The sequence below is a fragment of the Corvus hawaiiensis genome, chromosome 3 (assembly GCF_020740725.1).
Source record: "Corvus hawaiiensis isolate bCorHaw1 chromosome 3, bCorHaw1.pri.cur, whole genome shotgun sequence".
Lineage (NCBI taxonomy): Eukaryota > Metazoa > Chordata > Aves > Passeriformes > Corvidae > Corvus > Corvus hawaiiensis.
The window spans coordinates 38,688,588-38,832,766 of record NC_063215.1 but is presented as its reverse complement, the minus strand read 5'-3'; the positions used below and the strand labels follow the sequence as shown (position 1 = coordinate 38,832,766).

The window sequence follows — 144,179 nt, the reverse complement described above, 5'->3', positions numbered from 1 at the left end:
GAGGTCGTTCTCTTCTCTTTATTTTCCCACTTCCTGATAGTCATGCAATAAACTTGTAATTATTTTAGCAACAATTATCTTGTGTAAAGATTATACAGGTGTCTCAGCGTCATCATCTCCTGTCATTTAACAGTTTAAAAAACCTTTTTTCTTCATTTTTGCAAATCAGAATACAAGTATCCTAGTTGCTCAGGTGAAATCCATCCACAAAGAAAAGATTTTTCTATGAATGTGTTCTGAAAATACCTACCATTCTTTGATCCATTATTTGATTTCTGTTACTTTGTCATTCTTTGAGCATCTTTCAGGGATATTAAACAGACAATCACAAATGGGTAAAGTAAGGGACCACACTGGATCATCTGGTTGAACCTCCCTACTCAAGCAGAATCATCCTAGAGCACATTTCACAGGATTCTGAGGGAGACACCACAACCTCTCTGGGAAATCCGTGTCACGCACACAGTAAAGAAGTTCTTCCTCATATTCAGGTGGAACTTCCAGTGCATTGTCTTCTGCCCTATGTCTCTTGACCTGTTGTTTGGCACAAAGTTTCATTGAAAGACACTCAAGTCTTCTTGTTTTGATCCATTCCTGGATACGTCCAGCTGAATCTGGATATATAATTTGTTCTGCTGTGGAAAACAGGCAGTCAATTTTGCCCTACTGTGTGAAGGCTGTTCAGTGTGGTGTGGAGAGCTTAAGCAGCTTTCTTAAGAGCTTGAAACCCTAGCATTAACCGTGTTTGAAGAGTGTGCAGAAGACCTATGTGTGAGGGTATTGAATACAGTTTAGAAAATTTGTCCCTTTCTTTAATGCCCAGACAGGAGTTGGGGATTTTTGTTGTTGGGTTTCGCATTGCTTGTGGGGGTTTATTTATTGTGGTTGCTGAACACCACAAAAATTTAAAATCCTGACATAATCACTGGCATTTGTCTATAGAGATGAAAATAAACCTCTCCAATATGCTCACTTCCGTGTGGCTTCATATTTTTCCAGCAGGCATTCTCTTCAGTAAGTCTCACATTATTTAGCATTGCAGATTCAGAGGCATTCCCATCCTGTTCATGTGACTAACAGACATAGTAAGTGGATACATCTGTAGTTTTAACGAAAACTTCTGGGGTTCCATGAATGTTTTTGAAGTGGAAATGGCAAAATCTTTTGCAAGAATCAACAAATCATAGCCGGTTTTACACTAAAAAAATATATAAAAGAACTAAAATGTTATGCACTAAGACTTAGTAAATAGCTCCAATCCATCCATATCCATTGCCAACGACATCTCCATCAAGGGACCCACTTAAATCAAACAACCTTTCTTCTGGCAAACACTTCTGCAGAGCCACCAGGCTTAGCAGCCAACATATCCAGGGTTCACCAGTCCAGAGGTAGAGTGAATATGACACAGGAGCTCTTCACTGAGAATGAGTTTTCACAAGAGTGCTGAGCTGGTCTAACAGCTTCCTACCACTAAAAATATGGTTCAGCTTTCCCCTTTTTCTCTGTCTCAGCTGTGTGTACTTACCATTTCCTTTGTGCTAGCTCCAACAGTTTGATGACTCAATTCTGCTCACTCAGCAAGTAAAAAAAGGGACATAATTTTCTGCCTGTTGAATAAGCTGACATGTCTCATCAAGGGGTCAGACTAGCTTCAGAGACAGCAAAAGAAAATGTACAGGATCACACAGCCAGAATGCAATGGGAAAAGAAGATACAGGATCTCCTGTGCCGGTAAATTAGCACAACCATCTTCTGAAATACACATTTCTTGTCATCCACATCTCAGCACTGAAAATGGGACTGATAACATGTGTACTGTCAGATTTGTTCCAGGTAATCTGCTCTCCATATGTCACCTCATTAAGCTCAGGCAAACACCTCAAGAGTTTGATTATCTGGACATAAACAAAACTCTATTGCCTAATCAGTAACTGAAATACTCATAATGTTCACATCTCTCTTTTCAACAAGATAATCAGGTATAAGTATTCACTTAAGAATTTTCTTTTAGCTGAAAGCTACATTCTCTGATGGTATCTGAAGAATTTGACCAACTCCGTGACATAAGATCCTGGTTTTTAGCTGCAAATTTTGTTAAAAATACTTGAAATGTCTGCCTAATATTAGGCAGTGTACATAGTGTTAGCTGTGTAAGCAGTGGTTTCATTTGTCACAAAGACAGCACAGGATCACACCTAGAAGCCTAGCAGTGGAGGCATTCATAAATAAATATCGTTTTTGAAATGTGTGCTCCACACCAAAAAAACCCACCAAAAACAAACAAACAAAAAAACCACAAACAAAACAAGACTAAAAAGCCAGGGAATCTTAGTTTATTGAGTTAATGAAACAGTAATAAGAAAACACACCCTTTGGTCCTTTTTGCACCATTTATTACACAAAGCAGAAAATCTGGTCTCTATATGTGAGGCCGTGAGTTGTGTGTTCAGTTTTGGGCCCCTCACCACCAGAAGGACACTGAGGAGCTGGAGCAGGTCCAGAGAAGGGCAACAAAGCTGGTGAAGGGTCTGGAGCACAAGTCCTATGAGGAGAGGCTGAGGGAGCTGGGGTTATTTGGCCTGGAGAAAAGGAGGCCCAAAGGGGACCTTATTGCTCTCTAGAACTACCTGAGAGAAGGGTATACCATGTAGAGGTCAGTCTCTTCTGCCAGGCAACCAGGGACAGGACAAAAGGAAATGGCCTTAAGCTACACCAGGGAGGTTTAGGTTGGATAGTATTTCCTCATGCAAAGTGTTGTTAAACATTGGAACAGGCTGCCCAGGGAAGTGCTGGATCACTAACCCTGGAAGTATTTTAAAAGGTACGGATGTGGCACTCAGGGGCATGATTTAGTAGTTGACTTGCTGGGTTAACAGTTGGACACAATGACCTGAGAGTTCTTTTCTAACCTAAACGATCCTATGATTCTATTTTATCTGTTGATCCACGGCTCACTGACAGTTGTATTTCATGCTTTTTTTATTAAGAAGCTGGAGGGGAAAGCTGTCCATTAGATTTGTGAGAGGAGGTGCTCCTTGGGTCAAAGAAAACCCTCTGTAGGGAGTGGGGGTCTGCCTCAAGCACACTTACCTTTTAGATTCCAGGGTGGAAAAAACAGGCTCTGAGGACCAGGAGCAGACAAACTAGGGTTAAGATCAAAGACCAAACGTTTTCAATAGTGTCCGCTGTAACCTGGGAAGCCACTAAAACTGAAAGCAGAGCTGGAGGAAAGGACCTGTCCTTCAAGGAGCAATGGTTAAGAGAAATAGTGGTTTTCAAAGCTTTTCATTTTTGTTCATCTGTAGCAGACTCCAATTATCTCAGTTTCAAAACTAATGTATTCAAAGCTGTTCCAGTAAGCAGGGGTTTTAATACTCAATGCCCTTTCACACCCACCGGAGGGGAAAGGTGCAGGCAGGTCCTCCTTAGCTCCTTGGCTTATTGCGCATTCCATCTCACTTAGATCAGCAGGCTGTGCCCACGGCTAACCATCCCTGCTATCTCCGCACTAAATCCTGACAGGCCAACCTTCCTTCTCCAGAGCAGCTTCTGCCCTGTCTCACCGTGACTGCAAGCAGTCAGCTTCCTCCAGTAAAGGACCTGCCCATCAGGAACAGCTTCGCCACATTCCCTAGAAGCAGTTCCAGCCTTGCTCTGTACTCTGCAGTTGAAAACCCAGCCTCTCTGCACCTGGCAATCTGATATTTCACTCCAGCCCAGGGGCTAGGCATAGCTTTTATCTCTGCATTAAAGATGACTTTATTCTTTTTAAATAAAAAGTTCTAAAATATTGGTTAACATCAAGCAAAACTGCAGCAGACATTCTAAGACTAATTTAAAATATTATTCAAAGAGTAAAAACTTTTTCACGAATAAGGTTTCTGCACACTTGAGAGCAAAATATGACATACTGAACGGGAAAGTAATATTAATCTTTGAGAAGGACAAATTTCCTAGTCAGCAAAAGTTTGCTGAAGTTGTATACTTTTTACAAAGAAGTTAATTCACTGAGCTGCTCTGGAATCCTTTATAGCTAATAATTAAAAATCTAAAATCTTATTTTCATCCTGTAATAAATATAGCTAACAATCAAGATAGATGAGACAAAACTAGAAAGGTTTGTTGGATGATTTAAGTTGAAGGAGTTACTACATCAATATATTGTACTCTAAAAAGGGCATGCATCATTAAAAAAGAAGGCTTTATAATTAATATGTTTTCATACAACCTACCTTATTTCCCCTGAGATCACTAACCAAAGCCTTTTAAAAATTGATTAGTGCAAGCACTTAGCCTAGTACCACTTTAGAATGTAGCAAGACAGATATTAGCTGAATTTAAAATTACAGCAACTTTATTTTTAATTACTTTCCAAAATGCCAGATTTACATATTATCAAATACATTTCCATGGCAGAACTGACCACTAAGCATTTTTGGACATGGCAAGAAAAATTAATTATATTCTTCCTAAAAAATTCACTTAGCATTCAGAACACCTGCATTGTTGTCAGAGATAATAAATGTGATTAAACTTGCATAAATTTCACTATATTAACCAGTACAATAACTCAATAGCTTTGCTGAACTGAGCTGATGTTATACATTGCAACACTGAAGTACGCAAGTATAATGTAGGGGAGTTCTAGAAAAATATATGAGTTCTGGAGGGAAGAATTGCAACCTGCCAAAGGCAAATTCACCTTCTTAAGCTGCCAGTAAAAGGACAATTTCTGGAACTGAGACATTTTAGCAAAAAAAGTTTAATCATAAGTCATGCTTTGTTAAGGTCTAGCAATACAATTGTCCCGCTTGTATTAATATATTAGGTCTCAAGGTTTGGCTGCTCTTATTAAGAAAAAAATTAATTGTATCAGGACATGGTTTGTGTTTTGAGGCATTATGGTTGGCTGATCCTGGCAGAATTGTGTAATATTCCTTTGTCATTCCACGGGAGGCTTACGAAGCAGGAATGGTGTTGGTCCGGACAACAAATTAATACTGCTAATAGTTGACACCTGCATCCTGAACAAAGAACAAAACATAAGTAGCAGTATTTGCAGGTAAAAGACATTTTTCTTTTAATGAGGTGAAGGTCCAGTTTCAGAAAACTATCTAGACAGCCAATAAAGCACCCTAAACATCTCTTGGAAACCTGGTACCAGCTGCAATGCCACTGGTGAGACAAGAGGAGCAGAGATCCCCTATAGGGATCTGGCATTGGAGCAGAGATCCCCTATGGGTGCTCCAGTACATCCAGTGGGAACTTTCTCAGTGCAAGAAAAGCAGCTGCTTAAAGCATAGGCCTGATGCATCTCTGAAGTTAGAGTGTGAAAACTAGAATGTCACGGCTCACCTAGATGCAAGGGAAGGACTGTGGGCACCTACACAGGACAATTTGTCCTGCTTAGTCTTCTCTTTTATCAAAAAAATGTGCCCCTCCCTGTGGTGCTTGTTTGTCTGTCTGTTGACTACTTGTGAAGCTAGATGATGAGAAAAGGTGACTTGCCTGTATTTACATAATGCTGAAGGAGAGCCCACTCTGATATAAGTTTTGCATTTTTCCAAAAGACTACGCAAGATTCACTGGAGCAACACCCAATCTCTCCAACCTAAAAATACAGTCCTTAATAATTAGAGAAGACTCTTTGAGAACCTCACTGCTCAAGTGCAATGTAGGTGATGTGCAAAAAAGAGCTAAGAATGGGGATATGTGATCTTTGTGGTTGGCCCAGTCAACAAGGATGCATAATTTACAAACAGTGGAGTCAAAACTGAGAAAAGAAAATGAAGTGACAGATGTGATTTTTAGAATGTCATGTCAAACTTGGCACATCTTATTACTCATTCCTAGATAATGTTCAAAAGTTACAAATATCATGAAGGGAGAATACTCCTCAGGGACCTTGAGTCAGCTGATACAAAAAGGATAAATTATAGAAGGAGGGTTGCAAGCAGAAGAGCTTATGCAATGATGCCAAGCAACCCAGAGGATGAGGCAAATACTGAACTATGAGAAAACATTTATAGGAATCTGAAAGAAAGTTTGAAAGCTTCTTAATCTTTAAAAAATCCATCTCAATTAGTATAATACCCATTTGAAATGCCACAGCAAAGAATATTTTGTGGTGAGGTAGATTCCTGCTTCTCTCTGGGGCAGACTGTTGAATGATTTCCTTATTTATGTCATGGCCTTGAGGAGGGAAATCAAAAATATTTCCATTCACAGGGATCACACCTGACATTAAGTTGTAACACAGCCATTTCTGATGCAAAACATTCAAATTGCCTTGTAAGACATAGTGATGCCCTATGGTAATTCACTAATTGAAATTCCAGGGATAATTTAAATAAATTATTCCAGAGATTAGTTAAACTATAGGAAACTGATTAAAAAAGCAGAGATTAAGTCTTGTATTAGTCTACCCAAGGAGAGACTCCTTCATTCTGTTTTGTATGGAAGACTGACATATATCATTCTCATCAGTGTCATAGCTGAGCATCTTTTGTCGTAGAGAACTGGAATACAATGTTGACAGAAGAAAAACACTGCATAATAAGTCCTGTTTCCTGCTGCACATGGACTCAAACCGTTATCACCAAATCTTAGCTTTGTCCTGCAGCCAGGACAAGGAAGGTCCTATCTTAAGATTTAGACAAATCCAAATACTTTAGTCCCGTGTCAGAACTTGGTGCATACATCATGTACTTCCCCAAACCTGGGCAAAATGAAAGCCAGGGAGATAAACTTATTTGAGTAGCAAAGAGACTGGAAACTCAAGATATCCATCTCTTCCTCCCATGCAGGAAGGCTCCCTCTGTTCTTTTTCCCTATCTCTTTCCCCTCCAGGCCTGAGAAGAACACAAAACACTTCAGTTTGTCCCCTTCTCAAGGAATGAGTAATGTAAAGAACCACAGGAGGACCTGTGGAGTAACAATCCTTGGGGGCTTAAAGGTAGGTAGGTAGACAGATATGAGACTGGGGACTAGCATGGCCTTATCCTAAACATATGGTGAAGAAGTAACAGTATTTGTAGAATTACAGCACACAGGCATGCACATACCTGCACACGCACACGCAAACCACGTCAAACGGAGCTCGAAAATTAACAACGAGCCCAAAACATAATATACTCTTTTAAAAAGCAAATATGCACACTGGGGACCAGTCTCAAATTATGGGGCCTGACTCATGATTTTTGAAACTTTAGTATTAGCATCACAGCCATTTATGCTGTAATTACAGCACTCTTAATTAGATTGGGAGATTGCTCCAAGATTCCTGAGACAACTTCTGTGACAAATATAGACACCCTTAAGGCAGTCATATACATTTATGGAAACAGCAATTTAAATAACAGCTATAAATGGATCAAGTGGATCTGATGACATCATCATAATGAAAAATTATTCTTGACACCACCTTATGAAAAGTTATTTTAAAAGTGAGTCATTCTTTTTTTTTTTCACTACATCAAAATATACTGATAGGATTTAAAATCACTCTTGAGGGAAACAAAGGCAGTTCTTCAACTCATCCACTACAGCACACTTTCTGAATAGAAGTTTATAAAGAAGTTGTGCTACACCAGAAATAGTTCTGCACACCCTTGTTGGACCAGTAGAAAGCTATTAAATGCAACCTTGATACTGCATTCTGATGTTACCACTCCACATGATGAGATTTTAAGCACATTTCTGTTTGCTCTTCTTGTTTTCCACTTCTTTCCTAGTGTTTACTTTGCTAGACAAATCTAGCTGGGTTTTAGCAAATATGAAACAAAGATTGCATTGCCTTCCAAATTCCCTCTTACCAAATTACTAAATTACTGAAGGCAATCCCTGTTTCAATAGACCTTGGTTGTTTTCCTTGACCTCCAGCAGGTGTCCAATTAAGTCTGAAAAATTTATATGATATTCCCTTTCCATTGATAGTTCTAGAATTAAACTGATGAGATCTCTAGAGAAGGATCATCAGTGTTACACCTTTCATCTTTAATTACACTGGTTGAAGATGAATGAATATACCAGAAGGATCCCAGCTGGGAAGTAGCATGCTTATTAGATAGTTGATAATTTAATATACACTCTGAATTCTGGTTATTTTCTTAAAACATCTGAAGAGCTTTCAACGTATGACAAAATCTTAGTATTTATTCAGCTGGACATTAACTGTATTCTTTTTCTTTTAAAAAAATACTGCTCAGATGCAGGCAGAGAACTGTGACTGGCATTAGAGAACAAAGAATTTTAGACAAGGTGAGTTAAAGGTCCTGGTTAATGCATTCAATCTGTTGTTTCCAACAATTGTATATATGTCATCTAAGAGAGCACATAGAGAGACAGAGCAGAAGACTCCTAGAGGACTCCCAGGAGTCCCACCACAGAAGAAGACTCAGTCCCTCTGCTCCTGTAGCTCCAGCCCCTCCTCATGTATTTTACTTCTGAGAATGCTTAATTGAAAATGAAATGCTGAGTGAGCTCAACTTCAGAGTGAGTCACAGCAAAACAGACTTGCTAGGCAGGGTTTATAACATAGACACCTAACATTAGGTCTCAGCAACTAGAGGTTGAGATCTACTTGTCTGGACTTCTTGTAGACTGTTGAGAGAAATAGGTATGAAAATAACTCCTTTCATCTTCAGAAAGAGGTAATAAAAGAGATCAGATAATACTGCAAAAGTACCATCCTCAGGGGCCAACATGAATGTTGCTGAATTATTTCAGTATAGCACTCTTGAAAAATACTCAAGTCTTGCCCAAAGCCAGATGCATTTAAGTAAAAGTACTAGATTTTGTTCAGATATGTCCAGCTAAGTAAGAACGCTGTAGCAGCTCAAAACTTGTATTTTTTACAGGTTGATGGCTTGAGCAGGGAGAGTTTGCTGTTTGTTGGAGCAAGGAGGGTCTGCTGATTTTAGTGTTGGTGAATGCTGAGATCAGTTTGACCGAGCCATCAGACTCCACCACAAGGATATGTAAGACATGCTCCCTGAGGCTGGGGCCAGCAAGGAAATATAAGCACTGATACAAAAGTGAGAGTCAGAAGTGTTGGGCAGAAAAAACCAAACAGCTGCTAATACTTTTTTCAGCACAAAGCATTATTTTGCTGAGTAAATCTGAAAAACATAACCTTAAAAATGTGTATGACTGACAGTCCATCACTGTATACCATAAAAGACCAGTCCCACTTCTGCATGGTGAGGTCTTCAAGCATACATCCCTAAAGTGTAAGGGCCTTGCCTTGAGTGGGGATGCCCCTCAAGGTTACTTCTTGAGGCTGAAAGAAAGAGATTTGCCCACAACCATTAATAATTGGTTTTTCTAGTTTTATATAATTGCTTCAATATAATTGCTCTAATATAACTGCTTCAATATTGCTTCAAAAATAGCACTATACTAGTAGTTATAGCAATCCATACTGCATAGTAAATAATTCTGATTAAGTTCTTTTTTTGTCTGATCATTATAATTTTTTTTAATCAACTCAAATAAATATTTCATTTTATTTATATAAATATATCTGAGCGGCCATCCTTAATCCTCCAGGACAAAGTTTTATAAAGGCTCAATTGCACATGTATAATCCCTTGGACATAACCTGTTGGCTGAGCCTGGGGCTAAGATTGGATCCCGTCACACCAAGGCTCCTCTCTGAGAGGAGTTACAAAAGCAAGGAGGTCCTTTCTGCACCTCATGACTCAATGGGAGGACTTCTCTAATAAATTTTGTCTGAAGCTCCCACTCCACCCATGACAATCACACTGTTTTACTTGAGTAAACTCACTGGCATATGAACAGTGCCTTTTTCAGTTGTTCAGGGCTTGCCTTGGAAGGGAAAAGGTACAAATGATAGCCTAGCACCTGTGTTCTGTCCTTCTAGACTCCAGTGCAGTCAACCTGAGCTGCTGCAGAAAGCATATCCTCCACACCAGAAACTAAAACTCAGATCTTCTACTTGCACTTTAATTCATGGGTAGGCACAGCTCAGAATAGAGATGATTTGATACAATTGTATGGGAAGCTTGAGTGGTCCTTCCACTGGGCATATTCCTATGCTGTATTCTCATTTTCTTATTGATTTGTTGCTTCTTGTTCAAAAATGAGCCAACTCACAATACCAGGTAAAAGCCTGATTACAGATCACATATACTGAACTGAAACATATCCATTGAAAACTAAAAAGAAAGTCATGGATGATAGCACTAAGGTCTCACAACTTTGTTGATAGGTTGCATGATTCTATAAACTTCAAATCCAGCCACAATATTCTTTTACTTCTCTTGTACAGAGATGACAATCTTTTCTATCAAATGGCAGGATTGGCTAGTAGTAAAAAAGTTATGAGAAAACAATGATCCTTCTTTCTGCCTCTAGAAATCAAAGAACGTTATGATATTACAAAGAAATATTATGATGTTTGCTTCATTTAAATTCTGAAGAACTTGAAAGTAGATATTGTCCAGAGCCATGTTCAAAGTAATCAGCCATAATATTCCTAGTTACTTTGAGAAACATGAAATGAGACCCTACATAGATGCACAGCAAGATTTACAGAAACATAGGTAGACAGCTACAAGTGCCTTACACTCTTTTTTTTTTCTTTTTCTGTACAGAAAGAATCCATTCTGTTATTTCAGATTCAGTCTGTTATCAATTAAAAATGTTTTACAGCTCAAACACAAGATCAGTCAACCAAGGGGCTTAGTAAATGTGTTATTTATATAGTTATTTGTTAAAATGAGCTCCATTGCATTATAGAATGTTAAGACAAATTGTTGTGCCCTTTAGATTCATTATAGATGACAAAATACTAAACAAATCTTAAATAAGTATTCACCTTTCATCACACAGGAACATAAATGGTTAGATCTTATCAACAGGGGAGTCTTTTTAATCTTCCTTTATTAACCATAGGAAAAAAAATATTGTTGTTTTCCCTGCCTTCTTTCTTAAAAAAGTCTGATAATTCTTGGCATGGTGGGGGAGAATTAAAGCAGATCATCTTTCAAGTGAGGAGCAAATCAATGTCAGTGAAGGAAAGCCTAACCAGCCTTACTGACTCTGGCCTGCCAGGTACTGTCTTACAGAGAGACTTCAGTTAAGTGTCAAAGGCAAACCAGCACTTCATAACGGTACTTTATTGTGCACAAGCAAGGAGTGCATTATCTTATCATCTGGTTTTATAACTTCCTGCTTCATTGTGCTGCAGATTAAAAAAAAAAAAAAAAAAAAGGGATATAAATGTCATCTTCTGTGTCATTAACCTAAAATCTATTAGAATTTTATTAGAAAATAAGTAGCAAGACAGTACAGCTACATTTCCTCCCTTATGCTGTGCTAAATTGCTTGTGAAAGTGATATATTATGACTCTTACTCTACATCTATTGCAAAACACGGAAGAGAAGCCCACATACTGTGTGCATTAAACAGTAATGTTAAATTGGCAATGAAGCAATGAACATCTCCCTAAATCTCCAAGCAGGTTCTACAAATTTCCCTTTTGAAGGATAAAGATAAATAAATAAATAGTTTCCATCTAGGACAAAATAAATGATACTAGTAAGCTTCCCTGTTGATATACCCAGGTCACAAGCTATTAACCTTTTTTTTTAAGATACCCTTTTTTGAAGAATAACCAAAAAAGAAAGTGCTCTTGTATTTCTCTGCTCGGGGCAGGCAGTTCCTTTATTATTAAAAGTCAGAAGTCTTCAGAACGAAAACAGACTTTTGAGCCAAGAATTTAGAGGCTATGAAATGTTATTAAAGTTTCTGCAAAACAGAAAAGGTCTCAGTTCATTTGGGTTTTTTAAAATATACATATTGGAAAGCAGAATTCAGGAGGGATTCAATTTATTCCTGAGTAACTGGTCAGCACAAGGTTAAATAAAGAGGCAAGTTATGTGTGGACCTCAGGCTCCCTCTTTAAGGGTCAGTTTCACCCAGAATGGAGCACATGAAGGGACTGCAAAGGGTAGATCCAAAAGGCAAAACAGTACATCAGCAAGTAGCAGGCTTAAGCATCTCTTGGGAGCTCTTTGCTCACAGGTAAACTTGCAGTGTTGATTTTTCTGAATTAGTGAAGAAAACACCTCTAATTCTTGTAATATGAAATCAAACCAAAGTCCTGCCTTTCAGAACATCTGCTGCAAGTCCCAGGCTTCACCTCCACAGCAGCCTGCAGAGATCCAGAGCAGTTCCCACACACACACCCCGAGCAAGGCAATCTCTGCTACCTTGAGCTTTGGCCATTCTCCCAGCAGGACACAGGTAGCCTCTGTAAAAAGCCCATTTCTAATTCTCCTGCTCCCATGGTTGTGGATGGTGATGATAGTTCATAAAGCATCTGAGCTGCACAAAAGAGCACCAGGAGAAATTAAAGCTCTTCAGGCTGGAACTGCTCTTGCAGGATATAACTGACCCATCCAACACTGGCAGCTGCTTTCCAGACTCTGGAGATTTGAGCATGTGTAGTGGGACAGGGACTGTAGAAATTGAAGCAGCCTGCAGGTATGAGCTGAACCAGCACATTTTCAATCCAGTCTTAGTTCAGTTTAAACTGGGACTAAAATCCTTCTAGTTTGAGTCCAAGTTCAGGCCCATAATTAACATGCTTGGGCCCAACAATCCCTTGGAGCATTTAACATGGAAAAATGTTGCATTTAAAAGTAGGAATGTAACAAAAGAATGTGACAAGGGTAAAGCTTCCAGTCGCAGCTCAGCCAGAGGGACAGCCCCTGTTCCCCCAGCAGTACAGGCACTCTTCACACCTGTAGCACGATGCCACAGTGTCCTCTTAGCACTCACATCTGACTTGAGAAGATGGAGAGGTACTGCAGCGCTGTGTGGGAAGCAGAATTGCAAGAAAAAAAATAAGTTCTCTGCTACCTGAATACACCCCAGATGTACAGAAACTCATACACATTTATACAGTGATGCACCCCACAGGACTGCCAAGGTTCAAAAGACATATAAAGGGCTCTGCTGTATAAAAAGGCACTGTTCCCTGTTGTAAAATAAAGAAGACCAAAATAATAGAGCCAAGTGAGAACAAGAAGTATCAGAATTGATAAGTACCCATCTGCCAAGCATAATGGCCTTGTATCATGGTGCAGAAATGAGGGCTTTTCCTGCCCACACCGGGGTTGGGGAGAGGCAGAGGAGGGTCAGGAGCGGGAGAGGCAGAGGAGGGTTAGGAGCAGGAGAGGCTCTACATGATGTGGGCTTGTATGCCCTAGAAGGTTTAGACAGCTCCTGTGCTCAATAGGCACCCCAACAGAGATGTCACTTTATGATCAACTCAGTATTTTGAAGTGGTAACTATTTGCTGGTTCAGTCCCAAAGAGACTATAATTATTTCAAAGCTACAGTTTTGTGTTTGTCTCTGTCTCAGGTAAAAAACCCCAAGATTTGAACCATTTATATGCTTAGAGTTAGTGCTAGGTTTAGCTGGTTGTGAAGAAATGAGGGGATAAATACACCCATATATGGAAAATTACATCCATTTTTCTTCACAGTTAACAAATTATACCTGACTCTCTTTGTCCAGAGACAGAAAAAATACCTGGGTCTTCAAAGGTACTGGTGTTGCTGCCAGTGTCAGAAAGGCTGTTGGTGAGCACTGCTCATCAAAGGACATTTCATGTCTGCATGCACACCCTTCGCATTCTGCTGCCAAAGCAATGTCAGGCTGGGTCATTTGCCTTCAAGGCAACTTTAACTTGGGCACAGTTCTTCTAAAGACACTAAAAATGATTTACATTTTTCCTTACTAAATCAGCATTTTTGGTATCATTTGTGTCAGCGCCAACTTCCTCTCATTCTTCACCTCTATTCTGGCCCACCGTTCCCCTCCCTTGTGTGCTCCTGAATACCACTTGCATGCCAAGAAACCCATATTGATGAATGCAAAGTTTGTTCAGTTTATTGGAGAAAACTATATTGTACAGCGTCCTATGTAACCTACACTAAAAATCTATCTAACATTGGCTTAAATCTTTCATGAATAGGAGTAATCTTTCTGAATAGGATACTTCCTTTACAAATGGCACATACCCCAGATTCGGACATTTTGTTTCTCACTACATTTTTTGACTCAAGCAGTTAATGCCAAGATGACAGAAAGTGGCACACTGTGACCTCTATCCTGACAGGAGGAGGCTGGGGCTTGATGCAGAATTTTGGACTTGGAACAAGCACTCAGATACTGTGGTGATTATTTCACACTGATTACTGTTCTTTACTGCTGATATTATTTTCCCTGACTGGTTAACTTTTCCCATCCATGTGTCTCTTCCATCAAGGAAAATTATTAAACAGTTCTTTTTGTTTGCTTGAGGGCTGTTGGTTTGGTTTGGGGTTGTTTTCCCTTTCCCAGAAACACATTCAATTTACCTTGCAGCAGTGTGCAGCAGAAATCACAGTGCAATTTCAGGAGGAGTTAACAGGCAAGAATTGCACATTATTCATATCTCACAGAACTTGATAATAAGCTATTATTCCTCACTCTCAAAGGGACAAACTGAGTCATGAGAAGTGATTGCTGAGATAGTCCAGTGCTTCTACAGGCACAATGGTGTGAATGTTTCCAGTGTGGCTCAGCATACTGTCTTCACTTACATTTACTGCCAATGCCAAGCACACAACATGAGGGCACTAAAGTCCTTTCAGATGTTGATGACTCACACTCCTTAAATACGTCACATGCCCCAACAAATCCACCTTCCCATAGAAGGCACCAAATGCCATTAGATGAAGCAGATGTTTCTAGGCAACCTGACCATGACCATGAAGTGACCCTCATCTATTTTGGATTTATCAAATCATCAAAGGCTCCTGCTCCTGCCAATAAGACTTGGGACAGGCAATTCAAAGAGGTCATTATATAATGACCAGCTGCCTGAGCCAACTGAGGCAGAAAATACTGCCTACAGGGGATTGGAGCTCTTCCTGAGGGAAGAGGAGCCCCCAGGAGCTGAGGGGACATGGAACAGCCAGTGTCCTCTTCTACCAGGGTGCTGACCTACCACATCTGAGAAGAGGGAGCCCGGTGACTGTGGCAGCCATCAACCAGCCAGGGACCATTGGACAAGGTGAATGAGTCAGACCTGGGGTCTATGCAGGGAGACGTTTTGGGAACAGGGGGAGGCAGTGATGGGGACCTGACTGGAGCATAGGTCTGGGGTCCCTCCAGAAAATCCCATCAGGAAGTCAAGACAGAAAGGCTCTGAGCAACCCTCAATATTTGTCAGTCAGGAGTGGGGACCTGGACTGAAATGGAACTCTTTATGCATGGTCAGAGCATGCATGGGTGATAATGGCAATAGAAGCATTTGGGTGCTCTTATGGCCCTGACAGCATCCTTCCCCTTTTAACGGGCAGTAAATACCAAGGTTAACCAGCCAGCTTCCACAACACTTTCTTATTGTACACACACCAGAACACAGGTAATCACAAACATCTGGAGGGTAGCAACTCCAGTCAGCCACCTAACATATCATACTAAATCAGAAACCACATATCAACCATGGTGTCAAAAACAAACATTAAAGCAAAGAAAGGTCACTCAGCCTTTGCAATTTTATTCCAAAAAATTCCTGGATCCCTAAGGTCTAGAAATACAACATTTTACCATAGAAAACCCATAGCCCACTTACTATACAAAGATGCCCTAGCTGCAACCACAGAATCACTAATAACGTCAAAATGACAATTTGGAATACAGAGGAGGTAGTACTCCCAGACATTTACTCAGCAACCTATCAGGAGTGTTACGTATGAATTATGTTGTGAAACAAGAGGTTAGCCGTTAAAAAAACTAGCTGATAAAAGAAGCATTGTAGCAGTTTATTAGAAATGTGGGCTATGTCAAACCCCTTTTTGTAATTACAAATGGAATAGCTTCTATAGCTATGAGGGAGAAATGAAAGCAGATGACTGCACAGAAAAGAGTCTTTATGGAGTGCTCAGGCACTAAGGACTGCTCAGCTGACAGTCCTTTTCTGCTTGAGTGCTGTTTCCAAGTGCTTTTTATTTTGCTCTCAGAGACTTACATGATCAAAGCCTGGAGCTAAGATGATGGTTCCACATCAGGCAAGGAGCTAAAGGTAGTTTTCAATCCCTGTATTAGGCACGTTCTTTTTCAAAACGTATTAATCCTCTGGTTTACCAAATATTCACCACAAACAACTCCAAGCTATCAGCTGGGAGGAAAATGCTTTGATGCCTAACATATCCTGTTGCCTTTGAGAATTTTATAGTGCTATGGTACCTTACCAGTTCTGGTGTAAACAGGGACAGCTCCCAAAAGAAAAAGGCAAAATCAGCAATTAACTTGGGCAATAGGCTCTGAAAAGTGCAAATTTCCCATAAAATCAGGACTGATGCTGTCGCTGTGGAGGAAGGGTGAGATTGCCTGGAGCAGCAACTCCACAGGCTGGCTGCTCTCCAGTCTCTGGTCTGCATCTCCCTCTACTTCCTCACCCTCGCTTCCCCATCCTCTCTCTCTTCAGAAGCCACCTGTCCTCCCAGGGGCAAATCCTGCTGTGGCCTATGCTGCCCAGAAGACCAGAGCAGGTTCTTGGAGTGACAGGCAAGAACCACTACACTGAGTTTGGTGGAAATCTGCTGATGTGAAAGCAGCCTTCAGTGATGCCATGCAGCATGCCGCTATAACCCCAGTAATAACTGACTTGGCAAATTTCTTTTCCAGACAATCTAGCTCAAAAATGGCAAACAGACTCTCTCTCTGTGTTGTTTACCTGCTAGGAAGCACGGAATAAATGAAGCATGCCTGTGCATGTGCACATCTTTTGTATATTGGGAAAGTTACCTGTCCTTCACTTTCTCATTTATTAAACTCACACTTTGACAGGTTCTTGCACACATGCTTGGACAATTTTTAGAAGTATCATCAATCTAACTGCAGCTGAGTTGCTCTCTCGCCCCCCTGTTCAGACTTTGACTGAACAGTTTCTTTTAATAAATGAGTGATACGGCTGGGTGTTATCAACCTACTGTAACATTTAATAGATATTCATAACATTTATTAATCATGAGCAAGTTTACAAAGGATTCAGTCCTGCAAGGTGTGGAGAACACTTGATTCTCCTTGAAGTCAGTGAAAGCAGAAAGGGTGAGATTTTTGTCCTTCCAAGTTCTGTTTTACAAATGCCAAGCCTTCCTTCTGGACATTAAAAAATTGAGCACAGCTTTCTGAAGCAATGCATGTGCCATATAGTCAGTTTGTTTTACCAGTACCCTGTTCTTTGTGGACAAAAAGATCTATTTTTGTTTTAAAAGTTGTACTACAAACAAAAGTCTTCCATCAAATTTATCCCAGGTACAGAATTCTGCTCTTTAGCAGAACTTGCTGCATTTTCTCTGGCTGCTTTGAATCACAGTAATGCTGCTTGGCCTATAAACACCCATATAGAAAATGGCAGTGTTCACATTCCTTTCCACATGCAGAACTCAGAAAAACTTCATGAATTAAAAACCAATCAAGTGTATTAGAACAATAACACAGTTTCCTAAAATTTAGCAACTTATGAAAGTGAAATAGAGAATTACAATTAAGATTAATGGGAGACAACTAGAATGAATTTCAATCATTTTTATTTCAAATGCATGTGGGATCCTGTTCATCATTTATATGAAATTATCAAATCTAACCTCATTACTGTTATTTCTTCCCTATATTGGAATTTTAAAAATAAAGTTCTAATTCCTAACATAAAGCAGTAGGGAAAGCAAATAAGAATGTTTAATCCTAATAAAATACTGTTTGCTGAATTTTTTTTTCGCAACAGGAAGATGGCACAGCTGCAATACACATAACTCTGTTCACTAAATATCCACCAGTTTTTCTCGTTTGTTTACAGACATATTCATGCCCTGGCAGCTGTTCAGCCACTTCTTGACATCAAATTGTAATGTTAGATATTTCACAAAAGATGCCACCCAAATTCTGTATACCACAGGAAATTATGTTCTTTTCCCCCAAACACTATCCCAGTTCTGTAGTTCATTTCCATCTTGAAAAAAGTGATTTTCAGTACCATCTGCAGACTTGCAGCTTGGGTGTGGTAATCTGCTTCTTCACTTCCAAACTGAAGAAGTTACAGGTAAGGTCTTATATCTCCACAGATTATACTGAACAAGCCTTTTACCTGAGAGGAAGTCTCGACTAGTGAGCATCTTCGTCATAAGCAGTACTGAGATGCAAGAGTCTGAATGTCAGAAAATCTAAGTGATTTTCCAGGTACTTCATTCTTCTGAACATTTCTGAAAGAATTTAAACATGATAAGAAGTATATACATTCTGTTGATGCCTTGAGAGGCCACCTAAAAACAGAGACTAGACAGGAGTGAGGGAATAAAGGTGGGTATTTATTTGAAGGGACTTCAGAGGTACACCCTGGGGAGCCAGAGGCTGCTGCCAAGATGGACCCCAAGATGGACAACAGGTCACGAGTTCTTCACGCTTTTTTAGGTTTCGTTCATTTGCATGTCAGCGCTAATTCTCCAGTTAAAGCTTCAGTTAATGATGTAATTTCCCCAAGCCTGCCCCCCCTTTAGAGAGGCTTCTGGTTTATACTTTTTGGCCTAGGATGGTCTGAGTGTCCTTGGAGAGCAGTTTCAGAGAGGCTTTGTTATGTCTACCTAGCAGGAGAGAGCAGAAGTTAACAGGCTACAAGAAACTTCAGTTACACACCAGGCAGTACAGGATTTGAAAAATATGAAAGTTAAAACCTGAGGCATCACTGTTACATCACCAGAGTTAGTGAAACATCACTGGAAAGTGGTTGTTGTTTCTTAGGAATGGCACTCCCCAATATAGTGCCTTCTCCACCCCCCAAAGAAGACTTTCTCAAACTAGACACCATTGCTCCCCACTCCATGCCCTCCCCCTTCCCACTCAGGGGATGGAGTTGAGAGTTGGAGGCACAAAGAGGTGAAATTTACTGGTTGAGATAAGAACAACTTACAGGAAACAGCAATGAGATAAGATAATGAACAGTAACAGCAACAAATCAATAACAAAAGGTATATGACAAAGAAACAATTTACACAGAAAAATCACTACAAAATACCAACCTTCCCCTGCAAAATGCCAGTACCTTACTTCTGCCCCTTGCAAGTGTAAGATAGTATCAAATAAGATTATGCCCCTTCCTGGCTACTACTAAAATATTAACCCTGTCTTGCCCAAAACTAGTTCCCCAACACAGCTGTTTACTTTTCCAGACAGCAGAAGGTTGAACCTAAAACTAGGTATAAGCCTAGGAATGGAATACTTGGGCAGCTGAAGGAGATAACACTATGGCTCCTGACCAGTGTGACTAATTACATTCAAAAATATTTTACTTTTGCTTCTTATGTATTTGTACTTTGGTCTCATTTGTTTGCAATGTTCTATGTTATAATTGTTTTGCTTCCATAGCCTGTGATGAAATGTCAAATTAGATGATACTGTAAACTGGCAGAATATTTAACAGCTATGAAAAAGATTTTCTTCACCCTTTTCTGGCTTCTATATGTTAATGTCCCCTTGTCTCCTTCAACATAATCTAGGCTATTTTGGGGGTTCTTTACCTCTGGAAATGTTTTCAAATCTCATTATGCAAATCCAGTACATGACACATAAGCAAGAAATATATATTCGAGTTACTAAATGAGAAGAAACCTGAATTCTTTTCAAGAAGGAGTTAAATACCCAGTAATAGAAATTAGAACTATTAACTGAGAATCAATTTTCCAGCTGTCAGTTTAACAAACAACAATGAAAGTTTTTTAATCAATTCCGTTGGCTATCTGATGTTTCCTTCAACAAGAGGCATACTTCCCATGACAGGTTCTTGGGAGAAGGTATGACAAAACCCATATACGTGGGCAGAATGCCTGTAACAGGAGACATCCTGCTAGCAGCAGCCCCTGGAAGAAGTCAGCTCTGATGCCCTGCAAAGGGGTCAAGCGGGAAATAGAAGGTATCCAGTGCTGAGTGAGAAGAGGAAATGGGGGAACTATAGTCACAGAGAGCAGAAAAAACCAGATGGTGCCAGTAGGCTGTAGGATTGTTGATTTTGGTTTGTAATTACAACTGGCAATCACTTAGAACCACGGCTGCTTTTTCTAATTATTCCACTTTGATTGCAATTACCAGCCAAAGTCAACAATCCTAGTAATAGAGCTCAGAGTCTTCTGATGAAACAGTTAAACTCCCAAGTGTTTGCAACCAGACCTTACAAACCTGAAATTTAACAGGAAAACATATTAACAAGGAAGCCTTTTGGATCATAAGTTGTATGCCAATGTATTCATAGCCTAGAACCATGAGAGTAAGAAGGTTACAGTGAGGACAGCTGAAACTTTCTATTTGAGACTGAATTACAGTCAGCAAAGGCAACGCTTACCAAAGTGCAAACAATTTCATGCACAGTTTTCCTGTAGAGCCTAGTTTAAGGCAAATGAGTGCCTCAAGATGAACCAAAGCCTGTGGTTTTCCAAAGCAGTGAAAAATTTTTAAAGGATCATGTTGACTTCTAACTCATTGGAAACTGTGCCATGTATACTTATAACTCAACAAATTTCCTAAGCATTTGCAAGTAGGGCAGGGGTATTTTGAGGTCTACCTGCTAGGCTCAGCCAGCACCACAGGCTCACACCAGATGCAAAAAGTCCATTTTAAGCTTGTGAGATGTAATCATGAGCACATAAGTGGAAATCAAGTCAAATTAATCTTTTTTCTGCTAAATAACGTCTTTCACTTCACAATTGCTCTTGAGAAGGACTCTCATCTTGAAAGGAAAACAAAACAGACTCAGCAAAAAAGTTACAGAAAATCATACTGGAATTACCTCAAGAATACATCTAATCCTTCTCCTTACTGAACTATACCCAAGCCATGTCTGGCAGACAAGTTCCTCAGGTGAAGATTCCACAATCTTTCACAGATTGTACTAAAGTTTTTGTGTCTTTGTTCTCATTATATTATTACTAACTTTTAGCAGGAATCCTCATTACACCAGTTAAATCCTGTTATTTCTTGTTCTATCAAAAGAATGTGAAAGGAACAGTTTCCCACCCTCCTTTAAACTGTGTAAAGACTGTTATGTTTCCTATTAATGTTTTTCTTTCTTTACTCAACCACCCAAATTTCTTAAGCTTTTCTTCATAAATCACATTTTCAGCTCCTACAATTGCTGTTTCCAGCAATCTCTCCAGTTGAGCCAGGCATTTGTCAAAAGTTAGTCCTCACAACTGGGCATAATATTCCAAATGAATCTTTACCAAAACTTAGTAGACCAGGAGATGATTTCACATACCCTACAGGTAATACTTTTGTGTAACTATCCTATTAACTCACAACAAAATTACTTTTTCTGATCCTGTTCAGTAGGTGATTCACTGTGACAGGAGATTCAGCCTAACCTCTTATTCTCCAGTGAGGAGGATACTCAATTATCCAGCCTCTTATTTTCTCTCTCTCTGTGGATGTAAGAAGATTATTCCTGTCCAAGCATAATATCTTGAAATTCTTCTTGTTGAACTGCTGCCTTAGACTGCATCTTTTATGTATCAAACTCTTTCTCAAAACTAATCCTGTCCTACAGCATGCTCCTTAAATGTTGGTATCATATGAAAGCTCACAAAAATACTGAAAAATGATAGTGAGCTTTTGATAACTTTTTAAATGCAGTTTTCCAAAAAGAGTCCAACTACTCTTATTATAATTAAATCTATAGAGTGCTTTCTTAGCTAATTTATAAAATGTCACGAGAGATAAAATCAGAATTTGTCAGGAGAAAGCAGCATGTCATAGCCTGTTTCTTTCCTATCTATAAGGGTAGTTATTATTTAGTTCCAGAAAGAAATTAGACAACTGACATAACTTGGTTTTAGCAAACCCATAATGGCTGTTAATTCATCTTCTCATCATCCTCCAGATCTTTAAAGATACTTTGAATATTTGTTCCAGTATAATTCCAGAAAATAAAGCCTAGCAGACCACCCTAAGATTTTTAGTTCCTCACGTCACTCTTTTTCAAAGGAAGACATTGTGATTTCTCTTTTCCAGTCTTCTGGAAGCCTATGCATCTTCCAAGAATTATCAAAGATAGTCACTAGTATATCTATGGTTGTTTCTGCAAGGCTTCACATCACAGTGAATTTCCGGAGACACGAAATTTGTTTTCTTCCTGAAAACACCCAAGAGCTAAATATTCTCTAAGTGGCCTATCTCCTATCTTATTATTTTCTTCTGGGGTTAAGTTTGTTACATTTATGAGCACAATTGGCCACTTTAGTGAAGACATGAAAAAAAAACCCAAAACACCAAACTTGTCAACCATCTCAACCTCAACTTTTGTCATCATGTTTTATTATTCTTTTAATAGTGAATCCAATTCACTCCTTGGTGTTCTTCTTGCTTCTAACATATTTGTGGAAAGTTTTCTTGCTAGCCTTTCTGTCCCTTGCTTCTTGAACATGGTGATTGTAGAAAATGTAGTAACTGAAGCATTAATTCAAAGAGCTGGTGTAAAAAGTACAAGGCACATCGTGGTACTTTCAAGTGCAATTCTGGTCAGCTGGAGTGAGTAGCTGCACGGAAGTCTGACTTGCAGCAGCCACTGGCATTTAGGGGGTGTAGTGGAGCTCGTGGTTGTAAATGTTCACAAGTGGAATGAGAGCTGGGATCATGTCACATGCCAAGAGCCACCACCAAAGACATCAGAAGAGTAGACAGCACTCTAATGTACATCACACCATCATCTCCCTTCTGCTCCTCATGTGCACATAGGAGGTCAAATGTAAGACTGAAAAGTGGGGTCATGATGCATTCAGTGGGCTTACTGCACCCTGCACCTTGTGAGATATCCCACCCTGTTGTACTTACCTGCACCTGCCCTTGCTGCACCTGCTGATGGCTGCAGGCACTGTCAGCCTGCTTCTGCCCTAAGCCCCAGGCACACCCAAAGGTGGACCAAACGGCTCCATTTCTCTCTGTTTTCTTCTCAGTTCCTCAGATTGTAAATAATGAAATCTCTCTCTCCACCATGCCTCCCCCTTTCTCTGAGCAATGCAATTGGAGCTGTGTCAGGGCAGCTAGTCCTTTCTTTGCTCTGATTGAATAATAATGAAAAGATGGGAAACAAAGACTAGCAACTTTTGAGATTAATTCCCCTTCTGTTCTCAGCTGTCAGACTTACTTATTTTTCCCTTTTTTCAGCTAAATCAGGTCATTATGCTACAAATCTTTACTCTGACTGAAAGATTAAACTCAGGTATTTTATTTTCATCAGGGCATAATATTCAGCACAGAATAATTGGCTAGAGTTTCATCTGGGTATTTGTATGGGGCCTCCTATCAAATTCCACTAAAACCTTACTGACTCCATTTTTTTTAATTCCTTAGGATCTTACTGTAGTAAACTCTGGGCAAATGGAATCTTTCACTCAATTATTACTTATCTCTACATCTGAGATGTCATGTTTTCATGAAGCCTCTTTAAACAATCGAGAGAATTAAAAGGTCTTCAGGGTTACCTTGTAATAAAAACACTAGTAGAAAAGAAAAAATCCATAACCTAAGTGTTTGTCCTTGACATAGTATTTTTTCCTACAATGAGAAGGAAAAAAAAGATGAAAAAAAAGAAGAAGTAAATAAGAAAAGGCTTTCAGACTACATTTAACTGCTTTGAAGCCAACAATAAACTTACCACAGTTAAACCAGAAGACCAACAAGGCATAAGGTCGTCAAAACCAAGGCTCATTGAGCCAGTGTACTTGTATAGATGCCATTTCCATTTTGTCAGTACAAAGAGTGCTATATTGAACAGAGAGAACAGAGCTCAGGCTGACATAAAATTAAAACCAAAAAACATCCAGTCTATTATGGTGATCTCACGAGAAGCAGACAGGTTTTTTATACATTAGTAAACTCTCTGGTGTGACTATTGGATCTACCTTGATGTTTCTTACTTTACTGATTACTTTATTGATAGTGTCTCTTTTTAAAAGACATTATCACAGAGGGAACATATTTTCTCAACTGAGAAAAACTGGCTTTATGCCACCTCTGCTCTACCCAAAATCGACCCAACAGTAGCTTTGGGATTTAATTTAAACAGAGAGACACAAAGCATGACAAAAGCACAGGGCATAACAACCCAACATAGGCCTCTGCTAGCACACAAATCTTCGCTGCTGCAACAAATATTTCTAGACTTAGTGTTTCTGTTCATGTTTTGCTTTGTTTTCTCTTTAAAAAATATTATCAAGTTAGAAGTAAAATCCTACTATAAAATTCTCCTTCAGAGCTAATAAAAGGCAACAGGACTGACTGATATTTGGAGCCCTTGAAAAGTTATTCCTTATATTAATGCCTAAAAATATTTATGAAGTATTTCAGTTTATTTCTCCCAGAGGTATCAGATTTTCATGATATAAAGGTCATTGGAGGAGTTCATATCTGAATAGGTCCTGCACAGGCTATTTTGTTGAATCCTTTGCTCTTATGAATGGATAGCATTTCAGATACATTTTTAGTATATACAGTGCAAAGTTAAGTTTAGTCCTTGTGCTCTATGATACAGGCAGTCCATTGACTTTGGGCAGGAGAATCCTAATGAGAATTGCCAGAAATACTGCTTGGATCAGCAGTGGCACTAACAAGTTTGAAAGGTACAAGGCAAGCAGTGTCCTCTGAATGTGGAAATCTATAACTCACCTCTGCTTCAGGTTACTCATGTCTTGTCTGATTAATATCCTTCTGCAGTTTTTTTTCAGTTTTCTCCTTTGGTTGAGCTTAGTTTCTTTTGCATATACCACTGCTGGGAAACAAAATATTCCATCATGAGAACCATACAAATAGGAAACAGAACAAGTCTAATGCCCCAGTGACAGCAATGCCAAAGTGTTGCTCAAAGGATGATGCTGGGCAGGGGCTGGAGGTTCAGCAATGGCACCTCAAAGTCACTGCTCCAGTAGGACTGGGGAAAGTTTCCACATAGACCACAAACATGCATGATCCTAAAAAGCCAAACCAGCATTTACATCCAAAGTAATGAGAGCCTTTATCACCATTGAGTGAGTGAACCACAGAGAGGAGTAAGTGAGGAAACCAGGATGCGGTCCTGAGCAACCTGGTTTAGTGGAAGGCTTCCCCACTCATGGCAGGGGGATTGGAAAAAGATTGTCTTTAAGGTCTCATTCAAACCAAATTATTCTATGATTCTATGTTACTCTGAGCTGGCTAAAAGCCACCCAAGATGTCCTGAACCTGCATAAGCACTCTTTGGCTAGAGCAAGAGCAGGTTGCCCTGTTTTCATCCCATAGGCATGTCTAGCGACAGTCCTGAAAAATTTCAATGCAATTGCAGTTTCAAATGTACCCTAGAGAGCACTAGATTGCAGTGATATTAACAAACAACCCACTAAGCTCTGAAATCCTTTAAAAGCTTGTGGGATTTGTGGACACAACAAACTTGCTTGCCTTTGAACATCTCAGGCAGACAGGAAGGCAAACATGAAGCCACTATCAAAAATGCCGAATCAAATTTAAACACTACTGAAAACTTCATAAAAGTCAGTGAGGAAATCCTTCTTCTGTTTATTATTAATGGTTGCAAGATAACCTTTATTTATAGTGCCTTGGGGAGTTATTCAATAGGATATAGTGACACTGATGAGAAGTATTATTTATTGTTTATACAGTTGCTTAAAGATGAAGGCACTGCATAAATACTCTGGGAAGTATAATTCCATGAAGAAGCTCTTCATTATGCATCAAAATACTTCCTGCATCAAAGTTATTCTCGACTCACTCTTTGCATCACAAGCTACATTTGCAATGCTCAGAAGGCCTGTCTCCGTTATCTCACAGTATCTGATATGCAGTCAATGTAAGAAAATCATAGTTTCTATCTCGTATTCATGTAGTACCAATAATCTGCAAGGCATATTGACATCTTTTGAAAAACCAAGGAAGCAGTGGTCTTGTTTGACAGTTAGAAAAGAAAGTTTCAAAAAGTACATTAATGGACCACAGAAGTTGCATTTGGAAGTGATAAAATGGTATAATAAGGACAACATGAGCAACATGTCCCCGTTTTGTGTAAGCACATTAAAATACACCATGTTATTACTAGGCTGTGCATAAGCTCAGAAATACCTTTAGTAATGAAAGACACACTTGTGTCCATAATTTCCAAAACAAATGTAAAAAGAAACTTTATGCACCCAAAAGGCAGGTCAGACAACAGAGAACACAGTGCAAAACCTCTGGTTATCACCTTCAACTCTCACTCTTTTCAGTATTGCCACTAGTACCCTAAACAAATACGTTGATCACAGGATAGTTTCCACCACTTCTGTTCTCACTTTACACCAAGACCACCATCAACAGTGATTTAGTGATCAGTTAGACATGTGAACTCTGCATATGACCTAAAACACAGCAATTCACGCCAGAAACCACTCACACTGGAAGGACCTGCTGTTTGCCCCATGAGCCCTTTTGTCTTGTGTTCTGTGAATTAGGCTTCTATGAAAATTTGGCTTAGTCAATTATTTTACATCTACTGAATATGAATATTTATATATTTGGAGCCTGTTATACCAAACACAATTCTCCATCTTGCTTCTTTTTTCTCTAAGCTCCAGGTTCCAGGGTCCAAATTCTCCCAGAGCAGTCTAAGCTAGTTTTCAATGAATCAATAACCTCTAATCAATAGAGCATCTCTGGGGGTTGATTTTAAACACCTGTCACTGGGTAAAATAAATCTGTCTCAGGAGGCACCCATTCCTCTTCAGAGTTCCTCCTCAGCATCCACTTCAGAGTTGGCTGCTCGCACCAGGCACCCTGACTTCTGGTGTCCAGAATCAGAGAAACTGAGTGTCACCATCTCTGAGGTCAACTGAACTAAGCTACAGCAGCGCTTAGCCCATAACCTATTACTGTTTCAGAAACTAGAAGTTTGGGAAGCTGAAATGCTGTCTTTCTGAAGCCAGTAAATTAATCATAGAATCACAGAATGTTTAGGGGTTGCAATGGACCTTAAAGGTCATCTAGTCCCAACCCCACTGCCATGTGCAGGGACATCTCCCACTCAACCGGGTTGCTCAAGGCTTTATCCAACCTAGCTTTGAACACCACCAGGGTTTGGGCATCTACAACCTCCCCAGGTGCAAGGAGGTTTAGACTTGTTCCAGTGTCTAACCACACCTCACAGTGAAAAATTTATATATATTTTTAATGGAGGATTGGGAGAAAAAATGTCTTTATCTTTGGGAATCATGGGAACAGAACAAAGAGCCTTTTTGGCTTTTCCTGCAGAAAGCAATCCTCAGTGATATAACTCCTCAGAAATTTTTTGTATGCTGAAGAAGATTTTCTGTTAAACTTTTCTGGGCAAATCCATCTGGGGTGTATTAAGACAAATCTAGTTATACTGATCTATTACTTCTGTCTGAGCACTTAGTTTTCTTCAATTTAAAAACAACATAAGGGAGTAGGAAAATCTTTAAGCAATGAGACATGACATACTATAGCATGCTGTACTGTTGATTAATGTGTATCCCAGGTGGATGGGGAGTAAGTGCCTACACCATATGTGGTGAGTGCATTAATCAATATTAACGTGTATTAACAGGTACAGAGACAGGGTACTGAAGAAGAGCTGGGTTTGGAGCACAATCCTGCTATGATGGCAATGGGGGATTGAATCTTGTTGACATGAGGACTCAGCCTGACCTCTGAGGCTGTGACCTTAGAACAGCACGTGCATTTGATGCACTCCACACCACAGAATGTTGCAGAAGCTAAAGGCTTACACGGATACAAGGAGAGGCAGGGAAAATTCACTGATCAGAAATATTTTCAGGCTGCAAATTCAAAGAAATATCTCTGGGTCACGAAGTCTCTGAACTGCAAATGATTGGAAGCAGGAAGAGTGCCTAAGGAAGTATCACGTATCGTGCACCCTGTTTCTATCCTCTTTCGTAGATACCTCCTTTTGATGGCCATCAGGGACAGGGCAGAGAGCTAGAGAGCCATGTGGTACAACCCCATTCAGTGCCCTTATAGTCTGGTGGTTTATGTCCTAAATTTACAGCATGCAACGAGTCCCCATTAAGTCTATCCAACTTGTTCAACATTCAGAGTGTAGCAGTATATGCAGCTGCATGCATACCTCTGTTGATCCACTGAACAGCACTGAGACTTAGGCAACTGCCCCACTGCAAACTCTGGCAAGAATTCACCATGATCTTCTACCACAAAGACCTGATACCACCAAACTTGTGCTGCCAGTGATGCAGCATCTTCCTTGGCAGAGTTCTGGTGAGGCATGGAGCTAGAAAACCAGCAAAGAGACATAAGTCAGTGCAGTACAGGGCACTTCAGGAACCCCCCAGCATCACTGCTCCAGACACAGGAGAGGTCTGGGATTTTCAGGAATAAGGCAGCAGCTCTTGCTCTCCACTGAGTTAAGAAACATCCCCATTTTCCTTCCTGCCAGACAGAGATCTTAAAATACAGCTGCCATGTTAGGGAAACCAAAGAAACAACAATAACATATTGCTTATTGGACCATATTAACATGCCCCACAGCAGTCTCATTATGACTGTTAAACTTTTACCCAAGATACTGAAATAAATGTCTTATCTCTTTATGGCCTTCTCTCTAGACTCTCTATTACTTCCAGCCCTTCCTACCAGCACCGGAACCAGTGGTTCAACACCCCAACTGCCTACTTTCAAATTAAATTATCTTCTCTAATGCTTCTAATTTAGTGTATTAATGCACATGACAAAAACAAAGATTTTGGGTTGGCTTGTGTCTGATCCATGTAGTCCTGTGTTTCAAAATCTTTTTTGAAAGGCTGAGGTGGCTTTTAAATTATAATTTCAACAGATATGTTAACCAACATATTTGAATGCTGATCCTTTTCCAGCACTGTAATTTTGAATTTAAAGAACCTTCTATTTTAAAGGTGAAGAACTCTAAAAACTGCACATGGCAGTAAAACATCTCAGCTATGTTTCATCCTTTGTCTCCATTCTAGGCAATATGAGGGAGCATCTGTAGCTTACATCCAGCTATTAGGATCTGGCCCTCTGTTGATCAATAAAGACCTCACGACTTTACTCTACACTTCAGTTCCAAGCCTTAACTACTCAGTAGATAGCCTGTAATTTCAGCAAGGGAAGAGAGCGCCTGCAGGTGTTGAATTAATGCACCATGAAAGCAGAACTCTGCTGTGTTGCAATGGAGTTAAAATCAGGCTTCTCTGCTATTGCTGGCAGTATTCAGCTCCCAGTATATTTCTGACTTCGGATACATAGGCTACCCAGTAATTTTGTCACATCTTGAAAATAGAGCAGAGAGAAAAATCCATTTAGAGTCTTACAGCCATAGGTCATATTCACCATTTGCTAACAGACTACTGTGTTGTGAAAGGAGCCTGCTTCTCCAGTCCCACCCCAGAAAGTTTCTTTCATCTCACTATAACTCTCAGAAAGGAACTCAATAACAAAAAATGTCAATGATTTCTAAGGAGAATAATATAACTTATGATGTTAAAAAAAAATATCCTCAGTAAAAGTCAAACTTTGGGAAAATAATGTATTTTGAAAGAAAAATGTTTTAATTATATTTTTTTTTAATTTTAAAATCAGAGCTGAAACATTGTACTGAGTATTTTCAATGCCACTGATCCCACTGACTTTGGATGAGAAAATTGACATAGGCAGTGAAGAAAAGCCATCACCAATGCAGCTGTTTTTTAAGCAGACACCTGCTCAGCTATGCCTCTGTGGGTCACATCTAGTTGCCATTCCATATGTGTGACATTTTTGAGGCCAGATTGCGGCTTCATCTCCCAGTACCTCAGTAAAGCTGAGAAAATTTACATGTCTTACTAAGGCCATGTTGACACCTGTCTCTGCTCCTAACCTGTGCCACTGAGTCACCCCATGGGGAGAAAGAGAAAAACCTTCAGTACTGAGGTGGAGATGAAGATGTCTGCTCAGTATTTTGAGTACAGCTGCTCTGTTCCCTGGAGCAAGACTGCAAGTCCTGGCTGGAGCTAGTAATCAAGGTGAGGTGATGTAGGCAGCTGCCTCAGGCAGCAGGCTGCCAGGTGGAAATCAGCCTTTGCTGTGACTACAGCTGGAAACATGAAGGGCAGCAGCTACTTCTGGGTGGGAGAATGAGGAGCCTTATTCAAGAAAAAACAACCATTCCCCTCTTCCTCTCAGCAATGAAAATCAGGCTCCCCAAGGCTCACCCTCTCTTTTCTCCACCTTAGTTTTACCTCTCTCCTTGCTAAGAAATCTCAGATGCAAAGAGATAGACTCTCCCCAGGTAATTGCTACAGATTTTGGTGTCCCAGTGAGTGATACAGCTTATGCTACTGTGACCTTCTTCAAAGCCAGGCCAGGCCAAATGTTCTAGTTAACAAATCTGCTCATTGTATCAGTCCCCTAATATGCACTGTAGTTCACAACCTTTTGCAGTCAGAACAGTGCAGGTTGGAAGGGGTCTCCTTGAAGTCACCTTGTCCAACATCCCACTTGAAGCAGGGCCACCACAAGCACTAGATCAGCTTTGCCTATCTAGGGCAAAAGTAGAGATCATGCAATCTTTCTAAGCAACCTGCTCCAGTGTGGCATGTATGGCAAAAGCTTTTTCCTAATGACAAACCTGAATGCAGTCTCTCGCTGCTGCCCCTGGTTGTATGACCTGGCACCACTGTCAAGCACTGCAGATGTATCATCTTTGTGACTGGCCTCCAACCAATCTACCTTGTTCTAGGTACAACCTCACCAGCATGGACTGGGGAAGAGTTACTTTCCTTAGTCTACCCACCACACTCCTCCCAACATACTCTGCCTCCTTTTCAATGAGGCTGCATTGTCTCCTCCTATTCATTTGGGTATCCACCTGGTCCTTTTCAGCAGTTACCACTTGGACAGTCAGCTCTCAGTATAATTGGTGAGCTTATTTTAAGCAGAGGAGAAGATCAGGAATAGAAATTTGCAAAACACATCCATAGGAGTTTGAAAATAACATGTTCAGTTCCCATTATCCACTTGTTCTCCCTTCTGTACTCACACTGCCCACACTAGGCTCTGCCCCACGTTATTATTAAATTCAGCTGTTGGAACTGCCAGTACCAAAGCATTCACAGATGCTTTTAAAAACAGGCTTAAAATCATGATGTTCCCAAATGTAAATGGGACAACTACTATTGGTTTGATCATATTTATATATGTTCATATAGCCAGAGTGTATTAGGATAAGAACATATATGCAGGGCAAGAGAAAGAGTACCCAGTATATTTCCCTGCTATATCCACACAAGCAAGAAGTGCAGTCCAATAAAGGGGGATTTTTTTGAGTGAAACAGTGCTGAAGACTCACTTAACACTCTATCAGAATTTCAGGGCATTTTATCTCTGACTAGGTCCAGTCTATTCCTATGGATTTGATCAGCCATGAACGAAGTGAATTAGGTACAGAGAGCATATCTTTCATTTTATTTTCATGTACTCCAAGATGTCTCTATAATGTGAACTGAATATTGTAAACTGTAAAGATTATGATTTGTGCCCCAGAGGTACTCTCCTGATTTGACCTAAAATTCTAATGCAGAGATATCCAAGTTTCTTCTTTGTGCACTTCCTGACCCTAATCCTTGTCTCTCAATAGCAAGAAAAATACAACCATTTAGATCGGAAAATACCTTAAGATCATTGAGTCCAACCTTTAACCATCACTACCAAGTCCACCACTAAAAAATGTCCCTAAGTGCCACACTTACATATTTTTTAAATACTTCCATGGCTAATGATTCCACCACAGGGCAGTCTGTTAAGGGAAAGAAGGCAGGTATTGCATGAAAAATACTTCTCGTAAAACACGGGCATTCTGACTAAAAATATCTCATTTCTATCAATGTGTGTTTCATTTTACTTTCCTGTCTTGGGGTGACTTTATAATGCTGTATCCCATATTGCCTGCTCTATGCCTAGACATTAATCCTGTGCCTTTCTTTGACTTTAAGGCAGAGCCAAGAGGGGGGGGAAGGCAGTGGAATCTTTTGGCGGCCTGTGTTCAAAAACACAGATAACTCCCTCGGTTTCTCTCCCCAGCTCTTAGCTCTCTGCAGCAGGGAAGATGGTTGCATTCTCTTGCTTTTCAGCTAGCTTCTTGTTTGCTAGCTGAAGCAAGGAGTTTTCCTGGGACGGTGGCTTCTTCTTTTTTCTCCTGGAACTGTTCAGCTTTGCTGTCTGGAACACCTTCACCGGGAGGCCCCACATCACCGGGAGGCCCCACACCGCGGCCCGGAGGGGCCCACGCCGCATCCTAGCTCCAGAGAGAGCAGAGCCACACCTACAGAAAGGACTCTGAATCTTCCAGGTCTTCTCCACAGAGAGAGGTTTTATTATTTAACATTATTCATTCTCATGCCTGCATGCACCCTGCTTGTTAAATAAACAGCTTTTTTTTCACTTTCCTCCAAGAAATTTCTTTCCAAACCTGGTGGGGGAGGGGCTGCTGAAACCTGCCTTCTATTAAAGGACCCGTTCATTTTGGACATTTCCTCCCAATTTGTCTTAAAACAAGACATTTCCCCAGCCTGAGATTGGTTTGTGCTCTATTACTCATTTTGCATCATTCAAACAGAAACAAAACAGATAAGAATGTTAAATATAATTATATAAAATGCCTTACTCTGAGGCCCAGAGAATCACCATGATTACGAGACAATTTCAGATGTTCAATACCATTTTCTTTATCTCATGCCTTCAGTTCAAGAACCACTATTGTTTCCTTCTCTGCCTCACATCTCTCATTGCCCCTTTTTTGTAGCACGTATTAGTGCAAACTTACATCCTTCCTGAAGCATTTGAAGGTTGCTCAGTTTATTTACATCCAGTAATACATTAATACTTTCCACTGTGCAGTATGAGGTCTTAGCTAATTCTTGGACGCTAATTTAGTTGAATAGGATAGTTACAACTCTCTGACATTGTTAAAGTTAATGATCTGATACTTTGCAAGACAAGAGATGTTTCAAATCAAATTGATTGTATTAGTAGTTTTATTGAGCAATATTAACAGAAGTGTGTTGCTCCACAGTGTCCTCAAGCAAAGCCTTTATTGGCACATTAATGGTGACAGAATGTCCAAATCCATACTAAGAGACACTTTTTATTTCTGTAAAATACAATTATGGATAGCCTAAATTCCTACATTAGAAAATGATAACCATCCCACTCTTCTTGAAAGCCCTGTCTTCTGTGGGAATGTATGGATAACTGCTGTATGCAAATCACCCCACTTTATTGACATATTCTCTGTGTTTCCAGCTGCCCGTGCTAGAGAAGAGGACTATTTGCTGGAAATGGGATGAATGAATTTGCTTCTGAGGTACTGAAGTATCTGGGAGCCCATTTGATGTTAGGAAGAGGGGAAGGTAGCCAGCATCTTGCAAAATAAGATTTTTCTAAGCAATGATATTAGAGTATTTCAAGTCTATGTGATGAGTGTTGAAAAAAACCTGGTGAGGAAGGCAAGAGGGAAGGGAGCTGGGAAGAGCAGATGTACTATACCTGAGAGAGTCAAAATAGGCCAGTTTCACAGTCATGATTTAAAGCTGTTGAGAAGCACCTCACAACCTTACTTACTATCTCAGTCTTCTGGACCTAAAAGGACTTATTCAAGCCAAGGGTTTTCTCAGCTAGAAGAATGCTGCACTGGCCCTCATGCATATGATAAAAGGATCAGTTTCTCATACAGATCACAGACCAAATTCCAAAATAAACTTTTCTTCTCACCACAGCCATGTCATTTACACCAAGTGGAATGTCAAGTATCATTGAAAAACTGCAGAATTTTCAATTTTAACATTTTCCTCATGTCAGATTGCCAAGTATCCAATCTGTGTTTCCAGCTCATATATACAGACACCCTCTCTGACACTGCATATCTATATAAACAGCTGTGATTAATAACCTAATGCCATATAACTTGAAGCAGGTGCAATTGGGTTATCTGGCACAGTTTAAGGTGTATTGATGGAGAGAGAGTATCTTCTGCCACATTACTTTAAGCATCCAAACAACAGAAAGCAGAAGAGAGTACAGTTCAACAAAATCTTTCATCTCCATCTGCCCTTTGTATTGGGTGTATTTGCCTAACATGACACATCCAGGGAAGAAAACTTAGGTAATGTATGATGTAATAAAATAACGAATTCCGCCTACAAAGTGCTATGTCAGACCACCACTCAGAGGGTTCTACCTCAGGCGCTGTGACTGTTTTTCTCTGCTGATGGCCTTAGTTTACCTCTACTGATAGCAACCTGAATTGCACATCAGTCCCTCAGTTTTAGACACCATAGTAGTCACAAGTCTTATACTAGGTAAATACACCAAGCAGTCTGATTACCACAAAATCATAGAATCATAGTATCATAGAATGGCTTGGGTTGGAAGTGACCTTAAACTTCATCTGTGTCCAATCTCCTTGCCATGAGCAGGGACACTTTCCACTTGACCAGGTTGCTCAAAGCCCCATCCAACCTGGCCTTGAACACTTCAGGGATGGCGCATCCACAAATCTGAGCAACTTATTCCAGTGTCTCACCACCCTCACAATAACGAATTTCTTCCTCATATCTAATCTACGTTTACCCTACCACTCCAAAGAGATATTTTGGACGAGCTTTGAACCTTGTAGCAGTGGTCAAAACTGTGGCTTGAACGGGCTTAAAGTTTTCAGCTTGTCGTCTTTTATGGTGTTTTCAAATAAAAGTGCTAGGCAGTCTGTGGGATGTGGCAAGCGTGCCCATAACCCACTGAAGCAAAAGGCTTGTGAGGCATTGCCTTGGAGAAGTAAGACTCTATCAAATCGTCTAAGCAGCCTGTAGTTGCATAGAGTTTTGGCACCCTGCTAGATCAACAAATAGAAAAGGCAATAAAGACCATCCCAGCTAATAGGGTGAAGAAGCCTACATGGCAAACACTTCTGCCATTTCTTCTGTGTTTTGCTGCTTTCTCCCCAGGTACAAATTACTTCCTGTGCCTACAATTTTCAAGAGAGAGCCTTGAAAACTGTGTATGATGCAGCAAAGTTTGACAGCAATCCGGCAAGGTGGGCAGCTGAAAAAGGAGGCAGCGGCAATCAGGGGAGAACTGCAGACAATTGTTCCACAGTCGAATTGTAAGCCTGCGCTTGTAAACTAAAAAATCTATCTCAGATAATTGACATTTATTTGATTGAAACAGCAGGGTGCCCTCCATCAGAATGGGAGGAGACCATATGGAACAACAGTATGAGTGGAGATAATGTTTGTCTGCTGAGTGTGTCAATGTGTTTAGAGATTATTCATCGGGCTCTAGGGATTCCAGTATGGTAATGTTTCAGCTAAATTAGAATCAGATTAATTGCTCTAATCTAATGAAAAGACAATGTTTATCAAATTATTGCTCCTTCACCACACGATATTGTGGTGTCATTACTCTTTGAGTTTAAAAAAAATAAAAATAAAAAGGCTCTCTTGTATCACATCTGCTCATGAGCTCCTTAACAGTGCTGATTTCTGCACAAGAGAGTTAGTGCAGTTTATAACTCTACAAAGAAATTAATTAATTAGTGAAAGTTTGGTAGAAGACAAATTCTCCATACTGTGGGTAGACCTGAAATTATATTAATTGGAATGACTTTGCCTTGTTTTGGACTTAGGCTTTTTTTGGAGGGACTTTATTTTTGCTCAAATTTTGATATGTTTTTGCCTGTTTTAAATTTTATTTTAGTGGAATAAGCTTGGTTCTTTCATAGTAAGTAGCACCAAAACTGAAACATGTAGTAAAAAAATTACCATTTTTCTCATTTTCTTTCATCTTCTTTAATTTAAATTGCATCTGAAAATTGCAATTAAATGACTAAAATAACTGAGTGTGCAGATAAGATGCCTAAAATCCTTCAGATATACTTACCATTATTTAACACTTAGGGTCATTTTAGATCACCTGTGAAATGCCAACCCAGAGGAGATACAGAGCTCTTCAGCTACTTTAAAATGCAATGGAAATCTGCAGTTCTGGTAGCACTGCACTGCAAGTGCTGAGTACCTCAGAAAGTCAGTTACTCCTTTAATCTTTCCACAGCTTGAGTGGTGCAATAGCCTCCAAAGATGTCTTTTAAAAGCTGATTCCAGGTTTTTTACCCTTGGCATTTTAGAACACTTTCAGTGTATGTTATGCATGCTAAAACGCAACATTAAAATATCAGCCCTTTTAAAACTTTATCTAGTAAGCACAATCCTCAAAAGGGGTAGAAGCATGACCTCTTCTCAAAAGTGCTAATAAACCCACCAGGAATACACCTCCAGTCTGATTTTCCACTGTGTTGCCCTTACTTGATGCTACTGAAAAGCACTGGGTCATTTGCATAGGACTTTGTGTATCAAACCAGAACAATAGAAGACAGTCAGTCACTTTGTCTCAGCTTAATTTATAATGGTGACACTGTGCTTGTGAGGCATTCAGGCTATGTGCTTAAGAGAGCACTGAACAAATATTTTCTAGGCTTCTATAGTAACTAATAGTTTTCCCTGCCTTAAAAGGGTCATATATCCTCCCAAGACATATTTCACTGAAATTTTATTTAATAAAAGTGAATACCTTTGTTAGTCAAGTGTTCATAATGCCTATTAAAACACATAGTTTATAAAAGTGGGCTAAATGCAACTGCAAAAGGGATTGAATGCTGAGCAGAAAGCACTGCTTATACATTCTGTCCCCAGTAGCTTTCTCTCCCAAGTGCAATTTGGCACAAAGATGCCAAGTTTTTAAGGCCAGAACCTGTGCTGGCAGGATATTTGTTGTGCTAATATTTTAGCATTCGGTGTTTTCATAAGCCATTTCCCTCCCCCTGCATTTTTCTCAGACATATACAGCTAAGTTTTCTAGCCTTCTGGAGAGACCAACTCCTTCAATCTTTCTTTTTGAGACATTAGAAGTTCATGGCAACTCTCCCACATAAAGCTTTAAGTTTTAAGCCTTACTTTATAAAACATAGATCAAAGGTGTAGCGACATGAGCAATGTAAATTGGGCTGCATAAACCAAATGCTCTCTGAAGCCATGATGACAAAGCCCTAGGCACTTGTTCTTTTCCAAGTTTCAATAGAAAGCTGTTGTTAAAACCTATTTGGCTACCTAGTTTTTTATGTATCTGTTTGAAACTAACAGACCATCTGCCCTCTTTCCCAGATTCTTCCCACTACTTTTGAAGTGAGTAAGGCTCCAGAAAGAGCCATGGTGGATAGCAGACAGACGCTTACCCTGTCATCACTTGGTGCTTGGATCTAACTTCATACCTTTTGTTCCGAGAGCTCCAGCAACAGCTTCCCCGTTGTTTGCCCTGCTGTAGGAGCTGTGAACCACCAGCCCAGCCACTCTCCGCTGGGCTCCTGAGCTCTGTACAGCACAAAGATCCACAGTCACATCGTGCTGGGCATGGAAACACTCTTCTCACAGATATATATAACTTAAGGATGATGCGGCTTGCTGAGGAATACTGTGACTCTCTGAATAATCCACATCTTAAAAACACTATTCAGAAAAAATATACTAGTTTAGTATGGATCCATAAGCTTTGAAATACAGATGGCTAATCTAAATGCTTAATTTAAATAAATGACTTATTCATGATCTTTAAATTATCCACTACCATTATTTGGAAGTGATTTAAAGTAGCTGTAGTCCCACACGGGAGAAATGGTTACATGCTGTCAGGGAACCTTTGTTGGTAAAATGTACGGATTTATCTGTTTTGAAGCAAAAAAACGTTGTACACATAGGACACTCCATGTGGTAATGAATTAGAAGATTTGCAAACCAGCAGCAGGGGATAGTGTTTCTGAAGAAAAGTCCTTTACTAGAATCGGCAGGGTACTTCAAAATTGCTATTATTACTATCTATTAAAAATCGCGGTGTTAAAAATGCATAGAATGCTCTACAAAAAGATTAATGTTATGGTTTATTCCTTGCTCCAAAGAATTTAAAACACAGTTCTGCCTCTGGAGACATCGTTGCCATACTCACAGAAGCCTGAAGGACCCAACAAAGTTGACAGAAGTTGCAGCCTATGATAAAGAGCATGGCTGGGCATTGATTTAATACAAGCAAAACAAGAAAAAAAAGTAAGAAAAGCAGGATATTCAGATCTGAGAATTTTGATCCTGACTCCTCTTATGGTCTGGTTTAATTGCACTGTATGAAACCCTGCTCTCATTGGGAGTCAATCAAAGTTTTATTATCTATTTAAATGCAAATTCAATTGACTTCAAGGAAGTTTCCTCAGCTTAGTTTGTATGTGTGTGTGCATATATATATATATATATATATACATATTTGAAACAAACTACCTAAACTTTGGAAAATAGAACTGTTTGCATTTTGATTTTGGCAGTAGAGTTTTCCTGCACCCAATCTTTGTCCAAACTGGTATGCACTAAGAAATTACACAACTTATACTTCTTTAGCTTATGTACCCAAGCAACAAGAGAGGAGGAAGATTCCCAGATAATTAATTTTGATTACAGTTTTATTCCAAGTTGTCATTCATACATGCATACAAAATTCATAAAAACTCGTGGTCTTCTCTACAAAATGTCAGAGGTAGCTTTAGATCAAGGAATGGTGGCAGTGAGAGGAGCGTAAGGACTGCTGCCCTACTTACTTTCCTGTAGTATTTCTTCATTGCTTTGAAGCTGCCCCAGCAGAGCAGAAGCCAGTGCTGGCATGACTTGGTGAATATCTCTCAACTTCAGTATTCAACCATGGCATCTGCAGGGCCATCACAAACTGTTGCATCAATTTGTATGAAGATTTTCAATTTCCATTTTCATTTACATTTTCAATTACATATAACTTTTTAATCTCTGACATAGACATGTAAAGTACGAAGGGAACAGGTTATATATATGCTATACAAGCAGCAGAGTAGTTTTGCAGCACAAGGGAAACTTTTCACTGTTCAATAACTCAATTTTTATCTAATTATCGCAAATTATAACACAATTTCTGAGCCAACAACATTGTTGTAACTGATTTTCTGCTTGAGCTGTACAAACGCTAAAAAACACCTGAAACTGGCAAGCTCATGTGTTTAATTGAAAAAAAAAAAAAAGTTTCTGGTAAACAAAATGTGCCAAGGTTTTTCACCTGGAGCAAATTATTACAGGTGTTAATAAAACCTATTTAAATAGCTTTCCTAATACATGAGAAACTGCTTAAATAGCTCTGGATGTGGCTCTTTAGTTTTGTTTTTATGGGAGTAGCCTAGTAATTGCAGTAGAAATAAAATGACTGTAGAATTCAGTATTGCAGGACTGGTGGCTCCTGTAAAAGGGTAATAAACATTGCTGTTTGTCACAGTTGTGGACTTTGAAAGACTCACTTGTACTTCTCATCTATGTCTCAAAAAAAACCCCAAAAAACAAAATCCTAAAAAGAGCCCACAACACTTCTTCAATTGATTTGCCCTTTGTCACTGTCACAGATATGTTTTCCCTGTTTTGACAGGTAGTTGTAATTCTATTAGCAGCCCATCGACTGCCCCATGAAGTCGATCTGTGTTGGGCTAGCTGGGTCTTCTTAAACTAGGTGATTTATTGCTTCTGCCTGCTAAAAAAAATTAAAAGTAAGAAGGAGAAGAAAAAAAAAGAAGGTCTTTTGCCTTCATGGTGAACAAAGTACTTAAACAGTGTCTGAAAATGAATAATTTTTAGTTTGGCTGCTGGCTGTCCCAGTGGCACACAAGCTGTGACCTCTTGCCAGCAGCTTTGCTGAGATGCCTCCTGATGCTGGCAGGTATAAATGATTGTCAATTTTCCTTATTAATTTACCTGACTGCCTCATGTATAAACTAGATCTCATTCACCCTAAATGTCCTCAGCATCAATCTATCGTGTTTACCTAATTTTCTGATTTCTCACGGGGCTGCCCAACTCCCTGACACTGGAGAACCACTTGAAACCCATTCAACGCCTATCCACTGCTGCAGACAGAAAATCGGGCACAGAGGTGCATTTACCATTGTTGTCATTCTAGTTTAGGTCAGAAAAAGAGGTTAGCATCATACTCATCTTATGCAGTGGCATCTGACCTACAATTTACCAGGATCTAAAATGATGTCCTGGAACTTTAGATTATCTCCTGATATCTGCCTTGATTGCACTAGTTCTTTCCTCTGGATCAGAAAAATAAATTACTTTTCTACTGGCCAAAAAGCAAATTTATGTTGTTTCAGGTTGTTGTGTGGAGCTTTTCCATTATCTGAAAACATGAATTTTTGACTGTGGATACAAAGAGATGAAGAATACTTTAATGTACTTGGTTATCTTAACCAAAAGTCAAAGTCAGTTTCTAGCTGCTTTTTCTAATAGGCTGTGTAATCAAAGCAGAGATTTAAAGAAGGAGAAATACTTTTTTCTCAAATTTAGTACCCCTCCTTTTTATATAATGATAGAGTCATTCATTTTTTCATCAAGCATGTGCAATTTGTTAACAAATCCTGAACTATTTTTATCGTGTACTAGAAAGGGTTACAAAAGTACAGAGATGCTGGATTGTAGGTGGTCATCAGGAAGAAAGCTGACCCACCCAAAATGTTGCAGTAGTGAGTTCTTTTTCCCCTAGTCTTTTTTCCTTCTGACTCAATTTAAGATCCATTACAGATCTAAGAGAGCACCTTAATGCTGACTCAAAAGGCCCAAGGGGTGAAAAAAAAGTAACCCAGCAGTTGTGTGACTTTAAAAAAGGAGAAAGATGCCTAGAAGAAAGTACACATGTATGCACTGAAGATAAAGGAAGAAAATTCAATAATATCCACTTGAAACAGAGCAAAATAATACAGCTGGAAGTAGCTATTAAAGTTGATACACTATGCTTAGTAAAGAAAGAATATACCAAATAAAAGACTGAGATGAGTAGGGAAAGAAGAAGCTGTCTTGCAACACCTACATCAGAAAAAGGATCTAGGACATCTGGGCTTTATTTAGTCCTTTCAAATATTAAAGCCTAATGAAAAACACAGACCATTGCTCAAGACAACACCTTTTAGAAAGATACTGGCGGAACAGATTTGAACAAACTAGCAGAAATTTCTCAGGTAAGATTCCAATGAAATGTCTCAGAACTCAGTGACTGCAGTACTTGTAGATAAAGGAAACATTACTAGTGAAAAAAGCACAGCCTGAAAACCAGCACTAAGCAAAAAAGGGGTGCATTCAGGGCAGGTTTTGGACAGGACCACATCATCAACCTTCGTTCCACAAACACAAAGCCCCCTGCTGGCAAGACACCCTCAAAGACCTCAAACTGGACGGCAAAGCAATCCCCCAAATAGAGGTGACAACGGGATCTAGACCAGATGACCTCCCACTTTTCTGGTCTATTCACTCCCACCATAGCTCTTTTCTCTGTGGGTGTGGCCCAGGTTAAGATTTTGTCAAAAGATAGGAAGACATTTCCCACCAGGACTTGGGGCTGGGGTGAGGGTCCTCAAAAAGTCTTCAAACCCATACTTATTTTAAAACTAAGCATTGACCTTCTTCCTTGAATTTTATATTGCCAGATGTAACAGTAATTTTGTTACTGAACATGTTGACTGCCAGACAACAGCCAGTGGGACATTCTGGATGAAAGTAAATCGGGTTACTCATTATCACAGGAGAAGCTGTCCTTTTGAGAATCTGTGGAATCCAATATTACTTGCTGAAGAAACCTTTCATAATACTGATAAATGTCAACCATACATGGGAGTCTCCACAGAAAACAAGGACTTGCCAGCCCTGGCAGTTGCCCAATACGGCATTTGACACTGATTTCAGCTGAGTATAAATATAGAATAGTGTATAAAGGACATTGGCCTCTTGCAGCAAGGAGACCCTGAATTGAATTTAGTTATAGAAAAGACAGGTTCTGAGGGAGACTGTCTTGCACAAAAAATTCTTCTTCCTTCCTTCTCTTTTCCCAAAGGATGGGACCATAAAGAAAACCTGTGTTTTTTCTTGTCTTGGAGATGTATGTAAGGATGTTAGACTGGAGAAATGTAGTGAAGAAAACACAAATGTGAAGATACCAGCAGGAGTTGTCAGCCCAAGGGGTGGAAGGAAACTGCTAAGTATTAACTTTACAGAACTAAAAGAGGCAGCAGGTTCAAAATGAATAAAAAGGCAGGTGACAACAACAGCAAACTCTACCGATACTTGAGATATCTTTGCCACAAGAGGCAGTCATCATATATGACTAAACAACACGCTCCTCTTATAATGGTGAAGTCTAAGGAGCAAATCTACCTAACTTGTGTATCTGACTTTCACCTATATTTTCTGCACCAAAAGTGGCATTCATCTCATACTTAAGTCCACATAGCAGACATAAGTCTGAGTTTACATCATAGCATACATCTGAGTTTATCAGAGGAGTTCAGAAAGCAACTTGTTTGGCCTGCGTTTAGTCAAATGAATGAACTCCACTGATGACCTTGGTTGACCAGCAGTGACCACAGCAGCAAACTTGACACCTACTCAGCTGTGGACATTCCCACCTAAAAGCAGACAAAATTAGCCAAGCAGTTATCTGAAAGAAAGTGCCCAAGCTCATTGAGTAGTGGAGACATGTCCTCTTAAGGGATTTTAGACTTAATTTAAAAGTCCTAGAGAAAAAAACTTGATAGGACTGGAAAGGAAACAATGCAGAAGGTGATTAATGGGTAGCTATAATCACAGTGTGCTTGATTTGTTTTCCAACACAGAACAAATCCTCAAGTTAGAACTGCAGTAAACCTCATCCAGCTTTTGAAGGGAATACAGTCTGTTTGTCTTCACTGAACTGAATCCTCAACATACAACAGCTAATTAAAGACTCCAAAAGTCTGTAAATACTTTGACAAATATTGATATATAAGCCTGAGATCCTCACTTGGCTACTTGGCTAAGTCCTGTCTCATTTACTTCAGTGATGCTGCAAATGACTATGGTGATTTCATCATCTGAAACTCCTAATAAAACAGCTACTCCAAGATGTATGATGAGGATCTTCCTGATACAAAAACTGAAGAAATTACTTTTTATAAAAAAGGAAAAATGGAATCACTCACTGTACATGCCTACTGTTGCAAGATATCCGGGAAGAATATTTCCCAAAACCCTTTTCATTAAAATGAACAATAAAACAAATTATCTAATTCAGAGCTGACTCACAGCAGAGAAATATTATCAAGCACTGGACTCTGCCAGAGTCAAACTATTTACACCACTCAGACCAATCTGGCCTAAAATACTTAAAACATGGTTAGTTGGATGCTTACAGTCTGATGCCTCACATTATCATGTAAGATTTACATCCTGAGGAGTATTTTTTTCCATCCCTTTTCCTAATTCACAGCGCCACTGGCAGCAAATATCTAGATATCAATTTTTCAAATTACACCTAAAGTCTACCTGTGGTATCAGTTTTTATTATTTTCCTATCCACTTGATGATAAACCTACCCAAAGGTTATAAATAACACAAGTCAGCAAGCAAAGGTACATAATTAAGATGCATAAAATATACCACATGCAGCAAGTAAATATTTTCTTTTTAATTATATTATTACCTGGGTTTATGTTACTAAATTGCTGCACAATTTCATATATAATTGATTTTCCAAGAAAAGTATTACTGAAGTGATTCTGTAGTTCAAAACAGCATGAACCTAATAATATACAAACAATTTCTATCTCAGAACCTATAGTGCTGCACGGTATTTGTATGCTGAAAAAAATTCCTTCATATTAACAGTAATTTTGAAAGTAACATCAAAACTCATTGAGTTTTTTTCTCTTTATTTGTTAAGAAGAATACTAACAGTGCCTCCTGTGAGGATATATTTTGTAGGTGCTTTTGCAGATTATGAAAACAGTTGTGAGGAAATATTTGGATAAAGGAAGACAAAGCTCCAGGTAGCAATAGGTTTCATACTGAGTTGATAAATGCAATTAGGGATCAGAAGGATGAACAATTACTTCAGGGGAGTTTTGATACCAGAATGCAATATCAGATGATTAGAAAACTGGAAAAATATCATCTTTTTCCTATCGCAGACGCACCCAGCAGCCTCAGCACAAGGGAGAAAACCATTGTGCTATAGCAATGGATATTGCATGCCCTGAAGTGTTCACAGGCTCAGTAATCAAATATGAGCCTAAAGGAATACCTGCCAGATCTCGAGAAACTAAAAAACTACATTTCCCCAGCACAATGCAAGGAGTACTGTGAAGAGTTAAAATGAAGGGGATTTGAGGAATATCCTCCTTGGCCCAGAGAGTTTGAGATGGGTGAAAGCATTTCCCCCTGTGCAGGAGAAAGGCATGGATGACACCATCTACAGTTCTGATGAAAGGTAGATGCACTTCACAGCCACTTTTAATGAGGGAACTATGAATGTACCAATGTTAATATCTTGTCAAACCAATTATAGCAATATCACAGGGTTTGTGTTACTAATTGCCAATATTTCTTGTCTAATTGATTCTCAAAGAGCAATATTGCCGGCAGCATTCCACCACTGCTGTGAGATGCTGAGCACCTGGGCACTACCAGCTGCCTGAGTTCCTGCCACCTACAGAGGATGCTCAGCCTCCACCAGACTGTGAGGCATGGGATGGGTCCCTACTGTCCTGAGCTGAAGCTTTTGTTTTTGAAGAAAAATTAAACTGAACATGGTAACTTAACCTCTGAGTTGGTCTCCTACAACTTAGAAAAAAAAAAAAGAATGGGATAATAAAACCTGTGCTGATTAGCTAAGCAATACTAACTCAGTTTTAGTTTCCATTATATGGCTAATAGTCTCTTCTGAACAGGTTTGATTCTTGTATCTGTTTGCATTAGAGTCAATTTGTGGTATGAGATTGGTATTATTTATTGAATGCTACACCCAGCTACAAAGTTAAAACTATGACAAGCTTCTATGAATTTAATTACACTACTGTGAGACACAGTCTTGTATAGATGCTATAAATTAAGTTTAGCAAGTATGATTGGTGTGGTGAATGGTTAAATGGAGGTACCAGATCCATGAAGTTTCTCAGTCATTTCAAAAACTTTGTGGACTGTTGTTTTGACCTGTGTTGACCAGACTTTTTGAACTTGCTTATTTTATGCAAGTCAAATCAAGTCAACTTTACCTAAATATGTAAGGCTAACCTAAGCCTGAATATGTTCAAACTTGGAGGCAGGTTAGTATTCAGTATCACTGAGCAATGTGGCTGTGTGCTAGTGACTCTAATACATTTGACACTGCAGAATTTTTTCATTACAAAAAATACTTGGTATTCCGAAAGGCAGAATAAATGTGATAGCAACAAACAATAGCGACTTTTCCTATTTTGTCTAAACCCTTCTGCTCTAAGTGCTACAGACAGTTTCTCTCTTCTTGTTCCAATATGTAATTGACAGCTCTGCCCAATGTCTTTCTCTACCTCTTGATTTTTCCCTGGCTGCTAATAGCATACACCATTTTATACAGCCTCAGTCTATTAACCAAATGCCTGACCTTGTGGGATGCTGAACACCTGCTGGAATACACTCAGTGCCCGTAATTCTCATTGATTTCATTAGGAGGAGAGAGAACTTGCTCTCTCCTGGGTCATTTAGGCTGACCTCACTCGTAAAGACAGAGCTCATGGTGAACTCCTGCTGTTCCAGAAAGTCAGACCAACATCAGAGGTAGCTGCTTCCCGAGCTTCCAGCTTGGAACTGATGCCAAACAACATCAATTGTCAGGAAATAGAAATTAGGAGCACAGCTCCTCTTCACTCTTTACACAGTCAGTGGAGGGAAATGTTAAGAAGTGCCACACTGGGCCTCACCAGAAATCCATTTACCCCAGTATCATGCTTCTGACTTGCACAAGAAGAGAGACACTACTAAGGAAAACACACAAGCCAGGCTGCTTATATGCCTTTTCATAGGCCCAGCACCGACAGCTGTTGCTGTGGGTGTGTCAGAAGGAATGCTCCTAACTCTGATACTGTCCTCTAGATCCAACAGTTCAGGATTTGGTGAATAGCAGCAGTTTTGTCTTTATCTTATCTCGTACGCTGGTGATTTCAGAAATCTCAGTCTTACCCCCCCAGCCTCTTCCTCTCCAACTGAAGTATCCCACACCTTCTAACCCCTCCTCATCAGGCAGCTGCCCCTGACTATTAATTATTCTACTCACCCTCCTCTACATCGCCCCTAGCTCCCTTATGTCTTCCTTGACATAGGGCCAAAAATGCTTACAGTGGTCAAAAATGGGGCACACCAAAGGTATAAGAACAAAATGGTGCATTCTGCTTATTCTGAGTGGTGGAGGACCTGACCTGCAGAGCTTTGTATATGCCAGTGATGTGCAGCAGCCATGTATGTCCAAGACAGTCACCTCTACCTCCTTTTAGGAGTAGGTCCCTTTAGGCATGAGCCATCTGATTTAAATTTTCAGCTATTTTAAGTTGAAATAAACAGTACCTTCTAGGTGCCTGCTCCTTCCTGCTGCCTGTAAAAGCAGGTTACACAGCTAAGATGCCTGAGCTATGGCTGTGTACTGCTGACCATAAAAACCTCTTCTGGTGTGCCTCTGGTTTCCACAGCTACTCCCTGCCTCCTTGCACTATGACATGGGGAGAAGCAATCTCCCTGATGGACTCCTGAAGCATCCTGCAGTAAAGTAAAACTTGCTTTGACCCAGGCAGATGCTAGAGAAAAATGGGGGATGTTCACCTAGGCTACAGGTTTCCTGGGCAGGTGTGCCTTGGGCCAGTCTTGGCTAAAAGGCAGGGATTTTGGAAAACAACCAAACAAACAAACAAAGCCCGCATTTGAAGCACTGAGTTTGCAGAGTGATGTGAATAAGAATATAAACTATTGATAAAGGAATACTGAAATATGCTCTAATGAAAGCTGCGACTAAGAACAATGAAAAGGGAAAAGACAGATAAATAACATTTTCTTTTGCTTTGCCCTTTTCTGGAGAGTATGTTTTTCATTTCAGGAATATGACTAGTTTATACTAAAGTGTGGGAAGTTCCAGAGAGAAGAAAAGATTGAGTGCTAACTGCTATACTACCTATTATTTTATGTCCCATTCATTATTGCAAGAGCAACTCTTCCTGCTTTAGTTTACATGCATAAATTTGGCACGACTCAAGAAAATAATTTTGAGGGTTCCGTTTAAAAAGAAAAAGAAGAAAGAGTTAGTATATGAAGAGACAAAAAACTACTGCTGCACTTCAGTCCAGCCTTGTTTAAGTATCCTTTAAGCTTGAACAATGAATTAACCTCCAGCAAGACACTTCATGTGTGATTTATTAGGTGCCTTGCTTTGGTTTTAGTGAACTTCCTTGTGAGGGAGCACAGGAAATGAGGGACATTATAATCAGCTTTGGAACACAGAGTTAGTCACAACCTCTAACTATGGAGACACAAGCATCCCTTCATAATATTTACTTACTGGCTTATTTATTTGCAATTCTCAAGTTAGTAAACTAATAAGCTCCCACGAGGCCACTGAAAATGATAATATCCTTTCACTGGCATCAGTAAATCATGTAATAATGAACTATAAAATTTTAAAAACCTAGAAATTGCAAAGATCAAAGGTGAAATCTAAGAATTACATATTAGAAATAACAACAGATGACCCCAGAATGAAAACAAATGAAAATACAAGGAGTTTGTAGTATATGACTTAAAAGAGGCGCCCAAGTAAAACCTTGTATTCGCTATGTAGTCATCATTTGTATCAAATTCTTTACATAAATTATATCAAATTCTAATAGTAAAAAATATTTGAAAATTTATTTGTTGAAATTTAAGATGTAGTTAACAGCGACCATTTGTTCTCGTATGGTTTGTTAGCTATGAACCTGTAAAACAGCGTTCACCTCATAATATGATAGCACATGTACCAATATTCAATCACAAATGCAGTGGTGATATCTATACTGTAGAGTACTCCTTCTTATCAGGTCCAGACAAGCCTGTTGCATCCTTCCCAGCAGATGTGAAATAAGGAAGAAAGAATGGATAACAAAATGGCTTATGCCAACCGTTTGTGCTCTTTTCTCTTCCTATTTGTAACTGAATGAGTAAAACCAAAAGTCAACAAAAGCAGTACAGCTGTCCACATGCTTTTCTGTTCCTTTGTTTTTTGGGGGGTTTTCTGCCCTGACTCCAGAGAGGGTTAGGTTGGAACATTATGCCACAAATAAATATATTGGCTCATGGAGCACCTGTGACTAGAAGTTATCTCCTGTAAACGTCAAGAATTTCCAAGACTTGTTCATCACAGCAGTATATTTCCAGTTGATATCTGGGAAGTTGATATCTCCTATAAGGGCAAGGGCTACTGATACAGAATTTTTTCCTAATTGTCGATAGAATCATCAGTGCTTTCATTCTGGCTGGGCAATCAACAGTAGGCACCCACTACAACATTTCCTTTGTTTTCCTTCTCCATAATTCTCACTCAGAGGCCCTTCACTACATCATCACTAACTGTAAGGACTGTGCAGTCAAACCTCTTACGTGCAGTGCAAGACTTGCTTGCCGTGCCTATTCCTCCCGAACAACCTGCAGCACTCCATCCCAGCATTCTAGTCACAGAACTCATTCCACTAAGTCTCACCAACATCAGTGATATCATAGGTCAGGGAGCTGACAAATGCTTCCAGATTATCCTCCTTGTTTCTCAAATGCAGTTCTGAAAATTCATGTCATGCCAGTATTACTGCATTTTCCCATCTTTTTGACTGATGAATAAATATTTTAGGGAGTCTCCTCTTCAAACTGTAGCAAAGCTGACATGGATTGTTGTGGAAAAAGTGAGTGATTGCTATCAATCTGTCCTTCAGTCTATAAACAATTAGAGTAGCGAGTGAAGCTGCTGAATCTGCTAATCATATACCAAGTATTCACATTTTCTCTTCTCTTGTTTTCATGGGATTTTTTCCCCCAGTTGTTACCTCAAATCAATAGGGTTTTTCCACTGGCAATTGAAAATACTCCCTGAAATGCCCTAAGCTGCTATGCAGAAATTTCTTGCTATAGAGAAAGAAGAGAAACACCAAGCTGAGTAAAGAAGCTCATTTTGTTCAGACCAGAAACAAAGTGTACTTTTTCTTCCCCTAAACAAAGCATTTTTAAGAGCAGGATAGAGGACGCTTAAATCAATAACCATTAAGAAGCACAAAGCTGCTAAAAGAATATATCTTTGGAGAAAGAAATTATCAGGCTCAGCACAGAAATTACTGGGTGAAATTCTATTTATGCAGGAGGGGTCCAAATTAGATGATCCTAATAGGCCTTTTTGGCATAGCAGTCTGAGAAACTATGAAACATGAAAACAAAATAAATATTGCTCATCCCTGTCACAGCTTTTACAGAACACTTCCCCAGTGACAAACAAACTTCACTCATTCGCTTACTGCATTGAATTTATTGTTTTTCTACATATAGTTTATTAGATTAAGTTTTTCAAATTGTTAAAATCATGGTTTTGATGACTTAAATTCCAAGTCCTTCTCTTCTTTTCAAAGTGAAATATAGAAGAGAGTAAACACAACAGCCACACCAACTGACAGCTTTGTCAAGAGCCTGAGACAAAGAGGATATAGGGGCAGGAAAGGTAAATAACACTACCAGGAGTAAAGGATGTAGGGCATCAGAGTAGCCACAGGAGCCTGGAAACTTCCTCACAGGCAAAGGAGAGCCACAATCAACTGAGAGTGGCTAAAGCATAAGATGCAATAACGTGATCCTACAGATGCCCATGGGAATTTTGCTGATCATGGAGGTGAGCTTTATACTCTTAAATACTGAATAACTACTTTAATTGCCACATGAAAAGTGTTAAAACACAGAACTAGATCCTGCCTAGGCAAATACTAAAAGACTTATATAGTCAAGAAAATATGCAGTCTCAGACATCTGGAAATCTCACTCTCTGTCCATTAATGACTGGATTTCCAAGGTCTTCATAAAAATCCTATTTTCTGTGAAAGATGGAGGGACCATCCCCTGCTATCCCTCCATGGTAAGGTAGCATTTCTCTTTCTGCCTGATGCGTGTGCTCTAGAGCTACAAGAAAATGGGCTATGACATTCTACAGCCTGGCCTGTAGAAGGTGGTAAAACATAAATGGCCGCTGTGGTGGCTGTAAACAGTTCATTCCTCCCCCTGTTCCCACCCTAATGGGTTACGATGCACTTGCCTCTAGAGCTAAGCAAATACTTGCAGGCCTACCACAGGAAAGGCCATTTCACTTTCTATGGACAATCCCCAGAAGATGCACAAACACTCCATACTTCTGCTGGAACAGTTCGGGAGAGTTAAGTTTTCCAGGAAATGCTCTCAGCGCTGTACTTCTGTGTAGCTGACCAAGCAACAGGAGACTTATATCAATGTACAGCTATCAGTTTAGCTTCTCCAAGAGCCTCTGCATCTTAGGGTTAAGAGCAGTATGACATAAGCCTCACATTTCTTCTTAAATTCCATAAAGGATATCTAAACACATGTAATCCCTCCGTAACATGATGACAGAGAAGATAGTGCTGTGCTCAGGGTCTAAATATATCGCTTCTCTTCACTGGTAATAAGTCAAAATCTTTAGAATTAGAAATGCCCCCCCCTCCCCCCCTTTTTTTTTCTCATGGTTCTCATTTTTCCTTCTTATTTTAGGCAATGGCTTACTTGCAAAACAAAAACCATGTATTGATCATTTGGAAAGCGGGAGTGCACTGTTCTGGGACGCAGCATTTTCATGCCATAAATTGCATTCCAAAGCAGATGAAGATTGAGATTTCCTCACAAGTAAGAGCACTGTGATGTGAATGCATTCATCACAAATGGGGACTGGTTCAAGATCTCACAACCATAATTTTTAGTGTAAAATTGACTATTGGAATTTCATTAAGCTTAAAAGCAACATCATTTATTTCCAAACAGTATCAATCGTAGTTACTACAGTTCTGCTTCTGATTGCTCCGATACATTCATCACCCATTTGGAGCCTAAATAGAAACTTAACATACTCACAATTGTTTATTGTCAATTAACAAAGATATTACTGAAACAAAACAAAAAAAAAAAGTTGCAGCTTGAAATCATAAAAACAATATAGTCAATATTTCAGCCATAGTTGAAAAATCTGACAGATTACATAAAGGTATATTATCAGAGTGGAAGTAGAGGCATGGGGAGATAGACAGCATCTAATCCCTCTGTGAAGTAACTTCAATAAACTTCACTGTAGTTATACCACTGCCAGGATTAGCCCACAAACTTTAATTCAAAGTATGAACCATGCTCTGACAACATTATTGTAATTTTTTCATTTTAATCCTTGATGAGAGAAGGAAATTGTACAGACTCCAGGAGCACAAAAATAATTGTTACATTTATGATTCTCCAATTATGGCTTATGGGGACTGCTTCTTAGCCATCTCTATGGTTTTATAAAGGTTTTATTAACAAGGCTTTTGAATAAAACAAGTGTTTTCAATGGCACCAGCAAAATAATGACATACAAAGGAGGAATTTTCATTTTGGTTTGATTCATGTTACAACTTATAGAGAATCAACCTTCTATTTGTTCAGAAAGCTTAATCCTCACTTATGTTCTTAGTTTAAGTGGATACAAAGAAAAAACTCTCCTAGGACTGGTCTTTTCTATTTCCACTTCTCCCTACAGCATTGTCTGAAAGAGGACATACTTTAAAAGGAATGAAGTCTTAAACAGAGAAGAAATGCAAATCCTGTTGCATACTCTGCTCAGCCTGAACTACTCTCACAGGGGTCCAGGCTAGAAAAATATCTTCTTTGCATCTCAGTGTAGGCTGAGACAGTCAACCCTGAACCCAGTCACAAGTTATCATATGTCAGCTGGTCAAGTCAGCAGGAAGGGATTGCTAAGTGTTTCAACATCCATTTGCTTTACAGTCGATGTTGACTCCTTCAGAAAAGCAGAAAAATTAGTAGTTCACAAATTTTCCCAAGAAATTTTGCTGATTCTCTGCCTGATCTGATAGACTATTCTGCATGAAGATTCTATACCCAAACACAGATAAAAACAGGAATCAAAATGTAGAACTGACCAAGATTACATAATTTTTTCATAAATTACAAGATTATTCATAAATCCCAGATGATATTATATATTATATGATTAGTTAATCTGCCTTTTCCCCACTTTAACAACAGATTTCTATACCAAGTCTATAATGTCTCAGTGGGCTATAGCCTATATCTGAGAAAAATATTTACTATTAATTCAAAGAATCAGGCAATTGAGAAGATATCATATGCCAAGTTAAGTAGATTTGTGGATTAATCACTCTCAATACTAAAACCACACATCTTGTTTGTTCATCTTATCTTCTGACTATTGGATCCCATTATGGATTTCCACTGCATGAAAGACCTATCTCCACAAATATCTTCCTTACATAAGTGTAAATCAAAATCAGTTCACCTCTTAATATCCCCTTTGGAGAATCAAAATACCTGCAGTTTTTTTACATCTCTAAACTTATGGTATATTTACAGACTTGAAACTCTTGTTGTTCAACATTGGTGAAAGATTTATGACAAGGGCCATAAGATTTCCCTGATTTTCAGTATCCTTCTTGAAGATATTCCAGACTGATTTATTATTAGTCCCATAAATATCTCCCCAACACTGAACAATGTGGAACACAAGTTTCCTGTTCACACTTGACATTCCTTCCTTACACACCTAAACATTGTGTTTTCCCTCTGTCCTTAGCACTTCCCAGTGAGTTCCCCATTCAGTGTCTAAGCTTATCATTAACCTTTTTTCAGCCACACGCATTTCAGGATATAACACTTGATTTTTATTTTTCTTTTTTTACTACAATTGGCCCAATTTTGCTAACACATGAGTTGTTCTGATGAAACTCTTAAAAAACTCTATTAAAGAGGCACAGCTCAAAGAGCCAGGTCCCAACCAGCGTCAATGTACAGAGCTCCCCTTGCTAACTCATGGTGTGACACCAGCTGACACAAATGCAAGATGTGGCCTCGTGCATTCAACACAAGCCATTCTTAAAGCCATTTCTCCCACAATCCTTCTCATCCTTTTCTACCAGACAGAATGAGGGCAAGAGTTCCACTGAGTTTCCACCCAAACACATCTGGAATGTAGGTAGATGACCTCCTTGTCACCATCTAGGAGACCTGACCTGCTGACATGGAGGCTCAATTAATTGCTAGGAAAGAAGGATACTGCAGATTTCTGTCCTTTAGTGGGGCAAAACTTATTGATTCTGCCTAGCACTTCATCCATCATGCAGAAAAAATGCTAAGAAAAAATCATCTAAACTTATGTCATACTTATATTTATGCACCCCAGTGCACAATGACAGCTGTTCTTTTTTATCCCAATAGTTACTTTAATTTCTAACAAAAACACATTTTTTTAACATGCCCCTTTCTAACCTGCTAAGTTTTTCAGCTCTAGAAATCCTTTTGGTTAATAAGGGTCATCAGCAGGGACTAAAGAGGGACAAAGAGGGATTTTAATGCGAAATCAGAGACAGCAATGAGAAGCAAGACACTTGAGAAGTCTGCCAATGTTCAAGCCATAGAAAATAATGGACCTACATTTAAAAATTATAGCCCTATTAAAGCACGGAGATATTGCACTAAAGGTGTTAAAATAACCAATTAAACATGCAGTTTTACTCCTGCAAAAATACAGAGCATTTCTGTGGAAAAAAAATACCACTGACAAGAATTCACTGTGACTGCTAGAAATCAAAATAAATAAATAGCTTTAATTGGAAAAAGAATATATGAAACCACAGTGCACAGTTTTGTGGACAAAGCAAACCTGTTAGCCAGTCTTTTAATAAGCCCACATTGTACTGGATTCAATTTAGCTTTTCTGCGAACATGGACATAACCTGTTAATTATTTAGCACACCTCTGGTAAAGCAGGAATGCTGTAAATAGAAGGTAAACTAATAAAACAAAAGCAGTGCTTTGTTTTTGCAACTAGATGATAAATTAATAGAAAAGATTGCTATCACAGCACAAATTCTGTAAATGTTATCCACACAGAAATCATGAGATCAAAAATTTATGATTCCAAGAGAAGTATTAGCTTTATCACATTGCATAATGCAAATGACATGTTTTTGTTCTGGAATGGTTTTCATGTAAAGTGTGTGCTCTCAGTCCAGCTCAACAGCACTGCTGTGGGAATTTCGCTTTATGAAATCCTTCATTTCACTACAATTCTTTCTCTAGAAGGAATTCATTTTTTTCTCCAGACAGAAGCAGTGCATATGTGATACATGTTCTGAGCGCATGATTGAGGAACATGAATGCAAGGTTAAACCATACTTTCATACACTCTGTTGTAGGTATTGCATGTTAGTGCACCAAAATTTAACGTATTTATTTAAATGAAGAATGAGAGATAGCTCATAATTGCCATCAGGGTGGAAAAGCACTTTGCATTAGTTAATCTACCTTAGTATGTTACAGGTTTCACTTGCTGATTATTCCAAGCTTTGCACTGAGTGAAGGTGACAGAGGCTATGGAGCACCAGCCCACAGAGGCATGAACAGCCAGCTGCTGGGGTCACCCCCTGCTCTCCTAAATTTCTCTGCCTGAGCAGGCTCCTAGGGCTAACCCAGGCCACAACACTGGCAACCTGCACTGAATATATTTGCTGCATTAGCAAGAGCAGTGTAGCCCTGTTAGGCCGATGCCAGCTGGTGAAGGACACACACAGTGTGCAGTATGTCCTCTGAGGCTGACTGAGCTGCAGGCAGCTCCACACACCTTCCCCTCCAAAGGCTCCCGGAGGCCTGTCCCTGAAGGCAGCAGGACACCAAATCTGCTCCCTCCTGACCCCTCAGGGCACCAAGCCCTACCTGAGTCAGCCCAACAAGCCTAGACACTGACTGGCCCCTTTCCTGGAGATGGGAAAGCCTCCCTGGGCTCCATTGCTTCCCAGCATTCAGTCCAGACAGCCTGGGCACCTTCTTCACCTGAAGTTCCCCCCACATCATTTCCTTTGCCCTTCAATCCCACTCTGTCTAGAAGCAGTTTACAGGCCCAGAGAGGTTCCAGCTGCCAGCACATTTCTGGCTGCATTTGTCACATTCCCACAGCACTGTGGGTCTGTAGACAGACCCCTTTTGAACAACCCCGGAGGTCAGTGCTGCTCTAGCTCAAAGGAAAGGCAGTCTGAGGAGCACAGGCATCCTCTATGGGATAATTCCCCTATTTGTCAAGCTCTCGTTACCTTCCTTCCATAAATCTTTCCAGCTTCCTTTCCACACACAGTGGAAACTTAAACTGGGCCTGCCTCCACTGTTAAACTTTCACTGAAGGCAAAACTTTGAGTTTATTATATTCTGCCACTTGAGAAAAGCAAGGATTTGAATACTAAATAGAGCTCCATAATCCGTAGCCATGTAATTGTATGTTACGCCAGTAACTTCTGCTAACAACGGGATTCAGGCAGAGGCACCAAGCTGACATGGAGACGGGGGCTGCTGCTGGGAAACAGCGGGGAAAAAGGATGCTGAGGAGGAAAGGGGGAGGGAGGAAAGAGGAGTGTCGCTGAGAAATATGTGAGTCCTGGAAAAGCAGTAATGCAGAGCTGCTGGGAAGGTAAGAGGAGAAGACAGACTGGTCAAGGAGGCTTTGTGGCAACATGGTGGTGGCAATCCTGGAAGAGCCTGCTGGAGTAGGTGGCTGATGGCACCCAGAGAGACCTCATTAGGAAAACACAAGGACTGGAGCACTTGTTTTGGTAGCTTGTTCCCATGAAAGTCTCACCTACACTCAGAGGGAATCTGTGAAGTTGAAAAAAGTCACTCAAGTGTATCGTACCTTTTTTGTGTGATGCACATCTCCAGCAGATGTGGAAGAGTTTTAGGCAACTAGTAGGGCAAGGCCACATGGTAGGAGAAAGGCAGATAACTCTTCAGTGAGGAACTTGAGCAGAGGCAGAAATAAGCTAGAGAGCTGCTGCCTTCTTACCTGTCCAGCATGGAGTACCCACACAGAGCTGTGATGTGTTCATTTACACCAGGATCCAGGTGCTGTGGGAAGACGGTGGGGCCAGATGCAAAGACTTAGCAGAAAAGGCAGGATTTTCTTGCAGAGTTGTGAGCCTTGCCAGGCATTTGGGCTGAGCTTTGCTGCAGGGCTGCAGATTCTGCGTTTCCCATATGGTAATAAGCTCACACAAGCAGCAGTGAAGGCACTGGAATATGTCTGCTTTTCTTTTTTCTTTTATACTATATGTCCCTTCTCATTAGACATGAGAGGATCACATTTCCAGTTTAGGATGGATGAGTGAGAACAAGGACAGAAAGATAAGAGAATTGTGCAAAGCCTCATCCCTCTGCTTTTTATTACCCTTGTCATCTATCAGGAGACTGACTGCTTCTCTTGCTTTTGCTTTTTTTTTTTTTTCCTCCAGCATATTTGTAAATGTTATTTACTTATTGTCACTAGCTCCTTCTGGCTGTCGACTTTAATTTTATAACACAAATTGTGACCGGCAGCATTTTGCTGCTGCTTCTTTCTTTATTAATTTGTATCTTACTGCTCCAGCAACAATAAACAGTCTTCAGCCCTCCCATAATTTGTGGTCCATTTTGGATCAAAAATCTCACAGGAATATTGATAGAATTCCAAGCTTAGCAGGGATGGCAATGTACTGTGAGCATTGCTATTGGCATACCCACACTTCTGATTCAAATCCTGGCCCCTTTTACACAGAGGAAAAGATTATGCAACAGTATCATTATCAGCACTATCACATTTCTCCTCACATCACTAAGCATCAGCAGCAGCAGCACATTCCTAAAAATTTTGCTAGCATTTAGAGCTTCCATAGTTCAAGTATGTTACATAGACCTAAATATAATTCTTTACCCTTTAAGCACTTTAGACAGACATTTTTTTTCTGAGTCTTGAGCAGTTCAGAAAATCTTCCTTGAGCCAATTTACCATGCAGGATTTATGCCATCAGAATTATTATTCTACTCATGTGACTGGCCTTGCCAACTTTCTCCGGAGTCAACATGTACGTGTTTATGTACCACTGAATTGGCTATCTTTTATCTGTGAATACAGTTATGGGATTAGAGGCTTGACTCTTTCCCTATTTAATACTCTGTTTCTGACAGTTCTCATTCCTAGTTCTCTTAATTTGGATCATCACATTATCTACAACCAGCCTGTAAACTCAAATGTGATGGTCTGATTATTAAAAATTATTGAAATCATCTTCTCTTTCCACACTTGATCTTCTTTAAATACCCATGTCTCACCACAAATAAAATCTGTAAGAGCAATTCTTAGTCCTGTCTTTGTGCAGTAGTGCTAATAAAAGCAATAAAGAAAGTAGGTTTTGTCATGAAAAACTTGTTTGTGTGTGCAGAGTAGGTATTTAACTATATTATGGGACATTTATTCATGTCTCTTACTAGTAATAATGAAGAAGCTATATTCTATGAAGGGAAGTTCTCCAGACACATTTGGCTACAGGGATCCCCAGAAGGCACACAGTATTGCAGCAGCTCTGGATTTCTATTATTTTTCACTAGCATGAATTGAAACTACAGCCTCTACAGTACAATATATTACATTAAAACATAAAACAGATATAGCTGAGGGGAACAAGAGGAAGGAAGAAAGGCCAGAAATCTGTGATATTAACCCAAAAGAATTAACTTGTTTTCAAATGTGTTAAATTCCTATAGGCTTGAGTTACCATGTTTTAAAGCACAACTCTTTTTCTTAAAGGTATTAGTCAGGGTACAGGAGCCACAAGATAAAAATAAGATTGGATAAATATGCCTGTGGCTCAGATCAACACCCGTTAAGCAAAAATCTGCCTGTCATTATGCCTGCTTTGTATGCCATCACTGTTGATCCCCGAGTGCAAGAATTCATGGCATTATCACAGCTTCCTTCTCTAGACCTAAATGCTGGCTTCACCATCATTTGTTTTTTTATTATTATAGAGTAGGAAAATTGAACGACTCACACTGCCCACACACACTGGCTGATGCATTTGTACTCAGCAGTCAGAGCCAAAGGTTGTCTAAATGATACACAGAGTGATGCTTTGAAAATTCATGATAAAATGAGATCCCCCTCTCATTTCTAAATTACTGTTCTTCATACTTGCAAATGCATATGAGGCATCCACACTAGGAAACAAGTCTTTTTGCTATGCCAGTGCTGACCATTCAAATGAAGACTTTTTTTCCCATCACATCATCAATTTAAAGAGAAAAAAAACCCTCTCTGTAGGATTTGTTGCACTAGAAATATATAGCAAAAACATCATAAAAAGGCTATTAATGACTATTAATTCTTAGGGGTTTTTAAGTAATTTCTGTAAAATACTATTACATTTTTATTGAACTTGTTCAGGTTTTTTAATAGATTTTAAGGCTAGAAGGGACTACTAAATCATTTAATCTGACCTCCTGTTTTACTCATAAAATAGCATCCAGTTAGTCCTGTCTTGAGCCCATTGCATTTGTCTGAGTCACACACACCTTTCAGTCTCAGCTCATTCATTCTGAGGGATTCCTGGGCAGAATTGCCTTTTCAAAATATGGATGGAAGTCACATTTGAATTGGAAATAAAGGAATCCTGTCACTGCTTTTTCCTAGAAGAAAAAAACAAAACAGAAATTATGAGAAATACAATTCCTGTAAAGCATTTGAAAACATGGAAATATTGATTACCAGGATTCCTCTTAGCAAGTAAAGCTATAAATTGTTTTCTGTTGTCCCTTAAGCCTTAACAGTCTGTCCCATGGCCTGAACTAATTATACTGATCTAATTAGGTCACAATTTCTGAAACTAGCAAGTCTCAAGACCTCTTGTATTTTTGAGGTATCTCCTTTGGTATGAAACAAATTGCATCCCAGAAGTGCCTAGTTTTCTTCATTAATTAATGAAGAAAGACGATTAGCTCAGTTACAGACAGCTGTGCTTGGGCAAATGAGTCTTATTCACAATGACTTGGTATTTAGCTGTCAAAAGGAACAAAAATTAGAAGGCCATTATGTAGCATTTCTCTGCTTCACATAAAGCTCAGAGGATCTTCAATGCAGTGAGTATGAGAACCTGGGATAAATTGCAAATTTAACCTGTTAAAAGATCTGACAGGTATTGCTGTCCTGCCTAGAAGAAAAAGTCATCATGAGGAATAGGTTAAAACAGTTCTTTACTCAGAAGCACCTAACAAGTATCAATGAGAAAAATGCTTATCCTTCAACTGAATTCATAAAAGACAGGGCTCTGCAGGAAATAATTCTTTCTCAAGTCTTTGTTAGTATCTATGTGCAGCCATGAAATCATTGGACCAGAAAATATGGGCAGTAATCCAGCAGCAACACACAGCACAGTGCAACCTTCATTATCCACCAGTCTTGCTCAAATCATGGCTGCACCTTCGTGGTGGCTGAGCCCACTGACAGCAAGCCCAAATTGCTAATGGGTCACACACAGTGGAAAAGATGCCACAAGCGGCCATACCTCTACTATTGTTAAGGGAAATGCTGGGGAATAGGGGAAGGCAAACATACTGGCCTCTCACCTTCACAAGCCAAAAACAGCTTGTATTTGAAACGTGACTGGACAACCTGGAACCTGTGAGACACAGAGGCTGTTGGAGGCTCTGCAGCAGACTTCAAAAAGTTTAGTCACTATACAATAACCTTTCCTTGACACTGCATGCCCATAATACTTAGTTTAGGTTTGGATTTCTCACTCACACCAAGCTCCCAAGGAGCTGTTTCCATCGATAATGCTTTGTTATATCTCTGATTGGCTAAAAAACTTCATCCTAAGCAAGTCCATCTTAGTTATATATGCCATCATCAACTCCCATCTGGATTGTACCAGTGCATTTTATTTGAACATGAAGTAATCAGACCTTCAGAGATACCTACTAGCTGATTACAGTGAACAAATTACATTACTTTCTCCACTGACTCCGCAAAATACTGAATTAAGCTCAAGATCACAGTGTTTATATTCAAAGTACTCCTGGGACCTCACAAAGTTCTGTCACAATGAAGCCTTATGGGGTAAGAAGAAAAGCTATTTGCCTGAAAAATAATGGCCTTGTGGTCTAATTTGCAGCTCCTGAATCCCACCAAGCACTTCTTCCAAAGTGTATTTTATACTTACCTAAAAAAATAAAGATTCTAAAAAAAAAAAAGCTCATGAACATTCACCCCTTTTACCCACGAACGAACTGGGAGAGAAAATGTTATTTGTGGCAGAAATACTTCAGGACCTTGACAACAGTAAAACTGCTACCACAGTGAACACGTTCTAGATGTTGCCATCTCTGACAAAAATTGTCATCTTCAGATGGATTAATAATCATAGAAATTACATTAATTCTTCTTCCTTTGCTATTTATTATTCAGCTACTCTTTTCCTGACTTTTATTGCAGTTAGAGCTCTGAAAGAGCTCTCTCTGGACCAGAGAAAGTATATGCAAATAACCTCTTTTATTCATAATGAAATAAAATGGCAGTATATACTGTGGCAAACTTGCTTCTATTAGAAGTGCCAATTTCTCAGGCAGACACATGAAGGACAGATTTTCCCCGGTTTACTTCTTAGGAAAGACTCACTTGTCCCCCTTCTCCACCAGACCACTCCTGAGGTTTATTACTAACTGAAAGATTATATCTGTAATAATATTATTTTCCTACAAGGTAGTGCCCACCAGGAATAACAGATTAAATCGTGTTCGAGCTTAGACAACTGTTAGCACACACCACAAGAATTTGTTCCTGCCAGTTTTAATGATTCTGTCCGAGTGTTTACAGAGCCTGTTTCACAGAAGTGCTAACTTGCTTTGCAAACCTTTTGCATGTAAGAAATTGGGGAAGGGGGGAAGAGAGAGAAAGAGAAAAAAACAATTTTCCACATACACAGAACAAAGATGCAAAACTTTTAATGTCTGTGAGTGAAATACTGGTATCAGTTGTGCATAGGGATTTTGGGGAATTTGCAAGGCTCATCTCCCCCAAAACAGATTCTATGCTTTCCTCCTGTTTTTCAACCACCTTTAGGAGATTGGTTGGCTTTCTAATTGTCCAGTGATGAGGGTCAAGGCAGAGTGACCCTCTTGTGTGGAGGACTGTAACTGGGGGACCTGGCAGCCATCAGAGCACAACAGCCATTAACAGCACTTCCCAAAGAGCCAAGGCAGGGGAACAGCAAGCACTGTTCCTGAAACCAAATTCGTCAATGGCAATGTCATCCTTGCCAGCTCAGATGCACAGCTTTCAGCTGGCATATTTATTATTAATTATTATTAAATTTATTTATTTAAGTGTGCTTTGCATAGCTAGACACATTGTCAGTCACCAAGGACTTAATATCTAAATTAGTTAGGACAAACAAACACGAGATGAAACAACACTGTAATGAAGAGCATGTGAGGGGATTACTAATGAAGAGAGAAAGAGAGAAATAATTGTTTGAAGTGGTGCGTCTTTAAAGAAGAACCCATGGATTTTAAAACCAGTAATTATGATCATTAAAATAATCTATGACAACCATTTTATATGATGCAAAGAACCGGCTGTAATGTCAAAATGGACATTCACTGAAATATTTCAACCTAGGTCTTGAACCCACCCTACAGGTGGAATTCAATTCCATGTCTATTCACCTCTTTCTGTGATTATTTTGCTTCCTGAAGAATAGGCAAAAAAAAAAAAATTCAGAAGATGATTTCCTGAGAAATTCAAAGAGGTTTTCCTGATATTGGAAAAGAGATCCAAATTCTAAAGAGCAGCAAGAAGAAAAGATAAGGCAAGAGAATAAATGGAGCAAGTGGATTTAGAGGGAACCAGAGTATGCCTGATCAGGTGAGAACACACAAGGTGATCATAGGGTAATTAGCCTTACAGGGTTTTAGTGAGCTAACTATTAAAAGGGCTGGAGGTAGAAAGACAGGTCAGAATTAATATTGTATGTTTAGAGTAGCTGAGAAGGATAATAACTGTATCAGCAAAGCACACTAGATAAAACGACGAGGAACGAGTAGGGCATGTAGGCCAAATGAGATCTAAAATATCTTTGGCTCCTTAATAAAGAGAGGCTTTTATCTGAGGTCTTTTCCATTTCCAGATAGAACAGACCAGCAATTTCTATCATTTATTAGATAAACCAGGATCCATTCTTCAGTGGGTGACTAGATATATGTTTGAATTCTTCCCAAAAATGATAAAAGCAGAAGAGGAAAGGACTCCCGAGCTTTGAAGGTCAGCTACTTCACACTGGAGCATCATGTAGACTTGGTTAAAGCAACTGACAAAGAAATTACAGGAGAATAAGAGACTTTCCAAAGGTCATCTCATTGGATCTGTTCCCTCTTAAGTACATTATTAAAAGATTTCTTTTAATCTTGATCCTGCTGCCCCCTTTGGTGGTCATCTCAAATTGGCAAGCCTTCAATTTCTTTCCATAATACCAAAGCTGCGCTTTAGTAGAGGTTCCCTAAAGCCCAAAATGGCTCATAAAACACTGGGGTTTCTGGTTGCTTTACATCAGAGTCTGCAGATGTTTCAGAGCGCATGTGAGCTGAGAGTCTGGCCTGTGCAGTTGAGAGTCCAGCTTAATAGTTTTCTTAGGCTTCAGAAAAGGACCATTTAGGAATAGAAACCAAAACCAGAAGCCAGAGGGCAAATATTTTCAACGTCTGCTACTCTTTGCATGATACTCCTCTGCTTTCAGGAGTAGGATTCTTAAAATTGTCTTGTATGGCTTTGATTCAATCTCTGAAGTGCATTTCTGTAACAAAGAAATACTGTTACTGGGATCTAGCATCATGGGAAACAAGATTCTCAGATTATAGGGCATAGGCACACCTCCCTTTCCTGCTTATAGCTATGTAGCACACTTTTCCCCCTGCAAAGATGACTTGTGGCACTGACAGCAAATTCTGACATAGAAAAATGATGTCGGAGAAGCATTTAATCTCTTTTCACCTGTTCTTTATGAACTCTTAGTCCTGGAAACAAGAACCATGCCCGTGTTATTAAATATCCCTACCAGCAATCCTATCTATGTACTATTGGCGAACCACTTCAGTGTGATTCCTTCGAGCGTATTTCTCCCATCCTGCAGTCTCAAGAGCCTGCCTAAGACACATGCTTATTCTTGTTAGATCTCATTCAAGCACATTTCAGACATTGCTCCCAGGTCCAGAACACTTTTCCCAGGGCACTGGATATATTTTTCCCTCATGAAGAATTAATATTATTATCTCCATCAAGAAAAAAATGGAAATCTAAAAAAAGCCCACAGAAAGTGTTATTTTAAGCATGCACATTTGCAGGAAAGTCCCAGAATTCAGGGAACTTCTTTGTGATAAGAGAAAATAGTAGGAAGAAAGAAGCCTTTATCAACAATAATAGATGGAGATTGTTCAAAAGCAGAACCAAAAGCTGAAAATGCTGATAGGTCATATTCCAAGCAGGGTGTACAGATATCTAATAGACCGTAACTTTATGCTTTGAGAAGATATAATCACAAAGAAATTCTTTGCTTGGGATCTGATGCCTAAAGAAAGGGTGCCCATTTGTAAATGTACAGAATGTCTGAGCAGAAGTGCCTTGTGTACCTCTTCCTATCCTGCTCTCTTGTTACCTCTGGAACAATAATATGATCATAATACTGGTAACAGACTCCACATCTGCTTTGCAAGCACTACTTGCCAGGAGACTAAGGCCCCTTCAGTTCTTTTAGCCCCTATCTGGTGTTCCCATGCCTCCCACACCCTCATCTCAGTGTTTTAAAGTCACATATTCCAAAAAGAGGAGTATCTTCTGTCCCGTTTTCACCCCAGCAGGACCAGTCCTATCCTCTGACCTAGAGGCCATGAAGGGCAAGCTGTGAACTTTGACAAGTCCTTCTTGTGGATTCAAGGCATTCACTCTACCTCCATACAGGCTGTATGGTGCCACATGGTTGCATCCCCTTAATCTGGGACTCACTTGGGGTCTCTCACTTTCCTGATGCACACTGTTGTCCCGAGCCTGACATGGAGCACAGGAACTTGGAGTGGGATACTATTTGAAAGGAAGGTTTGAAAGGTAATAGCCACACCCAGCTCTCCAATGTTTTTCTTCCATTCATGAATATAGAGAAAACCCAGAGAAAACGAAGTGACTTATTCTTAGAAATAAGGCATGGACCATTGAACATTTTTTAATAGTAGTTAAGTGTGAGCCTACATATGTATCAGTTTTTTATTATTATTTTATATAACTGGAGCCCATTGTGATGTTCCCTCCTGCTTTTAAGTATAGATTGTGCGTGACACTTGGTAACTCATACAACCTGTAGGGTAACTGCTTTATTAAGCTGCCTATGGTATATCCATGCACAGGGGTAAATAGAAACAGCCACATGGAGAAACATAATGGATGAAGAGGCTGGGCCATAAAAACAGCAGCTTGTGTTTTTAAAATTGAGCAAAAACCTACCTGAGTCCATCCTTACCTTTGAACATAAGGATGACTCACTGGATGCCGGTGGCCACATTGATACTGATGAATGAAATGGACCAAGTCCTGTCATCTGGTCTGGAGACCAATAATCCCTGCACAGCACATATCAATACAGCTGAACTCTCTTCCATGTAAAGTACAGGCTACAGCCAAACCCTGATAAACTCTGTCTGGGGAGCCCTTAGCCCTGCCAAGGACTGTGCTGACCATTTAGCAGCATGCAGACCCCCAGACCAGGGCTCAGGCGTCTCCCCTAAACTTATTTAACTTTCTAATATGAGCTATAAACTACAGTAGTATGAAAATATAGATATGACCACAGAAATTATGCAAGTTGTCAAATGCAATGGTGGGGTGCAAACACATAGAGCTGTTCATAGTAGATCCTACAGACCTCTGCAACTGGAAGAACCCCATGTACTGCCACAAAGATTGATTAAAATTATTAATTATGCTTTGTTCTTGTACTTGAACATGGTTAGGTCTGTTTTCAGGGGGAAAAGAATCTGCATTCTCCTAAATACTTAATGTTTTTAATTTAGTTTTACATCTGTAATTAATTGTAGGTACCTCTTTACTTATGTGTAACTAAAGGGGAAAAAAATAGATTAATTTCTGAACAAACTTACAGGAGCTATTGTTTTAGTTTGAAAACAGAGAAGTCTGAAATAGAGTGATCATATTTTTTTAAATGCAATAAAAGGTGAAAAAGTCCAAACAACAATAATGGAGATTTTCTGACAATCACAACTTGCAATAAAATCTATTCTTAATGAAAAAAAAGTTGGAAGAAAGTGCATTAAAAAAAGAGTCTTAAGAACATTGTGCTACAAAATTTGATTTTAGCACTGAAACTTTCTTCTCTGCAAACTAAAATCTGTCTTTAAAACATGTGCAGAAGGGGGTGCAGATATAAATCAACTACAGCCAAAACAAGAGCTGTATAGTCAGTACCACAGTACCACCTTGTGGGGAAATAAAAATGGCTTCAGTATTGACTTCTTCCACTGCGCAGTTTCAGGAAATACCCATCACATAAACATAAGATTATAACTAAGACAAATGAAACAGACCCAGACATCAGCAATGTATGTGATGCATGATTTCTTCCAGTGTCAAATCACTTTCTTTGAAGAATCCATGTTCCAGATAAAATCTTTCACAAGTCTTCTGTAAAAACTTCCTGGAAGAAAAATGTCTTATTTTACATTTGCTTGCATTCTTTACTTGACTTCCATTTGCTGCAAATTTATTTCTCTAGTTACACTAAATCAAGAGAACAATTGCATCAGGCATGTCAAATTCCACCCACACAAAATGCTTCATAAAGTTAAAGGGTGTGACACGAATAAACTAACGCCAGGATCTTTGAGATGACTTTTTTTTATTGCTTTCCTGCAACTGATGTAGATATTAGAGACAGTAATATTCCTGAATACATCTGAAGAAATAAGGTTATCAAATCCTCAGATCCCCAAAGGGAATTGTCATCTGCTTTTCTCCATTTCTTTCACATAGTGAAAGAAATTTGTATGATTAAGTAATTGCTGGTTGTCAGAAGAAATAGTAGCCCAGCCATCATATTTTAAGAGCTGTATTAAATGCAATTTTCACCTTTTCGAATATAACTTCTTTTAGGCATCTCTGAATTTAACATCCTTAATAAAGCAGAGCAAGTCGTTCTTTCTTCCCCGAGTTGTTGAGTGTTGACCAAAGTGGGGGGGGGGGGGGGGGGGAAGGGGGGGGAAGGAAGGAGAGGGAGGGGGAGAGGGGAATGGGGAGGAGAGTATTCTTATGGGGATTTTGTTGGGCTATTTTATATTTTCTTCCAATATAAAAACGAAATTTAAACTTGCTTGTCTTCTTGCTGTGGAGAACCTGCCGTTAATGGGAACAGTGCAGGAACAAACTCAAAAGAAATTAAACAAAATTTTATTCAGGTTTACTCTTCACACAAAGTTAGGCTGTGACATCGAGAGTTTGAGGACTCATCCACCTACAGCTATTCTACTAAGACTGATACTGGCTTTAGCTGGGCTGGGGTCAGATCCCAATAGTGGGACTCCCCTCATGTTACTTTAAGTAAGAAATTGGGTGAGCAGTCCAGTTGCCCATACACACCTACGTAACATCTCAAATACCCTGGAATATGCTTCCTGGACCTTCAGCTCACGACCTGCAGCAAATTTAACAGCCCCATGCAGAGGTCACAGAATCCCTGGGGGTCTCCAAAGTCACTAAATGGCTATTAGTGGCAAACTGAATCAAACTCTGGGAGTCTAACTGAAGTTTGTCACATGGGCTTGTGTTGTGGTGCGTGAGACCACACTGGTCAGGACCAGTGGGCCAGTTGGCCCAGGGACAAAACAGGTCTGCTGGTGGGACAGCCCCTAAGTCCTGAACTGCCCCCAAGGTTGTGGTGAGCACAAGGAGCTTTCCCAAAATACATTGTTTTATTATGTTGATGTATGCTGTTTTTGTATCCTGGATTGGCCCGTTGGCCCCCACCCCTTTATACCTTGTTTGGCCCCCATCTAGAAAGTTCTCCTCTCCTGGTTCTCCCATTGGCTTCTGTTCTCCTGCCCACCCCTCCTACTTCCCCATTGGTTGTTACACCTTTGTTCTGCCCTCACTCTTCCTCCCTGCCCTCAGACCATTGGCTCTGATGTTTTGCCCACCCCTACCGGCCCCATATATAAGCCTGCGCCCTTACCCTCCATTTTGTCTTTTGTCCCTGGACCCTCCACGCATGGAAAAAGTCCTTGTCGCTGGAATCTCATACAAAAGACCCTTCTCGTGTCTTCTTCACTGATTGCCACCTTTTGGATGTGTGTGTGAGTGGCTGTACCACCTAGACTGTGTGTGCCTGTGCCTCCATTTAGCCTCAGAGCCAAAGTGGCTCCCTCTAGTTGGGGGCACTTTGGGAAGGTTGCGGCACCTCACCCCCTCCGCACGCCGTGGCAGGCTTGCAGTAGAGAAAAAGACATCTCCAAAGAGTAATTAATGCATCATGTCCTAACATATTGGGAAGAAATGCCCTCTGAAGATGGCTGTCTCTCCTTACTGATCAAAGAAGGCACTTTGAAACCATCTAACTTTCAGGGGATCACATTTTGATGAGATTAAACTGAAAAGTTAATGTGTAACAGATTAGAGACTTTCCTTATTTTTGCATGCTTACAATATCAACATTGTTGGTTGTTGTTTGGGTTGCACATTGTACATATTATTTGTATGATGTGATCTGACCTATGATGCATGCATTATTCCAGAATACCAGGCAGCTCAGAAGCCATTAGTGGTGGCAGTACCAGCAACTGAGGTCTGATCTCCAGGGACTGTTCATATGCACGAAGAGTGCCTCTGCACCCAGCTGCTCTTTTAGTATCACATGCTCTCTTCCCAATGAGGGCAGCACCCCTCTACTCCAAACATGCATGTCATTTGCCAGAAAAACAGAAAAAAATTATGCCCCCCTCTCAGCATGTTCTCCACCTCCACAAACTAACACCCTAAGTCACGGCATCACACAAATTTACCACGTTCAATCTCCACATTCCCAGACTCCCTCAGGGTGGATCTGGCACACATCCCAGACGTGGATATCCTTCTAGAAGATGCCACCACCAGGCGCACTGACCTTGGAGGGCCTGCCATGCCATTAGCCATGTATGCCCCACAGTCTGGGAGACTCACAGATATTCTCAGATAAAAAATATGCAAGTCTTGAAGTTACCATTTCAGGCTAGCTTTGAAACTATATTTTGAGTTTTCCACCACAAAAAAAAAAAAAAATTTTTTTTACAGAAGTTCATTTTCTTTCCTCTTCGTGAGTAGGGACCAATGGATGCAGATTGAGATTCCCAAGAGGGCACACACCTCCAGGTCTCATCAAGGTAAATGAATTACACAATGAAATGCTGAGATGATGCCAAAAGTTAGGCCTCAACAAGTTAACTGGCCCATCACATCTATTACATTGATCTGTTGAAGCAACAACTACAGTTATGGCCTGAAGAAGGCTGCCTTTATGAAACAGGACTGGAAACTGCTAGAGGAAACATGAAAAATTTTGGTGATTCATCAGTTCCTGATTTACTGTGACTTTTGCCTCTATATGATCTCATTTAATTGGGAGCCATCATGCATAAAACAGAAGACAATGTCCATATTTCATTACCAAACAAGTGATACAATGATATAAACAGTTTATTTCCTTCTCCTATAATTTTATTTGCTTTATTCTTCCACTGATAAAAATGTGTTGTCTTGATTACAGATGATTTTGACTGATCATTTTTTTAAGATACCTTCTAGAAAGAAATACCATCCTAATGGTGCATACCAAAGCACGTTAACAAGTACCTCTTTAAAAGAACCAGATCTTTGTGATTTTTATTTTACATTACAGAGCACTGACTTTCAGCACACATATCATTCACATATCAAATAGAAATATGATTATCTGGTGGCATCTTTGGGTTCTCTATGTGCATTCGGAGGCTGTTTTCCAAACACATCCACAAGCAACCAGAAGGCAGAGCCACACAGAGGACATGCCTGTGCACCCAACCAGGCTGGAGCTGCAGGTCCACATTTCACACTCATGCCACTGGTTATTGCAAACCACACAAGAATCAGGGTGCCTTCTGTGAGATATTTCCAGCCTCCTAGCATATTTCCTAGGAACATAGTACAGCCGAGGTTGGAAGGCACCTTTACAGATCATCTGGTCCAACCTTTTGTGGGAAAGGGAGGCTAGATGAGATTATCTAGCACCTTGTCCAGTAGTGTCTTGAAAACCTCCAGTGAAGGGAACTTCACCATAAACCTGGATATGTTGTTCTAGTCAATGATTATTCCCTGTAAAAAAATTCTCTCTTTTATCAAGATGAAACCTCTCCTGGCACAACTAGTTCTCACTGCACCTTTTCTTCTCTATGAAGAGAGAGACTCCATCCTCTCTGGAGAAACTTTTAAGTACTAGAATACTAGTACTAGAGATTTTCTCTTGAGCCTTCTCAGGGGGAAAAGAACTAACTGCTTCAGACTTTCCTCATAGGCAAGTTCTCCATTTGACTGAGAGCTCTGTATGTTCCTTGTTTCTGTCAGTTCTAGCTCGTATGAAAGCAGAAGGTAAGCACACAGAGCATCAATTCCTGTTTCTCATTTAAATAGCAGAATAGATCTTCTAGAAGAAAAACATTGAAGGTAAGTTCCTCATACACAGGAGCCTTAGTGTACATGTTCTCAGACTACATTAGTCTTTATCCTCATTATGTGATGAAGGTCATGAACAGTTTCCCCTCTTATTTCCAGTCTGCTGTTCCTGTGCTTTGTGATACTCCACCCACTTGTGTGTCTTGCATAAAACATACAAGGCTGTCAACTTCCTTTACCCAATATTGTTTAAAAACCACACCTGCAACAATTCCCTTCACTTGCTCTGATTCAAGAGTTAGAAGCTTTAAAATATGAAAGATAATGATATTACTTCTCCAAGAAATAAAATACCAAAAATTTCTCCTACCTCCCAATTTCACTTCCTTCTTTAGAACACAGCCTTAACTCACAGAATCCAATGCAATTTTTACTTAATCTTAAACATACAGTTCATTTCAATCTATACTCAGGTAAAGAAATACCATTAAAAGAATTTGTTACATTATTTACACTTTTAATAGCACATTTTTGGTCAACATATGATTAGAAGATACCGCCTTAGGCAATGAATGCAATACTCTGCTTTCACAGATAGTTATGACAAATAAATGATTTCACTTATCAGGACCATCCAGTGAAGTGACTTTCCCCATTTGCAAGGAATATTTACAGCTCTCCAATCTGCATGCATTAACAGGGTTCTTGTGCAAAAAGAAGTTTCCTTTTACATGAATATCATTTTCCATCAATACTGTTTACCTCCACAATATCTTTATCTTTCCAATCTCTTTAAACAGGGGCAACATATATCCTCTCTGTTTCACAAGACTAAACATGCCAAGTTGTTTTATTTTTCCTTCTGTGGTAAACCCTCTCTTATCTTGACCATATTTGTAGCTCTTCTCTGCAACTAGTTAGGCAATTCATTTTTCTTGGAAAGCAGGTACCAACAGAGTGGAGCCTTTCAGATGAGGTCTGCATAAACTTTTATAGCTTTAATGGATGTATCATGCAGCATATATAAGCTTGCACATTTTCTAGATGCATTACCTACAAGACTCACAGTTCTCCTAAAACCAGTTAAAACATGCAAGTTGTAATCTTCTTCACTTCTTCCTTGTCGCTAGCCAGGCGCTTTGCAGCTTGTCGGTGCCGGAGCACGAAGCGCCGCAACCTTCCTAAAAGCATCTCCAAGGCGAAGCTGCTCGGCAGTACCATCACACACTCACACACGCATGGATAGCTCCAGTAAGTGGGTTGACAACAAAGAGCCAGGAAGGGTCTTCGTATGGGGTTCCACGGACAAGATTTATTGCAGCCACACTGTGAAGGCGTCCAGGGACAAAGACAAAGAACAATGGAGGGTCCAGGTTTAAGTACGGGAGCAGCTCGAGCATCAGAGACCAATGATCTGAGGGCACGGGGCCGGTACAGAGGCGGGACTAGGGGATGGGAGCCAATAGGGAGCTCTGAGGGCGTGGCAATGGGGCAAGGGCCAATGGGGGAACAGGGAGTGGAGAACCTTCTAGGGCAGGGACATATAAGGTAACAAAGGGCGGGGAGGTCAACGGCCAAGTAGGGAAGCAGAACTGGGGTACATTAATGTACCAAAGCAAAGCAGCCTGGGGGAAGTGTCTTCTGTTCACCCTAAGCCGGGGAGGATCTTTTGGTACTAGGGACTGTCCAAAAAGTGGATTCTTTTTGTCCCTTGTACTGGCTCACCAGCCACCACACTTCCTCATAAGTCTTTTACAGGATAACAAGATGTTATGAGTTCTCAAATTAATTCATGAACTTGCACTCTAATATTTTAAATACTAGCCACTTTATTTCTCTTATCCTTGGAGTTGTCTAATTTTTCCCATTTGATATTCTTATCTTTCTCTCCATTAACTATGCTGTCTAAACTTGTCTTCAGAATCACTGTCACATTCTTAATTCTCTTATCAACACCATTAATGAAATTACTAAGAAGCTTCCTCTCAAAATTCAATCTTGAAAAAAAAAAATCTATTAGAAACTTCATTCCAATACTTCCCTTTTGATAGTCTCTACTGTCTCCTAACTACTCCCCTACTCTCCTTACCCACTTTCAGTTCTTTTAATGATTCTTATCATGTCCTGCTTAATTAACGATTTCCCACAAGACAATATATCAAATACATTCAAGATAGAATAGTTCTACCCATTCCCCTTGCCTAAAAATATCACTGAATTTATCAAAAATGATCTTTTGTTAATCTGAGATAATCTACCTTTGATTAAAAAGATGTGACATTTCATTCCATTTACCTCCACGCTCTTTATTATTCTCTCTGTCACGTTTTATTTTAAAGCCTACTGAGAGCAGACCAAAAGACACTTAGATGTCTGGATCTGGTTTTGCACCTTTCAAAAATACCTTTGCTACTTCATAGCTACCTACATTTATGCCTTTCTCTAACACATCTTCTATCAGCAATTTCATGTACCATATTTTTCAGACCTCTCAGTTCAAGATCAGCCAGTCTACAGCCATCTATCTCACTCTTCCACATGGTAAATTTGTTACTGTCTTCTTCCCCCTGGCCACTTTAGCCAAGCCCAGCTGCTGATAGCTGAAACAGAAAATGTGTTTGTTTGGTTTCAGGACTGAATCTAGATAGTCTCCCACCTTTACTTTGCCCATACTGCACAGTGGCTGCATTACTTGTCTTTCCTGGCTCTCTTGGTGGTTTAGACTGCTGGAAAAGTCTGGGAGATCTAACATGCCTCAGATTAGGAAGTAAAATAAGGTTCAGAAAAAATTGTGATCATTTGAGTTTCTGTAATACTCATACAATAGAACTTTTCCTTTTACCAAAGTGAATACAATTCCTTGCATACAACTGAGTTTGGTATTTAGCAAAGCAGCACATGCATTTATTTTGCAAAGGTTTTTTAGGGTTTTTTTTTTAATACATGCATTTGATCACAAATAATGAAGTACACCACCACTGAAGAAATTAATAGCTATTTAGAAGACTTTACATACTGCGTGGAAGTCTTCCCAGAAAGCGAAAGAAGCAATAAAAGTACATGAAGCATGCTGAGGCTGTTATCTCAGTGTATTTGGCAGAAGACACCCTTGCACTGTTTTCCAAGACTTTGAAAACCACTAATGCAAGACAGAATTGAAGAAATCATTGAGATTCAAAGTGGAATCTAACACACACAATATTGCAACCTGCTCTTGGGAAATATTAATGTACAAGCCAAAGGAGTTGCATGAGAAGAGTGCATTAAGCAACAACTTGGCCATGCTGAGAAACAGAAATCTTTCAGTATCATCACAGTGATTTGTCCTCATATTTTCACTATACCTGCACTGAAACAAGCAGCAGGCTCCTCCCATGTCTCTCCCAGCTGGGACATGAATTTGTAGGGCACGTGTGTTCCACAGTGTTCTCTATACTACTGTCACCACAAACCTGCTCTAGCCTCACACTTGGAAGGCAACGCACAAGATAGTTCATCCACAAATTCCTGTCACACAGTTATCCAGGCAAATTCCACTCCTTTTAATTCCTGCAGGTTGCCTATGAATAGCACACATCCAGACACTTTCCAATACACAGGCTGATGACTCACAATCAGTTCTAAAGGTGGAATCAAGATCTTTAATCACAGTGGGTTCCCACAAACTGAAATGACATAACTTCATATTTACAGGACAATATTTAACAAGGACAAAATAGAGTCAGACTTGGCAGAAACATATTCCTGTGCTTAATCTAGAAGGGAACCTTTTTTGTTGTAGGCATTCCAGTTGTAGGTACCATCCAACATGTTCCACCACTGTTTTCTAGAATCAATCTTCAATCGCTTAAAGTGAGACATTTTAACCAACTTAAAAAAAAATTGCATATACTGAAAAAACAGCACAAGGTTGTTGAAAAGAAGAAATCACTTAGCTTTTTTCTAAATTAAGTTAGTGGGAAATAATGCTGGTTCACTCCTCTTAAAAAACTCCTACAACTGCAGAGTAATTTTAAAGGAGCTGGACAAAGAGTAGCCAGGATAATATATCTGTGCCTTTGTCTGTATTCATGAAAATGTGTCCAAATTCTAAGCTGTAAAATTCTGTATATGTTAGATAAATTTTCATTACGATATGCAGATATTAGTGTTGCAGTGGTTGAATCCACTGCAGGAAGGACCAAGAAGCCACAGAGCCCCAAAACAGTGGAGGTCCGCTGGTGGGCAGGCTCAGAGGTCTAAGATCACCCCCTCTTTACCCCTTTTAAGTCCATGTTCTAGATAGCTCTCCTTTCCTTGATACCCCACTGGTTCCCAGGTCCCTTGTTCCACCCCTCGCCTTTTCCACTGGTCACTGTCCTGTTACCCCATGCCCTCTCCACCCCCTGGCCCCCAAAGGATAGGCCCTCGGTGCCGATCCAGATAAAACCCTGGACCGCTCAGTGTTCTTTGTTCTTGGATCCCTTAGGGCGGGGACCTGAATAAACCCCTCGGAACTCCATACAAAGGACCTCTCCCGCCTCTCTGTCCTCGGCGACGCTGCAGAAGCTGTCAGGCTCTGTGCGTGTGTGTGTGTGTTTGTGAGTATCCACCTACTACGGTGTGTCAGAGTGTGTCTGAGCACGTTCGCACAGCACGCCCCGGAGCGGCTCCGGCGGGATGCGATCGGGACGGACGCACCGCTCTTTCCACCCCCTCCACGGCCAGCGCGTCTTATTAGGGCTAAGTCTCAGGTCTGTTAAGCTGTCCAGGTAGACTTTGTCTGTATTTTGCATCAGACTTACTGCTGTCTCTTCGAAAAAACAGAGCTCTGCGCCCTAGGACAGGTGTGACAAAGAGCTCCGTAGCAGCTGTCTCAGGTTTGAGTGGTTTTGCACACTCTGGCCATGGTACCCAGATGTTTCCAACAGTCTTTTAAGTGATCACCTTCTTAGCAGTGTAACTGCTTTCCAATGATAGAGAGAGGCGACTGAGACCCTGAATGTGGGCTTCCCAGGTTCTAGGTTTTTCTTCTAAACCCAAGAGCAGCTTTCCTTCAAGACAAACACAGCAGGTGCAGCTTTTATTTTCCTTTTTCTCCCGTATTTGTTGAATAAGCATTTTGGGGCTGTACAACCAATACCCAGTCCATAACATAGCTAATCATAGCTAATTAAGACTGTGTCAGTCAGGAAAGAAGAAGAAAAAAAAGTAATATCAAAATTATCACATCCTTAAAACCCCTCCTGATCTTCACAGCAGTGACATTTTGATAATGATGATGACTCTGCCTTCACAAAGAAAGAGCTCATTATTTTTGAGATACATATTTCTACATCAATTTCTGAAAGGAAATGAACCTTACAAGCAACTCTAATTGGAATGCTCTCCTCTGCTGTCTTAATACTCATCAACAAAATATAACAAAGGTAACAGAAAAATCTCTCCACTGAAAAATAGAAGACTGCAACTGCCATTTGCTTGATACATATCCTCGAGAGGTCTGGGAAACATAAAAAGCCAAATATTCAGTTACATTTACCAGAGATCACCAACTGCCACCCCCTAAAGTAAAACCGCCCACTTGGCCATCTTTCTAAAAAGTACTGATGTAGTTCACCTTCCCCAATGCATATGTGTCCTTAAAAGAAACAAAATTTTAAGCTTTTGGCCTGAGACCATGCTCATGATTGCAACTAGGTATCAAGACCATCAGTGATAGATTTTCACACCTCCCTTTCTTTTCATTCACGCCTTTTCCTTGACTTCAGTTGACTTTATGTGTTACTTGCCTTGATCTACAAGTGTTTAGAGAACTAAAACAATTCATCCAGCAGTATGAAGCCAGTATGAACCAGTATGAAGAAGTATGAAACAGACTGAAAGGAGTCTGGTTTTCATTGGACTTGCAGTTTTCTCAAAACCTCAGAAATCCATATTCTTCATCTTCCAATAATCAGTATATTGCACACTCAGCAGCTGAGACAGTAGCAGCTGCTTACACAACTGATACACTTCCCTTTAAGAAGTTGTGAGGTCCAGGTATAAACACAATACTTTAGGACTGTGTCACAGCATGACCAAGGTGTGCACTAATAGTGGCTTTTGAGAAAATGAAAACAAATGCTTCTCTGGGTATAAGGGGATGCCAGGGTCAGTATGAACATCCAAACATATAAACAACCTAAGAAAGTAGGGGCTCAGGATAACCCCACTGCTGGATGAAGCAGATATTAGCCAGATTTTGTAATACCAGGAAACTTCCCCTGTCTAACAGAAGACTCTTTAGATCTTTCTAGACCAAACTGTATCAGAAAATCAAAAAGCAACAAAAACTCAGCACATTCAGGATATGAGTCTGCTCCCCACGCACACACAGATTGTTTGGGCGATATAATTCCACCAACCCAACCGGCTCTGCATACGAGTTTCATCTTGAACTCAACAGAGTCAACATGTACTGTGACTGCTTGGCTAGGATTTCTGGATTATTGTACATTTGAAAATCCTGGACAAATTACAAAAGCTGACAGAAAAATGCAAGAGGGGAACGAACCCATAATGGCAACCTGTCACAAAGTGCAGCAGCTCTGACAGAGGTACTTTCACTTTGGCTTTTTTAACAACAGCTGAGCCACCATGAGATTAGGTCACTGCCCATATTCATCCTTGGTATTTTCTTTCCTAGTTAATTGTTTATGCGACTTTGTCAGGCTAGCTCTGTAAATCAGATATATCTACATTTATGAGACTTCCTTCTGAGGTACAGACATTCACTAGCACGCTAGCAGAGGAACATCTAGGAAAGCTTACTAGATCTACTAAAATTACATACTATTAATAGTATTGTACAATAACATAACTTTTTATATATAGCCCCAAGGCTAAACATATCAAAATGAAGCACAGCTGTTTCAGTGGAACACAGCAGCTCTATTCACTCATCCCAGCACCGATTTCACACCGTGGACTGCCTTAAAGTGTCAGCCTGAGACATTTACCACCAAAACATTGATGGGGTAGGTGCTCCAGCCAAAAGCAGAAGCAGGAGCAGGAGCTAGCCCAGGGAAAGAGTGGGTCAAGACTCCCTTGGAGAGGGAGCGCTTAATTTCATTCTCAAATCCTACCTCTCTATTACTATGTGTTACATCAACTGCTCCATTACCCTCCACTCCACAGCCACCCTCCTACACACAGCTTTCCCCTGAGAAAGTGCCGCTGAAGAGCACAAGGGCTGCCCTCGTCCCAAGACCCCATACAATACCTCCTGCCCTGGAGAAATATATGCATATATACAGGGAAAAGGCATGTGCGTGCATATGCATACACATATACATACATACATATATACACACACACACACACAGAGGGAAAACGCCTGCGCCCCCACACTCGTATGGCGGTAACACGCGGCCCCCCCTCAGAGTGAGGCCGTGCCCGGCAGCCGCCCAGAACCCGGGGAGCCCCGCCAGACTCTGCCCCTCCAGCCGCAGCTGAGCCCCGCGGCCCCACCGGCAGCGTGGCTCCCGCCTCAGGGCCGGGCTGCCGCCGCTCCCGCGCCGCTCCCGCGCCGGCGGCTCCCGGCTGGCGGCAGGAACAGGAAGCGGCGCCGGCGCGGGGCCGCGGCTGCTCCCCCTGGCGGCGGCGGGCGGCGGGGCGGGGCCGCCGCCAGGCCGTGGCCCCGCCGTGGCCGCCCGAGAGGCCGCTGCTGCCGGCGCTTCCTTGCCCGCCCCCGCCCGGCGCTCCCTCCCTCCCTTACTCTCTCCCTGCGTTCCTCCCTCCTCGGCCGGGGCAGCAGGAAGCGGCTCTGATGTCAGCGGCGGCGGCCGCGGCGCGGCTCTGAGCGGCTCCTCCACCCCCGCCGCGGCCCCCTCTCCCGCTGCCGCCGCTGGGGCTGGCGGAGAAGCCCGGCTGCGGCCCCGGGGGCGCCGCCTTCTCTCGCCCGGGGACGCGCGGCCGAGGCGGTCCCGAGCTGTGCAGAGGCCGCGGCCTAGGGGAGTCGGCGCGGCGCCCCGCGGGGGTGCGGGAGGGCGCGGGATGCGCAGCGGCGGCGCCGGGGCCTGTGCCCGCCGCCAGTGAGGCCCGCGGCCGCCGCGAATGCGGCCCCGGCGGCGCCTCGGCCAGGCCCGCCCCGACCTGCGCCAGGAACCGCCGCCGAGCCCGGCGTAGCCCCGGCTCCGGCCCTCGGCTGCCTGGTGCCGGACGCTCGCGTAGCCCCAGCCCCCTCTCCTCCCTGCGGTGAAAGAGGAGGCATGTCCGCTGCCGCCTCCGCTGAAATGATTGAAACCCCCCCGGTCCTCAACTTCGAAGAAATCGACTACAAAGAGATCGAGGTGGAAGAGGTGAGTGCGGGTCCCGCCATCCTCCGCACCCCCTTGCTCCCCGGGAGCGGCCAGCGTTGCTCCCGCCGCCCTGACCCCGAGCGCCTCTGGGGTTCCCCTCCCCGGCGCCGTCCCCCCGCTGCGGAAGGGACCGCGGACGCTTCCTGGGTGCGCCGAGATGCCGGGACCCCCCCAGTGTACCTGGCCGGGGGTTCTGTGCCCCCGTGGATGCTGCAGCGGCTGGCACCAGCGAACAAAGGTCGTCTAGCTGGGGAGCGGAGGTGCCGGCTTACTTCTGCCGGCCCTGCTGCTGGATGCTTTACTGTGGAGTTTTATTTAAACGGGATAGATTTATTCGGGATGTTAAAGTTTCGCCGCCCATTTTACCACCCACTTTAGTATGGGTGGCAAACATAGTTGTCAGGCGTTGTCACAAGAGGAAACTGTTAATTCTGATGTTTCTTTCAGATCTCTGGTTCTCTCTGCCCCTGCTTTCACCTTTTGCCACCAAACTGAGCCATTGCATATATAATGATCGCACCAGTATTAATGATTTGCTAAATTTACAGCTCTATGAGCTGTAAGGATAAACAGTTTTCTTTTTTTCCTGACGTAGGCTAGTGATGTTGCACTTATGGATGTGTAACATTTAATTTGTGACCTGTGCATGTTACCCAGGAAGTGACATTCAGTTATTGTATAACAAAGTTGGAAGGAAGTTCTTCTGTGAAAATCGCATAGTAAAATTATTTCAGGTGTACCTTTCATCTCTCCGGGCTTCCTGTGAAAGTAGGGTGGGTGTGATCTAAGATAGCTTGAGTGCTTTAATAATGGGCTCAGTAGTATCTATATACTACAGTGTTGGTTAACTCTCAGAATTGCACAAAAATATTGCTGCTGTTGAGTTTTTTCCTTCCTCCCCTGCTAAGTTCTCTACAGAAATGAAGTTGTTTCATGAGGATCTGTAATGAATTTGATGAAGCAAACTTGTAGAGTCTGGACCTAATATGCATCCAAGACTCCTGAAACAGTCTCTGTGCTTTTGTTTGTAGATTAACATCTTTCTTTTTCATTAATAATTACTCTCTTTTTCTTAAAAAGTTTGTGTGGAAGTGGAGTTAGTTTTGTGTGGTAGCTTTTATAGGTAGGACAACCTGTGTTCAAGTTTTTAGCGTAGTTTGCTAATACTGGTTTGTTCATCATTATCCTGCTGGGCTTGGGCCTTCTGGGGAGAGTTCACAGACCTTAAAATCTACGATATTTCCATGGAGCACCAGGGCACTTTCTGGTGTATTCAGGTAGTATTGTGGTAACTTTGGTTTTCGCCATAGCAGGCACAGGAAATTTTCAGAAGACCGTATCTTTTGAGAGATTGCTTTTATCTCTTTCTATGAATTTGGCAATCAAGAAGATTTTAGTTTCTGTAAATCTAGTTGTTCTGCTTCCTTTTATGCATTGAACTGTTCTGAAGTGAAGGTATTTTTGTTGTTTTTGCAACACTTACTAATAGCCAGGGGTCGAATCACATGTTTTGGGAAAAATGGAGTTTCTCACCCAACAAAGAAAGTTCAAGTGGGTAAGAACTTACCTATCGTGTAAAGATGCCCAGTGATGGCTCATAGAAGTGAGTAGCACATCTGCTGTGTTAGACATAGTCCTTTGAATGAATAAAGTGCTGTACAATTCTTTAATACTCGCAACGCCCGTGGGGAGGTTGTTAGCAAGGATTATATTGCTGGTTTACATATAGGAAGTGTGGAGCTGCACAGTGTGTAATTGGTGTAACTAGAGTTCAGCATTCTAAGGTTTAGTGCTCAGAGCTTGTCTGTGTTCCATGCATGTGCCTGGCACTCACAGAAACAGGAGTATCGGCACAAAAATGTATCTGGAGATTATGCCTAAGTAAAAATTTGTTGAATGCAGTTGTTGCATTATTCTTAACGCAGTATCTTTGTTAGAGATAACAAAACTCATGGTTATAAGCAGAACTCTGATAAAGTGTGGTCTCCATGAAAAAAATCCAGTGACAGCTGGCATAGCATTTTGAGTGTACCTGTCCTAGCAGAAGTTCTTATAGGCAATGGGGATACCCTAGTGCTGAACACAGTCTAAATGTCATTGCACAGAGGAAGAAAAAAGACCTACTTTAGAATGAAACAGATGGATCATACTTAGACCTTGCTTTTCTCAGCTGTGGGTGTTGATCTCTTACTCATGATGCAATTTCAGCACAAATAGTCAACTTTGTAGTCAAAACACATCCTTACTGACTATTTTCTGTGCTCTTACTTTAGGCTCAGAAGTTTTCAAGGATTTTAAGTGGCTGTAATATCTCAAAATGGTCATATTTATGCTTGGCAAGCTTCAAATGTTTCAAAATGGAGTGTTAAGAGGTCTACACTGGAAACTCAAATGCTTTTATAATCATAGCTTTGCTGTTGTATTATCAAGGCTGTCTTGTCCGCAGACAGCAGTCCCACTCTGCCACTGGTTTATTAATAGATATTGAAGTTCTGGAATACTTGCAGGCCCAGAGACCTTGCTAATAAATGTGGGATCTCTAAGTGCACTTTCATTTAGGTTTGCCTGAACTCTGCTGGATAAAAACAAGAATATACCATATTTTGCTTAAGATACCATGCACATGACTAACTGTAGTGTAGTGTTACTCCCCACCAGTCAAACACGTCTCCAGCTTCAGGCTGCCTTTTTGTTATTTCAAGTGCTTAAAATGAAGTAAAATATAGAGGCAATTATTATGAAAGAGTTGGAGTCAAATCAAAATTGATGTGACACAGCAGGAGCGTCTTCACAACTAGAAGGGGAGAAACAACATAAAACTTGTGTTCAACAGAAATGTTTTCTATTTTACTATGCAAGTTTTCAATTGTGAAAATGGCCTTTTTTAATTTTTTAGGTATGAGATAGAGAAATCATTAGAAACTGAACGAATTATATAACTCAAGTTAACAATAAAAAGCCTAATAGCCTTATTTTAAAATCTCATATTTAAATCTAGCCTAAACACTACTGTCGTTTCTTCCCAGAGGAGCTTCCACATCTAAACAACAGACTTTGGTTTTTAATTGTTCTGGCAGCCTATTCTCTGCCAGTCTTTCCTGAAAATTCCACAGGCTTTCCTCCATCATGTAACTGGGTAACAGTCCCATACATGACCAAAACATAGACCTCTTCATCACAGGATGTGTGTATCCTTGGATTGCACAGCCAAAGGTACGTGTCTGGTCATGTACACTGTGGCCCTGCCCCATCACTGCCTGATGTAGCCAGGTTAAAAAACTAATGCCATATTGCGTAGTTGCAAGTTACTTTTGGATGGTCTGAAATTTGAATTTAAATTATTTGAAAAGTGTTGTTTAATGCTCTACTAGTATATTGCAGTTCACAGTGAAGTTTATTTTCAGCAATCTATGAGGGCACCAGTAGTTAATTCTAAGAGAATTAGGGTAATGTTGTCTTTGAGATGAAGAGGTAAGCTTTATGAATGTATATTTTAGAAAATTTACTTATGGTCCCAGCAACTAAGGAGATGCAGTTTATGGTACGTCCACCTATCTTAGATATTTTTGAAACAGTTGACTAATTTCATTAACTGAGTAGTGTGCTGGGAACTACATGTATTCCTTCCAATTCTGGAACAAAGCAGTTCAGAGGCAAGAGAATGAGCAATACAGCAAGGCAACTGGGTTTTGCTCCCCTTTGTATAGGTAACTTTTAAAAAGTTAGTGAGATGCAGTGACTGATTATGTCCATTACAAGGTAAAGCAGGTTTGTGTAAGCTGCTGTTGAACATGGACCTGTTACTACCTCCAGTGTTTCTGTGTCCTGGGGGATCATCTCCAATTGTAGGATACCAATCTGGAAAATTGGAAGAAATTTGGACAAGAACCAGATGTGATTTGAGATCTGAACAGCATTTTTGGGTATCTGACGTGAGTACAGAAGGATTGCTTCTCAAGAACCAAGGGTGGTAGTTAGAAATCCATTTGAAGTCAGTTGAATTTCGTAGCCTTTTTCAGTAAGACTTCAAGGTGCAAAGCTGGGTGTTCCAAAACAAAGGCAAAAAATAAGTATGTGGTGAAAATATATGCCAGTATTTTCTCTGATTTTGCTCTTAATACATTTCTGAATTAATTCAAATAACTACTTAAATTTAGTTTAGTTACACCAATGGAAGATTCTCTTCATTCATCTACATAAGAAAATAGATGAAGTGTCAGCTGGGGTGTGGATTTATAGCAGAAGTTATGCAACACCAATTCCATGTGGATGAAATTTACTGTGCAGTGAGTTAGAACATGGCTAATAAGCTAGTTAAACTGTTAATGTGACACTTTATACTAATTTCTACACATGCAGATATATTCAGTGAATCTGTTTGTGTCTTGTTAAATAGACTCATTCTTCAGTCTCATAAAGAACACATGGGAAAGAAACCTCACAGACCTTCCTGTTCTGTGATGAAAGCAAGAGCCATATTTATGAGATAATAATAGAATTCTATGTCTAATGCTTTTCCCTAAGAAAAAAACTAAAACAACAGAGAGAGTTTCACGTGTCCCTTATTTGTTCCACCCAGTGGACTGCAGCAGTATTTTACTGGCTGCAGAGTATTTGTTTGGTTTTTTGGTTTGGTTTTTTCCCAAAGACCAGTAATTTTAGACAGTGCCAGCCCAGAAAGCCCAACTCTTGTTGGAGTCCTGCACCCTGAGTGCCTCATTACCCAACATTTTGTTTCTAAAACAATAATGCACTCTCTGGGCTGCTCTAACAGAACAAATTGATTCATACTGGAGCATCAGACAGTTGTTCTGTTAATGTTTTTATATTGCTGGTATTTTTTAATTGCTGATATGAGTTCTGTTCTTGAGACAGATGTATAAAACCCTATCAGTGTGTAAAAGCTTTTCAGCTTGTAATTAGTTGTGATAAGCCAGAATGAAAGTATAACTTGATAAACTGTTATCTTTGAGATGCGTGCATTTCTTGGAATGACTCGAGCTATCAAAATGCAGAGAGGGTTGGTTCAGAGCAAAGGAAGAATTTCTGGAAACACAGTTTTCAAGACCAGGCTGGATGGGGCTCTGAGTAATCTGATCTAGTGGAAGGTGTCCCTGCCCATGGCAGGGGGGTTGGAACTTAGATGATCTTTAAGGTACCTTCCAACCCAAATCATTCTTTGATTCTATAATTTCAGGAACATATAAGATGATACTTTGATTCTTCATAAACATGTTCTAAAGAAGCTGAAAAGAGAATTAATTCTTAGAACTAAATTCAGGTAGACAAGTCACTGAATGAAAACTGTACAGTTATACAGCTCTAACAGAGGAAACCCTCGGTAGGGACCAACTGTATGAGTTTGTGTCAAGCAGAACTTGCCTATATTTATTAAGAATCTAAGTTGATTTTAATAAGCAGTTTCTTTCAGGAAGAAATATTTCTTCCTGTGGTGTTTTGCATAACTTTTAAGTTGAGACTTAGAAACCAAATCTAAACTAAATTACTTAGTTTACTTAAAATTAGTAGGGGTTTTGGGGGTGGGGGAGTGGAGAGGATTTGGAGGTTTCTTCATTGCTGTATGAATCCCAGAAAGGAAAAGGAAAAGCAACATTTAGAGCTGGGCTGACACTAGTACAAATAAACTTAACCAGTCAAAGAACATAGCTGTAAGAATTGGCAGATACATCCAAACTCCTTCCTCAAAGTGCTGCCAGGGTATTGGCCACAGTCATCTGTGGCACGGGGCCGATTTGCTTCAACCTACTTAATAAAGCATAGCACACACAGAGGAACCAAAGCTGGAATTTGAGGCTATTTGAATGAATGATAGAAAGTGTAGGCGTTTATTTTCAGAAGCTGTACACTGTTGTTCATGGCTTCCTTTGGCCCTTTTTTTTTTTTTTTTTTAATTTATGCTCCATATGTCATAAGGGCAGATATGTGAAAACCTGAAAATATTAGTATACCTTATTGATACTCCTGGAGCTCTGGTAGACAGAGAGAGTAGAAGCAACTGAATTTTAAAATGTGATTTTTTTGTGTGTTTTACAAAGCATTCTAGAACATTTCTTTTTTTTCCACTCTCTTGTGTAGTGGAGCTTGAGAGATCCAGAAGTTCAGTTTGCGTGCATATCATCTCATTTGCAAATATACCAGTAAACAAAGTGACATAGATATTAAAGATAATTTAAAGCCTGCTGTCGCTTTGGAAGCACGGGTTTTTTATGGTTTCTGTTGTTGGATTTTTGTAACTGCTTGTCTTGTTTCCCGAAATTGTAAACAAGCATGTCATGCAGTAGATACTGCAAATTATGAAGTCAGTTCTCCAAAGAATACTACGTCTGCTAACCAGGGAGCTATTATATTTTATTGCTGTCATATATCCAGCAAGTTTTTTTTAGAAAGAAAAGCACTAGGTATCCAGCATGTAGAACTACCTTACATGGAAACTTTATGGATAGAGAGAAAAACTTAGCATTTTTTTGGTTTTGAGTTAATAGAAAACCTGTGCAGTTAGAGCAAAGTTGAAATTAATTCTTCCAAAGTTTTGACATTTGTTAGGGGATTATGGTGCATCTGAATAAACAGATGCATTTTTCTTGTTTTACTGGGAGAGGGGAAATTACTGGTTACATCCCTTAGGACAAAATACATCCTTAAGGTCTTAACATATCTGCAGTCTCTATTTCCTGCATGATTTCTAGTCTACATAACTTACCAGTCAGTATAGTCTACATACTTACAAGTCAGTATCATGTATCTTTGTTTATGTACAGCATTTGATACTATTTGTACACAGAGACAGAGGTAATGCTTGTTCCAGGGCTCTTGTATGGTTCATATTCTTTAAATAAGACTCTAAATACACTATCTGGAAAACATGCAAGTGGCACTGTCCTTCACCATGTCACTTTGTCACACAGTAGAATGTAACTTTTTACTGGTATGAATTTTATACGTAGAATAATACATTTTAATACACTTTTCAATCTTTAAATCTCTTTTAAGTATTACTCCCAGTTTAAAATGTTTTTGTGTCATGTACCAAGTGGTTTTTGACAAACTTAATTCTCTTCTGTGAGAAATTCTCTTCTTGTTCTTACTCTATTTCTAAATGTCTCATCTGCCCTATATTTTCCTTTTTTCTCCTAGAAGATATTTAGAGGAACAAAATCTTTTACCAAAAGAATGTGTTTATTTTTAGATTATTTTCCAAACATACACAGTGCTACAGATCAACTGCTGTTTATTGATTTGTTGTGTCAATAATTCCATTACCGTGCTTCATATAATTCCGAATATGCACTATTGCCCAAACATATGGTGTGGCACCAACAGCAGGGGACAAGAAGGAATGAGCATGAAGAAACTAAAGTTCAGGCAGTGCCTCCCTCCTCTGCTATTAAGTTACTTAGTTCCAGCACACGGTGCTGAAGGAAACTCCATAGTGTTTAAACTGTTTCGACAAAATCTAAGACTTAACTCCTTCAAAGAAGTTTAAGTGAAGAAAATTATATGTAAATGGACTCCACCACAAGCTGCATTCTGTCGATTATAAAGGGGTTTTTGCTGTGAGTAAGGTACATTTTCCAGATTAAGTAGGAAAAACATACTGAGTTTTCACATATGGTAAACTTCAATTTGTATCAGATCCATCATTGTTTCTGATGGTTGCTCCTTTCATGTGCTATTCAAAAGCCTGAGCTGCTTTAATGGAGGATCGGCTCTTCTGTTTTCCCTGTATCCTAGGTAAATATTCACTGCATTCATGTCCCTTCTCAAGTTCAGCCCTCTGCCTAAGCAGGCACCAAGTCACTGATAAATTGTTATGAAACCTTGACTGCATAATCATTTATCAAACTATTTTCAGCAACAATAAAATTTACATACCTGATGGTCTCACAGCTTTTTGTTATGTGATTAGGTTTAGATTGCCTGGTTAACTCTTCCTCTTGGTGCTTGACACTGATTTTATTTTTTATTATTTTTTTCCAGTCATCAGTGGGAGTTCTTAAAGTGCATCTGACTCTTGGAATTTATTCCACTTTTCAACTAAAACCCAAATATTGTGACATTCATGGCAAATTACATTGGGCAGTGTACTTGTTTCTTTTAGTTTCTTCATTTAATAGAAACATTGTTAAAAAATTCAACAACATTGAAAAATAATGATTTCTTTAGTATAAAAACTGGAAATATATGTACCAGTTCTCAGGATAAAACTTGCAAATAGTCATGGATTTATCTGTGGAGGATCAGTATGCATTTATATTGACTTACGAGCTGAATTTGACCATGTGAAGTCAAATGCAACAGATATGTGGGCTTTCTGTTTTTTGCTATGTTTTTGTTAAATAAATGTATTTACTATATAAAAATATATGTAGTATATATTGCATAATCATAATATTAAAATCATGTACGTAATAATACATACAGTGTATTTGTACATATGGGCAAGTCTTTTCAGCAAGGAAAGCTATGACTAGCCAGAAAAAAAGTAAGCCTGACCCATCACAAACTGTTGTAAGTGATTTAGGCTAAGTAAAAAAAAAAAAAAATCTAATTACTTCATTAAATTTTGCAACCAATCTTTTAACTGACATACATGCACTATTTTCAAATAGCTCTTTTTGTTTCCATCACTGGATTAAACGTAACAGAGTTGTAGTCAAAAACTGTGAAGGACTATGAGAAAAGGTATATTAAGAAAAGGAACCTTCTAAAATGTGTCTCACAGAGGCTTGCACCATAAGGCCAATTGTATCCACCTAGGAGAATTCATTATATGTCCACCTCCTTCTCCCTAAGTGGAAGGGAGAGTTCTTCCCACTCACTGTGATAACCGTGTTTGGATTCCTTCACAGTGTAGGGGAGCAGCAGATCTGGAGCTGTATTGCTACTGCCAATACACTTCATCCTGCACAAGCTGCTCTGTGGCATCCTTCTCTCATTAACTGTCCTTAGTATTTCCCAGGTGCTTGCATGGTGGATTTTTATGTGCTCACTAATTACCATTTCTGCAAAATGCAGACTTACGGTGCACACCAACTGATGAGATTTTTCTTATTCTGTAGGTCTGGTCATATGCTGAGCAAGGTGGGTAGAGGCTTTGTAATGGACAACTCCTGTGGCAGTAGAAGGTGGAGGGTGGGCCAACCCCAAGACAACGGGCAATTTTCTTCAAAACGTGGTCTGAGACAGAAAAGGAAATAACAAGGAAGACTAGTTTGGGACTTTTATATCTTCCAGTGACTCATTGTTTCCAATTTGTTTATATGTACTATTCTTGTCGGCTGCTCAGCTATCATTCATGGCTTGGTGTTTCCAACCTCACTGTGGAATGCAAGAAAATAGTTAGCGTGTGTTACGTCAGGACAAGAGTCAAGGCCCTGCGCTTTGCCTGGGGGAGGAGGTTACAATCAACAGGTCCCGTTCTTTAACGGAGCAGAATGGGGAATGTTCTGTGCATCTTATGTGGGTATCTTATGGCAGACTCTGAGGACACTGAACATCTCATCCCAATTTCATCATGGTCCTGTGCAGTTGTTTGTGTGTGCGTTTAAAATTCAGAAGTTTTAATTCCTGTCCTTAGACGGAATAAACAAATACAGCAGATAGATATAATTTCACAGATGAAACCTAAAAAAAAAATTGCTCTCATTCTTCTGATTTTCTTCTGAGCAAAGCTTGTTCTAAATAACTGAGATTATACTTTTCTGAAATACTATTACTGCACATTACTAATAAAATGTTTTGTATGTGTGTTTTCCAATTCTTCTGTAAATGGTCTCTTGAGTAAGCTTTGCTAAGACCAGTTGTGCTTTAATGGCATAGTATTCAATTCCTACTGCAAAACTCAAGCCTGTATCTACAGTTTTCTAAATTAAATTTCTTTTCTGTTTGTGAAGTCCTGCACAGCAAATGAAACCATTTCAAGTTTTAACTCTAGTGTTTTGTATTTTGTTCTAGGTTGTTGGAAGAGGAGCCTTTGGTGTGGTCTGCAAGGCAAAATGGCGAGCTAAAGATGTAGCCATTAAACAGATAGAAAGTGAATCTGAAAGAAAAGCCTTCATTGTAGAGGTACAGTAAGTTTGATGGAAAATATGGGGTTTGGTAGAGCTTGTTTCCTGAAATTCATGGGTGCATTTAGTGTACTAAAAGCTATGTCTTTATCACAAGATAAATGCTGCCTGTGGTACCCAGTTCAGGCCTGGACCCTTGTCTTGCAGAACAGGAAACCTGTTGAAGCACATTGCAGCTCCTTAAGTTTGCTTCTCATAAAAACTGAAAGGCAAGAGTGTGGGAGAGAGGAGGGCACACAACTGGGGAAATAACAGTTCTTAGATTCTGTCCCAGTCTAAAGTAAGGGTGCAGCTGGAATACCCACCAAAGCCTTGGAGCTGATTAACACTTCCAGGGGCTACAGCATAGGTTCTCCAGTACAAACAGGTTGATATTTGAAACTGTTTCTGAGTTTTTTCAGCAGTTCTAATAACTTGATTATTTTTTTTCTTATATATAAGTACATTGCTACCTTAAAGGCAATCACTGTTTTTCAATGTCTACTTCTTCAAAAATGTCGAGTAGTTCAGATACACTGATAAACTTCCCAAGATACATAATATTTTCTAGAATCAAATGTTTAATTTAAATGACATATATTGTGACATGGTGCTTAGTATTTATTCAGTTATAATTGAGGATGTTCAAGATATACAAAATATGTTCAAAACAAAACTCTTAAATTTAGAACTAACTCTAGCGTTAGTTTGTTCAAGATATACTCTAGCGAAATGTAAAACACTAAAGGGCTGAAAACAGCATGTTTGTAATAGGCCTCTGTAAATATTTTTATGTTGTTCATTACCATGGGAAGTTTTTAAGGTTAATAATCTGAGTCTAGTTTAACATTGAGTAGATCTGATTGATCTCTTGGGATTTTTGTGTTCAAAAGAGATCTGAGTAGGTAATCCCAGAAATGCTTCAGTAATTACTGCTATTCAGGAAACCCTGCACAGTGCAAGCATCAGTTGAAATATTTCATTCTGATTTTTTAGATCTTCTGAAGTGTATAGAAAAAATAGTGTTTGCTCCACAGACAGCATAAACTACTTCAGAAGTCTGTGTAAAGAGAAAAATATTCCTTTTCTGCTTGCTTCTACTCTGTACTGGTAGAAAAACCCAATGCAAAATAGTGCAATTGTGAGTACAAACAGTAATAGGTTATTGGAACTATGTCATTCTAATATTAAATTATTTTATAGGATTGTGGGCTTGGGGATTTTAGGACATGTATCTTCTATATTGTGAAAACAGCCAGTATGATCCTAATTTTTTTTTTATTTAATCAGACAATTTTTATATAGTCCAAAACTGAAGGCTCTAGGAAGAGCACCAAATCTGTAGAGGTCATAGTTGCACAGTGCTTGTGGTTTGAGTGACTTTACTACAGTCTGGAAAAAATACTTTCTTTAAATGTAATTTCTTCAAACTTTCTTTTAAAACACAGTTGCAGTTTGACACAAACCTGATTACATACAATAAAATGCAAAGAGGGACATTAGTTTTGTAATTCCTAAAATCACCATCTGGGGTTATGCAGATGTAGAAAATTGTACTTGCTGTTGTGTGGTGTATTATTTATCGCTATGAAAATAAAGCCTTTTCTTCCCATGGTTTGAAACTGTGTGATTTGTGTTGCAGCTTCGACAACTGTCACGAGTAAACCATCCCAATATTGTCAAGTTATATGGAGCCTGTCTAAATCCAGTAAGTTATAGCTTATGTCAGTATGACAAAAGGTGACTAGCTTAACCTATGCAAGCATCAATGAACAGAATATATATTTTATATTAAAAATGTACCTATTATATATTTTTTTATGTTTTAGCCATAATAAGGAAATACACAGATATGTAGGTTGGTTGATATATTCAGGTATTTGTTTCTTCTTTCTTCTGCTATGAAAAATAAATTATTTTAATAACACCCCAAAGTTATTTCTAAACATCAGTTATACTTGAGTTTGTCAAATCGCCATTTGGTATATTACATATGTATTTACATTCATATCTACAGTCCTATTAATTGCAAATCAGCAATACAAAAAGTAAATGCATTAGCAACACATGATTATAGCTTGTAAATCAGTTCCTATTTTCTTACATGCAGTTTTCAGGATTTGCTTGCTTTCTGCCACAGCTGCAAACAGTCCCACAAATTCTCTAAGCAGAAAAGAGAGTACTGTGACAGGACAGATGTATCCTTAGCTTGTATGGGCTTAATTGCTTAAAATAATGCTGCATCCCTTTTCTTTTTTAGTACTGGTGAAATTCTTTTGACATGGTATTTAATGAATTTTTTTTGTAAGCCACTAAAGGAAAAAAGTAAAGGACAGTGAACTGCAGTTTGAAGACAGTATTTGCTTTTTAAGACTGAGGAAGAGGAGGGAGGTCATTCTTTTATTTTCTAACTTACAATGAGAACTAAGTGTAAAACTCATTTTTCTTACATGTAAATACATACATTTCAAACTGACTGATATATTTTCCATTAGCTTAGGTATGGAGGCATTGTAGTTGCTCTCAAGGAACTTCCCTTTCAGCTGTTTTCTGCCTCTGCATTGAAAATATACCTATTTTTTGTCCCCTTCTCCCCAAAGGTGTGTCTTGTTATGGAGTATGCTGAAGGAGGTTCTCTGTACAATGGTGAGTATCATTTCAACTTCCTGGAGTTAAAGTGCTAGTATTAGGGCAAACATAGTCTAAACTACAGGTTGTTTCATAAATACGTCTCCATTCTTGGAGCTATTCAGAAGCCACTTGAACACAGCCCAGGGCAACCAGTTGGAGGTGGCCTGCTTGACCTGCTTGGTAGACTTCCAGCGGTCTCTTCCAACAATTATGTGGTTCTTTGAAATTCTTAAAATAATTTTAAGGAGAAAGAAGTGTGCTTTTTAAAATCTCTTTTCAATCCATTGGTTTGTTCTTGATACCAGTTTCTTATATTTTATACAAGTAATTTAAGGTTTTCCAGTGGAACATCTGAAAACATTCTTCCTTAATTTGTAAATTCCTTGAGCATTTGTTTAACACAGACTTTACCAGGGATAGCTGAGAACAAGCAACACTTTTCATATTGAAATTTAACACAAAAGATTATGGAAAGTATTCTAAAAAAAAGGGAAATATTTTGACATTTCTGTTATTTTAACAGTCTGTAGAAGGATATTTTTAGTTGCAGTAATGAGGTGTTGGTAATTACTTAGATTCCACAGAGCTTTGCTGACTGGTATTTTGTTAACTCCATTGTATCTGTTGTAATATGCAATAAAGTTCTTTTTAGTTTGTGCCTTTGTTTTGCAGTGCTGCATGGTGCTGAACCTCTGCCTCATTATACTGCTGCACATGCCATGAGTTGGTGTTTACAGTGTTCCCAAGGAGTGGCATATCTCCACAGTATGAAGCCAAAGGCTCTAATTCACAGAGACCTGAAACCACCAAAGTAGGTTTATGGTTCATTTTTCATATTTTCTTACAGTTGGACTTTAAGATCATTTATAATAATTTTATTGCATTTAAAAGAAATACCTTTAATTGGTACTAACTTTTGGATGTGCTACATTCCAAATGAAAGCTGTGCATTTGAAACTTCAGTTACAGAATGACAGTGTATGATACAGAAAATTAACTGTATTCAGTTACTTTCTGTTAAACTGGAAGAATACCCTTCTCCTGCCCTGCATTATGGAAGAGGATTTTATTAGAAATAGGGCTTCTAATCAGAGACATTTAAAATCTTCCAGTTTTTGAATGGCTGTGGTGTTCAATAAGAGGACATTGTGGGGGGGTTGATTGGTTCTAATGTCATATTTAATCTGTTGCATTAGAGCTCTTTCGCCACGTGACTGTCCTCCTTTATCCCCTCCTTTTGCCTGTTCTGCCACCCCTGCCAGAAGCTCCCATCACTTTCCACCGAAACAAAATTTAATAGTTTTCTACCCAGTCAGTTTGTTATCCAACTCATTTTACAGCTTCAGATCTGGCTCCACAGATTAGATAGAAAGAGATATTTGAGGATCAGCAGAATCATCCCTTTTTGGTGGTAACCTGCAGTTATTACCAGGTAAAATTATAACATGAAGCCACAATTTAAATCTTTAGTTCTTTCTTGTATTCCCCAGTTTTGATTTAGAAAGTTGTTCACATGTAACTTCAAGTCCTTCCATTTAAATAAATAGATACATTGACTGACATTAGTGGGAGTCTTGATTGTTCTTCTTTTAGTAAAATGGTTACAGCACTTGTTCATTTTCAGCCCCTGGCATCTGAAGGACTAATTTTCTCAATATACGCTTAGTGGTTTACCATGGCTAAAGATATTTATTTAAAATCTAACATGTAGAAATATCAGTAAATTACAACATACATTGGATTACTTTAAAATATGTAATCTGTTCACATTAGACACAAATGACCGTACATATTTCCCAGATTATAAAATAAAGCACTGAGATGCAAAGCCTTAAGATATTCATCTATATTAGAATGATAGTTGTTGGGATAAAAAAAATCAGTGGTTTGTTATCAGACTATTTTATTCTACAATATTAATACCCTTTTTTTTTCTTTGACAGTTTGCTCTTAGTAGCTGGGGGGACAGTTCTAAAAATCTGTGACTTTGGTACAGCCTGTGATATTCAAACACACATGACCAACAACAAAGGAAGTGCTGCTTGGATGGCACCTGAAGTTTTTGAAGGTAATAAAAATTCAGTATCAGTATTACATTTCCTTTTTAGGAATGCAACTGTGAGTTAATGTGATGTAAGAGTAAGAGCATCATGTAGTCTTTAAAATAAAGTTTACTAAAGTTTGAGGTAAAAACTGAAAGAGATTTGGCAGAAGTCTAACATTTTTTTTTTAAATCTGTACAAGTGTATATTGTCAAGTAATTGTGCAGAGGTTTGAAGAGCAGCACTGAACCAACTCTCTCATGTTAATATTAGACATTTAATTATGTGTACCTTTATTTGTCATTGCTGAGATTTACATAAGGAGTACCTTTAGACAGCTGCAGTTCCTTATTTTGTAAGTAAAATACAGCCAGAGGGCTCTTTCCCCACAATTTTGCTGTTTCTAAGATTCTTAAATCATTTCAAACTCTTGTGACATTTAAATACACTGTCATTACTTTCACTCCCTACTCTGATCAGCTTTTAACTTTAGAATTTCCCTGTTAGTGTCTCTAAATTGAACATAATTACCTTCTTTTTTGATCCTCCACTTTCTTGTAACTCCCATCTTCATCTGCTTTTTGTGTAATCTAAAGATTCAATGTACTTCCTCTTTCCTGCATACTGAGGAACTTGTTAATACCAGTTAATTTGGTTAAGTAGGAAAACAAGCTATTTCTTGGAGTGTAATTGGGAAAGACTGATGACACTTGATAATTAGATAGCTATAATTGCTGCATGATTATCAGAGAAATAATCCAGTAGATATTAAATTGCAGATTAAACACCTTTTAACCAGTCAGTACCTTAATTATCAATGCAATTTAGCAATGGTCTGGAAAAGTCATCCTACTGCTTTAGGAAGCAGGTGTCCTTGATTTGATATATTTGGTAAGTGCATATGTGCAGCAGTGGTTTCCCAGATTCTGGATCCAAGTGGCCTCTTTTCTTCTACTGTCCTTGTTCCAGAGGCTGTCCATATACAGTTTTAGGATTCCTCCCAAACATCACCTTTGGAACTTTTGTTCTGAAGGTACCATTTTCTTCCACGTATTGCTTAGAGTACCCACCCAAGGGTTATTTGTTCCACTCTGATGCCTGAAATTTTTCCATTATGTCATTTTATATTCAGGTACTTCCTCTATTTTTTAGCCAGGACTGCTTCTTTCCTAACACTTGCTTGTTATTAAATTAAATTGTATAAATAGGAGATTTTTTTTTTCTTTTAGAAATAAGCAATTGAACAATCAGTGTTAAAGCTAGTTTTGGTGAAAAATCTTAATCTAAAACGGATATAAATAAGTGTATTGTAGTAGGGATTTACAGTTCATATCCTAGTTCCTCTGGTGTATGAATCCAGCAAGGCATAAAAAAGAAATCTTGTATTGCAGTTGTATTGTTGGATAGCAGCAAAAAGCCTTTAGTTTACAGTTGTTTTTACATACTTTCAACTGAAAGCATTTATTGATAAATAGACAAATCGTTATATAAACACAAGTATCAAGGAAAGGAAAGAATCTAGTATGATGCATCTTCTATGATGCAGCATATCAAGTTACTCTTGAAACAGTCATTAAACTACTAAAATAACCACTTCAAATGTCAAAATCGTTAAAAATTTCTTTGCTTATGTTACTGCATCAGGATTCAACAATGGAATAAAGGCTACTATTGATTTGGTGCTGTTCTAATACTAAGGTTTCCAGATGAGAACAATAAAGGCATGAGAAGTATCTATCGCAGAAGATGGTGCTTAGTGGAGTAGTTGCCGTAATATTAAGATTTTCCCCCCGTTTTAAACATTAGGGCACCTAAAGCCTTGTACAGGTCAAGTAATCTAAATGAAAATAATATGATATAGATCAGGATGAAGTGAAAGAGAGCAATTCTAATATCAGAACTCCCATTCGAAGAAAGTATTTTAAAATTGCTGTGGGATAATTGGATATATTGAGGAATTATTGTCTGTGCAATCTTAGTCTCTCACATAAGGAAACAATGCAGAATACTCACTCACTTCTTTTGGAGTCTCGCTTTTCAGAATTAGTCCAAGACTTCTCAGCCACAAAATAGGATTTCAGTGCTCAAACAGGTGAACAGCACTCCTTTAGTTTCATAGGCTGTGTATTACAGAAGTGCTGTGACTGCATAGAGACTCTTTTGCTTCCCTTAGTGATCTGCCATTGCTTAACATGACTTTTCTTCCCCAGCACCTTTGAAAATAAGCCAACTGATAAAGCTGACTTTGTTTTTCTTCTTTGTGCCTTTTGAACTCATTAGCTACATTCAGCTTCTTTGATACAGGTGAAAAGATTTTCAGAGATCCACATTCTTAGAGAGTTTTTTAAAGTCCAAATTAATGCCTTCACTTAAAGAGGGCTTGTGGTTCATGCTGCGGCCTGTTTCTTGTTTGTCTTGCAAACTGGCTGGACTGCAAGAACTGGCCAGAGAACAGGCTGTTTGCTTTGCAGCTTGTCAGTGGTATGGGGGCAGAGGAAGTTGGCTCACGGGTAGTGGAGCCTATTGCAACTGGTGCTGTATGCTGGGTATTCACATGAAACTAGACTTCTTTAATTCCACTGTTACTGAAATGATTTGTCTGAATAATGCCTTCTGATTAGGTATAAACAAAAAAATCTCTTGGCCACTATATGCCAATTTTAATCCTTGTTTGAAGATAGATGAACAAATCTCCTATAATTTATATTTGCACATTTATTCTCATGTCATTAGCCATTCACATTTCTTATTAGTGTTTGCATGAGTTATGGTTACAAAGCATTCTTTCTTTGTAGCCTCTTGTAGTGGTTTTGATTCAAAATATTCATTATTTACTTATTTTCCTTCTGTGAGATAAGAATTAGGAGAAAAGCAAAGCAGGCACAAACCTTAAACAGTTGCAGTACAATGAAAGAGCTTTATTACTAATAGAATTAAAAGTAAAGAGAAAACAACAAAACAAAATTAAAGTAAATTCCCCCCCCCCCCTCTTTCCAGCACTTCTCTCCTTTTATCCAGCTCACACAAGGGATAACAGAACATGGGATGTTAGTCAGTGTTGCAGTTCTTGAAAAGTCTCTCTCTTATGCTTAAGGAAAAAAGGGTTTTCCTTCAGTTGCACGTGGTTCCCAAACTGCCACCAATAGCAGACCCGCCCGGAAACAAACAGTCTGCTGTGTGTAGAACATCTCTCCCATGAAGAATTTCACAGTTTTTTCACACTACAGAACATGGGCCATCACATGGGGTTATTCATCTTTTTAAGGATAAGTTATTTTGGCCTGCACACAGAGGCTTTTCTTCGCCACAAGTCTCTAACAGCCTCTTACTACTTCTATATAGCCTGGCATAGGCACTCTTCACAAACTTCATAGGCACACGTTGATTCTCCACCCCCCCCCCCATGTTCTTCAAATGGATTAAAGAGACAAACAGTTTGTGGTATTACAGTTTCTTACCACGGCATGCAAGAAGGTTTCTTTTAAGCTGCGCGCCAGAATCGCGGCACCGCCCTCTTTTCTCCCGTCGCCATGCTCAGCTCCGTCCCACGTGACTCACTTCTCTTTCTCTCTGACTCTGAAGCCGCCATGTTGAAGAGTGTTCTTGTTCGGGCTTTACGGTGGGGAAAGCCTCGCTCCCTCTGTGCTGCTGGCTGCGTGGTGTCCTCTTCAGTTCAGCACGGAGTGTGCTGGCTGCAGACAGGAGGCTCTGCCGGCTCCCGCTGGCTCCGCCGGCTCCGCATGGAGGGGAGAGGGACCCGCCTGTCCCCAGAAGCCGCGCTGGATGGGTTTAGCTGTGAGCAGTCCATGGCTGGTTTGAGCTGCCTGCGGCTCTGGGACAGTCCCCCTCAGTGACCCAGGGTCCGTGCCGCAGCGATGGGAAAGGGGGAAAGGGGCAGTGGCCCCGGCCCGGCCCAGCGGGGCCGGGAGGCTCGGAGCCCCCCCACCTTCCAGCAGGCGAGCTCCGACCAAAAAGGGGAAGTCCCGCCTTTCCGTGCGGTTTAAATATGTAAATTGTGAGAAGCGTAATTGGTCTTAAAGACTGTCCATCAACTCAGGGTCAACCCAACACACCTCTGAACATTTTTATTTATTATTCTATGTCGTCTACCTGTCTTCAGCACCTTAGGAGTCTTAGAAATACTGAACTTACAGTCAAAGAATTTTAGTTAAGTAATGACATTACAAAAAGGGTAAGAATAATAAACCAGGAACAGGAGGAAGTAAGATAGTGAGGAATTGAGGACTCTCCTGATTTGTTCATATGGTAACTTAGTAATTCTTCTGAAGACCTGTAATTAATAAAGAGTAATGGATATGACAGATGTTATTGGCTGGCATATTGTGACTAAGGTTGGAAGAAGTGAATTGAAGAATATTTAGAGGAAAGAAACATAATCAATTAAACCCTGAATACAAGAGATTTTTTAAACCTAATGAATTGTGGTTTATATTATATAAGGAAACTGATGTGTTTTATCATTTCAAGATGACTCCAAGGATTGATTCCCAGAGAGGGGCATTCTTAACAGTCATACTGTCAAGTGATTTCAGGCTTAAGTTAGCATGAATCAGCCAGCTTTAGAAAACTGGTTTTTCTCAGCAAAATAAATGTGGAGTGAAAGTAAGTATGTAAAGCTATGTATTTATTGGAGCAAGCTGCCCAGGGGAGTGGTGGAGGCACCATCCCTGGAAGCATTAAAGAAATGACTCAGCATGGCACTTCATGCTGTGGTTTAGTTGATATCGTGGTGTTCAGTGAAAATTTGGGTTCGATGATCTTGGAGCTCTTTTCCAACCTGATTCTATGATCTGCTCAAACTGTATTTCTTTTTAATGTATTACATAGAAAAGAGTCAAATTATATTGATGGCTTTCTTCCAGGTAGCAATTACAGTGAAAAATGTGACGTTTTCAGTTGGGGTATTATTCTCTGGGAGGTAATCACCCGTAGGAAACCTTTCGATGAGATTGGTGGTCCAGCTTTCCGAATAATGTGGGCAGTTCACAATGGTGAGTTGAAGATACTTTATTGCACTTGAAGCTGTGTATATGACTTATGAATTTGCTAAACACTCTTAACTGTACAGGTTTAAATTACTAGTGTTTCCATTTTATGCTTCATTAAGTATGCATTTTTGTCACAAAGGCTAAACAGTTAGACGCTACCTCTTTTGTGTCAGTGTGGGGTTTGAGTTACTTGGCTGCTGCTACAGTGCTTGCTACATTCAAGTGGTGTATGAGCAAAGAAGGATAAAGAGCAACGTCCTCATTACTACAACACTCCATTTTAGACGTGATCTGAGAAAAACGTCTTACCTGGTTGAATGATGATTTTATTAGCTACATTGTCTTTTTTTTTTTTTTTTTTTTTTTTTTTTTTTTTTTTTTAATTGGACATCTACAAGAAATGTGTAACTTTAAGTAACTTAACCTGTGTTTAGAAATGTTAGAAGCTATGAAACCTTGTCTGGGACCATTAGGCTTTAAAAATGTTACTTTGTTTTTCATCTGTGGTGTTTTGGGGGTTGTTTTTTTTATTCTGCTGTTTGAATGGTTTTACCTTTATACCTAGGTACCTGCACTCATGGAACAGCACCCTACTGTGCTAGGCACTATACAAAACAGATCTTCAGGGACTTAGACTATGAACAGGGCACAGTGGTTGTGTCAAATGGACTGCTTTCTTTAAAGCAGTGGTGTAACGTTGGTCAGGGTAGTAGAGTAGCCTGTAGTATCTTCATGCTAGAGTTGTAACTTTTTACTGCTGTGTTTTTGGGTACCTTGGCAAAACAGAGTTTTTGAGTACTAAAGTAATGATAGTGAAGTAGTTCCATGAATGTCTGCAAAGAGTTTCTGCCATTTGTGATGGACAACATCCAAGCAAGCGCAAACTTTTTGGAAGAAAAAATTAACAAACAAGCAATGAAGGCTGGTACTCTGCCTGAGGGTCGTTGCTTCAGCAGTAAATTGTAGAAGCTTAAGGTGAGCACAGGCATATCCTATTCAAAGAAGAGAGTGGGGCAGACAATGATAGAATCAATGAATATTATAGTCATAGAAATGCACAAAGAGAGATGTTTGCAAATGGCATTTTTGAATGAAGAAAGAGATTCTCCAGTTTTTCAAGGACACTGGACATTGAGATTAGGAGTCATAAGTGCCTTGCATAAAAGCATTAACTGTAAAACTAAGTGTGTTAATCTTATAGTAAACCAAGAAGCCTCAGTAAGGTGTGGGAGTATACTTGAAAATTCCCTATCTGTACCTACTTTTGCTTTAAAATTTTACCTTTTTTATCTTTTTCCATTTTCTTTTTCCTTCTTCTTAAGAAGGAAGTGTTAGTGTACTTCATCTCACTTAAAACTATTGTGGCATTCTTAGTTCATGTAGTACTTTTTCTGTTTGTTATAGTCTTAAATACTTACTGTTTTCTCTGCAAACTGTCAGTGTGTCTCATATATCAAACACAACTGGTTGTCCATTAATTGTTCCCACTGAAATGGTAATAAGAGGAGGAAGTTGAAGCAAAAAACAGCTGTATAGTTACACAATAGTTAAAGTAAAATGTTACTAAAAATGAGTATAGGCCATGAAAAAGTCACAAAAATTGGTAGTTCCAGTGCCTAATAATTTTTCAGGACATTCTTAGGAGCAAAATCGGCTTTCAAAAATACTTTGAGTCTTTTGGGTTTTTTCTTTTTTTTTTTTTTTTTTTGTGGATACAGCATTAGGAGCCAAAGACTGTTATTACTTGCTTCCTAGTTTGGCCTAGAACTTTACTCTTCAGAAAGAAGTAACATTTCTTTAGCCATTGTAATATGCTGTATTTGGTCAGTCAGTGAATGGATTCAAACCTGTACTGAAGGAAAAGTTTGATTTTTTTTTTTTTTCCTACTGCTGCTATGTAGTGCAGAGGAACTTCTTTTGTCAATTTTTGTTTGTTAGAGAGAAAATTAAGTACAGACCAGTTCCTTCAGATTACAATTAACTCTGTGTTTTCCTTTCTTTATTTAGCAAAATACTGGAGAGAGATCAGAAACTCTCAGTTGTTTTATAGTCTGTTTAAAAAATTTAAGGGTGTTTTTCAATTACAGGTACTCGGCCACCACTGATCAAAAATTTACCTAAGCCAATTGAGAGTTTAATGACCCGTTGTTGGTCCAAGGATCCCTCACAACGACCATCCATGGAGGAAATTGTTAAAATAATGACACACTTGATGCGGGTATAAAAATTTATTTTAAGTATTTTAATCATTTCTTAAACTATTAAGATGGGAAATTTATTTGCAAAAGGTGTGCCTTTCATCCCACTCCAAAGGTGGGCTTGCATGTTTTCTTTTGCCTCTCTCCTTTTGACAAAAATTATCAAACTATCGCAGTAGAGAAGGGAAATAATTTGTCTTTCATATATATAATTATATATACCCTCTTTGGAGGGGTATAATAACTCATAATGGATTTGAGAAAATAAACAAATAATCATAGGTGTATTTAATGTATTACTAAAAATAATTGCATTCATTTATCTTATAAATAAATTATTATAAATGTAATATATAATTTACACTTATAAATTATGAGGTAGTATTTAAATAATTTAAAAACAATTTTTAGTTACTTTTTTATCAAATAATTACTGTTTTTTCACAGTACTTTCCAGGAGCTGATGAACCTCTGCAGTATCCTTGCCAGTATTCAGATGAAGGCCAAAGCAACTCTGCCACTAGCACAGGTACATTTGTATAAGTTAGAGAAAAAGAACAGAAACATGAAATGATGCAGATAGATTATAAAGCACATTCTTATATTGATTTTGAACTCAAAATGGAAAAGATTTCCAAAATCTTAAGCATCAGCAGACCCTGTTTATTTTGTTAATACCTCATACCACATCATATTTAGTGTTCTCAGATGGTTCTGCTGAAGTGTACCTGTAACGAAGAAAAAGCTTTTATTATAAGCTGTCTCCAAATGCCCAGCTTTAATGTCTCCATTTTTTCCTCATGAACGTTGCTAGTAATTGACACCCTTTCACTTATATGTAATGTTTAGGAGTTGTCTATTTAAAATTCCTCACTATTCTTGAAAGCTGCGCCTGCTTTAAGTTGCAGTCTCCACAATTTAAACTTGCATTTGTTTTATGTTAAGATGCAGTAAATACAGTAATTTAAAATAAGTGCAAGAAAGATCACTAGAAAGGTGGATGGAACAAAATGTGGGCTAGACTTTCAGGTAGTCTCGCCCTCAGAGAAATCCTTTTAATAATAATAAAAAAAAGATCATTTAGTCACCTAATTGTTTAGACTACATTTTTTTCCACTTCAGTAGTTTTTAATCTTACATTTCTTCAGCTTCCTCTGCTTGGTCGGATTATTTTCTATCTCCAAAGAAATTGCTGGTTTTTTGGATAAAGCTTTACTGGCTACTTTGCAGCTTAGTGACCTTTATATTAACAAAATCTTTGCAGCTGTAGCATTTCACTGATTACTAGTTTACCTCTCAGCGTATGATTTTAAGACATAATTTATCACTTCAGACTGTGAATATGTATTGGCTGATACTTTTCAGGTATTTGTGCTCTTCTGTGGTTAATGATGGTCTTTGTCATTAATTGTGAATGACGTTGCTTCTTGTTGTGTTGTTAATATAACACCTACTCGTAACAATTTCAAAGAGAGATAAAGCTTGACTTCAGAATGTTATCACAGTATTTAGTTACATACTCTTTTTTCACTCCTCTTGCTTCTTATACTAATTGATCTGTGTCAGTCTTGAAACTTGTCTTTCATTAAAGGTTTTCAAAAGTGTTGCTTTAAAGGCAAGTTAGACTCCTGAGAGCTGTCCTGTGAAGAGATGCACTTCAGTATTTTTAGTGCACATTCTCAAGTGCTTTTCCTTGTTACTGGTTTCTAGGTTCATTCATGGACATCACTTCTACAAACACGAGTAACAAGAGTGACGCTAACATGGAACCAAGTGACTTCCAAGGAGCTTCTACCAATGACACTATTAAACGTTTAGAGTCAAAATTGGCACAGCAAATCAAAAATACAGCCAAGCAGCCGGTAAGCCAACATGTGCAATTTTGTACTATAGTAACAAAATGGACATGGGTAGACATAAGTGTTGTATCTGCTCTGAAACATGAGTGTTGTCATTCAAAACAGTGCAAAATTTGATCCAGTTAGTAATAGGAGAAGAATATGAAAAGGGATGGAAAAACGTTGTATGATTCCAAAAAGGTAAGCTGGAAGGCTCTAATAAGATCTCCAGTGAAATGTTAAATTGTTTATTTTATTTAAAGGGATTTATTCGATTAGAAAAATATGTTTGAAAATTGCTGCCTTAATTTATAACCAAAATATTAGTATGATGTGAAAGGATTAAACATTTAGGTGAATTTTGAAAATACCTTGGTTTATTTCAAGTAGAATGCAAAAATAAAAAGATTGTCTTATGACCATATTGGCCTAATTCTACTGATTTTTTTATCTGTGTAAAGTTAGATTATTTTCAAAGCTGCAGATATTTCATTCATATATACCAGTAAAAGTTAAATTATTGCCATTTATTGTGCTATAAATTTTAAATCTTGTCGCTTTTAAAATGCACATTATAGAGACATACTGGTGCATATTACGGACGGGCTTCTGCAGAATTTTCTTTTTACAAAATGTGACTGTTTGGATCACTGACAGGGTGATCCTGGCCGTTTGAGTTTGCCCCCATCTCGTGGGAGCAGTGTTGAGAGCTTGTCAGATGTTCGTGCCCGACCACCGTCAGCCCTTGTTTCCGGAGAAGCCAAAAGGATGAGTGCTGACATGTCTGAAATAGAAGCAAGAATAGCTTCCATCACAGGTAAAATTTAATGATATTTGGGGAGTAGACCAAGGAATTGGAAAGAAATAGGGAGGAAAATGTATAGTTTTACAGGAAGTTAAAAACAGTAACCATATTAAAATACTTAAGTTATTCATGTAGTCTTGATTGTCCTTTATTAATTGTGGGGGAGAAATGCCTTTATGTTTATGGTTGTACACTCAGCAAAACTGAGTATTTTAATTGAGTATTTTAAAGCTTTTAGAGATTTTGTTGAATTAGATTTTTACCTTTCTAAAAAATGCATTATGAGATTTCTAAATATTAGTCCTATTCCAAATGCACAACTTTCTCCTTTTTATCTGAAATAGTGTTATTCCATCTCTGCTAGCATAATTATTTATATAACATTTTCTTCGGGGTTGTCTATGATATTTTTGTAAAGAAGAGGTAGGTTTAAAGTTCAGCATGTTCCCAAATAAGTTTGAAAATCCACTTTTACAGATTTCATAACAAGGAACGTAATTAGATTTTATTCACCAGGTTAAGAGAGCATTGTCCATTGTTAAAAGAGAAGCTACAGGTGTTTTGCCAGGTTTCCTTCAGATATAAACTCTCAGTTCTAAACCTTAAATTTTTGAGAGAATTAGAGTTTATCTGTGAGTATAAATACCTGATTTTATGGTGAAAGCAATCTTGATTCATCCCAAAATAGTGAATTAATAAAAATGTGTACACTTGGCAAACACTTCCTTGTCTCTTTTCTTCATCAAAGATACTGTTCGTTAATCTACGTAAACTTCAGATTTTGAGTTTCATATGTGAAAGTTTTTTGTGTTATGGTATATAACCACAGATTTAAATAGTCAAACAAAACTACTTTGGTTAGTTCAGGGTTATTTAGCTGTTTGAGTATCTGTCTACCAATCTGAAAATTAGGGTAGTCGAGTAGCTGCAATTAATAAGGAATTACACATCAAAATTCTGGCTTTCTTGTGCACCATGGCTATTTCATTTTTGTTCTTCATTGTGTTATGATTACTCCAGGATCTTGTTTTACTAAATACTGAGGTACTGAAATAATATTTATCTTGCCCTAAATTCTTTTTACTTTCATGTTTTTATTTTAAAGCCTTATTCCAAAATCTGTCTTTTGTATTGTCAGTCTTTGACTGGATGATTGTGTAGCACATCTCACCCTGAATATCTCTAAAGGTTTCTTAACACAGAAGGCAGCTGTGTACTTACCTGGTAATAACACTATGCTGGTTTTATTTTAAAATTTGTCAGGACTCACTTTGGTCACTGACATTCGTAATGGAATTTTTTGACATTAGGAGAGATAACCTGGCCCTCCTTTGTACAAGCTTTTAATTTTCCTAGTTTGTCTTCTTTAAGTACATTTCTTTGAAATAATAATTACTATTCAGAATAATCAAAGGGGTTTTTGGTTTGTTTTTTTTTTTTGTTGTTATGACTGTTGGGTTTCTTTTTCTTGAAATAAAAGTACATACTTAGCATACTATTTTCAGTTTGGGGTTCTTCAGGTATTTTTTAAAGAAATCACTTCATGCAGTAGTGGACTATGAGAAATGAGGTCAAGCACATCTGACCGTAACTTTTTCAAAAAGAGATGAAACAGCACTATATTGGTTTTGGTTTCCTTTTTTAATCTTGTTAACTGTGTGACAGAAATAATATGCTGTGAACCTGAAAAAAAATTGCATGGCTGGGTGAGAATTGGGCTGTTGTTAAATCAGGTTGAAAATTATTTATTCTTGTTCCATCTTCCTCTAGATTAAATATAAGAGTAAATCATGTAATGCACATCACCATTACTTACTGAGATGAGTATGCTACAGTGTTCTACCTTTGGGAGACGTATTCAGATTTATCTCTAAATAGGACCTATTTATCTTAAACTACAGAAGTAGTAAAATAAGATTTTATTTCAAAGTTTATAATGTTTCTTGAACATGATTCAAAAATGAAAAAGCTGGTAGTGATATCCAGTTTTCAAAACAAAAAACCTTCACTAGTAAGACAAAAGAGTAACGGGCAGGAATGATTGTCAAATGTAATAAAAGGAAGCATTTTTTCAGAAATAGATGAAATTTGCTTTGAAAGGAGGTGATTTAAAGAACCAGAAGTACATAACTATTAGACATTTTATAAAATAGTTTGTACACAACACTAAAGAGAAAATCTTGGTTAAGTTCAGGCAGTCAAGATTTTTTTCTGAATGTACAGGTGAACTGAAATAATTTAATTTTTTCTCTGTTTGGATAATTACATTTGGTTTTCCCTTCTGTGTTGCCATGCTGCTTTCTGTGTTTGACTTTTGTGTTGCTAACTATAACTAATTACACCGTGTTGTAATGATGCCTAGTTCTGCATTTTTTGCTTTTTAACAGTTGCTTTACTATGTGTAAGCATGAGTGGAAGGCAATGCAGTTTATTCTGCATGACACATTTTTGCATGAACTCTAGTTTAACCAAGTATATGAACAATGCAGTATTAGGAATTTAATAATTTTGCTCTTGCCATTTTAGTGTTTTGCATGTGTATTGTATATGTGTATTTTTTCAGCCTATTCCAAGCCTAAACGAGGCCATCGTAAAACTGCTTCATTTGGCAACATTCTGGATGTCCCTGAGATCATCATACCAGGTATCGCAGACCAGGTGAACGGGTCAGTTGGTTAAGATGCCGGAATAATGATCAGACTGCTAAAATACTTCTTGCTCCAGTTGCTTTAGGGCAGGCCCAGAAATTATCCCACTAAATTTTTCATAATGCTTCTGTAAAGAGGAGCATCATATTTTATTACACACTTACTTTTATCAGTAAATGATTCAATCTTCTAATTCAAATTTACTTCTTCTGCTAAAGGACCTTTTCCTTTATGATCTTGATGTTCAGAATCTTCTTATAGAGCAAAACTATATATGCTGTCTTGTATTGCAGTACCTCATTTGGTGAAAATGGACCTACGTTGAAAAGTTCCTGTCTAGATAATTGTTTTGCCCTGATCTTTGTTGTGTTTGGGCTCCCATTTTTAATCAGATAATAGTAGAACAAAAAACTAAGATAAATTACGTACAGAATTTCAAATCCACATGATATTTGTGATTAAAACATTAATGCTTAGTCTGTGTAATTCTTATATTTGACTACATTTTTCCAGAGCTAAAATGTGTGTGCATGAGGTATTGCTGTTGTGTTTAAGTTAATGCAAACTAAAATTACTAGGAGAGGCTTCTGATAGGAAAAAAATTAATATGATCAGGCACCATGGATGATAATATCATTTGGGACTTTAATGAATAATTCTCATATATCCCCAGTCTATTTATAGTTAGTAGCATGTCATTTTTCTTTCTTTCATTTCATACTTCTCAAAGCCTAAAAATAATCATTCCCGAACTGTGATAGGCATACCATTAACAGTATGCAAGTCACTTCAAAATTATATGTCAGGGGCAGGAAGTGCAAGTGATAATACCTAGAAATCAGCTAAAAACTGTGGCACTCCTGTTCTAAATTGTGTCATCTGAGGAAGTTTCCTTGTAAATCTTGATATTGTTTGGTGTTATAAAGTTGAATGCAAAAGATAATTTTGTACAAAACTTTCAAATAACTTTATTGAGGTTACATTAAAAATACCAAATATGAAAAAGTAGATTCCAAAGATCAAGAGCACTCATGAAAAGAAAACATCTTTGGCATTGAGGCTAACAGATGGGCAAAAAAGTTTACTAGAGTAGCTTTCCACTGTAACTTTTAAGCAGTCCTGGCCTGCAGTGACATAAATGAAATCCTGAAAAAGCAAGGAAAGTGAAAGTGAAGACATCTGTCCAGGTTCAGTGTTAACTCATGATGAGAGCCTAGTAAATAAGCTCTGGAAGCTAATGAGTGCCTCTTGTCTGTGTACATTGTCTGCCCATAACACTGAGGCTTCCAAGAAACCTTGAAACTTTTAGGCAATAATGAAGAAGTCAGTGAAATAAAATACCATGTTGTTTTCACAAAATAGATTGTACCAGTCTATTGGTTTCTTAGTTAGGCAGAGGCAGTCATTAAACATTCTTCACCTGGTCTATTTTAATTGAACTTGACAGGATGGGAATTCCAAGGTAATTTGGAATACATATGAAAGGAATAGAAACCTGTAGGAATGAAAAAAGGTGTAGGGTTGGAGCAAGCATATTAATGAATTTTCTCAAAATTTACTCCTAAGGTATTTAAGTCAAGTGATTGATAATAAAATTCCCTGTTAAAGCTTTATCAGAAACAACTGTTCATTAAGAAGAGGATTAGAGTATCACATAGGGAGAATTTTGCTGCGACTGAGTAGAAATAGGGTGAAATCCAGGGTCATGTGCTAACAACAATTTCTGTTAATAAGATGACATGCATGCAGATGAATCTCAGGTAGTATGAGCCACGAATCTAATGTAGTTGTGAAAAACTGTGAAATCTTAAGGTTCATTTCCAGGAAAGATAAAGAAGCACTGACACTATTACTGCCCTTGTTGAGTTTGAATCAGGAATTCAACATACTGTTCTGGTCAGCCATATAAAAGAAACATACATGCACTGAAATAATATGAAGAAGAGTTACTAGGGTAAGAGCGGTATAGAGAGTATAAAAACAAATCTGAAACCATGGCTTTTTTTAGCCCACAAAATGAAAGCTGAGAATGAATAATTATTTTCTATAGATGAATCTGCAGCTAAAAACTAGGAAGAGAGAACTACTTAAGCTAAAAGACAGTATGGGCACTACAGAAAAAAATAGGTAAATTGTCTGCAAATGAATCCGGGCTTTGTATTTGAAGTTTTCTGGTTGGCAGAACAGCTTTCCAGTAATAATCCCAAAGCCAGAAAAAAATGAGATTAATCATTACATGCCAGAATGTGATCGTCTGCCCAGTAAATTAATTATACTCATCTGTGTATTTCTCACTTCTTTCCTCTCTCAGCACAAGGGTCTCAGTTTGGGCGTCTAAACACACTTTCCACTGTCTAGACCCCTAAACTTCCAAGACCCCCAAACTGTCACCACCATCTCAATCCCACCCAGTTATGTTCCATACTACTTCTGCCACAGACCTGGCTCCTCCGAACTTCCCTGGTCACGTCCCTCGATAGGGCGAGCAGCTCGTCCCTGTCCTTGGAGCCGCACAAGTGCCGGTCTGTGCTGCTGCCTGGAGTTGTGCTGAGCACATGGTAGAGCAGCTGCTGCCCGAAGAGGGGAGGCACCAGGCAGGCATGTTACCGTGAGTCAGCTGCTTTGGGCAGGGCTATTTTGGAAGTATGAGTACTACATCTGCTATCATTGGGGGTTTTCGTAATGTGTTGCCTCAACTGTATTTCGTCCATGAACTGATTATGCTACCAAGGTCGTAAAACACATGTTTTTATCAATTAAAGGTAAAATATTGGCAGGCGGGGAAGTTTTTAGAATATATTTGCTCTTCTTTCTAAATAAGTACAGTAAAGGTGACTAGAACTATTTGTTCATTTAAGATGTTATTTTGTGTTACTAGCTTACAAAAATTAGAAACAGAAAAATGGATCAAATAATTCCTCCTTTGTGTAACAATTTAGCAAATGAGTTTGCAGTCGTGGTATCCTGCAACCAGATAGCCTAGTGACTAGGCTAATTCTTTTTTTTTTTAATTTACAGTATGTATAATACAGGTTATAAGCATCAACTTTATTTTTATATGCATATATATATTTTAAAAATCCTAGTAAGTACAAAAGGTTTAAGTATCTTTATGTTTAAAGAAACAAAAGAAATATGAATTCTAGGTTTTTGTACTTTTTTGATAGAAACCATTCAAGCAGCATCTAGCAAATATACCTACAAGTACAGCCTTCTCTTCACTGGCAATGTTAGACATCTCGTGCATTTAGCATGTGTACATTTGGCTTTGTAATTTTGTCATCTGAAACTGTGCCACAGCGTTACGATTTTTATAGCATTGACACTGCATAAATGATTACTCAAGATACACACATTTTGTAGAGGGTCTTTAGAAGGTGGATAGGAATTATGGATGCTGTAGGTCTGTAGTTTTTCTATGTACTTTTAAAATCAGTATATGCCAGAAATCCCACCCTTGTCTTCCCAGATCACTTCATTTTTCTGGAATTCAGATCAATGTTTTAACTTCTTCAAAATGTCTTGTACCATTGTTACAGTCACTGATCACCCTGCACTGTGATAGAGCCTTGAGCCTTGTAGGTGTGTAAAGCAAAGAGAGGACTGTGAGTAAATAAGAAAGTGTAAAAGGAGACGCAAGTATCTGCTAAAGGGCAGGGAGAAGAGGTCATAGCTGGTCTGGATATTTGGCGGCCGGGTGGGGGTGGTGATCAAAAGCTTTAATAAGTTGTAGAATTTATTTTTGCCTGCAGTATGTGGGGCAGGACATGATGGAAGTTTCCTGTTCCTTTAGAATTTAATTTTAGAAAATAAACAACACTATGTGAAATGGGTTTTTCTGAGGCCACGAAGTATTTTTGTGACATTCGCTTTTTAATCTTAAAATCCTGTAAACCACCAAAAGCTTGATACTGTGCATCAAGTTACTGTGGATTAACTTCTGTCCATATACAAATCTCTTAGTTTTATAATGACAAAAAAATGATTTTTAAATGGACATAGAGGTAAGAACAAGATCAAAACTGGGAGAGGAAAGCATAAAGAAGTAGCTGTGATCTTTTCAAATAACTATTTTCTGTTGTGTTGTATAGTATATTTTTCAATTGAAATTTGTCTTGAATCTGGAGCAATAAGTATTTGTTGATTTATAGTCTGTTTCTGCCTTGTCGAAGCTATTTGCCAGATGTCTGCAGTAGTTACACTAATTAAAATGGCATTGCCTAGTAGAGCTTGCTCTTCCCTCATGCTACTAACTTGAAAATATTTCATTTAAAGGTGTTCATTTTTTACAACACAGTAGTTTTGGCCCCTCTTTCCTTCCCCCCCCACCCCTTCACTTCCTGCAAGGCATTTTCTTTTCTTTCTTGCACCCCACCCTGATTATTTTAACATTTTGGCAGCCATGTTCTAATATTTCAGCAACACATGTGCTGGGTTCTTTAAATTCACAAATGTTGCTAATCTGAAATGAGAATTTCAGATATTTTTGCAAGCCTATTTCAGCTGAGCTAATTTTATAACAATGTTGTTGAATGAAATGTGCACATAATTTTGTATCAGTCGTGGGTGGATCACACATATCTTGAATATTGAGATGAGCTGTGGCAGCCAGATGAAGTATCCACAGCACAGAATTCTATTAAATGTATAATCTTGCTTGTTAAATGATTATGTAGTGAAAAAGTTCACTGCAAATGAACAAGTTCAGACATTTTGACATAGATTTGTCATTCACAAGATCCCTAGTATCAAAGAATTTAACACAACTTAGCCATTGTTGCTTAGGTAAGTATATACTTTCCCTGAATTTCAGAAGCAAAAGATCAGGACCACAGAACAGTTGCAATCCAAATCCATTTGTAGTCAGAGTGAAAAGTATATTCCTGTTCTAGAATCCTGCTTGATTTTCTTATATGCTTGTTTCTTATAGTACTTTCTATAAATTTTAAAACGTCATGACAAACTGATAAAGTGACGCTAAAAATTTTGTATTGCTGTTTTGTGTTAGTGTGTTCCTAAGTGTAATAGTACGTATATTTAAAAACTTAAAAGCTTATTAAATATATCAATCAATATTAAATACTCTTACATTTTTGTAGTAACTGTTGCAATTCAAAACACGTGTTGGGATAGGCTTGGAGTCGTGGGAATGATGCTGAATGAGAAGTATCTAAAAGGTCAGCAATGTGATGCCTTTTGCAGGGCTTTGAGTGAGCTGTGTTGGTAGCCGAGTGCAGGGCCGCTGGGCGAGGGGCTGCCACGGCTGCAGTACGTGTTTCAGATGCTCCCCTCCAGTAGCAGAGTTACGTAATGCAGAGCTAAGAGCAAGAATTTTGAGCATTGTCAGCTGTTACTCAGGACATTTTGGTGTTTCCTTTTGGACAGCTGACCTGCTCTCAAGAGATAATATAAACAATCACTGTAATAAAAATCAAAGTAGCTGGGGAGATTCTGTTGCATAATCTCCTTTTATATTTAAGGAGATTTTGTTTCCTGAAAATGCCTTTGATTGCGTGTCAGTGCTAAAATTTAAACTGTTTTATGTAGCTGTCACTGGTGGATAATTGCGAACAGGTGGAAGGAGAAGAGGAAAAGATTACAGCATTGTGCTTCATAGGTTGATGGTGAGATGTGATTTAGCTGAACGGTCCCCTTTTCACACTTCTCAGAGCATGAGAATAGGACGTAGTTTTATTCCTCTGAAGGAGATAGGAGACCAGAAGGAAGCGCTTTCACTTTAGTTTTCTTGAGAGGAGCAGCATACAGGCAGAAGTCCTTGCTGTGTTCCTTGAGCAAGCCAAAGAGCAACAGGTTAAAGCTGGCAGCCTGTTATCTTCGCGGTTTAGCTTTTAGAAATCCCCATAACGTAACGCACTTGAAATAGATGTCGTCATCAGCTCCTGCCCCAAGTACTAAGCCTGACCAAATACATGTGACAGAAGATGGTGGAGTAGAGTGCAGCAGCTATTCATGTGGTAGGAGTGGTTATTGTATTAGGGTATACTTTTTGTTGACAGGCCAGCATGTTTTGAGTTAAAATTCTGCAGCTGTCTCTCTCTCCCCCTCTCTGACTTTGTCTCTGTGGATTTGTACAAATTCCAAGCTCCTCTGCAACAGTCGCACCCTTCTTATTTAGTTCTGAGTATATTTCACTGGTTTGTTTTTGTTTTGTTTTTTTCCCAGCAGGAAACGGACAGCAGAGGCGCAGATCCATTCAAGATCTTAGTGTTGCTGGAACAGAGTCCAGTCAGGTAATGTCCTTCTCATCTCTTCTTTGCCTTTCAGCAAAGTCAGCACCAAATCTGTACTTGGGAATCGATCTGGAACTCTTCACATTTGATGCTTTCATAGGAATGATGTGGAAGCTTGGCAGACTATAGTGTTGTTTGTATTGCACTGAAATGAGATGCTGTGAGGGTAACTATGAATGAGCTCTAGATGGAGAAGCATTTTCTGTATAGCTTATGCAGTATTTATCGGTTTTATGTACACATGTTTTTTGTGTACCGCCTAATTCGGCTGAGAGCACATGTTACACAGGAAAGCCTTTTTGTTTCTCTGTATGTAGAAAACAGTAGTAATTACTACTTACTGTCTAAAACAGTTATATATAGACTCACTTTCTGCATGAAAATAAAAAGCATGTGCATCAGTATCATAAATGTTATTTAATAGCAATCTCTGAATCCTGAATAGTAAATTACAGAAATATCTTTCTATTTCTTGTGAAAGGTTTACAGCAGAGTATTGTCACAAAGTTATGTTTAAAAAAAACACTATTTCAAAAAGATATTTTATAATAACATAGCTATTTGTCTGGTATTGTAAATGCCCTGGTAACAGAAACAGTGGTATGCTACATAATATGCTCCTAGTTTCATTTCAATTTTAAATGAGAAAAGTATAGCTAATGCTTCATTCAGATGTGTTTATTTTCTGGTTTTGATTGCTTCAATAGTTCACAGAGGCTATTTGGTACTTAGTGTGAATTAGCAATTTTGAGATCCCTAGTATTATTTGAATGTGGGATACTGGTGCTTAGCATATTCATCAGGTTAATCAGGTTTCCATATTAAACAACCTACTACAATAATCTCAAATAGGTGGTAATTCTTGGGGAGTGTAATTACCAGGGAGATAACCTTTGATTTTTCTTCAATTCTGTGGAGTGTGATAGCCACAGAAACCTCATCAATCCTGTAGGTATTAGTAAATTTACTATGTACGTCTATCAGAAAATAACAAGTCTGAAATACATTTTATTATCTTCAGAGAAGACAGGTTTGTTAGAAAGAAATTAATCTGCAAAATTTAGGGAACAATGTAGCCTATTCAGTTAATTGTAGAATTAAAATTATTCAAGACTTGGGGGAAAAAATTGTGACAATACATCAGTTATACCAAATTGTGCTGATTGATGTATGAATATATTTAATTACAGCTTTTGTATTTGAAAGTTTTCATTCTGTTCATTTTAATGAATGGTTAATATTTCAGATTTTCATCATTTGCTTCATATCTTAGTAACTGTTATAATAATCTTTCTTAGAAAGCTGTTTGACTACTTGTATGGATGTTCTAGCTAAATTGTTCTTGTGAACAGAAGGATACAGAAGTTTTGTTTTATGTTTACCTCACCAATTTCTCATGTGGGTCTATAGAAGAACCAGTCACATTTTACTTTCTTGGTTCTGATAGTGTACATATTGGAAATGTAAGTGGAAGAATTACAATTGTCTGTTGCTCTCCTGCAGTTTCTTTGGAAACATTATGGTAAAATCTGGAAAACATAGTATTTTAACAGGCATGAAAACTGCAGTTTCAAAGACATTGTTGCACTATCCGTATAAACAAGTAATGAATTTTTATCCCCTTTTTGATGGGAGGAGAGATAGAGAAGTCCACTGAAACTAATGCTAACTTTTGATGTACACATGCTTGTATATTAAAAAAAAAAAAAAAATTGGAAAACCATGAGGAATCAAAGCACAATGGAATTATGGCTAAAGACTTAAGATTCATCTGTATGGGTTTCTATAGCTCTAGACCTCAGTGCCTTGATTTTTTATTAGAAGTTTTGAACTGCTATCTCTCTAAGCAATCTACAAGCTAAAGCAGAAAAAACATCTGACTGGCATATCTCTGGTCAGTTTATCCAGTCTCCCCATATGCACTATACCATATATAGGGTATCCTTTCTAATGTGAAAATCCCCTTCCCCCTCCCTCCCTTCATTGCAAACATCCTTCTTCCCTGCATTCCATTCTCCCTTACACCCACTCTGCAGCACAGCCTTCTTCACCAAGCAGCCGTGGCCCTGCGTGCCTCTGCTCCCTCACCCAGGCTGGGAAAGGCCCTATCCCACTCAAGCTGAAGGATTGCCACGGTGTCTCTTTTCTAGCTTTTAACTATTTGACACAGTAAAGCTGATCAGAAATATTTTTATTGAACATATTTTTCCTGAAAATTGCTGCTGTGTCAATAGAAAATGATTCTAACTACTGGGTTTTCATTAGAAAGGTTTTTCCAATTCAGAATGGAATTTTTCTTAAGGTGAAGGAAAACACTAATATTGGATATAAATATTCAAATACATGTGTATATAAGATTAATTAATATACAATAAAAATATATACTCTATATATATATATAAACATACAATAAATATTTAATAATACATATACCAAAGTTTGTGTGCTTACCTGAAAGGGGTAGACCAAGACTCTTGTCTTCCTGTGTGCCTGTTTGTCTATTTTAATTTAACTGTGTGTTTTATGATTGTATGTCTATTTTATTTCTGCGTGCTCTTAGAAGAATTTTTTGTGTGGCTTGAATGGCTGATGATTACTATGTTTATGTTGTTGAGACACTTACTGCTCTTACTGTTTTTCTCAACAGTAGACACTAATAGTGCTTTACTGAAGGTTTTACTACTCAGCATCAACAGTTTAGATAGGAAGATTTGCTAGGTGAAAGGTTTTCCATCTTTGGATCAGCTGTTGGAGTGATTTTGTGTTCAGAACATGTGTTTAGGTCTGAATTTTCACAGATTATAGTGCTGGGGGACTTTAGACTGGTCCTTACTCCAAGTGACATGAGCAGCCCTGATGCAACTGTTCCTTCTAAAGTCAAATGCTACATTTTCCTTTGTTTCTGTCTCTATACTGTGATTCTCTATTAATATCTTCTCTTTTTTTTGCACTGAATTCTTTCTTGTGCCTATTCCCTGTACATGCACTTTAAAACATTTTAGTACGTCCTCTGTCTAGCACTGTTGCTCTTGCTTTAACACCTCTGTGACACAGAAACAGATGTGCAGACTCTGAACTGCAACTAGTACTGTTTTTGGGAACTTAAAGGAACACAGCAAATTGCTATTTATGCTGCATGCAGTCTTTACAAAATTTAATGTTTTATACAGATACTGAGAAACATATCTGGCATAATGACTCAAGATCTGCAGGTTGTGATCAGATACCCAGTGCGGTATCTTTCTCCTTCCTGTGTATCTTTTATTGGTTTGGTTGTTTTGGTACATCATCTTTCACAGTACTACCATAAATACCAAAACTACCTGCTACCTCTTTTAAACATTTTTTTTGTTCTGTTTTGGTATTGTTGGTATTTTGGGGGAGAGGGGATGTCATAACTGTTGCTGGGCCTTCGTAACTCTTAAAGTTTACTTTGAAGTGAAAAAAATTAATATATTAAAGAAAACTATGTACTGACATGAACAGTTGAGAAGCAAGGTCAGAATGTACATGCCCACATGCATGCAAGCTAAGTGGGATAATTTGGGGATCTGATATTATACAGATGAATCATTCTGTCCGTGAGATTGTGAAATTTGTCACAGATGTACATTCGGGTTTTTTTCTCCCCTTTCACAGCAAGATAAAATTCACAGATGAGATGAGGAAACAGGACTAGTAACGATGATTTCTTTAAATTGTGTTGCGTATTTAAATTAAACTTCAAGGGGGTTATTCCTCAGAGTGTGCCAGCTTTTCAAGACTGCAAGTCTTTGAGAAATGGAAGCTAAGAATGCCTTGTGGGTTTGACCACCTGGCAAAGACGATTTGAGAGTAACCTGCTAGCGAGTCTGGAGGAAGCAAGGATGAAGGGGTAGCAGAAACTGATTGCTAAAGTACAGACACTGGTTTACCTGTCAGAGGGGCTGCCATCCAGGAGACCTAAAGTATCTCACTCAACATATGCTCAAACACTGTAATCTCACCTGTGTTCAGTCTGGGGAACTTCTCTTCAGCTTTGTAGTGCTTTTTAGGTATGCTTCAGATGTGATTCCTTCATTTCTATATCTACTGAATTTCATGTAAATAGTGATATCAAGGAAATATTTTTTGGTTGATGGACCAAAACAATCTGGTAAAGCACTGAGTAGTTACTGTAACCAGAGTATTTCTCAGGTGCCCTTCACTATCCACTATAGATACTCAACAACTCTCTTTTTGCTTAAAGGACTTAAAAGCTGTTACAAGTGCTTTCTCTATTTTCTAATCTTTTACGTCAGCAGGGTGTGTTTATCATTCATATCTGAGGACATTAACAGTAAGCTCGACAACTTAAACCTTACTTAATGACAACAAAGACTCCAACACAAAAGATTTTTCAAATCTGTCATCTCAATAATATCCATCAGACTATTTCTACAGTTTAATGTCCTGTTTCTGGCTGTTAACATAAAACACAAAATGCTTAATAAACATTGCAGAAGAAAGACTATGCATTTGAAATAATGGATCTTTCAGTGTGTAGAATCTTGTTATTCTTTGAATCGTTACTTGGCTGAAATCCTGAATTTTAAAACTTAATTTAAAGTAGGATATTTGGAAACAGTCATGAAGAAATATAGTTTCTAGTTAACATATATTTGAGTGCTTCTTTTGAAAAATTGAGTCATTTAATGAATCATTTCATGATAAATACGTCACCTTGAAAATAGTTGTATTTTAATAGCATCTTTTCTTTTTACTTCATTTTTTTCTGAGAAACTTGGCTGGGGCTTATAGTCTTAAATCCTTTACTGTGTTAATTTAATGTCACTGAGGGGATAGGTGAAATAGAAACATATGTATTGCAAATAACATTTCTGAAAAAGCAGCTTAGTAGAATAATGAAATGTGTATTATGTTTTTGTGCTTTGGTAAACAAAAGGATTGGAGGAGTCAAAAAGTACATGAAAAAACATCCTTCAGAATTTCGGTTTAGTTCTTAATTTGCTTCATGAGGGAGAAGGTACTCATTTTCTGATTGATGTGCTTCAATTGATTGATCCTTTTTGATTAAGCTCTTTTTTCAAGTTTTCTGACGATTAATCACATAACCTCTGAGTTAACAAAAGAACCAGAAGAAAACTGTAGATTAATACACAGTAGTCTAGTGCAGCTACTAAGCTGTATTCCTTTAATTGAATGTAGTTCCATTCACTGATTAAACATTGGAAACAAACTTTATTTCTTCCTTATGTTGTGGAGCTGCTAGATTTCACTGAATGATGGTGTGAAAATTACTAGGCATATTGTCATGATTTTCTATAAAGATCTTGAACACGTTGTTCAGCATTGCTTTTTATTATGCTGAATAGCAAAATTGTATCCATTTCTTTTACACAGTAAAGGAGAAAAAATGGGGATGAAATTATCCCTGCAATGCATGTAAAGTTGATGAAACCGTTAGGAGAGCATTCAGGGTAAAAGCTTGGGGAGGGAGAGCATTTTGGAGGATTATAGGTTCAGATTTCTTCAGCTTTTTTTTTCTTCGTAATGAACTTCTCAAAAAATCTTCTGTTAACTTGTCATTTCATTTTATTTTGTCATTCCAGGAGAGTAGAAACAGCAGTAGATCATCTAGTCCTAGTGTGAGAATGATCACTACCTCGGGACCAACCTCTGAAAAGCCAACACGTAATCCATGGACACCAGATGATGCAGGTAATCCTTTGTCCATTACTTAATATTTTTGCCGGTAAAAAAATGAAAATATTTATTTGGTTGTGGTGTGGGGTATGTGTTCAGATATAAATAAAAGTAAGCAATGAAGATCATGATTCTTTCAAGTTCTGCTTAAATCCAGTCATTACATTAGTGCCTTGTTCTTCACATACACTTTAAGAATGCCTTTTTATAGACTGTTAAGTTACGTGAACTTGTAAGCATTTTGCTTTTAAGAAAGTACTGTACACTACAGTGGTAGTAATATTTAATGAAGATCTTGTTAGCACCGGTTTTTTACTCTAGTGTGGTTTTGGGGAATTAGGGGAACAGACATCTTGGAACGTTTTAGTCTTGTCCATTTGTATTTTGAATGCACATTTAAAGATTTCATTGCCCAGACATCTGGAATTAAATGTTATGCAGGTGAGTATCAGCTGGAGTAGGTTACTTCTATCTTTCATCTCTGTTGTGATTTTGCTTATGCAGAATGTAAATGAGCACACAAAATTACTGGTTTTAAATGAACTAATGTGTCTGCAGAAACATTGTAAATACTTCTACTGTAGCATCACTGTTCTTTTGTTATGAAATAGGATTAAGAATAAAGATAATTGAATAGTTCAATTTGATTTTAAATGTCAATGCATTCTGTTATGGAAACAACCAGTACTGGACTGCAGGAAAACAATGGATCCCCACAAATTCCTTTTTAGAATATAAATAAAAACTACATTTTTGTTATGGAAATGTACGTGTTGAATCTTAAACTTAGTCTCAGATTCTGTAATCTTTTTCTTGTGATCCTTTTCATCTGGATGATCAGACATTTTCTGTAACCACCTGCAAAGTGGAAACTCATGTGGTGACTGACTCTTGCATGACCATATATAAATATATACATAAATATGTATGTATATTTGCACACTTGTATTTTACCAAATGTAAGGTAATTATGTAAGATGAACTTTTTTTCCCCCGTGTTTGTGGGAGGACAACACACTCCTGTGTTTCACTTCTCTATTTTCTTCTTTCTGTCCTTTGTTGCTTTGCCTGACCACAGTCAGTGCTTGTCACTCATAACTTCCCCAAGCCTTTGCCCATTGCAACAGCCCACCCTGTGCCGTCTTGTGCAGCATGGATCCCGAGCTGCTTTAGGCAGTGAGCACTAATGGGAATTGCTGCCTCACATCGGAAGCAAGCTCTTACCCAGTCAATAGTTCATTGGGACCTGAAAATTGCATATCATAAGCCAGTGCAACAAAAGTTTGTGCCAAGTTTTTGGTCTTAAATGCAGCACAGCACTGGAGCTAAAAGTCAGGTCTGTTTTCTGGCCCACAGAAATCACTCTCCTTATACTCAGGTAAATACAGAATGTGCCACATGTATACTTTTTCTTGCTAGGTTTATGTAGGCCATGCACAAAGAATTGTTCAAATTTCTGAAGAGAGAAATAATTTTGGTTTTCTGTAAAAGATGCTACTTTTATAATTTAGTGAAGCAAAGTGTTAAAACAAGGATGCAGCCAAATCTGGTCAATCAAGGAAAATTTGCAGTTCTGTGACATGGTGGTGAAACACTCAGGAATGTCATCCGAAGTATTTACATGTATTGATGTATTTCTGAAGCATTGCAATGATTCCTTCATTGTAGCAGTATTCATATATGACAATAGTCTAATGTAGGGAAGGACTTCTCATGTTGTTTGCATTTAAGATACCATGGTGATTAAGTCTCTGGTTTTAGGGTTGTTTTCTTTTTTTTTTTTTTTTTGTTTTTACCACCTTCCAGTTTCCTTACAAGCATACACTTAACTACTTTTTCTCCATTCCCACCCTCTTATTTCTGTTTCCTTTTGAAGCTGCTCTTGGAAATAGCATAGTCTTTGAGGGCAACACCTTAGTTTCTCTACCACGACTACTCTGTGGCAGGTGCTTTTGGGGTATGGGTAAGCAGCCCCTTTTTTTTCCCACCTACCCTTCTCCATATAATCCTCTAGTAGCAATTATGCGGCTGTAAAATCAGTAGTTTCTCCGTGTGTCTTTACTCCTGTGTCTCTTAAAGCTTAACAGTAACCTCGTGATCCCCAGATTGTGGGCTACCAAAAGATTTCAGGAACATACTAAATCTGGAATGAAAGCTCTAGAGAAATCCAGAGTAACGGCAGTGTAAGAAGAGAGCAGCCATGCCCAGGAGACGGATTGGTTATTGGGTTCCTTGCTACTTACAAAGTATCTATACAGAGCAGAGGAGATGCCCTAGAGCATGTTGTGAGGAAGATACTTAGAGACCTCACTGGGAGCAGGTTTCAAAACTGAGCAGGAGGTTGTGCTTATTTTACTTTGGCAGAGCTGATTTGCACAGCTTCTAATTTTAAAGTCATTAGATGCATGGGCTGGCTGGCTGATCCTTCATAAACAAGAATGAAATGGCAATTTTTTTATAAACAGAAATGATTGCAAACTGTACAAAAATAGTATTTTTAAAATCTGTGTGCTGTTACATGGCTTCTAGAAATGTAGGTTGATAACCATAATTTTTATTTCTTCTTGATGTGATAGACCATACTTTTGATGTTCTTAACTATCAGAAAAACAAAATGATTCATCTGCCTTGGGATTGGAACGCTGCTATTTCCATCTGCCTATCCACATTCAGATTGTGTATTGTGAAATTACTTAGAATTCTTGTTTTTATCCTGTAAGAATAGAATTAACTCTTGAAAATACATTAACATTTTCTTGGTATTGTTACAGAGACCAATGGGTCAGATAACTCCATCCCAATGGCATATCTCACATTAGATCATCAGTTACAGGTAATAAATATACACTTCATTAGATTCTCAAGTTTGCATTTTATTCTAACGTGTGACTTTGGGGCTGCAAAATATAGTGCCACATATCTACCTGGGTTTATGTTCTGTCTAATTTTTGACCAAGGCTAAAAAAATATATTATGTAATCTGAGATTAGTTGACTCAGGTTTGATCAAGCTATTAAAAACAAGCCCTGGGAAACATGATCCCTAAAACCAAATGTAAGCTGAGTTTGACTGTCAAAATAAGACATTATTTGCTTCAGTGTTACTGAATCAAATTGTTGTATACACTTTATTTTTTATGTGTGGGATTAAACACTGCTTTGATTTTTGTGACAAGTGTCAGATTAAAAACTTCAGATTTAAGTAAACCTTGACATTGGTGCAGTAATATTTTCCAGGGCATGGTTTGGCACTTATTTTTAAAAGCTTACTGTTTTTAAGACTGTTATAAATACACTGCAGAGACATTCTAACACACTATTTACTTAGATATCAGTTCATTAGTCTTTAACATGTCTGATTTATTTTCAGCCTCTAGCACCATGCCCAAACTCCAAAGAATCTATGGCTGTGTTTGAACAGCACTGCAAAATGGCACAAGAATATATGAAAGTTCAGACAGAAATTGCATTGCTGTTGCAGAGGAAGTAAGTGAAATGTGTTTAACCTTTTATGTTCTTCTATGTGTTTCCTTTACACAAAGTCTGTGTATAATAGTAAAAATACATAATAAAAAGTAAATAATAATCACTGTGACTGTTAATTCTGGCTTTATGAAGTAACATTTCATAGGGCATAATTATTTTTTTAACCTTAAACTCAGAAATACTGAGCTGCTCAGTACAGATGAAATATTTAGAGCAGGTAATGGAAAGTTCTAATTAATATTAAGACTCTTCTGGACAAGTCCTACATAACATCGTGGCAAATCTCTGTATGTAACAAACTGGTAATGTTTGTTTCATCTCAAATGAAAGACCTGGACTGTTAAAGAACCTTTGAATTTTATTTGCAACACTGTCCCTTAAAATATTTTCAATTGTAGTTTGTAGATAATCATTTAGTTAACGGATTATAGACTTTTGAGTAATGTGTCAATGTTAGTCATTTTGCAGTTAGTTTTAATCATATATCTGACTTTTGTCAAGCACTGCATTTACAGCAATATTATCAACACTCATATTTTTCTACCATGGGTTTAAGACCTAAAAGCTGTTATGTACCTTCTCCTTGTGCACTGGAAATAAGACTCTTTCTTCATGCATTGTTTACACGTATAAGTAAAGCAGCTGCACAAATTGTTGTATTTGATCAAAAGTTATTGTAGATTCAGAATTTGAGTTCATAACAAGTTTGTTGTGCTCTGTTTCCTGATGCTGGGGACCAGTGTCTGAGCCACTGCAGGCGAGCAGCTGCTAATAGGGAGCTTGCCTTGGTATTTGTGGATTAGCTAATGAGAAAAATGTGTGTGTAAACCTTTTGTACAGTAGAAATAGCCTACAGAAGGGGGGAAAACATTACTTTAAGATTGAACTCCTATCACATATTCACTTTGGGCTTAGTATTCTGAGAACAATTTGGTTTTTTCACATGTAACTAGAATTTTTAGATTTGATGAGGAGATAATGAAGCTAAAGATAATACTTTAATTTTATTTATGTTGTCCCTAAGGGCCAATAAATTATTTTAAATATATTTTTTTCAAAACTCTTAATTCTCTGCTTTGAGATTCCTACTTTTTTTTTTCTAGGAAGTTTGTATTCACATTTCTTCCAAACTGTTTTTTCTTAGTCACAATGTAATTGTCTGTAGGCATTAAAACAAAAAATGATGTGATGGATGAATTTAATGCTGGTTAAGGTAGTTACTAGTTCAACCCTCATACAATTATTAAGTTTTATTTAACTGTAATTAAAAACCGTATGGCAATGATTAATTAACATGAGCTTTCTCCTTTGCTATTTTGTTGCAAAAATATTGCTGGCAGCTTGCCTTCTTGTCACCTCATAACAAAATAGTAAAACAAACTGCTACATCAGTTTTACAGAATAAATTATAGTAAGGTTATCACTGTGTTTGGGCCTCTAAAATCTTTGCTAGAAAAACATATAGAACATATTATTTACGGCATAAATAATGTGAAATGCCATTTACAGAAGTAATTTCCTTGATTCTACTTTTCCACTGCTTTGATAAGTTCAAGTCCAGATAGAAAATAGCACTTCACTAAAAAGTTACAAAAATTACTGCAATTTTGTATTTTAAGTTGCTTTTAGAAATTTAAAATGTACATATAGATACCTAAAATTGCAGTTGAATATATTTATGAAATATTGTGTGGCTCCTTAGATATTTTACTGTGACCTGTAAAACTACATCTGAAAGACATTATCTAAAGGACAGTTTTAGAGACTGAGGCTCTGTCATTCAGCTATTTTAAAGTTTAAATGTGGATTTGATTTGGAAGGGAATTTTTCCCCAAACTACATTAAAGAATAACATTTCTTTTGTCAACTTCTTTTAAACAAAATATCACCAGCTGTGAGTTTAGATTGATAATGAAATACTGATTTGAAACATATGAAGTCATCTACACACAAATAGAAATAGAATATAAATGGCAATGACTTTTTTTTTCTAATTTCAGACAAGAACTAATAGCAGAACTGGACCAGGATGAAAAAGACCAGCAAAACACATCCCGTCTGGTACAAGAACATAAAAAGCTGTTAGATGAAAACAAAAGTCTCTCAACATACTATCAGCAATGCAAAAAACAATTAGAGGTCATCAGAAATCAGCAACAGAAACGGCCAGGCACATCATGATTTCCTGGGACCTTTCAAATGAAAAATATGCACAGAAAAGACTGATTTTTTTTTATTGTTATTATTATCCCTTATTATGACAGCTCATGAGTGTTAGCTTCTTGGTGTGATCTGTACTTGTCTGCTACACTTAACATCATTTAATTTTCTTTTTCCTAGGTGGACATCCAGTTCAACAGGTTGATTGAATAGGGTGAAAAAACAGTGACTTGAATTAACCAATAGCCCTCAATTTAAAGCAAGAAGAGTGGCTGTTTGCATGCTCCTTGTGTGAAGGCTAGCCTAACAAGTGTTGAGGAGGCTGCTAAATTGTGAGACCTTATTTTTAGTTTTTGGTGTTACCTCGGTAAGAGCAAAAAAAAAAAAAATTTCCTGTTCAAGAATGGTTTTGTTCCAGTGTCTCATCTCAAACTATTATTATGATGATTATTTTCATAATAAACTGAAACATGCACCAAGCTGCAGAGGTGATGTTGGCTGACCAGAGTAATTCATGATGCATTAGTGATGCCTTGTACCTGTAGACATAGTGTATTTTTTCCACATGCAAAATGGTAGGCAAACTGATGCCAGCATTCTTGGTTCAGTGCTTGATAGCCCGCATTTTGACTATTATATTTCTTGTAATCTTGCATTCATAAAATATTTGAAGTAAAAGGCTGTATTTTGTTTACTTTCTTGGTGTGAATGACATGCAGTTTCATTTAAATACTGGGCAAAAGTTAGGAAGGTGATCACTGGACAGAGTTGGTCCCTTGTATGAAAGAGAAATAATCAAAAATATGTAATAGCGTGTTTTAAACCTTTAAAACTGTTGTCCCTGTAGCATCTTTGGAAGGAAATTCAGAAAGAAAATTAATACAGAACTTGAAATACTTGCTCCCTTTATGTTTTTGCTCCCTTACTGATTTTGTTTTAGGAGTTTTTTTTTTCTTACAACTTACTTGGTGAAAAGCATTTACCTTAAATGTAAATAAGTTTGTTTTAGATAGGGTAGGGAGAGAAGAGTTTGGGGAAATGAATTTATTTTAAATAGCAAATTATAAAATGGAGTTGAGTATGCAAATAGTGGAAACCATTAAGAAAATGAGGGAAGTGGCTTAGATCTCCATCAGGAATCTCAGTTATTCCACTCATTTGAACATAGCTCAAAGGAAGTTCATCACAGAATGCCTGCTGCCTTTGTGACTGAATTGCATTTAATGAACTCAAGTGGAATATGTAATGCTCAGTGTCATTATTTACCATTATTACATAGGAGAAAATAATTACTTGTTTACATTGCAGATTGATTATTTGGATTATGAATTAACTTCTAACTGGTACAAAAATGAGGCATTTCTAAATATAATGATATATTACTCCTTACATATTTATGTAAGTTCTTGATGTACTCAGTTACAGGCAGGGTTTTAATAACACTTTTTTGCAAAAGAAAAATATGAAATTGAAGTTTAGCTGCTGAGCCCTATAAATAAAAGAGAAGTAATCTGAAATTTGAAATACACTTATTTCAAATGAATGGTTATTCGTGAGAACCCATAAGCAGAACTTGGAAAAATCTTAAGGGGAAAAGCCTTACACTATTTTCTCTTTCCCTTCCTGCCTACTTGATGAAAACCATTAATACTGTTGTGCTTATCTGTGAACAGCAAAGATGATGAACAACTTACTGAACATCCTGTCTTGAAAATAAATCTATTGTTGGCAAACCTTTGGGAGTTAGAAACCTTTCCCTCATTTTATTTCAATAAAGGAAGGGTTCTCATTCCCAAAACCTTGCAAGATAATTTGATTAGTTAGCTGAAACTGATATTGAGATCAACTTAAGGGCACACATATTTATAGCAAAATGAATTGAGGGAGAAAATAACTCTAGTATTAGGAATAGCACAAGTTATCCAAAGCATTGCTGTTCACATACATCTGTCTACCTACCAAAATGGAGACACTCAGTGATCAGCAGCTTACTTAACATATGCTGAAGCATTAAGTAGAGCAGCATAAATACTGATGCTCAGCTTCAGAGGTATTGATAGTTACATACACAAAATCATTTCCCAGGACGGTTTTTACATTTTGCTATGTAGTAAAAGAGATACGCTTAAGGTAAATCGGTGTTGTATGTGAAAAGTCACTTTGTGGCAAGGTTTGAATAGTGAAAGTGAATGCAGTGATAAATTAATGATACAAAAGTAATTTCTAGCAGTTGCTTATGATTTTTCATGGCTTACATTAAAAAGGGTCTCAGATTATAAAATAAGTGCTGTGCTACCGTGCACTGTTGGCTTCAATCAATAGTTTGGTTTTATCACCCTAGTAATTTTCAAAGGGAATTTGGAGTCTGACCTTTTACCTTCGAATTGTCCCTTTCTTAATTCCACCAAAAATTTAAAAAATACTTACCCAGATTTCTCACTAGGTTTTCCTCCGCATGACAAAATTTGTTTATCATAAAAAAACCTGTAAGGGTAAAACACAGCAGTTTGGGCTCAGAAGAGTTTAACAGCTTAACTTTCAGTGACCTTTATTGTTTTCACAAGGCTCTTGTTTTAAAGTTGTTTACAAATGTACTTTCATTTTTCTGTTAAACTATTTGGACTGTTCAGGAACTTTTTTCACATACTCTTCTGTCCAGTTAAAACTGTTCCTCTGTTAATGGAGATGAAACATCTAGTTTTGGCTGGGCACTGCCTTCTCAGAAAAGGTAACAGGCTCTGCTTTTTGTTACAGTCTGTGTTCTGTAAGATATTGTGCAATTGAAATATGCTTCTGTATACTATGCAGTTCTTCCAAAAATGCTTTTTTAGCCTTTTTGGTTTGTTATTTTTTCTGATGAGGAGTTGAAGATTGTAATTCAAAACTTTTACATAAAATGGTGAATGATTTCATATGATTCAGGAATGAGCAGTGTGGCTTTCTGTTACAGCGTTTTACTGCTTTGTCAGGAATCTAATTAATAAAAGCTGAGAGACTTCCACAAACATGTAGTAATGCCCCAACGCTTGCCAGAGCATCCGTGATCTCTCATGGAATCCCACACTGGGTGGAAGATAATCATTGTGCAGTTGTTCCCACTGCTGAAAAAAATTCTTCTGGTATGAGCTCGTCCCTTCCTGTATGCAGAACTAGGGTGTAGGATGAATAGTCTTACTCATAACTGAGTATAAAGATATTTTAAGAATGCCACATCTTCCCTGTGGATGTTCTGCAAAGAGATAAGTGCTTGTCTCCTGTTGTTAAATTCAGAAAACTTCCATTCCCTGGAACTTCTCTGTTTTGTTCATAGTGGATGTTACAATTTGAGAGGTTTCATTGCCATAGCAGAGACAGGGATGACCCCTATAAGTGTCTCTTTGCCTGTGAAGAACACAAAATTGTGCTTCAGATCTGTTCTGAAGTGTTCTGAACAACTTGACCCTTTCAGGTCCCATGCTGCAACTTGCAGGGAAAGTTTAAAAAGAGCAAGGGGAAGGAAAAAAGGTGTGGCACACCTAATCCTTCAGAATACAGCTATCCCTGGTGAAGTGATTGATGAGGAGGATTTTAGGAAAGTAAACCCATGTAGATAGATGTATATGCAAATATAAACACAGTGTTACGTACTCACATGTTCTTACCTACCTGAAACGAGGGTGGAGCCAGGTGGGGGTCGGCCTCTGCTCACAGGCAACCAGTGCCAGGACAAGGGGACACAGTCTGAAGATACACCAGGGGAAGTTTGCTTTGGACATTAGGAGAAATTTTTTCACAGAAAGGGTGATTAGACATTGGAATGGGCTGCCCAGGGAGGTGGTGGAGTCACTGTCCCTGAAGATGCCTAAGTAAAGGTTGAACATGGCATTTAGTGCCATGGTCTGATTGACATGGTGGTGTTCAGTCATAGGTTGGACTTAATGATCTCAGAGGTCTTTTCCAACCTCATCAATTCTGTGATTCTGTAGAGAGCTGCATATATCAAATCAGAATTGATAGATGTCTCTTTCTTTTCCCAAATCAGAGCTTTCTTTAGTTTTTATTTACTTCAGTAATGTCACTAGACGGATGATACTCTATGCCTGTGAAGATCAGGTTCTCTAGAGGCAGATAAATACAGGTGTGAGAGTGCATCAGTTATTTTCTGTAGCAGTTTCCTGCTTCTTGCAGGGACAATTGACATCTCCCGCTGAACTTGGAGAGATTTGCTACAAATGTTAGAACTTTGAACCTACATCTGGTCATGGAGCAGTACTTAATGAGAGTAAAACCAAATTTAGACTAAGTAGTTTTAATTTTTAATTATTAATAAAATACTGTCTTAAAATACTTCGAGCACTGCTAATCTTAGGGCTTTAGCCTAAACAAGCATTAATGAAGAAAAGACTTTTATTCATAGCTGTGTGCTTTAAACTAAGTAGCTAAAAATTTGAGATACTCTAAAGGATACAGGAGGCTTGTGTCTGCATAAATCCACATAGTTTGTCAGTACTCCCCTTCTGACTTGCATAAAGACATCCACGCACTTGAGAACCATTTCTTTTTACAGATGGATGGAGAGGAGCACATCATAGAATCACAGAATCATTAAGGTTGGAAACAACCTGGTGGACGACAGCACCAGCGATGCCCTTGTGGCCAAGAAGGCACGTGGTGTCCTGGGGTGCATTAGAAATAGTATTGCAGGTTTAGGGAAGTGATTCTTCCTCTGTACTCAGTCCTGAAGAGGCCACATCTGGAGTGCTGTGTCCAGTTCTGGGCTCCTAGTACAAAAGAGACCTGGAGCTCCTGGAGCAGGTCCAGTGGAGGGCAATGAAAATGATGATGGGACTGGAGCATCTCTCTTACGAGGAAAGGCTGAGGGAGCTGGGCCTGTTTATCTTGGCAAAGAGGTGGCTAAGAATGGATCTCATCACTGTCTATCAGTATGTGAGGGAGGGTGTCAGAGGATGTTTCCAGGCTCTTCTTGGTGGTGCCAAGCAATAGGGCAGGAGGCAATGGGCAGAAACTGATGCACAGGAAGTTCCACCTGAACATGAGGAAGAGCTTCCTTAACTGTGTAGGTGGACATGCACTAGAACAGATTGCCCAGAGAAATTGTGGAGTCTTCTCCACTGGAGACACTCAAAAGATGTTTGGACACAATCATGAGTAGCATGGTCTAGGAGACCTTTGGAGGTTGGACCAGGTGACCCACTGTTGTACCTTCCAACCTTACCTGTTCTGTGAATCCACTAGCACTGATGTGCAGCCTGGTGGAAATGCAATGGTCATCTCTTTTCCTGGTCATGCTTTTCCCTCACACTGATACTGAACAGGAAAAGCAATAGAGCAACTATATAGACTGCTCTCCTGTGGTAATTAGGCAAAGGACCAAGTGGTGACTTGCATTCAAATAACCTATGGGCTTATTAGCATGTGCAATGGAACAAAGTCTTAGTTTATAGCAGAAAATTAGAAAAAAATTCCTAGCTATAGGCATCTTGAAGATTATATAATCTTTATATTTTCTCTGTTCAGAGGGTGGTGAGGCACTGGAGAAGATTGCCCAGAGAAGTTGTGGGTGCCCCATTCCTGGCAGTGTTCAAGGCCAGGCTGGATGGAGCTCTGAACAACCTGGTCTAGTGAAAGGTGTCCCTGCCTGTGGCAAGGGGGTTGCATCTTGATGATCTTTAAAGCCTTTTCCAACCCAAACCATTCTATGATGAGGTGGATATGCCTAAGAGCTCTGTCTGGCTCTATTCCTCTGCTTTCTCAGAGTAGCAGTGTGGACTTCACAACTGTGGCCACCTTTGAGTGATGTGCAAAGCCACATGACTGACCTGGTAGCTCCTGCGGTGTGAAAAGAGGGGTGGCCAAAAAGGTGCTTAAGAAAAGGAGGTGAGCCCTTCATACAGCTTTGCTGCTGTATCTACACAGTAGGTGCTTTAGACTACTCAGATGCCCTTCCAAAAACAGGCAAAGTTACAAAGATTAGGCTAAAGCAGGGAATGAATCATCCTATCATTTGGGGATATCCGTATTTGCCAAGCCACCACTGTGGAAGTATTCCTGTGAGCATTTTTTTCCCCAAGGTCCCAGGGGAGCCTGCCTATGCCTGTCACTGGAGGTGTCCCTGTACAGATGTCTCCAAAAAGTTAAACCTGGTATGTACGAATCAGATTCTTATTCGAGTTTCTTACATGACCTTCATCATCAGCAAAGTGGTTGGGCACTGCTGGGAATTGTTCATGAGGTAGGAGATGCAGCCAATTCAGCTCATCCTCTGAGGGCTGCCTGGGGCTGCGGGGCTGCTGGGAAGAAACTGCTTCTGAAAGGAAAGTGCTCGGATGCGACCTCAGAAGAGGAGTCAGTGCCAGGAGCCGTTTTGGTCAGTGCAGCTGGGCTTTGCACCAGAGCACAGTGCCATGGCTGAGGTCACAGGGCTGGTGGTGAGAAGCAGGGCTGCTGCTTTTCATCAGCAGCCTTTAGCCACTGCTCCAAGTGTCCCTGAGTTCTGGCAGACACCAAAACTGCTGTGAAGTGTGAGATTTACAGTGATGATTTTACGCTTATCCAAAACCCTCGTTCCAAAGAGATGGCTGAGGAGGGATTTGGTTTATTTTTTGGGGGGAAGAAAAAAAAATTGGGGTGAGGGTCATTGAGTGCGCTGTATCCCACATCTCAGGATCCGGGAAGTATGCCTGTAGCCTTGGCACAAGCCCTTCTCTGAGTGTGCTGCCAAAGGAGCCATGTGGTGAAACAAGTGGTGAAGACTTTCATGGTTTCTTCCCTAAGTGCTCTGAGTTCTCAGACCTGAAAGGAAAAAGAGGAAAAAGCCTTAACAATGCAGCTGGGGAGTTTAATGTATCTGGCTTTTGATAATTTTGCGTATTCTGCCATGATCCCCCCAAAAAGTGCTAGAGGTCAAACTGAGTTTTCCATCTCAGCTGCTTTAATTCAGTGGGTTTAGGACTATGTAACCTGCACCTCCTGGGCAAACCTCAGTCTTCACCTGGCCTTCACAGCTGAATTTCCCCTCCATAAAGCAGAACTTTTTATCCAAATATTCCTGGAGCAGGACCTCAGGTAAAGAACTTGATTTCTTTTTAATAAAATCCTATTGTGGTAAATCACAAAAGGTGCAAAAAGTGATGAACATTAAGAATCTAACTTGGTTTTAATTGTCTGAAAACTCAGATTTTGGTGATTTTTTTCCTTCCGGTGCCCAGTCTCAGAGCAAGAAAATATGCAAATATAACCAGTTGCACACAGCTTTTCTGTACTCTATCCAGCTCCTGCAAGTTTAGTCTCTGTCAGTGAGGTTCAGTGCGGGGTGTGGAGCACAAGGCTTATGAGGAGCAGCTGACGGAACTGGGGTTGTTTAGCCTGGAGAAAAGGAGGCTCATGGGGAACCTTATCGTTCTCTACAACTTGCTGAAAAGGAGGGTGTAGCCAGGTAGGGTTCAGCCTCTTCTCCCAAGTAATAAGAGGAAACTCCCTCAAGTTTTGCCAGGAGAGGCTTAGATTGGAAATTTCTTCACCAAAAGGGTTGTCAAGCATTAGAACAGGCTGCTCAGAGAAGTGGCTGAGTCCCCATCCCTGGAGGTATTTAAAAGCATGTGGTGCTTAGGGACATGGCTTAATGTTGGATTTGGCAGTGCTGGGTTAATGATTGGTCTTGATCTTTGACATCTTTTCCAATTTAAATGATTCTATGATTCTGTGATTCTATATACAGAGTTTAGATAATTGCTAAAGAAAGTAATAAATATAATTTTAGAGAAGATGGTTCTGGGGAGGTTTAGCCCTTACTTGATTTATTTGGGGGCAGATTTCATAACAAGTGAGCCATTTTCAGAAGATCTTTATCAGGCAGAACACCAAATTGATGGCAGAACAGCACATGCAAGAGTAAGAAGAGGGTATGTTCTTCCCCATTTCACAGGAAAGTCTCATCAATATCACAGCAGCAGCTGCAATGACAAAGTTTCTTATGAATGTTATATAGTGATCAGTAACTTGCTGCTTAATGTTTCTTCATTTCTGTTGGCTTCGTGCACCACAAGACAGCATTTCTCACAATTTCTTATTCCCTCCCCACCAAAGAAAACATAATAGAATAAATTGAACCTGTTAATTAATTAATACTAGTAAATACTCATTAAACTAATAAATTAAATCTATTAATTAATATTTAAGAAATATTACTTTTGAAACACTTGGTAAAACAAAAGAACTGTCCATACTAGCAGTGCAATACCATATTATCTGTAGCAGCCCTTTGTTAGCCAGTGCTGCTGTGTCCCAAGAGCCCTATTTGCTTGCAGGATGGATGAGCCAAATGGTTTTAAGTGTGCTTAAAAGAAGTTTAAAAGTGCTGACTTCTTATGTTCTGGTTCAGTGTCCCTCCTGCTGTGTAATGGACAACTGTGCAGTAGCTCTAAAATACGCCTTAAATACAGAAGCATTCAGGCGAGGCATTTATTCATCTGTATTCAAGCCACCACAGCAGCACACTACATTTTGAAGTTTTTGCAAGATCATCACAACAGATTTCTCAAATCTCAATGCTATTGACTCCATCGTCTGCTCTGTGGTCCAGCCTGAGCACGTCAAGAGAAGAAAAGTGGCCGCCTCCTTGAGCTAGTCAAAAATTGAATGCAACATCAGTGTTATTGTAGTCAGTTGCATAAAATATTGCTGTACAGTACAGCAATGAATTGCAGGCGATGCTGTTCCCTTATTAACTTGGCATAAATTCAAATCCCTTAAGAATTAGATGATGAACACTAAGCACTTTGAGCCCTCCTGAACATTTATGATTTAGTGGCTGGTATTTACTTGGACTGATATTCCCCACGGTATCAGCTGAGATCTGATCGTTGTTCTGTGAGTGATGATAACACACTAATGCCAGCTCCCCTTTCTTTCACGCACAGCAGAGGTCAAAAATTTTCAACACGACTGTAAGCTGTGACTCTGGGGATCTTTTTAGCTTTGGTCTGAAGAGATGTGGGAAAGAAAACTACAGTTTCTCTTTATTTACAAGAGCTGAGGGGGATTCTCGCGTTTGGAAAGCCTACTTCAGTGTATCAGGGCAGCAGTGAATGAAAGATGTTCCTGCTGCTGTGAGCTTAAAGATACACAGCCTCCTTCATAACAAGGATCAGATTGTAGAGGGATGGTGCTGTCTCTACTCAGTTGGTGGCTATTCTTCCCGTACCAACCATTTTCCCAGAGCTCAGCCTTGGAGAAGGTAGCTGGAGGGCTGGTAGAAATATTCACAAAGACACTTCCTCCCACTTGCTTCACAGGCAAGGGAGACACGTATTCCTCCACAGTAAATCAAGCTGTGAGCCTAATTCAGGGTCCTGAAATGGATGGTGCAGAACACAGGTCTCTCTGCCTTACAAGTGAGGCTACACAGGTGGATACAGGAGAGGTTACTCTCAGATGCCTTTAGCATTTGTGAATACCACAAGGACTCCCCAGTCATCAGCATCTTCCAGTGTGGAAAATCAGAGATGATACCTACACTCATTTTGACCCATCTGTTTTGTTTCTGCTGCTGAACTCTAAAATCTTTTAATAGCCAAGTATATAATTGACCAGCACTTCTCATACTATGAGTGCATAGCATAACTTGCCCTGTTATTTGGACCAAGGCTAATGTTTAATGTATAATAGCCACTTCTATTTAATTACCCCTAGAATTAGTATTATCAAGGGCAGCACAGGCCATGTGTAACCTTTGTGTGTCTGCAGACAGGCTGCAGGAGGACCTGTGACACACAGAGGAGTCTCGGAGCCACCACAACTCTTCGCCTCAGAGAGCAGCAGGGTTGTTAACTCGTGGCAGTGATTTTGCAAGGTTTATGCCTACAATCCAGGCTAACATCTCTAATTCATTCTGTGATTGCCACTCAGCAGACAAATTATTGGCGTGAGTCATTGTCAACTCCTACTAAATAAACCAGTGAACTAGAGATGAAAGGCTCTGTGTCCAAGTTGTTTCCATTAATTGCACTGTGGGGCAAGGGTAGATTTAATTTCAAGTATGGGAATATTAACCTCAATTCCTTTTCCTTAATTGAGTGTGGAGAAACAAGAGGCGTAAGCAAGGGAAGCAGAGAACAAGGACATGGGTCATTAGCACTGTCATCTGGTCTCACAGGCAGCAGCGCCTTGTAAAAAATGTCATTGCAGCAACCAGGAAACAAAAGCTTGTTTGGCAATGCACAGAGCATAAGTAATAAGGAAATTTATATTGGTGATTGAATTTTTGTCATTTAGATGTACAAGTCTCAGCACAGGCTTATAACAATAAACAGGTACCTAGATCCCATCTTGCAATTATTCATAGGGTAAAAACACCAGCGAAGTCCCGCAGAACCATCTCCATGGGTGATGCTGGCTCCATGCGAAGCCTTTAAGGGGAAAAGAAGTGGTCATTAGGCCTACTTTTATTACAGATATGTAACATTTGCAGAGCATTTCTCACCTGAAGACTTCAAATCACTTTCCAAAAAACCATGATTACAGGAAAATAAAGGCCCAAGGGAGCACAGCTGACCTTCCAGAAGGGAATAAGTATTTGGGAATAAGTTTCATGTTTCCTGTTGTCATTCCAATAATGTACGTGGTGGGCTCCAGTGATTCTGTCACTGAATAATTATCAGTTAAGCAGCACAGTTCAGGAGAGGTTCCTGGATCTAGCCAAGCTAGATCCAGGAAAAATTCTTTTAGTTAGCAAGAATTGGGTATTTTTTTAATTACTCACCTATTTGAGTTGATTAAGCTGATGCAAATGGAAATAAACCAATTACATACCAGGTCAGCTGTTGTTGTGAAAGTGGGATAGCAGTGAATGAACGGGTACATCTTTTGGATATGCATAGCAGGGCGATGAATTTACACCTCAGTATGAGATAAGGTGTCTCCTACATATAAAAGGCTTTAATAAAAGACCATGAATTTTGGGCTTGCTACAAACTAGCTGACTGTGCCTAATCTTGTTCAGGATCATAACTGTTAATGAAATAAAAAACCTAAGAGACAGCTTTCTGGTAATGCCTCAATGAACTTTATAGTTCAAGGACAGAGTAAAATATTCTAAACCAAACACATTGTTACTTGTTAAAAATCCTGCAAAACAATTTTAAAGTTAAGGTATCATTTTTTGTTGATAGAAGAGGTTAACAGAGATCTATTTATGTTATACAGTTCATGATCATTGGTTGGTACAAGTGACTGTACTTAATTATATTTAAATGCTGTGCAGTTAGGAAAGAATGTGCCTAAAGCTCTATCTCCACATGCAGTGCTCATAAGAAGAAAGAATTTCTCACCAAGCTCAAATTCTTTCTTCTCTGCTATTTAGAACACATGAAATATAACATCATCTTTCTTTTACAAATCTAGCAGTGATTGCAAAGCTGTAAATAAAAATGCAATTCTTTCTTGTGATGCCCATGAGTGAGCAAACCAAAATTCAATAAGCAAATGTCTCACTTACATCTGCAGAAAACCTTTAGGGCTCTACAGAACAGTAAATTGTGGGAGTCTCTTGACTTAGCTCAGTTACACTGGGCTTCCTGGAGGCCAATCATTTTGACAGAACTGTGGCCTACTTGGCTTGAGAAACCAGGCCAAACTCCCTTTACTTGGAAAAACGTAAAAATGAAATATTAATGCCAGAGTTTCTTGCAATCATCCAAAGCACACAGTGAATTCAGGAAGGTAGAGCTGGAACCCAGCACACTACGGAATGGCACTGTTCTGTGTTTACTCTCAGTGTATCATTGCTGTTCAGTGAAGATCTGATTTATCATCTCTTGCTGGGAGAGCTGACCTCTCCTGGAAGACATCTCTGTGTCCTGCAGAAATTTCTGTGAGTGCTCATCTTGGGGTTCTGTTATCCATCCTTGGGACTCCTGGCCAGGGAGCCAGCCAAGGCTGATGCCTATCCAGTGGAGCGTGCCCGCCACTTGTGCCACCTATACCCTAATCCGTGATTGAAAGGATCAGACAATTTTTTGATCAATGTCTTCTTCATGCCCAGCTCTGCTTTCTTTTTCCCGTATTCTTCATGTTCTATTTCCTCATATTCTTCGCTGAAGCTTAGCTGAGGACAGAGGCCTTACATCATCCTCTACCTGTAATCTCTGTAAGACTGGATATGGGCACACATGAGTTTTAAACTACCTCATCATTGACCTTATTTGCCAATAGATAGAAATAAATATATGATGGACACACATTAGCCTCTCAATTCAGGCAAAGTGAAAAAGAAAAATGTGCTATTCCTTTTTAATTGAGCCCACTAGTAGACAAAAGCAGTACTTTTTCACTATGTAACTGATCATAAGTGCAAGTAGTTTTTCTGCAAAATTTCTCGGTGTCAGCTTTGCAGTAGCCAAGACACAGCATTTACGCTGGATCTGCAAGAAATTGCAATAAATTTGAAAAAATTAATTAAACAATACTGAGACTGCCAGCAGGGGCTAAATTACATCATGCTATAACCTGGATTTCCTGGAGATGAGAGACTTCTCCTGAAGGAGGGGTGAGCAGCAGGAGAAAGCCCTTTTTCTGAGCTATACTGCTCACAGAGCCCTTCAAACCATGGCATTCTGCTCTGTAACTGTGATGAGACCCTGAGTAATGACCTGTGGATGGAGAAATTATGCCAAATAGCCCTCATAATCTCTTTTGTGCAAGGCAGTTTTTTCCCTTGCATTAACATGCCAGAGCACTGAGGCCTTCATACTTACTAAGACTTTTTGTCTTGCCATTTCCCACAGAGCAGTGAATTTTGTACTACTGAAAGCTGTGATTATGCAAAAATATGGCCTTTTTTCCCCCCCCCTTGCCCCTGGAGGAATGTCACTGCTCTGCAAAGAGAACCCGGCAGGCCTGGTAACTTAAAAATTTGATTGCCAATGAGCAAGTCTTCAGTTGTGTGCACATTTCATTTCAACGCAGTGGCCTGGGAACATTCTCAAGCTAATTAAAATACACTAAGTAGTCAGCTGGTGGTGCTGAAAGCTGCTTTACTGCTTGGAAATGGGAATTGCAGTGGTTTCCTCCTTATGGTCTGGAATTGTTGGGAAGGAGCGTCACGTGGAGCCTGTTCAATGCACAAAACCTCTTTAATGGGTGCAAAATGGTTTTGGGGTTTTTTGTGTCTGAAATCAGACATTGCTAATAATGTAAGAGCAAGGAAAAATGTGCTCTTGGGGAGAGGCCGGACTTTGCAGCTACTACAAAGAGCCTACTTAAAATCTAGTCTGACCTTGATTGCAACTGGACAGGCTTGAACTCAAAAAAAAGTTGGATTATAGCCATTAAGAAGCAGTAATCTCAGAGGTATCTGAAATTAACCTGTATTTATTTTAATAAATACCTTGTGTGTTTCTTTTGGTTTAGAATTTTCCACATTTAAAAAACCCAAACCACAGTACAGTACCAAAGTCACAAAGATGAATCACTAGAGTAGCCTTTGAAATGATCAGAGGATGCTTGCAGTATTTGCAGCAGCTGGCAAAGAGCAAAAGAACAAGTGCAGGGCTCTCCTGCTCCATCGTAAGCCCTGGTGTAAGCCTCCATATCCGTAGTGGCTGCTTACCTTTAACCCTGGAAAGTTCAAAAAGCACTTGCTGAAGTCCAGCTTCTGTTTCAGCAGTGGGCAGGGCTCTTTAGAAGGCAGACGTGGGGCTTTTGCACCATTCTCATCCTGTTACCTGGCATAAAAGATGCAGATGAATCACTTGGAGGTGAACCATCTCTGCATTTAACTACATGCTCCCTCTGACTATCTTTTTGCAGCACTGCAACCTCTTTAAACTTACCAGAGATTTACTGGAGCATGATAGAGAGAAAAATGAGGTGTGTTTTTGCATTTCCTTCTGCCAGATGAGCACAAAGTCTTACAGTCACCTACGGAAACTGGAAGGGCGGAAAAGTGAATTTTCCTTTTCTCATTGCAATTTAAAGAAAGTATATGGAAACTATTTTGGTGGATCTGCAATCTGTATCTTATTTAAAATTAAAATTGTCCATTGAATAAATTTCCATTTACTCTAGCAGAGCTCTGGTGATTTACATCAGTTAAGAATCAGCTCATCATTTCCTTTAAAGCTACTTATATCATTCTGTGGTTATGAGCACTCTACAGAGCATTTAGGCTGCATTTTTAAAAAGTAGAAACCCTCAGCAAGCTTCCTCTTGCAAATACAAGTTTGAAGTGATATTTCACCATGAAAACATGGTTAATTTTCCTCTTCCAGAGATTTTAGTGAGGTTTAGATCTATTTTAGATACAGTGATCTGTTTAATAACATGAAAATGTTTCATCCTGTTGGTCTCTGTGTCAGTGTTTTCTTTATATTATGTTTTAGAAAAAAGTATTATGACAAACCTTTCTATTTAAACTCAGCATGTTAAACAAGGCTTTCCTGAAGTTCTGATGTAATATCAATTATTTAATAAGCTTGGAGCTTACAACTTAGCTAAAGGTTATCATCTATAATAGATACATCTGCCTGTGTTTTCCTCAAAGGCGTGCATTTTGACCTTTTTTCTATACAAAAGACTAAACTGTTTCTGTGTCTGTACAAACCACGATGACACCGTGGTTTTCCCTCTAGAGTCTGCACTGCTTGCTTTACATGATTTTGAATTAAAAAAAAAAAAAATTGCAGCAAGTTTATGCCAGAAAATAAATGCAAACACTGCTGTATTCTCTTGAACATCATTGAACTATGATGTAAAGCTTTATATTAAAACCAATTTTGCACACTGTCAGACTGCACCACTCTACATTCTTCAGCACAATGTTCCTGTCAGAGCAATTAAACTTTTCTAGCAAATGAGACCACTTCTAATGAGACAAAACTTTCTCAAAGAACCAGATGACGTGGGGATCTGGCCTCCATGCTCAACAGAGTGTTTGGCACCCTGAAACCTACATTTCACTGAAGCCGTTGGGACTTGCATTCCTAAAAGATCAAGTTGCTTTTGAAGATGAGTGCCGTTGGCCAAACCATTTTTATCTGGAATAACAGTCCCATAAAAAAAAATCAGGTCTTTTGGCAAATGTATCAGCAAGCCAGGGCCACATTATTATTACTTCTTCTGTGGTCATTGGTGCCCCTGGACTTGGGGTGACACAGACCACAGAAATTTGTCACCTAACTTTCCAGATACAAGAGTGGGAATTGCTGAAAGTGGTCCAGTGATCCCACAGCCAGGCACTGGGAATGGGCCCCAATCGCCATCAGTGGCCAGAGGGATCAATCGTCCAAGTGCATACATTTATTCTTTTTAAATGGGACAAAGGCTCTTAAATCATTGGATGTATGTAAAATTTTTTTGCCTGGTCCTACCAGAATTACAATTTCAAAGACATATAGAGGAGTTTTATGTCTGTAATGATAACCCAGAGCTGCTTACTTAATTTAGTATTTGGGGATATTTTTATTCACAACCCACCCCTTTTTCATAACATGAAAAGGAACTTCCCCACTGGGAAGAAAATTTCCTAAACTGGTGCTCAGTGCTGTGCTATTTTGGAGTTAGATTTTGCATGTGGTCAGCTGAGATGTTTCTCTGGTTTACTCCAAAAGGAAGATATAGCCAAGGCTTCGTGGAAGAATTCTCTTTGTTCCTTCCATGAACCTATACTGAAGCACGTAGGAAACATTAGTCAATCTATTATTTTTAAAGAAAGATTGTTTAAACCATATTGCCTGGAAGCACTTTAACTCTAGACTACTGGAAAATGTTTTCTAGAACCTCTTACTCACTAAGAATCATTTAATTTTTCGAAATCTAGTCCATTTTCAAGTAATTTTCTACAACAAATGGGACCAGCTCAATCTGTTCTTCACATTTTGGTAATTTAAAAGGACATAACTGAATTTTATTTTAATGGTAATTGCAAACTCATGCAGAAAATGTAAATGCACCCTTCCCGATTAGCTTGCAGCATAAACCACGGCTTCTATTAATGTATTCCAATTTGTAATTCTTTGCACAGTATGAGATTTGAAAGCTGTGATTAAAATTAATTAGGTTAAGTAAAGTTTATCCCCCCTGAGCACTGCTATTTGAAGAAAGAAATAGTAAAACACTAGCTGCATCTGGCACCACAGGAGGCTAAAACATCACGAGGCGTAGCAGCGTTGCTTTTTCAGAAGAGTTGCTTATGCTGCTTTTCTTGGCGAACCTTAAGCACAGTGTTTCCTCCTCTAAAAGCCAATTTGGAGCTGTTGAGTTGCACTTTGCCTCTTTAAATGCTCTGGAGCTACAACATCTGTATGAGCATCTGACAAACCAATTTTTTTAATACAGTGGTTTATGCTAATTTGCAAGTGTCATCATCCCTACCAAGCTAGCTAGGCATTAGAGTGCCACCCCATTGCCATGGGAAACAAGCCTCACAAATTTAAGATGCAGTAGAAATGTTGTCCTGAAGGAGGTCCCAAAGTTTCTGCTTGCTGGTGTGTTTGGTTGTTCTTGGAGGTGTTTTTGCCAAATCCCTTTTAATGTATTTTCTTCCAGAGAAAAAGTATTTGAGTAAAAAGGACCATAAGTGTTGGGAACATTGAGCTTTCTGTGATGGAAAGACCTTTTTGAAAGAAAAGACAGTCATACCTGATCCTCCCATTCTGGTCCAGAGACAAGGACACTGGTTGGAAACACTGTGTAACTTGTCTGTGTGCACCATTTTATACTCTGATTTTTCTCACTCTCAAAGTAGCAGCCAATACCTCAAAATCTGGTCTTTTGCCATTCTCTATTCCTTCAGAGCAACTCATTAACTAATTGAGCAATTCTTCATCAGGTGAAGCCTTTTGCAATCAGCATCTGTCACAGCCAAAATCCTGTATTAGTTACTGGGTATTGAATGTGCTTGACCTAATAACCAGGTCCGTGCCAGAAGCAGGAAGGTATTTTTGGAGACTGATGCCATTGGTGACTCAAGACGAAGCCTTCATGCCTCTCTGATGAAGACAGGCTGTTCCCATCAGAGGAAGGTAAGGGCACTGTGCCAGATGACAACTCCTGAAAATGTTTTGCCCTGCCAGTCAGTGCTCCCTTTGCCTTCTCTTACAGATGGATCTCATTAGAAGCTGTTCCAGTGGAGCACTTCCAGCTCCTGTGAGCCATGCTCCCACGCCTGAAGTCCCTTTGTGTTTGTGTGTTTACCAGGATGCAGCTCAGAAATTCAGTCAGATGGGAGAGTGAGGAATGATAGAAGATGCATCCCTGCAGAGGGAGAAGCACAATGGGCTTAGCCCACAGCACCCACCACACACCCCAGCAGAGAGCAGAGGGGCACATTGGCACAGGGGTGTCTCCCAAGTTAAGCCAATTCAAAACTGGATAAAAATTTTAGAGGAATTAGAACATTGAAATCTAAAGCCCACTCCAGGTCAGCAGTGAAGTCTGAGAGGAAGCTTTCACATAGCTATCTCTGATTCTGCTATGGCATCTGATTAGGAAAGAAATGGAAATTAATTTTGCTGTTGTTACTGTTGTTCTAGTCCAATATTAAAAAGGATGGCAATAACAAAAGTTGTGGTGTCTTTCTCACCCAAACAACTTCACTCTCTCACATATTTCATTGCCTGAAGTCAGGCACTGTGCAGAAAACTCAGTCCTGGTGAAAGCCTAAGGCCAAGCTGCCACACATGATGGAAAAGCCACCACAAGCTGGCACCCAAGGAAAAATTGCTTGTTTCTGTTACTTTGATGTGACAGTTGAAAAAGAAGAAATGGGAAATCCCGTTAAAATCAAAATGCATTACACTGCCCTCCTGACAGCAATTTCTGAGCAAAAATTTCTTACTCTTTATGGTCTTTCTGGGTTAGAAAGAAAGACCAGAGAATATACAGATGTGTAACCCTTTAGCTATGCAGCTGCTTGAGATGGTGAAAGCACTGCCACTGGGGTGGTAAACAGAAGGGACTGGAAAAAAGACAACTTTGCAATACTGTGTAAAGCCACAGGCTCCACAAGGCGATTCATGGTTTCCCAGGCTCACAAGGAAGCTCTGCAATCCCCAGGTCTATCATTCTTTCAACTCAGGCCAGGGAGTTACACCCAGTAATTTTTGGTGCAGGCCTGTAATTTACCTGAGCTACTGCTCTGTGCTTTAGCCAAAATGGCAGGGGGAATGGAGGGAGTATTGTCAGCCTTGGCACAACAGTAATTCTGTACTGAGGAGACGTCAGGAGGCTGCAGGGCCCATCAGATGCGCTGCCTCTGGGGTGGGTGCGATAGTGAGGCAGCTCAGGAGGGCTGTAGCTGGCCAAGGTCTGCCAGTCCCCTTTGAAGGATCTTCATCCTACTCACCAGTGAGGGTCTTGTTGCACCCTCCTTTCCTTGGGGCTGCTGTCACAGGAACAGAGCAGGTCTGAGTCTGGCATTCAGTCAACAGCAAGGAAGAGACAATACATAAGCCAGAAGCCACTTGACTTGCTAGGGACAAAGTTCTACTTTCATTTTTCAATCCTGCTCCTTCTAGCTGTCCCTTTATCCTTTTTTATCTCCCTGCACTGATTCTTCTCGTCCCACCCTTCTGCTCCTCACCCCCACTCCAGCCAACACAGGATGACCAGCTTGGGTTTGCTGGTTTATTGGAGGAATCTGAGAGCAGGGGGAGGAAAAGACATGGTCATTACAGAAAAAGGAAATAAATAGGACATGATGGCTGGCAGTACTGGAAGCACGTGGGTAAGTGAGCCTGGGAGCTATGCATGATGGTGGATAACAATGGGAAAAGGAGAAGCATTGCATTTACATGGGACTTCAGCAGCTGTGAAAGACTCATAGAAGTGCAAAAAGTGAAAGTTAGCATGGTAAGAGGGGTGTCTGCTCCCTAGCATTAATTTACCCTTTCATTTTAGGGAGCATGAGAACGGCCAGTCTGAGCTATTACAAAGATCTCCCAACCCTTTCAGCCTGTCTTTGAAGGGTGCTTAGAGAAACAGGGCATAGCTGATGAGATCTTTCCGCTGGCAAAATGTCCTGAGCCTGTGTGAGCAGCTTGTGCTTCCATTGAGCTGGAGGTTGCAGCATAAATCACCGCGTTCCACGAACCTTCATAGCTGCTGAAGTACACAATGAAACCGACTGCAAAGCGTCTTGAAAACCGAGATCTTCCCATACAACACTTACTCTAGAGGGCTCCCTTTTGCCATGTACTTAAAGGAAGAAGGCATAACGTGAAGAACTAGGCAGAAAAGGCTTGCGAGAATAATTTTCCCATTCCTCCACAATATTGTTTCAACAATTACATGCTTCCTGTGAGGAGGATCCCTTCATGCACTCCCAGTGCAGAGCTGGCTTTACAAAGCTAGTTCACAAGTTGCTGAGATGACCACTAACCTGCTGCCTTATCCAGTGCCCATACATGGGCTTCTGCTGTGAGCACTTTAAAATTCTGAGGAATTGTTTGTTTGTTGGGGTTTTTTGCTTAATGCCAGAATGGTGTGTTCTGGGGAAAAGGCCATCCTCCAGATAAGAGATCTGAAGAAAGGACGTGACCAGCTGCCATACGGTAGCAGCGTAAACTCTCGCTGACCTGCATGATGTCATGGTCCCGAAGTGCTGGATTAGAGAGGTTACTCTGCATGTGGGACTTTGCATAAGGAGAGGTTAATATGTTTCTGCTGGCCTGGCAAAAATTCATAACAAATCTGCAATTCTGCTTCAAAGATCACCATAAACAATTCAGTGCTCTCGTTAGTGTCTACACCCTGCAAATGTTTAAACCACAAGAAACCACAAACCGCAAGAAACCTGCGAGCTGAATAAACAGCTGCTGCTCCAGACTCCAAATCAAATTTACAATATTCTGCTAATAGACATGCATTTGCATTGCAAAAGCAGATTTCATATTGCCAATATCTATGTCACAATTAAAGTATAGCTGAGCTTTTAGGTGTTTAAATGAATTCATGATAATATACTCAAGAAAATTATGGCTTCCATTAAAATAAAGGAAGCTTTAAAATGTCAAAAGATAAAGTGGCACAGGATGTGGATGTATTAACATCTCAGGTAAATGGGACTCATTAGGTACAATATTTCATACTTTACAATATAAGGTATGCACATAAGAAAAAACTCCCTTGGGCTTTTGCAGCACATGAGCTCTCTAAGTCTTCCCCAGTGCTGTTGCCTGAATTGTTTTAACACAGCAGTTCTGTGTATAATACTATCTGTCCTCACACTGAAGAAAACATCCCCCTTAGTGCTCTTGTCCTTGGATTTGCTTTTGTAGCTGCATACAGAGCAAGCAATGAGGAGCAGCCATCCAGGGCACATCCACACCCTGAGACTGGCCAGAGGAGCCATGTCAGAAGCAGAGTAGGTATGAGGTGATCCTCCTCTCACCTCACAGTTACCTGGGACCTGTGAATCTCCGAAGAAAGAATGAAGAGTCTGAAGCTCCTTGGTGGGTCTTTCTGGCGTGAGTTTCTCTCAGTACTTCCCCAAATGTGTGACACCTTTTTGATAGGCATGTCAGGGAAGGGCTGGTCTCATGGAAGGTGCACAGCCTTGCCAGTACAGCCCTTGTTTGCTTAGAGGAAAGGAGCAGAGAGCTATTCAGTGAGGAATTGTTTCATCTTCTGGCTGATGAATGAGTCATTCATCATAACAGCTTTGATCAGGCTGATTATATCTACCTTAGTAAATAAAAAGTGCCTGAGACTACTTTCAGAGTCCAACACCCACCCTCTCACAGCACCCAGGTAACCCTGTCCAGCTGTTGCAGTCTGCTAGAAGTACTCCTGGAGTACACCTCAGCACTGAGGAGAGAGTTCTGGTGTGTCAAGACCCTGCTAATTAACCATACAGACTATGACATACCCCTGCTCAGGCCCTCTTCCTCGGCCACTGAAGCTTTGTAGCAGAGCTGTTGTGTCTGACCTTGACAGCAGGAGAGGTTGTAATCCCCACAGCACCTGTGTTAGTCAAAGCTGTGCTTGTGTAAAGGGAAGAGTGCGTCAAACAGGAGAGATGGTAGGTCACAGCAGAGCTCACTGGTTTTCTTAGCAAAACCTGCTGAGCTCTGCAGAAAGGGACAGCAGGAAGTGCCATAGGGGAAGAGAGAAGCTTGGGCCAAAGCAGGAGCTGAAATTCCTGGTCTAGGTCTCAGTGAAGGTGGAGAGACCAGCTAGTGCAAAGACAGATGAAACAGAAGAGGAACATGCACTGG

General features: G+C 39.1%; 1 protein-coding gene and 2 long non-coding RNA genes across 9 annotated transcripts; 1 reads left to right on the top strand and 2 right to left on the bottom strand.

Annotated features, from left to right (window-relative positions):
* Positions 1-68,168: 68,168 nt before the first annotated feature.
* Positions 68,169-77,347, bottom strand: LOC125322410. Its single transcript, XR_007201983.1, has 3 exons — positions 73,342-77,347; positions 71,917-71,919; positions 68,169-68,179 (listed from the first exon to the last, which is right to left on the bottom strand). It is a non-coding gene; the product is annotated as an uncharacterized LOC125322410 (long non-coding RNA).
* A 556-nt stretch (positions 77,348-77,903) lies between these two features.
* Positions 77,904-125,972, top strand: MAP3K7 (mitogen-activated protein kinase kinase kinase 7). Of its 7 annotated transcripts, none has more exons than XM_048296076.1 (18): positions 77,904-78,148; positions 88,124-88,234; positions 89,858-89,923; positions 90,816-90,861; positions 91,519-91,657; positions 92,790-92,914; positions 97,772-97,900; positions 99,985-100,115; positions 100,543-100,624; positions 101,806-101,957; positions 102,591-102,750; positions 105,302-105,382; positions 111,573-111,637; positions 117,229-117,337; positions 119,199-119,285; positions 120,094-120,155; positions 120,692-120,807; positions 122,808-125,972. In XM_048296076.1, the coding sequence occupies exons 1-18, from the start codon at positions 78,059-78,061 to the stop codon at positions 122,986-122,988; spliced, it is 1,932 nt and encodes a 643-aa protein (XP_048152033.1). In that variant the 5' UTR covers positions 77,904-78,058; the 3' UTR covers positions 122,989-125,972. The 7 variants fall into 7 exon arrangements, with proteins under 7 accessions (XP_048152033.1, XP_048152034.1, XP_048152035.1 ...); XM_048296075.1 differs by having other exon boundaries at positions 77,957-78,148; positions 111,570-111,637; XM_048296077.1 differs by lacking the exon at positions 105,302-105,382 and having other exon boundaries at positions 111,570-111,637.
* Positions 125,973-129,542: 3,570 nt separating this feature from the next.
* LOC125322396 lies at positions 129,543-143,530 on the bottom strand. The gene is made up of 4 exons (XR_007201967.1): positions 143,365-143,530; positions 136,574-136,688; positions 133,282-133,373; positions 129,543-129,759 (listed from the first exon to the last, which is right to left on the bottom strand). It is a non-coding gene; the product is annotated as an uncharacterized LOC125322396 (long non-coding RNA).
* Positions 143,531-144,179: the final 649 nt, after the last annotated feature.

Coding starts and splice junctions, on each gene's coding strand:
- MAP3K7 (XM_048296075.1), top strand. CDS start 78,059: ATGTCCGCTGCCGCCTCCGCTGAAATGATTGAAACCCCCCCGGTCCTC. Junction 100,625..101,805: donor CAACTCTGCCACTAGCACAG/GTACATTTGTAT, acceptor ACTGGTTTCTAG/GTTCATTCATGGACATCACT. Junction 101,958..102,590: donor AAAATACAGCCAAGCAGCCG/GTAAGCCAACAT, acceptor GATCACTGACAG/GGTGATCCTGGCCGTTTGAG.